General features: G+C 42.2%; 2 protein-coding genes across 3 annotated transcripts; one reads left to right on the top strand and one right to left on the bottom strand.

The window, feature by feature from the left end:
* Window positions 1-14,859: 14,859 nt before the first annotated feature.
* DCAF5 (DDB1 and CUL4 associated factor 5) lies at window positions 14,860-84,736 on the bottom strand. 2 transcript variants are annotated; one of them, XM_054400075.1, is made up of 10 exons: window positions 84,523-84,736; window positions 73,494-73,637; window positions 69,398-69,434; window positions 66,782-66,921; window positions 64,049-64,178; window positions 48,446-48,659; window positions 34,578-34,644; window positions 21,542-21,669; window positions 15,574-16,873; window positions 14,860-15,519 (listed from the first exon to the last, which is right to left on the bottom strand). In XM_054400075.1, the coding sequence occupies exons 1-10, from the start codon at window positions 84,734-84,736 to the stop codon at window positions 15,065-15,067; spliced, it is 2,829 nt and encodes a 942-aa protein (XP_054256050.1). In that variant the 3' UTR covers window positions 14,860-15,064. The 2 variants fall into 2 exon arrangements, with proteins under 2 accessions (XP_054256050.1, XP_054256048.1); XM_054400073.1 differs by having other exon boundaries at window positions 14,860-16,873.
* Window positions 84,737-93,499: 8,763 nt separating this feature from the next.
* Window positions 93,500-106,579, top strand: EXD2 (exonuclease 3'-5' domain containing 2). The gene is made up of 9 exons (XM_054400138.1): window positions 93,500-93,527; window positions 94,873-95,266; window positions 96,200-96,456; window positions 97,483-97,609; window positions 98,371-98,687; window positions 100,866-100,972; window positions 101,187-101,322; window positions 102,799-103,155; window positions 106,044-106,579. Exons 2-9 carry the CDS (start codon window positions 94,928-94,930, stop codon window positions 106,258-106,260), a joined length of 1,857 nt encoding a protein of 618 aa, XP_054256113.1. The 5' UTR covers window positions 93,500-93,527; window positions 94,873-94,927; the 3' UTR covers window positions 106,261-106,579.
* Window positions 106,580-121,988: the final 15,409 nt, after the last annotated feature.

Here is a 121,988-nt window from a genome sequence, read left to right as displayed (position 1 = left end):
CAGCTTGCCCACAGCCAGGGCATGGGCAGTGCAAGGGGAGCAGATGCTACACAACCCACCCCATGAGGAACACGTTGCTGTCCTCTGGCCACAGGTCCCAGGACTCGCTCCTGCATCAGAGCATATGAACTGGGGCTGCAGTTCAGGCAGGGGTGTGTGCTTTTTGTTGTTATCTGGTGAACAAGAAGTTGCTGCTGACAAGAGATGTCAGAGCTGGCTGTGGAGAAAGACATTTTCCCTTTAGCTAGGGAACCACCCAAGTTCAGACTTCCTTCACGTCAGCTCACCAAGGAGCCACAATGGCAGAAGTGGGGGAGGACCACCAGCTGGGAATGGGTGCTCTGCCCTCATGGCCTATCCAGCCTGTCCTCTCTGATAAGGCTGACAGCCAGTGAGGTAGGAGGGTTGTGGGAAACAATTAGCAGATGGGACAAGGGAATTGCCATGCTGATTGAAGCCTGAGGTCTGCCTTATCTTGCATCAGGCCCAACAAGGGTAGCTCAGAGGGAAATGGAGAACCATGTGATCAGGCAGACATTGAACTGTCACATACCTTAAGTCAGTCTTGGCTTTTTGTGAGGTTTCCTGAATCTCACAAACATTGCAGTTCAAGCTACCATAACCTAGGTTGTGTTCAATCTTTTTGCCAAGGTTACCAGTCCCAGAGTTTTCATTCCTTCCCCTTATGTTGAAGGAATCTTAACCCAGCACTGTAGACATCTGTCCAGCAGAGCCTGAGGTGAGACACCATAGTGCCTGCTTATATAACCAGTCAGAAGATGAGAACAACTACAGGACCTGGCTCCAGAAAGCCCCAAGGTCCCATTCTCTCCCTTTTGTTGGCAGATCTATAGAGCTTCCTTTAAATGGTTTGCCTGCGTGCCCTTACTCATAAAGCCTCAATGCTTTGCCATTGTCACCACCATCCAGCCTTTCCAGAGCTGTCAAGGACAGGGATAGAGAGTTTAGTACCATGTGGAGAGGAGGGATGGGGAAACAGGCAGTGCCTTTCACACTTTCCTAGTCCACAAAATGTCCAGATCATGTTATTTTCTGGACACAATGCAAAAGACAGTTATTTGAAATAAGTTTTGAGATATCTGCTCCCACAACATTAAAGAACTTTTGAACTCAGACAGCAAGTTTGGTCCCCACATGAAATATTGCTTAGCACTAGTGGAATGTTACTACACAGCAGTAGGGTGTATGTAGGTCTAGATCACCAGACAGGAATCTTTTTAAAGCTATAAAACTTGAAATAAACAAAGAGTTGGGGTCAGACTGGGTCAGTTCCCCAGGGCTTGGGACTATGAAAGAAGAATCTGCTGCTCGAGAAAGAGGTGCTGAGCCTGTCTGCTAGCAATGTGCTCTGCCTGGCCCTGTGTGGTCCTCACAGCTGAGGGCACCAGCCCCACAGCTAGGTGGGGCAGCCCTACTCCTGCCACATACACTTTATGGATCTGCCAGCAGCTTTTCACAAGGAATAGAAGAGAAGAGATCTCTGTTAGATGGTTTTTGACTGTGTCCACTGCAGGTAGGTGAGGAGAGGGCCTAGGAACATGCCCATGTTTGTTGTCCAGAGTTCACCTTCATGAGAAAAGGACCACCCCTGCCTTGTTTCAACACATACCCACTATTAAAGTCCCCAGGCTCAACCCTTGGCCAGTGCTGTTTTATTTCCCAAGAGAGTCCACGTGCTCCAACCTGAGGACAGAACCTTCCACCTCTCAATTGGCAGTGAAGGGCAGCACTATGACATGCCAGCTGCAAGGGGCCTGGGTTCCTATGAACAGGTCAACACCTGCTCAAATGTCAACATAGATGTTTGGGACAGAAGCTTTCATCCTTCATGCCTGAGGGTGGGAGAGGACTGTCACTGCCATCAGCTTTGTGCACAGCTTGGTGCTGGTGCACCCACTCCAGTACTGATCCACCACACTGGTGGCCCACATCTCTCTGCACTTTATTTACCAGAGCTGTGTAAAGCACAGGCAGCTGCTTCTCAGCAGGCCCTAGGCAGGTAGTGAGAGGAGCCAGGAGTCATCCTCCCCAGCTACTTGTGTCCACAGTTTCCCAAGGCTCACCATGCCATAGGTCCCTGCTGCTCTGAGTGCTGCCTGACCCTCACTCTAATCACTGGGGCAAGTGAGCTGGGACCAGAGGGATGGGAGCCCTTTCTGTCCCATGGGATGCTTGTACATGGGATTTTCCTCCTTCAGCAAAACCAGCTCCTCTGCTAGGACAGAGACCACCCCGGTTTGGCAGCAGCTGGGATCTCCTGACACTGGAGGAAGGCACAGACCACAGATGGGCTGTGTGGAAGCAGACATTTCCCATCTGGTGGAGCCAGCAGCACCCAGGCGGATGGGTAACGCTGTGGTTACAGATACACTGTGTGCAATCAGCTCTTCATACATAATTCAAGATGTACGTGATGACATGCTTCAAGCCCCATAGAAGAATCCAAGATATGAATGAGATGACCAAGTACAGGTTATCCCAGCCCACTGCCTCAGTGGCATCCCTCTGCTCAGTACCAGTGATATCCTCCCGTCCAGCATCGCTCCTCCACCACTGTCAGTTTCCATGGCTAGGAACAACCTGCACAGAACAGGCAAGGAGCAGGTAATTATATCATCACCATCTAAAGCTTACTGCTTTGGGAAGATATCAATTTGATCAAACACTTCCATTTTCTACCAACTGCCCAGGACCAGGGCACACTGCTTTCTTCAGTGGCAGGATGTTATCTTGTTAACATTACATGAGTTATAAAAGGATGAATAAGTGATACTTATGATGGGATTCCATTTCCTGAGTGGGAAAAAAAAATTAGATTTATTGAAGAAAAGAAGAACAACTGAGATATTATTCATCCTAGAGTGCTCCACCATGAAATGTTATAGTGCAAAGCAGAAAAAGCCAAACCCCAGAGTCAGCTCTTTGAGTTAAAGTAATAACATTTCTCCAGGAACATTCATAGATCTCTCACTAACACTAATTCAGCCTCTTCCTCTGTTTATGCAATTATGAACTCTCTGATTAAATCAACTCTCCCATCATACTTTCCATGTCAGAAGGGAACTTAAATCAGTTGAGTTTGTTGAAGTCAAGTATCACAAAAAGCCAAGTTTTTGGAGAAAAATCCTCAAGCTGCTACTTTTCAGAGACGAGCTGATAACAAAGCGAACAATAAACAGGGAATATCACCACAACCGTTTACTATTTCTCAAACAGTTTGAATGCTACCATGGAAGCATAACACAGAACAGATTCTGCAGTCAAAATATCTGTATATCCCATCCTGCATCACAGGTCACCACACAGAACCAGACACCCCTGTGGGTTATTCTCCAGACAGCTCTCTATGGTCATAGATTTGAAAAAAAAAATCATTTAAAGATTGGGCTATCAAGAAACCACATGGTCTCAGTGCAGAGTTTTGAGTGGCCCTATGGAGTCAGGATTTGATGATGTTATGATCAAATTTGCACTGTTATCAGTATCTATGGTATCTCTTCATCTGGTCATCATTTAGCACCAGTGAAACTTCTGTTTCTGTCTTGTATAGCTTGCTCCAGCTCTCCACTTGGCAGAGGGGACAGGGGAACCATAGAAAGAAACTGCAAAAGAGAAGAGTCACTATCTGCCTTAGTAAGAAAACAGGCTGAAAGGGGCTACTGTCCTTGTACTCAAAGCAAAGAAGGTTTTCACACTAATCTAAAAGCAGGCAACTGGACCAGCCAGCTGTAATACCTCAGGAATGGCACATGTAGGCTACACTTAACTTCTGAAGGATGCATGCAGCCTTGTTACATGAAATGACATTTGAAATGCTTTTTCAGGAGTTCCTCTCTCCATTTGCCTCTCCAGTAAATCAAGCAGGTGCAAGCTCACTTTCACAGAGCATTATGCATTGCACCACTAACTTCCAGCAGGAAACTGGGCTGTTTAATACAAGATTTACATGGACAAACATCTGTAATGCTAACGTCTCTGTGGTACATCTGCAGAAGAGTCTGCATCACACAGCCACAGCACTGCAAGCAAATTTGCCTCTTGGTGAGAAACCCCCAGGTTTGACTTGTGCTGCACAGCCAAGGTCCACAGCAATTAAATGCCACCAGTTGTGGAAACTGCTTGCAGTCTGGTTTCATTCACTTATCCTGGCATTGAGTTGAGCATACAGAGAGCTATTTTACCTCTCCCCCAAAGGAGTAAAATAAAACCGCTCCACACACAGAAAGTTAAATGGAAATACACATTATATACGCAATATATACAAACATATACTACAATACAAAATACACAAATTCATATCCAGTCTCAGCCCAGTTCTCCAACCTGGGCTTACCAAAACCTCATCAGGCCAACACCTTCCAAAACCTTTCCCCCAAACCAGGCCAAAACACCAGGCCTCAATGCCCACCCCCATACCTGCCTGCTTCCAACCCCACTAGGCCAAAATTGTGCAGCAAAAAATAGCCAGGCTGCTCCAGGCTGCTCCAGGCTGACAGCCTGCCCCGAAATCCCGAACAAGAGATAAGGGCTCAGCACGTGCTGGGAGCAGAGAGGGAGGAAAAGGGGAGAACAAGCTGTGAACCCCCTTTGTACAGGGCAGATACAGCATGATGGGAATGAAATAACGAAGATTACATTCTACTGGTACCCACCCTCTGGACTTCCTAATCCTTCTAGAAGACCTTAAGAACCTCTGTGGATCTTAAACCAGTAACAATCCTAAAAAGCATTAGGAAAAGGTAACACTGAGTCACCCATTTTATACCTCTCAGCCATAAAAACATATGCATTTCAGGCTGGTTCCTTCCGTACCCAAGTTCTCCCGGTCTGTGTTTCCCTTTCCCATGCTTATTCCAGCCATAACATGAAATCATCTATGCTTTTATGTCTCCTTTTACTCCCTCAGGTTGTCCCCAGCCCCATGCAGCCTGCACCTCAGCACACCACTGAGGGGAAGAGATCTTCGTGGTCTGTGGGCACGGTGAACCAGGCACATCTTTCCCACACAAGCTGGCTGAGGGGGTGAAGTGAGTTGCAGCGTTCCCATAACCAGCTCCCACAGCCCAGTCCATCTCAGGACTCACACCTTTCCTCTGGCAGAAGCCTGTTAAGAAGCCAGCACAAGCAGTAGGTGAGCACAAGGAGATAAAGCCTTATGATTTATCCTTTATCTAACAGCTATTCTTCTTCTTAAGAAGGGGCCTGAGTTTGGCCTAAATAAGCACTTATTTCACCCCTTGTAACAAAGCAATATGCAGGTTTCTCAGCATCAGAGATGCTTTCTTTTGCTAGCAACAGCCCTGAATTCCTTCTATTGGTCCTGCCTAACCCCCTGAGAGGTTGCTTCCTTTTGTGCCGCTTCAAGAGTCATCACCACGTTGTATGAATCAGCTCTTTAATTTCTGACAGGCCAAGCCTTCCACACAGCAGATCTTTTTATCGTATCCAGGATGTAAAAATAGAGGTTCCAGCACCCCATGGGCAGCCTGGAAGCACAGCAACAAAGCTTTTCCATGCAGGTTGGTTTAGTGGGTGAGGATGGCTCTGCTCTCACGTCCCTAACCAGGCAGTGGCTTTGGGGCCTCACCGATGCTGCTGCAGCAAGCATGCTCAAAGAGTAGCATGGGTATGCATAAGCACAGAGCTGGACATGTTCACAGAACAGAAACATTTACAAGCAATGGAAACAGCCTGAGTTGGCTGACTACCAAAACCATCTTTTTCCACTTTTGCCTACTCTCTGGAGGGCTGGAGCCTGTGCTGCATTCAGTTCCTTCCAACTAGTCACAGCCTCTGGGGGCCTCAGCAAGGACATAACCCATGGTGCAGTAACTCAAGCGTGGTTAGCCCATCCACACTGCTCTCCATCTAGCCCTGTATCCCAAACATTACCCAAAACCAAGCCAGAATGGGAAGGCTGTGGCCAGAGGAAACACCTCAGCAGCCTTGTGAAATGTCATGGGATCTTACACACAGTGGCGGTTGTCACTTGAGGGCTATGATTAATAGAACTAAACCCTTGTAAAGCCAAGCCTGGCTGCTGATAGCACCTCTGGGAGTTCAGCACTGGTTCACCACCCCGGTACTGTTTTGTCAGGTGATGCTTTTGGGCTGTTAAACATCTATGTCTAAGTGGTACCTAGAAACGCCCAAATCTTTTGCTCAGTTCCTGTATGGCCCTACAGGTGCCAAGATGGTCTTGAGGTGCCCCAGGCAACAGAGCTGCTCAGCACAACAGACTGCAGAACTCCATCCTTCTCATTGCATACCTTTCCTGCTTGTAACAGAGGCTGCAAAGAACAAGGTTACACTTGTGTGTGTTGCCCAATGACTAACATAGATATTAACAGGTGTATCAGTCCCTATTCCAGGCTTTGATGTCCACTAAAATATCTCTAACGATTCCCTGCTTTGTGTTTAACATTTATTAACACCGAACACACTGAACATACATGGCTTGGGTTTAATAGACAGTGCTTGGACCTTTCAGCACCAAGAACGCTTCTTCAGGAGCCCAAGCATTACAGAAACTTCCACATTTATCTGCTGAACTTAAAAATCTCATAAAATATGCTTTGCTCAACACGATCCATTTCCTATGCCATTCTCCATCAGTTTACACAATTAGTTAACAATGATGATGCTTTCTTGGTTCTCTTCTAGCTCTCGTCCCATATCAAGCTTTCCATCATTCTGCAATGAAAGCATCTGAAAGCAGACCAATGGGACTGGAATTAGGTCATCCCGATTCCATGGCTGCTTCCCAGTCCCTCGGAACTCCCCTGAGCCCCAAAGCTTATTAATAAACCCCCCCCATTGTGTTAGCAGTTAAGAGATACCTTCATGTGGTTAGCTGAGAACTCCTGAGTGCAAACGATCTGCTCTTGGTGGATTGAAGATTCCCAGCAAAAACACAGCTGCTTGCAGGCTCTCTGGCAGTGGGAACATCCCATCTAGGGATCTTCCCTACTCACTGTGCACCACTGCCCCCTCTATTACTGCAATTTCAGCTAATCCTTGGCTAAAAACTGGTTAAACCCAGATCAGAAAGAACCTAACACTCCTTCTTGCCCTTTATTCCACTCTTTTTTCCTTAGCACCTCTGTTTCCCTCATTACTTGCTTGCATTTCCTCATGTTTAATTGAAATCTACTGCAGTGAATTTCCCCTTTCCAGTTTGCTAATTACATTTTATTACTGCATTTACTGCTTTTGAACCTAAGCTCATTTGCAAACCACCACTAACCAGCTCTCTTGGTGTGGCTTTGGACATTAAAGGAAAATGTCCTGAAACCATTTTAAGCCAGGGCTGGACAGAAAGAAGCCTCAGCTCCCCTGGCAGCTGCATTACGTGCTGCTAGTGGCAGCAGTAAAACAGGGTTTTCACAACCTGAAGCCAAAAGTAAAGGTGCTGTAGCAGATGGTGTCAGAGAGAGGGAAATGGAGTTCTAGTGACTGCCCTCCCTCCTCAGTGGATCACCACTCTCCCCCAGGGTAACTTTTTCAAGGAAAACGAGCCTTCCCATTCCCACTGGTGACAGGAGGCAGAACACCCCCCTTCCTAGTCTGCCTCCTTCCAAACATTCCTGCTGTTCCACCTGGGGTTTTCCTTGTGAATGAAAAATCACATCACTCCAGGAGTAACCCATCAGCTTTCCACCAGCTTTGGAAGTTGAGCCAGTTCCCACCAGAAGTCCAGCAGCAGGGCACTTAGCTGCTCATTAAACCATCAGCCTCCTTCTTACCCAGAGTTTGCAATTTAAAATGTTTAGGTTTTTTTTTTTTTTTTTTGTTTGCTTTCCCCAGCTGTCCACAGATTAAATCCTTCATTTTAGGCAGCATAATTGTTACATAGTTTCATCAGTTGAGGATTTCATTTGGTTTAAACTTAAGAAATGCAATCAGCTAAGCAATACCCTCCCTTTTAAGTGCTGTAATAATTTTCATCTGGCAAGAGTAAGACTAAAGTAGACTTGCCCTTGGGCTGGAAACAAATATTGACTTTAGAAACTGCAGCACAAAATTGCAGAAACATCAAAGGTATTTCAGGCCTGGCAGCAGGAGACCTCAAGATGTGTCACTCACACTGAAACCTTCCCATCTTTGTGCAGATTTTCAACTTAAGAGCATAGCAAAGTGATTAATGAGCCATTACTCCTGCTGTCTGCCACAATTTGTGTGTCTCTACCAAGGTGATCTACTGTCCCAACGTGTTCATTAGCTGCTGGAAAGTTGGGCCACAGAAGATCTCCATCTTTTGCACCTCTATCATTAATGGAGGCAGTGAGAAAATACACCCTTCCTGGCAAACTACACAGGAGATGAAAGGTGACGAGCTCTCCTGTTGGGTGATGAGCTGCAGAAGCTTTGACTTTAAAAGTACATGTGAGTAAATAAAAATCTCCATCTAAGGCTGTAAATTGCTTCCAGTCCTCCTCAGATAGATCACCCTGGCTGGTCAGCCATTCAGGAATTCAAAACATTGCTACAGACTTTCCCAGCCTTCCACATCATCAGGAACTTAAGCTAAAAAAAGCTTCTTTACTGAAAGACTAGAGATCTGTCCTGTCAGACACACTAAATCAACTCCCAGTTCTCACCCCGAATTCAAGGCAATACAGGACTGCTGCTGTCCCTGCACACAGCAGGTAACTGCATCAGACAGAGAGCTGGTGCGTGCAAAAGGCAAACAATGGGAATACTGAGAGTTTGAAGAGGGCTTATAAACACCTCAAAGTGTGTACTGACTTTCACTCCAAAATGGTTGAAGCCTAGATCATCTTTCCACTCCGTCTCTGAAGTTCAGATAGGTAGGAATTAGACTTTTCTCATGTTTTGGAGAGAATTGCATTTGAGGGTATCATCCAAGCCAGGAAATGCCAGACTGGACATTATATACTGGAAATATCATGGAAACAGAGTATTGCAGCATCCTGAACTGGGGACAGTTTCGTCTTTGCTTTCTAGCTACTCAACAGTACAAGCCTCTCTAGATTATAGAGGGGAAAAAACCAGTTCAGGGCTCCCTAAGATGTAGAAAACTCAGGAAGAACAAGTTAGAGGAGGCTCTTGTCTCAAAGTTCTCTGTTCCTCCTGCAAGGAAGCATTTGCTTTCTTTCCTCATTTTAACCCTGAACCAAAGCAGCAGATCTTCCCTCCAAGGGCTTTTCTTTAGGAATCTTTCTTCATTGCATCCCAGGGAATATGAAGCTTAACCAGACAGCAGCCAGTCAAAGTCAGGAGCACCTTCGCTGCTAACAGCCACGTATAAGTCATCCCTAGGGGGTAACACACCCATGGGCAGCCCAGTCCTAGTGTCCCACAAGGCATAACTGTGGCCTTTTGGCTGCAACAGATCACTGATCTTCAGCTGTCCAAGCTGGTGATAAGATATTCTCTTAACAACCTGCTTAGACTTCTAGGTCCCAGATTCAGAAGCAGGTGATGAACTTTTATTCAGAACTTCACTGGTATTTCAGGTATGGAGATTTCCTGTTCACTTGATTTTAAACACCTTTCAACTCCTTCCCCCTCCCCTGACAGAATTCAGTTCTGAAGCTCACACTGTTTCTTCTCTGCTGTACACTGACATTTTAATATGTTACAAGTTTTTCACTTCAGATGGTGAGCTAAAGCCCAAGTGCTTTAAAAAGATGCATCAGAATTCCCTTGAAGCAGGCTTTGTTTCAGAAAAGCAGAATTTGACCCTTTTAGTCTTTGTTGTGGAGGCAGGACACTTAAAACTTTCCCAAAGGGCATATGGTTTGAAGCGACCAGAATGCAAACCCTGTATATACATTAAGAGCTGTCAATGCTGCCATAAGCAACTGTGGTTTGTGAAGTAAAATGCTGCAGACTAGCTCATAGCAATGTGACCCCAGGGGTAGGTTCTACCTAGAAACGGGCAATTCCCACGGCATTCCATCACAGAAGTGCTAGACATATAGCCAGAGACAGCATCTGGCTGTGAAGGACCTGCTTCCCTATAAAAAGCTCAAATTCAGGCAGGTTTTGCCTAGTATTGGACTCATTCACACCACTTATTTCTGAACAGCCAGTGCACAAATGGCAGCTTCAGTACAGGGGTCACTGATTAGCTCTAAAAGCAACAGCAATGCCAACCTGCACCTGTGCAGCAGCTCCAGCACTGCATAGGTGTAACTGATACTTGAGACTAGAGCTAGAAACAAAAGTATTCCTGGGGCAGGGAAACTGGGCCTGCCAGCCATACCCCAAAACAAACTGCCCACTGCTTTGGGTGCTCATATAGGAGGTTGATATTACGGGTTTAAAGGAAAACAATAAAAATCCCAATTACAAACCCTCTGCTGAACTTCGAAAGCACAGTTCTCCTGTGTTCAAGACAAGAAGGTACATACAAGGCTAGATCAGCATCTCTCTTTTGCTCTACAGACCCAAGACCACACAAGGTGAACAAGGGAGAAAGAATCCTCTAGCATTCCCTCAGCAAACTAAACATCAACAGAGCTGGGATCGAGGCTCTGCTCCAGCATCTGTAGTGCTGTTTCCATTTCCACTTCACATTTCAGGAGTGAGCTCTGGTCTTCTTTTCTCTGAATAATGCAGCAGGCTGATGCTTCGGACACACAAGTGAAAGACAAGACCCAAGTTCAGGTCCTTGGCTGGAATCAGGCAGAGCAGACACATCAAATGTGGATTGTGTATTTCCTACCACAACACACCCACATCTAAGACCTCACTGCTTTTGATCTGCACAATCACTAAGGAAAACTTTGACAAACCCAGCATCTGCTGTAACCAGCATGTTTTGGTTCAGGTTTTGGTGGTGTTTTCTTTCTCTCTAAAGAATTGCCATTTTCCCAGTAGGTGTCTGAAACAGAGTTCTTGTTCCTACTTGCATAGCATTAGCTGGGTTAATTACTGCATCCTAACCCAGCTGCAGGAGGGTGTGGATGTGCTTTATAAATTATGTATGTGCTGGAATTACCTTATTAAAGAATTCCTGAAGAACTATATGCATATGCACAGCAGTTCAGCCACTGCAGCTATGTGTGTTACTCTTTGGTACTCTGAGGACCCTGCACTGAGCTTCCCAGGTCTGGAAAAGACATTTGGAGAATCTGAGTGGGGAAAAATGAGAGAAACCATCAAGTGTAAAGGCACCTGTCTCAGCAGTGCTGCCTGTAAAAAGAAACTCACTGACATGGAGCATTTTAACTAAATAAAGGTATAAAGAAAATCCTGTCTTGCTTTTGTTCTCAAACAGCAAAACAAATTACAACTGCAAATGAAAGCTTCCAAAGACCTTAACGCCTTCAAACCACGGCAGCTTCTGAAGGCCACAGGGAACAAGAGGTCTCCTTCTCATCTTATATATTATGCTTACAAATATCTAAGGGGTAGGTGTGAGGAAGATGGGGCCAGACTCCTCTCAGTGGTCCCCAGTGACAGAGTAAGAGGTAATGGTGATAAACTTGAACAAAGGAAGTTCCACCTAGACATGAAAAGGAACTTCTTTACTTTGAGGGTGGCAGAGCACTGGAACAGGCTGCCCACGGAGGGTGTAGAGTTTGCCTCTGCCAACTTTCAAGGCCCACTTGGACATGTTCCTCTGTGACCTGCTTTACCTGATCCTGCTCTAGCAGGGAGTTCGGACTTATCTTCAAAGGTCCATTCCAACCCTTACTATTCTGTGTTCACAACAATGTGGCAATTCTGGAAAGTACAAGAGCCCAGGAGCAGGGACTTGGAGGAAACTTAGGGGAAAAATAATCCACTGCAATTTCTGGAGAAGAAAAGGTTCTGAAATTAGCTGTCCTTCCCCATTACTACTTCTACTGAGACAGGCTGCATTTCAGAACATATTGCAGCCAACTGCTATGCCCAAGGTCAAACCCCTGTGTTCTTCCTTGTTCAAGGCAGCTCTATCTTTCTGCCTGTGCTCTGTCTGCAGGACAGAGCTGGTCCTCAACCACAAAGTGTGATCTCGGCTGAGCCACTCATCTTCGAGAAGACTCAGTAGCCTTGTTAAAAGGATCACTTGAGAGCTGGAAAACCCCCCAGAACTTTGGTTGAAACATTTCATATCCTCCTGTATTCTTTGAAAGCCGTTAATACCCTAGCCTGGAGAAGTCCCAGGGTCGCTTGCTGCAGAGTCAGCTTTGACTCTCACAAACAGGATCAAATCTTTCTCTGTCCAAAGTGCTATGAAGAGATTTAAGGGAGAATTTTCCGTTCCCCACTGAAAGTTTTCTGGAGATGAACCATACAAGCTGGCCTAGAACATTTCTTGCTGTAACAAGTTGGATGGTAAGTAAATAGCAGCTAGCAAGGTAGTTCAATATTTACACAGCCTTTTCATTTCTAAGTACATGGCACAGATTATTAGAAAAGGTGAAGTCTCTTCAGATAAACTTAAGATTTTCCACTGAACAGGGAGTGACAATCCCAAGTACACAGGAACACTCACGTCCAGCAGCCTGGGAAACTTCCGGCACACTGCACAGCTGGCACCCCAGTGCAGGGGTAAGGAGTGCACCCTCAGGATCAACGGCAAAGCAAAGAAACCTAGAAAAAGCAGCTCTTCTCATTGCTGGCTACCTGCAGCAGACATGCTGCTGCTTGCTTGCTTTTCTTTGGTCCTTCCCAGATAAATGTTATCAGCACCAGGCAGCTGCATTATTTATGTGAGCAGGTGAACCACTGATTTAGAAGGTACATTTCTTGAGTGCATTGAAATTTCCTGTGAACAAAAGGTTAAGATTCACAGCCTAGTGTCCTCCTCCTGCTTGACAAACTAGAAACAACAAGCTTGCAGACAGCTTGGAGCCTGTCTTCGGGGAAACCACAGCAAACCTTTATGCCTAGAGTCTGTAGAGGAGTGCTAACACCAAACCCAGAAGCTTTTATTCTGCTTTGGAAAACAAACAGAAGAACCAGAAATGAGAACACAAGGCATTTGAGAAAACAAGGGACTGACAACTGTGTAAAAGGAGAGTGGAGATGCTCATCTACCAGTGAGCTGGGCACTCTGAGGAAGAGGGCAAAAGCAACGGCTGAGAACATTTTCTAATTGTGTAAATAATAAAAAAGTTTTGAATTGGGAACCACAAGATTTTGGTTAAACCCCATCGTTTACAGTACTATGCTTATACAACTAAGGAGGATACTTCTATAGTGATCTTGATTGATCAAATCATCAGCACAGAAATTTCTTCCAGCAAGGTAACAAGGTATCATCCCATCGCCACTTCCACTTGTTTAAAAACATCCCTTTCAGACATCTTACATGCTTCTTAAATACAAGACCATATGCTTATTCCAAATTCTCACCTAGCAAAACTGATCAAGTGTGGTCAAAAAGCAACTGCAACATTTTTCAGCTCATGTTCTCTCCCCACCCCAGACTCTTCCCTCCCAGGACTCTTTATAAAGCACTCCTTGGTTTTCATCATGTTTTAACAGAGCATCTTCCTTCTTTCCCCAAGTACCAGGTAGCTGGTGCATATGAAATAATTCCTCTGAGATCAGTGCTCTAGTATAGCACTGCTAGAGTTGTATGAAGAGCAAAAATCTCTTCTTCCTTGAAATAACCTAGCCCTTCCCCAGTACTGGGATTGTATGCCTATGACAATTACTGGAGTCCAAAAAAGCCTCTGTTGTCAGCACTGCAAGGCACAAGCACATAGTTTTTATGTGCTTTGTAGGTGGTTTCTTTTCACTTCACACACTGACTCCCTTTACCTTGTTGCTAGGGAATCAAATGCAATTCCACCAGTTCTGGCATGCCAGAACTGAGAGGACTCACTGGAGGGGAGTGCCATTGAAAACAGAGGCCAGGCAAGGAAGGACTCTACACCTATAGGGTATGCCAGCTCATGGCAGCCAGCTATGCTCTTGCTTAAGTTCCCACTGCCAGACTCGGTGTCCCGATACACAGGGACATTTCTCTGAAGCCCTCTCTTACACAAGCAGTTCTACCGAATCCATCTACCCATCTGCAGTTTCAAGTCTTTGCAGCACAGTGGTGCAAAGCCAACCTTGATCTCCAGCCCAAACTTACTTGGGACTTTGGGCTGAGATGTCACTAAGTGTTGCTGTTAACAGGAATCAGTTACATTACCCATCCTTCTGTTGTCTTTGGCTTGCTGCTTCCCAAAAGGAGGCTATGGTCCAGCTACCTCCTAACACTCAGAGCCATTTTCTTAATAACGATAATGAATCTCTCATGTTCAGCTCACAAAAAGCATGTCTCAATGCCTGATTTTTTAACAGCCTTTGGTTAGAGTAAGGCTCACAGCATACCTTCCTCTTGCCAAACAATCACATCGTAGTACAGTGATGACACTGTGTTACTCATCTCTTTTCTTTAAAACCAAAACAAAACCCCAAACAAGAAACCACACAAAATTGAATGTCACTGTAGGAACAGTCTAAAGTTCATTTTGGAAAGAGGCTCATTCCCTGTAGCTTTTCTGTTGGCATAAAAATAATGTCACTGAACTCTACCAGAAGCAAGTGCTTTATGAAATACCATTTCTAAAGATGCCAGTTGGTTCTAGAAATATCCTAATGGTTGCATTTCTTTAGCTTCTGAAGCAGAGTTAAGAGCCCAGGATTTCTTCCCTGGTTTTCTCAAAAAAACCCACACTACATGCTACCACCAATGCAATACAATTGCATCATTCTTCAGTCTGCAATGTGTAGTAAGTGTCAGCACAGAAAAATGCCTTCCTAGAAGAACAATTAACACTTAAAGCAGTCATCTTTTTTGGCTGGCTGAACAAATGACACGTTCACACAAGAATAATTCAGTCAACCATCTTAATAAGGATTTACTTTAAACAGAACCTTGTATGGGTACACCAGACTCAGTCTCATTAAGGAGTAAGTCGGATTTTTATACAGCATGAACCACTGGCAATCTAGAAGAGACCCACAAAAGAATGGAACAGAGAATCAAACACAATGTTTCAGACCCAAGCTCTATGTGCCTTTAATGCTTTCTTTTTCCTTTTTTTTTTTTTGAGTGAGTGTACACTATGACAGACATTTGCATTTATCATGTTTTTAACTTCTTTTCTAAGGAGGAACTCTCTGACTCTGCATCTTCCAACTCTGCTCTGTGCCTTTTCAGTCCCCCAAGAGGCTGAGTGCTGTCACTGCCCACAGGATGGAAGTTGGCAGCATCCTCCCTTGTGCTGACGCTGTAGCTGTTGGAGTCCACTTCAGATAGGCAGCAGTCTTTGTGCAAGGTCACACCCATCTGTACAAGGTTGCCATTATCAGCATTTGAGTGCACCTGTAGTCCTTGTGTCACAACCTCCTGCTCTCCAAAACTCTGTCCGTTGTTGAAGCATGAAGTGCGGAGATGCAAGTGGCCATTATTGTGGTTAACACAGGAGGTGTCAAGACTCCTCTCCTCACTGTCATCAGTCTGGTTTCTGGAGCAGTGACCTGACACGCTACAGATGGCAGCTGTGGAGAATGAAGGGACCAGGGAGTGATGGCTTGATGCTGGTTGACAGTTCTGGCTATTTTTCTGTTCCACTAGTCCTGCAGTCTGAATGCAGGGTTCTTCGGTACAACTATTTAGTCCTTTGCAGTTAGCTTTTCCATTGAGTTTTTTAGTCTCAAAAGGATGCTCTATACCACCAGTGCTAGTGCCTTCAGATGCATTTTCTTGACCCTCCATCCGCTGCTGATTGTCATGTTCATGAGCTTGGCCATTACTAGGATTTTCTATCAAGCTACATTCTTTTAAAGTTTCTTTGTTGTGGCTTTCCGTAGAAAGAGTTGGGGAATCTTGAAGAACTACTGCACTCGAGTTCCTACCATCTTCCTTATTTAGTGAGTGTGCTGTACTGTGCCTTCCGCTAGTTCCTGGTTTCCCTTCATCATTCTCTCCATCTCCTCTGGAGGATTCGCCATCTTTACTGGCTGAATATGATATATAGGAATAATGAAGCCATTTGTAAGCTTTGTAAATCTTTCTCTCCACTGATTCACTGTCTGAACAAGGGGACGTCCTTTCTTTGAGAACTTCTTTGCTGGCTGAACTCCTTTCTGGTGAAGAAGCTGGAGAAGAAGAAAGATCATCTACTTTGATCTGGGGATAATCATAGATGTCCTCACCTATGTATGGTGTCACATTCTCTGCGTTGGTGCTAGTCCTTTCCTCCTTTTGCACCTTCTGTCGGTGCCTCAGCGCATTGCGCTGCCTCACAGATGCACGGCGTTCATTCAATTCCTCTTCGTCTTCTGTACTGCTGCTGCTGCTGGAACTGCTGGAGTCATTCTCCTCAGGACTTGGAGACTGTGGCCGAGGGAAAAGGTCTGTATCTAGTTCTGCTTCACAGGTATTGTCATCAGAGTCAGATTCATTGGAAAGGGCCAGCAAACGTTTATCCTGATACTTTCTCAGTGCAGAGAGCCTCTGCTGACGAGAAGCCACGTCTTCTCTGGCTGAGGGGGATTCAGCTGATCTTAAGGCCCTTAAGTTATAGGCAGTTTCATCAGTCTCTTCAGCCACATGTGGTGGGGAGTGTTGCAAAGAGGCAGAGGACTCAGACTCGCTGTAGGCTGAGCGTTCACTTACTCCTGCATGGAGCTGGAGGATTGTGCTCTCACTGAGGTCGCTGTCTGAGTCAGAGCTCCAGCCCTCAATCTCCCGGCGCACCAGGGAGTCAAAAAAGGCCATCATCCGTGGATCTTCCTGTACTGACTGGTTGGCATAATCATGGGACAAACCACTACCACTGTTCAACACAAGACTGATGTACTCTTCATGAGTGTAGAGGCAACGTGAATCATCCTCAATTCTGCCATCCAGATCCCCTGTGCAGTCAGGCTGCTTGTAAGGACTCCAGATCTGTAACAAAAAAAAACAGAAAATATGAATTAATACACTATTATAAGCATCTGAAGTAGAACAGTGGTGCAAATACCCAGAAGAATAGTAAGCTACAGATTGCTTTTATTAATTTTTACCCCTTGGATCCATACCTACAAGTATCCCAGAGGTATGGGTCTTTTTCTCCCCTTTCACAAATGTATTTTTCCTGCATCTGCTTCACCCATCCAGAACTTAAAAACTCTCACACTGCGTATTACCCATCATTTCAATATTTCATTGTGTAATAATTTCTCCCAAATTGCAGAGCTCTATTTTTATGTAATAGGGGATGCTTACTCACTAATGTTAAGAATAGTTTGTTGCCTGCAATACGGTCTTAGCACTAATGAAGGCACTTGTTTCCCAGGAAACTGAAGTTGCTTGTGCCAGTGATGTACAATAACGTTTCCTCCAGCTGCCTAGTCAGTCACACCTGATCAGCAGGCAGGGAGCCAGATGTATGAATTGAAAAGCAGAACTGCACTACTCCCTTTAGGGAACAGCCATGAAGGAAAGAAAGCATCCAACATCCTCTCAAGATGCAGCAGCAGTTTTAGTTAGTGAGGAAAAGTGAAGGAGAAGAATTTTACTGAAAGCTACTCTTGAAGTGGAGAGAGGTAGTGAGGTGTAATGATTTCACCCACAGCAACAGCCTTGACTGTGCTGTCCATCTAGCCTTAATCTGTTTTCCTGGTGTGAAGGAGAAAAGGAAAAAAATTAAGCTCCAAAGATACTCCACCAATATCCCTAAGAAACTGGTAATTCATAGCAAACATGACAGTTAGATCTCCTCACCCTTCTCAGTTCTACTCACAGAACAAAAGGCAACAGGATTAAGGCACTCACTGGACAACTACTACCACTTTACTCTAGATCAGTGGTCAATGGTTGTGTGATGCACAACACTTACTCCAAGCAGAGCTGGTATGTAGCATACCCACAACACTGCCCTAATGTTCTGCTTCTGAAATATCTAATTTCAGTCCTGCTTTGGTTTTACCATGCTAACAAGTTCAGAGAAAAAACATCCTGCACCATTTTGGTATAGGCTTTGGCAAAGATATCTAATTCTTTTCCCAACAGAAACGAGCCAAGTTTTGTTCCAAGCAGACAAAAGCTCTAACAGAAAGGCCTGTTTTGCCTGTGTAAACGAGGTAATCAGCACTCACCTCACAGATGCACAGTTAACACGTGCAACACAACCTGACAACACCTGACAGTAACAGAAAAAAGGAGTACAAAAAGGGCTGTCTATTTCAGCAGAGATGCTTCAAAAAGCATCTTTGAACTGGTGTTGACCCCCCCGCATTTTAAAACAAAAAACTAGTTATGCCCATACCATGAGCATAATTGTAAGTAACTGTATTAGGTTATCTGATTAGGCAAAGGCACCTACAGCCACAGTAACACCAATCTGTCACCATAGAAACATGGGCAAACAGACTTTGCTATCTTTCATGTACTGATGATTTTTAAACAAATGGCACCTACAACAGCTGTCGTCAGTTCCACAGTATTCCATTTCCAATACAAAACAGTATTACTTTCTGGAAATCCTTATGTATTTCATCTTTTTTATCTTTTCTGGAACTGTTTTCTAACTGCACGTTTCTCCATGGCCCTCCTCTAAGCCCCATACACCAGAAGGAATGCCTTGTTTATTTCTCCAGCAACACAATTTTCCTGGCAGCATATCCCAACATCTCATACACTTAAATTGAGGGGAGAAGTGGCATTTGTCTAATTCCTTGCTGAAAATTATAATTTTAGTTCCCAGCTGTTCTTTGTCACGCAATTTTACTGAGGCTCAGGTTTCTAAAATGGAAGGCAATGAGAAATTCATCTGGGCTGCTGTGTTCAAAACACTGTCTGGAGTCAAGGCTTTTTGTATCCATTATTACTGTGTTGAATTTTATTTTAGGTTTATGAAATCTCCTCACTTGACTGTTCACATTTCCCTATACCCATCTTATCCACTGTATTTTCAGTCCTAGCAGAAATCAAACCCTAAACCACTGAGTTACTGAATTATTTTGCAGGTGCTTTACAACAAAATAAGACTAAAGCAAAAAGCCCATAGCCACAAAGGCCAAAGGCATTCTTCTGAGTACTATTCACTTCAGCAGGGCTAGGCCTGAGATGACTTTGTATCTCATTTTCAATCAGCATTAAAATAGCAAGTGTGCTGGCAGAAGCCCATGGAATTATTGAATAGCTTGTCTGTGTCACGTCTTGATGCTGGTGCTATCAGTTCCTCACTTCTAAGGAGTACTAAATTTAGGCCAGCGAGTCTAAAAATTAAGGGCTCAGACAAATAACTACTTGCATCCACATTTTAAATTCACCACAGAGTTTCTACAATTGAGGGAATGGAATACCAGCCAACCACAGTAAAGCTATCTTTTGTGATTTAATTCCAGAAAGATTTTTAGAAGACACTTGAAAGAACAGTAAAAGGAAGGCTACTTTTTAATGAACTGACTTAAACAAAACTCAGAGCAAGAAAACTTAAATAAAAAAGACCCACAAACAAACCAACCAACCCACAAAACAAACAACTAACTACAGTTTTATTTCTGGCTCTTGTAATCTCAGCTTCTTTGAGGAAGCACATCAAGCATTTATATGGGGGAAAGACAGCCAGCCATACAAGGGAAGACCTTCTATTCCCAGATGGCTATAACAGAGTGAGAGCCCCTTAGAACTGTTGGTGGTGTTCTTCCTGTTTTGCCTTTCTGTGACTGGCAGTCACTAGCCACCCCTCTACCAGCAGATGCAGCTGGAATGAAGAAGAAACCACTGTGTTATGGTCACCTGCAAACTGTCATTCACTAAGACAGTACCTTTGAAGAACGAAGTCAGGCAGGTAAGACAAGATTTAAACTGATCCCCAAACAAGGCATGTTACGAGCTGAGACAAAATGACATACAACAAAAGGGTAAGAAGTTCTGGCTCACTAATAAACTTAATACATTATTAAACACCTTTCCCTTGATTTGTTTCTAGCTTGTAATGTTTGGAGGAATTCACTTCCACTGCACATATTGCAACACAACAGGTGTTCTCTTCTAAGGAAGCATTCAAGTAGAGGTGTCTTTGAAAGAGTTACACAACCTGCAACTAGAGCCTTAATCAAACGAACCTTTTAATCATGAGGCAAAAAACCCAACCCACCAAAACCCTAGCAAGAAGTACACAAAAGCATCACAGGGGATGTTTATAACAGTGCTAATCCAACAGTGTAAACACACTCATGCAAGAAGGATTCCTAGGGTCAGCAGATCTAAAATCCAAAAGGGAGAATTCAGGCTGCATGAATCAAGTTCTCAAAGCAAAAAAAAAAAAAAAAAAAAAGCCCCTGGCAAAACTTGTGAAATAGTGGCAGTTTGACTGCCTAGAACTGTAAAACCCAGTGAGCTGCTAAGACTATTCAGCGCACTTTTTTCCAAAGCCTGTTGTTGACAGGTTTGTGATCAAACCTATTAGAGGGACACAGATGAAGAAAAAAAAAAAAACAGAAAGGCAAACTAAAGTACAAGTGGAAGATAGAAGAGAAGGAAAGCTGAACTAGAATCACAACCACCCAAATGCTGAAGGTAGCTGACATGCACGTGATACCAGCTGGGCAGTCCCAGAGTTTTGGTCCATAAGTTGCAGACCACTGAAACGCACCTTTGAAAGACAAGTTAATTCAGTCAACTTATAGCTGATTAAGCAATGCTCAAACAACCTTATTTATATCCATACGCAGGTAAGACTTTTATGAAGTTATTCAACAAACAGAAGCAGCAGTTGTCATTATCCTACTTTAAAATGATATTGTTCTGATTTCTTTCATCTTGTTAATAGACCCAAATTACAGCAGAATTTCTGTAACAGCATGCTGCAAAGTGCATTAGAGTAGCATAATTCTCCACCTCCTCACCCTTAACCTCTGCTAATAGAAATTACAAAAAAAGTTTCTGCCTTGCTCCCACATTGGCTGTCTTTCCTCACGGAAAAAAATTGGTTAGGTTTTAAAACTTTCATCTCTTTACAATCCACATAAAAAGACACAAAATTTCTAAAACCACTGTACGTTGTTAGAGAATTCTGAAAAGATATACTGTGAAAGTATTAAGAGTCATGCTTCCTCTGGATGCCATAGAAAGGTCTGCTGAACTGAATCAATACAGAAGTCTGTATAAAAATTATAGAAGGGCTCCTGAGGCAGTGTTTGAGACAAATTCAGATCAGTCAGACTAGGCTAAGGCTTAACAATACTCTTAGAGAGATTTTTATTAAATTTTAGCCTAAGGTACCAGAAGTTTTAAGAGATCACATTACAGCTGTGACCAATCTCTCCCAAGAAAGACTGTTTGCAAGACACTTCAGTTACAAATGGCATTAAACTGGGGGGAAAAAAAAAATTCCTTTTTCAAGGTACAAATCCAGGGAATTCTGATCTTATCTCTCATTTCTAAAACCTTTAAAATTAAAATGCTCCATTAAAAATTTGCATCAGTTTGGTCACCAAGTGAGATACATTCCACTTTATAAACGATTAAGATGAGAAGACAGGATAGGTGTGGAAAAGAATGATGTTAAAAGAAAGCTGTATTATGAAATACCAAAAGAACACATTTTCTGACCATTAATCTTACCTTTATAATCTTTTCAACGCCAGAAGAACAGATCATGTAAGTGTGAGGATTAAACCGGACTTGGTTTACAATTGACCGATGACCTTTCAATACCATAAAAGCACCATTGACGACCCTGCCAATGCCACCTAGGGGAAAGACAAGCACACACTGACATGAATAATTAAATCTTCACTGCTTTCATTCATAATCATTTGAAGTTCTGTTATATTTGACAACGCCATTTTGCAACATTTTAAGACCTGTGTTGGCTGCAGAATTCCAATTTTCTGAGCAATGCCCCTGTGAACAGCTTCAAGTCTGATGGAAAGCATCCTTCCTACAAAACAGGACTTGGGAGGCCAGGTCCAGCTCAACTATCTCAATAAGCAGTGAAGGTTTTTGACCTAATACGACAAGCATGCAAGTAAGAACAACACACACAATGAAACCACCAGTAAAACCAAACCATAGTGCTTAAGGCACCACATTACTCACAGTTCATAAATTTGAAGCAGAGACAAATAAAGAGGTTGAATTTTTTAATAGTTATACTCTTAAAATTTACTTCTTAAAAATCAGCAATTCATTACTGTAATAGCTGACTCTAGTCTGATGTGTAGGAATCTAAAGGAGGTAATCTTCAATGCTACTAACCTGAGTTATAGCTTTTCCTAGACCAGGATCTAAACAACTCTTCAAATCAAGCTCAGAGAGGGACCTGAAAGAACATCTGACCAGGGGGTTATATCATTCTTTGTCATGAGGAAGGGCATTAACTGAATTGGAATGCTTTTGTTCTAATGGTAAATCTCAAAGCAGAACTAAACAATTCTTCTGCTTACTCATTGACTGTTACTAGGTCTATAGATCAAACCAAGAAACTGCCATATCGTGATTTTTTTTATATATTCATAAATTCACATAAAGTTGTTAGAAGGCACATCTATGTATTTGAATAAACAAATGACCATCAACCTGCTATGATTACCATCTTCAGTGAAAGAAACCAACTTGTACAAGAAGGGAAGTTAAAACTGAAAACCACTAAAGAGGAGGTCATAAGCACACCTTAAAGAAAGTTAAAAATTTAATTAGCTTTGTTGCTCTTAACACTAAACAAGTAAACTTTATGTTCTTCTTGCTGAAGAAGTTTGCTATTCTCCTTTAACCTCAGCAGGAGCTCTTTCAGCTGAAATAGCTTCTAGTTTAAGCCCTAAGCTGAATTTTGAATAAGTTGTCTTCTAAAACAAAAGTTTTCCTGCAATGCACATTTCCTAAAGAAAAACTTGCATTAACACTGCAGGGTAGCAAGACAGAAGAGTCAAGAAAAAGAAAACAAAACTAAGGCATTCCTAGATCACCTTCTATTTGTTAGATTAGACAAATGATAAAAAAAACCAACCTTGTGTTCAGCCCCTCTCCTAGAAAAAGTAGTCTATTCCTTCCACTCATTGTAACTGCATTCTGAAGACCAGATTGATGTGCACATGGTGGATGAACCACAATAACAATTTAGAAATGAGGGGTCATCCAAATCCTAAAAAATCACAGTCAGATCTTTTTTACTGCTCCTGAGAAGTGTTCTGTTTGCACAAATCATTATTTGCAAACCAGACTGCAGTCTCATGGCACTCTGGCACAGAAAGCATGTATGGCTGAAGAAGGGACAAGAGATGACAAGTAATTCCAAGGACCGAAACATGTGGCCACTTTAAACAATTTATATATTGAACAACGCTTCATTTGAAATAAAGACAACTTGAAAGGGAGATTATCACTCCAGTTGACTTCTAACTACGTTCATCAAAAGCTACCTGGAACAGTTCTCTTTTTTTTGGGTACATCTGTATCTTCTGTGAAGGCTCAGAGATAAGTTCTGCCTTCAGCCACCAGAGCAAGATTTCATCAGTGTTAAGCAAAGGCGACTGATTGAAGAGCAAGCTCATTAAACACCAAAGGGGGCTTTTTATGAGATTCCTCACATCCTTTCATACTGTTCACCCTACCAGACAATCATGACCACATTTATGGCTGATGGCAAGTTGCCCTACTCCCACAGCATTCCTTCCAGCCAAATCACAGTTGTCAATCCAATGGCATCTATCAAGCCAACAGTAGATTGTTACATCAAGTCCAGTTCTCACCACATTTATCTTAGCCTAGCAGACAAGTGTTCCAGGAAAGATGGCCTCAGGAACAAACATTTCTTTTGCTTAGGAAAGGTTTCCAAGTCTAAAAGAAATTTTAACGATTCATAGACTCTAGCTGCCCGAGTTCAGAACAAAACAAGAAATAAACCTCACAAAACGTTTACAAAAGAGTCAGAAGTTAGAGGCAATGAGAAAAGGAAGAACTACAATGGAGATGAACTACAAACATAGGGCACTGATATCTTGGGCTGCATTTCCAAGTCAGTCATTGACCTTTTGTGGCCATCTACAGTGTGAATTGGCCCATGGTTACTTTCCTAGTGAAACTGCAAAACCAATTATCTAACGCCAGAACTGTCTTCTGGCATTAAACCTGAAACGTTTATCAAGACACTAAGAGCACTGGATGAAAAGTGTACAACTATAACACAGCTCTCCCTAAACTGTAGTCAAATTCTGGCAGTGTCTGAAGCCCAGAAAGCCAATGGCATCCTGAGCAGCATCAAAAGAAGCACAGCCATTAGGGTCAAGGGAGGGGCTTCTGCCTTGCTACTCTGCTCTGGTGAGACCCCACCTGGAGTACTGTGTCCAGCTTTGGAGTCCTCAGCTCAAGAAAGACATGGCCTGTTAAAAGTGGGTCCAGAGAAGGCCCATGAAGATGACCAGAGGGCTGGAGCATCTCTCCTATGAGGACAGGCAGAGAGGATTTAGGTTCTTCACCCTGGAGAAGACAGACAAGGCTCAGGGAAGACCTTATGGCAGCCCTTAAAAAAAAAAAAAGGGGGGGGCTTATAAGAGACAAGAGAGAGACTTTACCTGTGCCTTGGTGAAGTGGCAACAGTTTTAATCTGAAATAGTGCAGATTTACACTGGATGTAAGAAATTTCTTACAATAAGGGTGGTGATACACTGGAAAAGGTTGCCCAGAGAAGTTGTAGATGTCCCCTCCTTGCAGGTGTTCAAGGGCAGGCTGGACAGGACTTTGAGCAACCTGATCTAGTGAAATATATCCCTGCCCTTGGGAGGAAGATTGGACTAGGGGATCTGCAAAATCCACTTCCAACCCAAACTATTCTGTGAAGGAACTTCAAAGCTTCCTGCTTTAATATTCAAGTTCCCAAGATTCTTTTTTATCTGTTAATAGGAAAATTGGAGGAAATGCTGTACTAGAACATACTTCATTTCTCTTAGAGTGAAGGTGAGCTTCCTTAAAAAGCCTCTTAAAACAACTAACAAGCAAAGTCCCCTTGGAGCAGATTACTGCAATCACAAATCTTAGCAGTCAGCCTTTTCCAGTAGTACAAGAAGTTTTAATCATAGAATCAGTCAGGGTTGGAAGGGACCACAAGGATCATCCAGTTCCAATCCCCCTGCCATGGGCAGGGACACCTCACACTACATCAGGCTGGCCAGAGCCTCATCCAGCCTGGCCTTAAACACCTCCAGGAATGGGGCCTCAACCACCTCCCTGGACAATCCATTCCAGGCTCTCACCACTCTCATGGGGAAGAACTTTTTCCTCACCTCCAGCCTGAATCTCCCCACTTCCAGCTTTATTCCATTCCCCCTAGTCCTGTCACTACCTGATAGCCTAAAAAGTCCCTCCCCAGCTTTCTTGTAGGCCCCCTTCAGGTACTGGAAGGCCACAAGAAGGTCACCTCAGAGCCTTCTCTTCTCCAGACTGAACAGCCCCAACTCTTTCAGTCTGTCCTCACAGGAGAGGTGCTCCAGCCCTCTGATCATCCAACCATTTAAATTAAATCCAACAATTCAAACAAACAAACAAAAAAAGTATTTACTCCAGCAACACTCTGATATATAAGTGTCCCAAAAGCTGGTTTTTGGATGACCCCTTGCCTGATGCAATTTTAGTCTACCAACTCCTATGTGCTTAAGTGACATCTCTAAGCATGTAATTAACACAATGCCTTCTACATCCTTATTCTGACAGCGGTCCCTTCATTTTATAGCAGCCCAGCAAAGCTGCTATCATGTTACAGGAGTATCTGCCTGGCAGATGTCTGTGTCCAGACCTGTCTGGAATCCCCCTGGTCTCTCAGCAGAGGCTTAGCTGAAACCATACAACTTCTAGCCATCTCACAGTGTGAGTTAAGTTTGCTCATGTCTGCTAGCCAAAAAAAAAAAAAAAAAAGGCATCTGTACATTAAGTGGAGATTGGCCATAAACTGCTCAAATTCCTGAGGCCATCTTCCTTTTTCCCATGCAATAATTTCTATTTCTTTTTGCTGTTTTCACTTGAACTGGTTATTTTCATTTGTATTGTTTAAGCTTTATTGATCTCTGCTATCTCAACAGCACTCAAATCTTGCTTTTGAGGTTTGGGGCTGCTGTAAAGGATGAAGGTGTTGCTTGCTTTTGAATTTAGTGGTATGTGCAGGTCCTGCAATTGCTTTGGCATGGTAGCTTTTCTATTCTTGATAGTTAGTATATGTATTATCAGTCTTTATAAAGAAGCCATCGGCTTATATGTATGTTACTAGTAAAATAAAAGTTGAAGTCTTCAGAAGCTGATTTTATAAGGTTTCCAACTTTCTTACCTCAAACTACTGCAGGGAAGGGATGGAGATATACAAAGTGGTTTTGCAATACTTTCCAAAAATCGTTATGTTTAAAGAGTAGCGGTTTTGTGTTCTAGTTTTACTGGTCAATGTTTTTTAGGACTGCTTTTATTTGATACACAAAGTGAAATGTCAAGAAAAATCTATCTTCCTCTAGACCCTGCAAGTAAGTGCTCCAAAGAGAAGCAACAATCAGTCTCAAAAAAATAAATAATATCTTATTACAGCATCTTACTAGAAGAAATAACTTATAAAAGGCTAAATCCAAAGTGTATGTTTTAAAAACATATTTCCCCTACACAGGTTTGAAAAAAATCATGATGACCACACAAAATCTATCTCCAGGCTCTGATACAAACAGGGGAAAGCAATAATACAATGCTTTGAAGCAGGAGATAGATGTCTACTAAGCTGCCAAAGTGATTACTTGATTTGCTTTATTATTTTACGGTTTAAATACCATGTTAATTAATTCCTTGTTAATTATGCAGCTTTGAAAATATTTATGCAAATGAGTTGACATTTCACATGTTGAGAACATGCTGGACGGTACATACTGACACATTTTAAAAGAACACTAGTAAATCATCATGAGAGAGGGTGAGATACTTGGACAGCAATCTGACTTCCCATGCACAATTTCCTTAACATAGCAGTTTAAAAAAAAAAAAACAAACCACCAAAACCAACCAAACAAAACCACCAGAAAACAACAGAAGAATGAATTATTTGAAGGATAAGGAAAAAAGGGAAGTGACAGATTATTAAGGAAAACGCCCTAGTGCAGAAATCCTGCAAGAATGCAGAACAGTCCCTAAACAAACAAAAAAACATGAAGAAAAACAAACACCAAACCGCCAAAGCACCAGAGGACTTGCTGGGATAAGGAACAATCCTCTACTGGCTCTGTAATAGAGGAATTAAATTACCTCATTAAGAAGAAGTCCTTTCTATCTAGGACGCTGTAAAAGAAGTCCCATTTGTTGTTCATATAAGGTAGAAAGACGTTCCACAGACTAAAGCATAACTTCATGCAAGCCTTGTGAATTACTCAAAGTGCTGAAAACTCCTGAGAAGAACCAGATATTTGTAACTGCTGCCAGTGTGCCACAGCATACCATTCCACTGTAGAACTTGGCACTACAGTAGAAAGCTCATTTAAAATTAATTTATTTTTCATTACTAATAATCCAGGACACATTTAGACCATAGGCCGCTGCCCTTCATTTGAATCCTATGAGGTCATGATGCATGAACAGAAGAGGGATACCATAGTTTGGAAAGCAAATGCACAGCACAATGCAAGCAAACATACGCAGCGTATAGGACCCCTCTGCCTTCAGGGCAGCCGATTGCGTTTAGACTCTGTAAAAAGTGTCTCTCAGGTCACTTGCACACCTGTATGTGCTTTGTACAATGCATGCCAGCAGATGGCTTTGCTCCTCAGAGACCTATCTACAGAGAAGCTACATTTAAACACAAGCACTCTTGTCTTGCAAGCACAGGGTCCTGCAGCATCGCTGTTAGTCAAGTCAGGAATTGGACTCCAGCTCTGGCAGCAGCAAGAACAACTTTGAGGTTTCTCAACAGCACAGGCAAAACTGACTTAGTTCACATCAAATACGGAGTGAGAACAGCAAGGGTTAGCCCAGATCCTTTCTCCTCCTGGTATGACAAGAGAAGACACTTTGGAGGAGGCACCAGGGAACTCTGGCTTAGTACTTCTGCTATTACAAGAGAAAGCAAAAGAGAGTGTAAGGAGCATCTCCCTGAAAGAAAGCAGCTGCAGCTCCATCTGTGGACTGCTTCCTTTGTCTCCTTCAAACCCAGCCTCCAACTCCCAGGCCAACTGAAAGGATCAGCATGGTCCTTTAGCCCAAGCACAGAGAGCAGCAGGCTGGTGTGAGCACCTGCCTCAGGCAACCAGGTCTTCCAAAGCAATCACCCACTTTGCCTAGCCTACACCTAAAACCAGCCCTGTGGTGGTCTTGTACCTCTGCAGAGGTTCCAAAGTCTAGAGGAAAATTTTCATATTTAAACAACTAGAGTATGCAAAAAGCTGTAGTGGCTATTTTTACATGCATATTATCTTCTTTCTTTTGTTGCTGCTAAATACCTGTCACATCTATCTATGTCTTATCTGTATGTGTCGGTGTGAGCTGAAATTCCCCCCCCCACCAACAATAACCAGGCTAGCTCAGTCTGGAAGCAAATGAAAAGCTGTATTTACAAGCAGAGTCTAAAATCTACAATGAAATGCAATGAATATGTACAAATATACAAAATTCACAACATTCACAAATATATACAATCAACAGAAAAGCACAATCGATCTCCCTTTGCTTCCCCCCAAGGGGACCCTCCCAAAGGGGCCTCTCTCTCCCAGGAGCTTCCCCCCCAGACCCCCCTGGACAGAGAAGCAGAGTTAGTTAAGCAGAAAGTTGTTAACTTAGCTGCCAAGGTCAGTACGTGTTATCTTCAGCCAGAAGAGAAGAAGAAACAGCAGCCAGACAGCCCAGCAACTGCCCCCACTGCCGAACGCAGAATGTGCAGAATGCCTACTTTGTTTTGGGTAATAGTTCTTAAACATTTCTATCTATCCAATGGAAGTGTTTAGAACAATCGTTATTTTGCTTTCTTACACCCAATAGTGACTTATTTACATTCTTTCACTTTCTCTGTTCTGAACTTTGCAAGGAAAAATTAAAAAGACAGTTTCAAACCATCACACTGTACCAACCTTCCCACCCCTGCTATCACCAGTAGAGCTGAACAGTAGTAAAGCTAAACCAAAACTACTACAGAAGCAAAGTTGGAGACACCATTTCCACTTTGTTCTCTCTCATGGTCTGAGATTCAGTGTGTTTAATAGTATAGGTTGCAATAGGTTTTATACAACATTATTGGAACCATGCAGATTACCACCAACAACCCTTTCTGAACACAAAAGGAAACAAATCATGTTAAATTATCCCACAACCAAAAGCTGGGTTGCCAGTTGGCGTTGCTTGTTTGTTTTTAACTAGAGGTATGAAAACTGCTTGCCAGTGAATTTATATTGTACTGGTAGCTGCAAACACGTTCAGTATAACAGAAGTAGGAGCTTTGGTATAACCAGTTGACTAGCTGCTGGTGACTAAGGCTTCTCCAACCCCTTCCAGTGCTCAGTGTTATCTTCAGCTTCCTAGCACTGAATTAGAAAGTAAACATGCTAAGACTGGTGAAAGAAACACTGAAGGATACTGAATCTTCTTTCACCTAGCTACAGCACTAAAGAGCACCAAACGCTGCCTTGTTTTTCTGATAGATGCCATCTAGCCAGGACATTTCCATAGGTTCCTGGTATTGTAACCCACATGATAGAGAAACCACTCTAAACTCCACTGACTACAAGAACTTCTTTTACGCTGCCCCACCACTTACTTCTTGTGATAGTCAAAATACTGTTCCATGGTCAGCACTGACCTGAAGGGATAAATTGCAGTCTCACAAGGAAAGCAGTTTAGATTAGAATCATAGAATCAGTCAGGGTTGGAAGGGACCACAAGGATCATCTAGTTCCAACCCCCCTGCCATGGGCAGGGACACCTCACACTACATCAGGCTGGCCAGAGCCTCATCCAGCCTGGCCTTAAACACCTCCAGGGATGGGGCCTCAACCACCTCCCTGGGAAAGCCATTCCAGGCTCTCACCACTCTCATGGGGAAGAACTTCTTCACATCCAGCCTGAATCTCCCCACTTCCAGCTATATTCCATTCCCCCTAGTCCTATCACTACCTGATAGCCTAAAAAGTCCCTCCCCAGCTTTCTTGTAGCCCCCTTCAGATACTGGAAGGCCACAAGAAGGTCACCTCAGAGCCTTCTCTTCTCCAGACTGAACAGCCCCAACTCCTTCAGTCTGTCCTCACAGGAGAGGTGCTCCAGCCCTCTGATCATCCTGGTGGCCCTTCTCTGGACACCTTCCAGCATGTCCACATCCCTCTTGTAATAGGGGCTCCAGAACTGGACACAGTACTCCAGGTGGGGTCTCAACGGAGCGGAGCAGAGGGGGAGAATCACCTCCCTGGCCCTGCTGGCTGTGCTTCTCCTGATGCAGCCCAGGCTCTGGTTGGCTTTCTGGGCTGCAAGTGCGCATTGACAGCTCAGGTTGAGCTTCTCATCCACCAGCACCCCCAAGTCCCTCTCCTCAGGGCTGCTTTCCAGCCAGTCCCTGCCCAGCCTGGATTTATGCTTGGGATTGCCTCCACCCAGATGCAGGACCTTGCACTTGGTCTTGTTGAACCTCATGAGGTTGGCTTGTGCTCACCTCTCCAGCCTGTCCAGGTCCCTCTGGATGGATCCCTTCCCTCCAGCCTGTCTGCTGCACCACACAGCTTGGTGTCATCAGCAAACTTGCTGAGGGTGCACTCAATGCCAATTCCAAGATCACACCTCAGAAAAATCAACTTTCAAACTAAAAACCATTGGACCAGATGGCTTCCCCCCACCCCACCCAGTATCTATATATGCATGTCTGCTCATACATAAAAATCTCAAAAACAAAGACATTAAGAAACACTTAATCATCTATTATTCATCTTCACTTATCAGCCTTGAATTTTGAGAACTCAAGCCATAGGCTGTCTCCAATGAGATAACCCTATTCAAATGTCGTAAAAAGATCTGTTGCTTAATTCTTCAAGTCTAAAGTGGTGCCTGCACTTGCAATGACCAAAGAGGGGTGAAAAAAGGGAAGAAAACTTGCATCAGTTCTCTAAAAACTGGTGCAACTACTTCAGTAACTGGACCACAATGACAGGTCCTTCCTTGCTAACAGTTACAAAGAATTAAAAATAGTTTTGAAATGTAGTTTGCTGTTCTGATTTAGCGAAGTTTTTCAGAAGTCTGGTGACAGTCTGCTCATGTAAACTGAAGGATCCCCAACTGCCTTCTCAATCACAAACAAATATATCCCTCACACAGTACCTTTGAGCAATACTTTAGCAGCAAGAGACAAGCTCCGAGCTGCAAGGATGATTCAGCGTAGTCAGTGAGGAATGCAAATTCCATTTTGCAAAACATTTGGTCTACAAAGCCCTCTATTACCCCACAAGACATGTCAGGTTCTGTCTTAACAGGGATCCTTGAACAGCTAAGAGACCATGTTTATAGGAAATAGGTTTAAATAATGCCTGAAGTGCTTATACATTAACAGTCTTGCTGGGCAGGTCATGTAGGGCTGATGTCTCCTCTCACATCTAGTTTGCCTTAGAGTCAAGTAAAATCTGTGGAACCTCATGACTGTTTTTCCTTCTGCAAGACTGACATATTAATTTTGCTAGAAACTCTGCCTCTGAAGAAAACTGGCATTTAGAGAGGAAACGGGCTAACAAATTCTGCAAACAATCAGCAATTACTCTAAAGCACAGTGGAAAGCTGAGTAGCAAGTACTTGGATGGAGAAGAGGGTGGAAAAATGAGCAAACTGTTCCATCTTCAATAAACAACAAAAGGTAGTAAAAAAGCAACCCACCTTCTGGCCTAGGAAATCCTGCCCAGTTCAGAACAATCTAAGATTTTGGAGAGAGACAGCCAATGAAACTCTTCCACAGAATAGCTTCCTAAGCATTTAGGAAGTACCTTTTTTTGACAGACCACCCCCCTCCTTGAAGCAAATCCTGCTGAGTAAATGGACTAAACAAAACCACTAGCAGAGTTTCCAGTTGAAGGGGAACGACACAATGCAACCTACTGGGAGGACACCTCTAAACTGTGATTATTTGCAAAAAGTACTGCAGAATTTGTTCCATTTTCCTGGCAAAATAACAACACAGGTAACTGCATTCCTCCAACTTGAAATATGTTTGGAATTGTCTCACTAGTGTGTTCCTTCCCACTTTTCTTCATCTTTCGTGTACTAATGCTGCGATCCCTGCACTTAGGCAAAGCAGTCTAATTCAGAGTTGTTAAGCATGTGGCTCTAAAAAACTGAAGCTTGCAAAAAAGCTGCTATTTACAAGTAGTCAATATAACATAAGGGAGTTGCATCATGAATATTTACAGCATCACAATTGCTGAATTCAACTGGAAAGCAGAAATCAGATAATTTTATTTAAAATACTGACTAACAGTACAGGACATTACATCATCCTTTCTAGTTTGCACAGTATTCTAAATGAAAGGCCAAATTCCCCCAGATCACAGACTCTTATTGTAAGACAGAACATGAGGACAGGAGTTTTCCATTCAAGCAGAAGCTTTCTAAAGTCTCCACACCTCTATACCAAGACTCCTTCTTCAAAAAAGAAGCACAGCAACCTCTCTAGCTGAATGATCAGTCTGAACCACGGGATCAGATTTAAGAAAGGATGTTTTGTCACATTCAGAACAGGCACTATCCTTCAAGAAGTGCTGAATGGGCCTATCACAGGTGATTTGGACAGCCAATGAGTTATTTTCCACAGGTGGTGAATATTTAGGTCTAACAAAACAAAGCTCATGAGTTTTGCTAAAACATTTCACTAAACTGCTCAAGTTAAAAGAGACTAAGAAATACAAGTTCCTGCTACAGGATCTTCTGAACTCATTAAGCAATGACTGAGGGCAACTGACATTAAGTAATTGATTTTGTAAGTGAAATATTGCAAGTCAACTAACACCCTTCCTCATGTTACAAGAGCCAAAAGTAAAGCTGACCAAAATACACATGACATTGTTTTGTGGCAATTTTTTTTTACCACTCTCTGTGCAAAGGTCCCATATATAAAGTGGTCATCTGCAGCTGCTTGGGGACAAAGATGTTTCAAGCGCATCACAGCCAGATAAGCCCAAAATTGCAGATCCAGAATTTACAAATGGAGTCAGGACAAGTACAGTCACATACATAAAATGTAATTCTACAGTCCACACATTAAAAAAAAAATAAAAAAAAAATAGTATAAATAACTAATTTAAAAGTATGTAACCTTTGTTTTATCTAAGAGGAAATTTCATATGTAGCAGTAACGTTCCATAGTAATACTAGCACAGTGTGTACTGTAACAGGGAATCATAAACTAAAAGGAAAGTAGGGAGAAGTCTCTATAAACCTTACACAATGATAGAAGGCCAAGATAGTGGCATATTTAACAGGAACAGCTTCAGGACTTCTGGACTGCAGCATCGAATGTTGGCTAAGTAGTAAATAATCCAGAATTAGAATGGAATATTCCTTAAAATCCTGCCATTAACCAAACCTTTTAGAGACCAGTCATCCTCTCAGTTGTGGATTATATACCTGTGATTAGCAGCCCTTGAAAATGAAACAAAGTATCTTCATTTTACCTCTAAAGCAGCTTGTAATTTGCTCTCACTATTGCTAAAGCACCTGAGACCACAGGACACTTGTACTTGTAACCACAGGACACTTGTACTTAATACCATTGAAACACACAGTTTATATTGTCAGAGGCATTAAAAATAGACATGGTAGTGCATTTCCTAAGGTTATGAGTCTCTCAACCAGGATTCAATACCCTTCTAAAAGAGCACAGTGATTTAACAGAAAAGCTGTCTCTTATGGTTAATGTTTGTTGCACTGCCAAATCCTACAAAGCACTAGATGATTTGGCACTGACCAAGAGCAGCATCTACAGCAATGCTGTTAGATCCTGCATACATCCCTGCTTTTCTTTACTCCAACACTCCTCTCATACTTTCACACAAAGTTAACCCAGTGCTATTTGCTTAGCATGTCTGCCCCAGCATGAGAAAGGGTCAAAAATGAGTCAAAAGCAGTCATTTCCACCAGCTGATAAGTGCTCTTCCACCAAAAAAGTAAGAGCATAGCTGCTCTGCATTAGAAACCAGGTTTTGGTTTAGGAGGGAAGGAAGAGAAGCCAACACATTGGAGCTGCAGGAGGCACCATCTTAGGCTGCAAGCTTCATTATGGGATGAAATTTCCCATAGAGCCTAAATTCCCACAGAGCCTAATTTCCCACAGAGCCTAAATTCTCCAGTGAATTCAGATCAGTTCAGAAGCACAAGAATTCATAGACAAGGGGATGGAAAGACACAGCCTGCTCCAGCCACAGCTCCTTCTCTTCATCAGTTCATCTAAAGACTGAAATGAGTGTTATATGAGAAGACAAATAAAAACAGTATGATAAAAGATTCAAATGGCACTGGCTCTTGTTACCCAGAGACTGGATCAGGCATTTGTAAACACTCCTCATCCAGATTTCATCCAAATTACTCTAGATTCAGAGGCTGAGAACAGAGATTTTTTAAAAAAAAGCCTGAAACACTAGAATTTGTCAGTCACATGTGCCCCCCTTCCTGCAAATTCCAAAACAACAAAACTTACCTGCTTCTGGATCTGGAGGAATCCTCCACATATACAAATTGAAGTCATCAGAGCCTGAAAGGATGTACTGTTGGGAACAAAAATAAAAGCAGTTTACCACAAAATTATTTTACTGCTGATACAGTTTCTCCAAACAAAAAATGATGAAAAAGGTAATTTTTATTATTCCTTGCACATTGCTGATCAACTTACCCTTAAATGGGGCTGAAGTACTAGCATAAAAATTATTGTATGCATATAAACAGATCAAAATTCAAAAGCAGGCCTCATATATCTGAAGTTTGCTGCCCAAAGTGTGTATTTTCTTTGCTCAACAGGACTGTGGAGTTTGGTTAGCTGTAATGCAAGAATATCTAAATGAAGCTCTCATATTTTGCAGCCTACAACTATGACTTTTTTTAATGTCAAAGTATTTTATCCTTTCTTCTCATCTCCTGAACCACCGAGGAAAATTCCATCAAACACACACCTAAGATGGGAGCTAACACGGCTGTTACACACAAGAGCAACACATCTGACTCATCCATCTACTAGAACCCACCAAAAGACAGTCACTGAGGATAATGTTGAACACTGAACAAAACCAAAGCTAAACATTCACTGTTAGCAAGTCTCAAGCAATTTAAACAACTACATTTACCATACTGTTATTTTTTTCTCCTGATCATAGCTACTCTGAAGCAACGGAACCTGTCCTTTTTCATCAGTGCATGAATGATAAGCAGTCTCTTTATTGTACAGAAGTTTAGGCAATATGCCCTCTGAAGTAGCTTAATAGACTACAAAGAAGCACTGGAATGACAGGTGACATTTGGCATGGTAAAAAGCTTGTGCTTCTCAGTTATGAGAGGCCACAAACCATGTCTTGTCTTCAAATCTCTCTTCTCCAATTGACTGTACTCCCTGACCTTTATTTCTTCCCAGATTAAAAATGAGATGACATGTAATGGAACCAAAAGCTGATTCCAATTTCAGTTACACTGGTACAGACAGTGTAATCTTTAGAACTTGACTGACTTCTGCTTAATCAAGTCAGAATTCTGCTTAATCAATACAGTCTAGAAATTGGGGGGGTTGTTTTATTATCATGACAGAGAGAAAAGAAAAAAAGAAGAAATGGAGGAACTTTGTCCACTTCCTAACCTTTGATAAGAGACAAATGTTATTTTGTTTGGCTCAAATATAACTGTTTTCTGTCTTGCATTCTCCAGGGATACATAAACTCATCAGGCAAAGCAACGTCAAGCAGCGAAGAGCCAAGTCCTGAAATAACACAGGACTGAGAAACAAGTAAACAACAACAAAAAATACCCTAACATGGAGACAACTGCTATAAATTCACATACATTCTGCTTGCAATGCTAATTACGTTTGTGCAGTGTTTGGATGTTTCCAGCCACAAATATGCAATAAACAACCACTAAAATCCCTTGTTTTGGTTTCCTACTGATGCAATCTATCATTCTTTTTTCTCTTCAGGATGTAAGCACTTATGAATGCAATTCTGCTCGTTTTCCGACAGATAAGAAGCATTCAAACAAAAGTTCCCTTAAAAATTCGTGGACAGTAGTTCTGCATCACTCAGACTCATACCTTCCAAGCCAGAAAGTTAATTCTACAAGCCAATACATTCAAGCCCTTAGGTAGCTCACCTCTGCCAAACTGACCTGATGGTGCCAGGAATATGTACTTCCCTTTCAGGTAACTACTCATAAATGTTAGCCCAGAGCAGGCTGAGCCACTGTCCCAAAACTACACAAACCAGGGCTCATACCTTCCAGGCAACCTCCCAATAATCAGAAAGAAAGCACTTCTAATATGTTCTGTTTCATAAGAAATGCTACATGGAAAAAAACAAACAACCAAAAAACCAACAAAAAACAACCAACCAACCAACCAACCAACCAACAAGTCTTCTTTAAAGTTGTAAAGATGTAGCCAATTGTGAGCATTTATTATCATCGATGCACTCCAGGAACCTCTTAGATTGCTGGTACCCTGCTGTGTTGTCATTTCAACAGCTACGCCCCTCCTCGTCCCCCCTGCTTTCCCTGGAAGCATTCAAAGCCAGGTTGCACAGTGCCTTGAGCAACCTATCTAGTTGAAAGTGTCCCTGCCCATGGCAGAGGGGTTAGAACTAGGTGGTCTTTAAGGTCCCTTCCAATCCAAACCACTCTATGATTATTATGGTTGAAGTGGCAACTGGTTTGCTAAAGAATGTGGAAGGAAACGGAGACGTCCAAAACAGCTAGAAAGTTCAGTTTCTTGAAATTATGCCCATAACACCCTTTTTTTAAACTAACAAACAAGTTGTAACAACTCCTCAACATGAGAGTCACTTAGCACTTTATGTCATAAATCAAACAAACCTACCAGTGATGACAGGCCTGAGAAGGACAGGTTTCAGATATCCTGCACCAGGCACACAGCACAGAAAAAACGCATTACCTATCTACAGGCAACGAAGCGTCTGTGAGACTCTTCAAGTCAGCTTCCAAGCTGATTTGCAAAGGAACACATTGTGTATCCTGTAAAGCTCAACGGCCAGTTGTCTAGGAAAAAAATTTAGAGTGCACTTGCAGTGATGTGGACTAATGAAAAGCTGACTGCACTATCAAGACCGTAACCAGGACACCAAGACAAGTTATCGTTCCCCTTACCTGGTACTTTCAAAGTCACACCTGGAGTATTGTGTCCAGTTTGAAACTCTGATACAAGAGTGACACTAACAAATTGGACAGAGTGGAGAAGGGCCACTGGGGCTGAAAGCCCATGACTTGCAAAGAAAAGCTAAGGGACCTGACCTGGCCCTATTTAGCCAGAAGTGAAGGGACAGAGTGGACTTCAACAGTTTCCCAGTGTCTGAAGGAACACAGCATCTGGGGACAGACACTTCTTAGAGGCATGCAGCGGACATTCAGGAAGCAACAGTCACAAGTCACAGCAAGGGAAATTCCAGCTGAGCACATAGGAACAGCAAGTTCAGGGAATTGTAACAAAGACTGCAAATTGGCACCAGAAAGGTGGTACAATCTCCACCCTTGCAAAGGCCAATTTATCTGGATAATTCCCTGAGCAGCCTAATATGACTTTGAATATGCTCTGCTCTGAAAAGCAGCTTAAGCCAGATGATCTCCAGAGAAATCTTTCCTATTATTTTTTTTTCAAAGATTACCAAAATAAAAAGGGAAGTAACTGTCTTGGTGGACTGGGGTTAGTTTTGGGGTTAAGGGGCAGGAAGGGAGAGGCGGGCAGTGCCAGGAAAACTCCCATCTGAAATGTCTCCACTCCATCATATATCACCAGCTTGGTAGAAACTGCAAATGGAAAGACAAACGTAAGCAACAGAGGCATAAGCTGCAGTTCAGCACATCACAGGATCTTAGGGGTTGGAAAAGACCTCCAGAGATCAAGTCCAACCCCTCTGCTAGAGCAGGACCATATAATCTAGTGCAGGTTACACAGGAATGCATCCAGATGGGACTTGAAAGTCTCCAGAGGAGGAGACTCCACAATCTCTCTGGGGAGCCTGTTCCAGTGCTCTGTGACCCTTACAGTTAAAGAAGTTCTTCCTCATGGTGAGGTGGAATTTCCTGTGCTGTAGTTAACATCCATAGCCCTTTGTCCTGTCACAGGGCACAAGTGAGAAGAGGCTGTCCCTTTCTTCTTGACACCCAGCCCTCATCTGTTTACATACATTTATCACATCCCGTCTCAGTTTTCTCCTCTCCAGACTAAACAGCCCCAGGTCTCTCAGCCTTTCTTCATAAGGCAAGTCCTCCAGTCCCTAAGTCATGCTCATAGCCCTCCACTGGACTCTATCGAGTACATCCCTCTTGAACTGGGGAGGCCCAGAACTGGATGTAATGTTCCAGGTGGGGCCTCACTAGGGCAGAGTAGAGGCAGATCTGTGGACACATTCTTCTTAATGCATCCCAGGATACCATTTGCCTTCTTCACCACAAGGGCACATGGATGTCCCACAGATAACTTCTTGTCCACCAGGACTCCTAGGTTCTTCTCTACAGGGCTGCTCTCTAGCAGATCATCTCCTAACCTGCACTGGTGCAGTTTATTATTCCTTCCCAGGTGCAGGACTCCGCACTTACCCTTGTTGAACCTCATTAGGTTCCTCTTTGTCCAGCTTACATACATTGAGGTGGTCACAATCCAGGGAATTTAAAGAAATATATTGGAAAGAAATAATTACAGGTTTAATTCTGCAACTCAGATCTATCAGTAAGTGCCAAAAGCATTACCTGATGAAGTCACCTGCACAAGATTGATATTGTAAGTAATGGTCTGCCAGTTGCAAACTTTATATTAATTTAAATTTTATTTTGATAGCTCTCCAACAGTTAGCATAAGTAGATCATATTCCCTAAAATAGCCAACTATTTGGTATCTCTGCCATTTTACTACTGTCACAGTGGCAGCCAGCATTGCTTTCCACTCTCCTTTCCTGTTAGGATACCTCTGGAGTGCATGCTTTCCTACTGTTCTCACAATACAGAATTGAATTCCCAAACACATTTCTTTTGTCATTTTCTGTAAGACCAGGTGATAGGAGGTTGAGAAATAGAATGTTGCTTTTCAGAGAGAGACCAAGAGCCTGCCAGAATCACAACTACATGACTGTAGCTACTGCAAGAAAGATGTGCCAGCTGAAGCTTCAAGAGGAGACACCCAAGCTACTAAAGCCAGAAACATGCCTCTTTCATGACATTTGAGTAAGAAACTCAGTTTCAATTAGTACTCTCTGCACAAGACAATGGGAGGCTAAGGCCTATGGAGAGCCCAGCCAGACTGACATTACTAGGACATTTACATGATCATCTGTGAAAACTTCACTTTGATTAATTTATTATTGGTAAGACAATCAGCAATTGTCTTTTCCACACTAGTTGAAATCCAAAGAATAGGATTGAGAAAATGCAAAAAGTCACTCCATACTGCTAGAAAATTCAAACATGTAATTGCTATGAAGTGCACCAACCCCTCCCTAATAATGCTGAAATCATGAGGGAACAGGGTAGGCTTTTTAAAAGGAAAGAACAGAAAGGAAAGAGAAAGGAGTTGGGGTGGGGTAGATAAAAGAATGTCAGACCTCATATGCTTAGACTCCACTTCAGTTGTGACCAAGGATTTTTGGTCCTGAGAAGATGTGCAAAACGTAATTGCAAGCAGAGTACCTTCTACACACTCACTCTAAGAACAAAAGCCCAGATAATCTAATCACAGAGGCAAACCAGAAAGAGGCAGAACCCATGAGCATTCACAGAGATTAGCAAATGGCTAGAACAGCATGACCTCTCCCTCTACCCTCCCCCACACAAGACAAACTCCAAGCAGAACATAAGCTCCTGAAGCAGTGCACTGCTGAATTCTGAATCAGACCTGAGCATATGAGCTCCTCTCCTCACACAGTGTCTGATGTCTGGGAGGAGAGACCAATATTAAAACCACCTGTTTCTGCATTTCTGCTGCTGTATCTCACCAGGACTTCCAAAATCAACATTTGCAATAGTCACATGAACATGACATTGGACAGAAAAAAACAGTTTCTAGTAATTAATATTGTAAGTTTTTCAGAAGGGAAGAATCAGCTTCTACATCTAGCTGCTAGCAACAATGACAGGAAAAGGCTTCCAGATGACTACAAGCTGCTGATTCAGAAGTTTGCCTTAGAAGGAAGAAAACTCTCAGGCATAGTTAGAGTCTGCTGCTGGAGAAAACACAAATTCAGTCTGAGCTTCAAGCATGCATAAAATGCTTCAAACGAACTATCATCAGGAATCTGACAATTACTTCAGACTAGAGCTCCCCACTCATTCCACTGTAACTCTTCTCATTTTCTTTCTCCCCATGGACATTACAGCAGTTGATATAAATAATTTGAGATCTAATCTGTTGCTGCTATAGTCTTGTAACAGTAGCATTAGCATTGCACTTTGCAGAGCACTACCACTCTGGGGAATTAATTTTTGTTCTTAACATTGCCAGTCTGAAAGCTTTGAAAATCCCACAAGCTCCATTTTCTCAGGTGCTACAGAATATTGAGTATTTTAACAAAATTTTATCTAAATCAAGCTTTATTTCAGTTTCCAGCATACGCATTTCCCGTTTCCACAAAATTTCCTCTTACTCATGACATATACCAGAGAAATTGTTGTACTTTTGGCCCCAGACAAGGAACCAGATGACACAGATAACTTTTCCAAAAGTCTTTTGTAATGCAGAGGAGAACAAGAAGAATGCAGGAGGCCTTGAACCCAACAAAATCCAATGATATCAGTACAATCTTATCACAGAACTGTTTCAAAGGGGATAAGAATGCAAGATACAAATAAAAGCAAAAAGTAAGAAACATCACTTCATATACACATACACAATTTCCTCTGTGCTTATGTATATATAAAACAGCAACTGCAAATGCAGGTCCTGCTATACACTACATATTTTGCACGAAAAATGTTTGACAGAACACAACAAAAATCTTTTGTGATGCAAAAACTGCTCTACACATCTTCCTTACAAATGAAACTTCCCCTGCTATTTTGATCCATTACACAAATTAAAAAAAAAAAATTACCATGTGATCAGAATTTACTGTCAAGTCTGCCTTTCCTGCAGGTAGAAATCCCACAGATTTACTTTCAAATCATCTTTCTATTGTTAAGAGTACCCACTATCCAGAGGGGAAATAAGGCAAAGATATCTATGAAGAACGAAAATACTTTTTCCTATTCAAAAACCATCAAGAAGCAAACAAACAAGGAATGAGCAAGACAACACAGCTTGTTTGTGATAGACAACACCAGAGGAATTAAAGGAAAAACTTGAGTATTTCCAATAAAGCAGAGCACTCCTTTCATTTCCTTAAACAACTGAGAAATAAACAGCAGTCCAATGATCAAGAATTTCCATCTCTTCGTGATTCCTGATCTTTCCTTAGAGCTGTTACCTTTGTGTTGAAGAATCCAGGCTTTTAGTACAGTTCCCACTGGGTACAGATTGAAAAGCTGCTCTAATGATCATTTGCTCACCTCCTCAGTAGGTATGTTCACCCCTACATCCCTTGTGCCAACATCGGCACTCGTGACACAGTGGTGTGGTCTGGTTCAGCAGCTGGAACAGTAAAACCTCATACAAATTGCAAAGAGTCATTCAATAATTTCTTCTAAGTTACTTCAACCAGCTTCTATAGGAGTCAGGTGGGTAGTACAGCCCAAGTACGGTACAGGGCCTCTCCTCTCAATGCCTCACTTGTACCTTCAGACTGCAACTCCAGTCAGAGTGACTGCCTCTTCTCCTTTTAAAAGCTCTCACTTGTTACCAACTATGAAGTTCCTCTCCCCAAGGCTGTTAATCAGGCTGTAGGGTTGGGAAGATAAAGAGTGGGCTTAGTGACCTGTTGTTGCTGCCTCTCAACAAAACCTAAAGCAAGAAGAGATATAACTAGGAGAGCTAATCCTGAGACAAGTTTTGGAAAACTTGTCGTTAAGAAATTCATTTACCTACAAGAAAGGATACTTTTACAATCTTCTATCTACTGCTTTGCAACACATCCTTATCTTTTACAGAGTATTTAACAAATTTAAAGAGTAAACTCAACTAAAACATCACAATGTTGTGAACTAAAGAAACATTCTGACTTTGAAACCAGCTCTCTTTTTTTGTACTAGCTAGAACAGCAGTTTACAATCTTCACCATTTGAAACACTACTTCAGGAAGGCTGAAACAGGCATAAAAAAGAGCTTAAAATTTTTCCATCTCAGCCTGAGAAGCAGGTAAGACCAAATGCCTTTACAACGGAAACTTTGTTTCTCAGTATGAAGCATGCCTATCTCATGTGAACTGGAAAAAGAAAAGCTATGACACAGCAGACTGGAGAAACACAAACTGTTTCTAGCACATAAAATTCAAAGCCAGTAATTTGTATTCTCACTCCCTAAATCCCTAATCTTCTAAGCAGCCAACTCTGTGTGCGGTAGTTTCAAATGCTTACAGAAGCATCATCAGGAATAATCCAACATTTTTACAGCTGCCTTTTTGCCACGCAGAAAGGCCATAACAGCAATTATATTCATGAACAAAAGCAACTTAGAAAGCTTTCTTGTGGATTTCTATGGCAGGGAAAATATTCCTATTACACTCCATAGAAAGCAACATGTTTATCTGAGTGAATGAAGGGGACTCTTCTATGCATGGCTGAAACCACACATATCCCAATTGCCCTCATCTTCTTCAGCCATCTGTTACTTTCCTTTTTCAAAGTGCCAAATCAAACATTCTATTAGTCAAAACCCTCCAAGATTAAGTCACTTCTTCAGTATCTAGACAAAGCTTAGTTTTAACAGCTCAATGAGGAACACTGGTTGGTTCAGCATCCATTGTGGATCCCTTTTAGCAGCACATTCCTGCTCACTGTTCCTTCCCTCTCCCCAGTCAAGGCATCTACTAATCTCTGAATTTCCTGTGACACATTATGAGGAAAGTCTCCCAAGTCAGAGTTCCACTCCACAAGAATCACCTTCAGCATGTGTCCATTTGGGCTAATTCATTATGGTCCACAGGTCTAAAAACTTTCCCCAAGAGCTTACAGGAATGTAAAAGAAGAGACAGGAGCTGGGGGCTACAGAACGCCCTGGGGAATGGGAGAAGAGGTGATCAAAGTAAGAAGGGTTAAAAGAAGACTTTCAGCCTCTTTTGCCAAAGCCCTGACTCTGAAAAGACATTTTCAGTGCACCTCTCTTCCATGTCAATTACCAAAAGCAATGGGAAATAAATAATTTCATAGGCAAATACATTATTAATTTATGTGTTGTCTATGGACGCAATGTTATGCATATAGCTGGGATTTAAACTGCCATTTAGATAAAGTAAAAAAACAACATACAACCTCATCAGTAGTTCCTCAAAGAAGCCAATTTAAAGAAGCCAATTTAATATAGAGTAAGACATTGATTTTCTTTTTATCCAAGCATAGCAGTGTATTTGCACTTGATATTTGTACTTGTCATGTATTATGAAATGCTGACTGCAATAAGCCATTATTCATTAAGAAGTCTTCTAGGCACAGGAATCTCATTATTTAAAAGAAAAAAAAAAAATCCCTTTCTTCTTTTTTAGTTCTTAAAGCTAGACATTGAGAAGTACTGCTTCCTGAAATAAATGGCCATTAAGTTAGATGACAGAAGAAAAGTTCTATTTCTTTAACAAAGGCAATACACATTCACAAAGTAAGACACCTATACAACTTGGAAGGATTATGTTCATGTCATAATTCTGTCCTGCTAAAAACTGGATGGTTTCCTAACCAGGGCTATTTAGAACACAGACTTCAACATAATGAAGGTTGTAACTTTATAGGGAGTTGGAGCAGTCTGCAGTAGTGCGAGTAGAACATTCCTGAAACTCTCCTATACCAGAGTAATGTCAACAGAAAAGGCTGAGTGCTGATGTAATGTCTGAGGGCATGCCAGAGTCAAGACATTTTCTGTTTGATTCACAGGGTACAAATTATTTCTTCCCATCCCCACCCTTTTTAAGGCAGGCAATAAGCAGTTGATTTTATAGCCACAAGTGTTGCAGAGCCTCACGTTATCCGCACAGTGAAAAAAAAGGAATGAGCTGACAGCATTCACCACTTTGACAGGCAACAACTCCTGATAATGGAAAGAAAGCTTCTGGCCTATTTTACTTAGGATGAGGAGGTTGTGCTTTGTGGCTCCTTTTTTGCTGTTGCCCATCACTTATAGCCTCTGAGGCTCCTACAAAGAACATGTTTGGGTACCCAAAGCTCCTCAATACTTCCTGTATCCTCAGATCCAAGAAGATACTTCCATAGCAGCCTAGCAACTAACACCACTTCTCAAATTCTAATGCTAACAAGAAGAATGGAAACTCTGCCAGTACCTTGATGCAGCTTGAGATTCTCGTACATTTTATGATGTGTCTGCAAACAAACACTTGTGGACACAGGGGCAAAGTCAGGTGCACAAACAAAGTGCCTTTAAAAGTCTGGGCCTGGATGCCTGTACCAGAAGAACAGATAAATTATGCTCTCACATCTCTATAACCAACAGAGGGAGTGGACATCTGAGAGTCATCTTAATCCATCTTACCCTCCTCCCTTCCACAGTTCTAGGAGTCAAGTGATCTGCCAGGTAACGCAAACAGCGTCCATTTTTGAATGCACTGATCTACCAACATCAGAACTCTCCTACAAAGAAAAGAAGTATCAGTGGCATGTGGAGGAGGTCATTACACTCATGACACGGACAAAAGACAATTCAGAGAGGAGCAAATGAAGGCAATTACAAATGGGTGCAAATGAAACACCAGCTAAATATTGCCTCTCAAGCTTTGTAGTTCTAAAACCCAAGAAAAGTCCAGCTATGGCATTCCTAGGAAAAATGCTTGCATATGTTGCTTGTTGACTTTCAAACCAGGTCAATAATGCCTTTGGAAGAAAACAACAGTTTGCAAGGGCACAAAAACAAAGCTTTGCATCCTCCACAATCCCTGTCACTTAGCTTGTGCTACAACCCCCATCCCCCACAAAATATCTGCAACAACTCAAAACCATCTAAGCACTTCAGAATGTTTTCTTCTACACTTAAAAAAAAAAAAAAACCAAAACAACATAAATCAGTAGGATTAACAGGTGAATCTGAGTGTTATTCCCTAAAGCATTCCATTCTTTGTTAAAAGAGTTCAATCTAGTTTCATCACAGATGCTTCAACAAAATGAGCTGGTCACACATCACTGCACACCTGCTTTTAGCAGGTTTCCGTTTAGAGTGACAAGTCAGGAGTTCTGGATCCAAGTCATAACCTGTAGACACTAAAATGACAGTGCTGAGAAAAGATCAGGGGCCTAACTGCCATCAACAGACAAACCAACCAAGCTGTTCTCCAACTAGAAGTTTGTGTGTGTTATTTGTGCAAAGAAATTGTGTTAATTTAACATACACACACTTTGTCAAAGTAGGAATAACACATCCAATCACTATGGGAACTGAACTATCTTAAAACATCAAGAGTGATCTCTAAGAGAGCTCTTCAGTTGTATTTGCAGATCAGACTCTTTCATTTTCACCATTCCAGAATCGCCAGCTTCATATGGAACATGGTGATATTTACCTTCTCTGAAGATTTTCACCACTGCATTACAGTAAACTTCAGAAGGGAAGTTCTAAGATACTAACAGTTGTGGGTTTTTAAACCCTGGTGGTCACAATTTAGAGGAAAGCTTCTTGTGAGTAAACCATTTCCTGAATAAAAAATTGATAGAAGTATCAGCAAAAGCTGTAGTTCTGTAAGGAGCTGAATCTCACAGCACTGAAAAGCCATCTCTCCATCTCTCACACACCCTATGATCACCTCCTTACATTGCATTTAAACACCTGCCAGAGCCCTCCAAGTGTCACTAACACAGAAAAGCAATAATGCGTCTGCCAGGTTAGGAAGTTAAATCAGTGAAAGGTCTCAAGAACGGCCTCCCCCGTTCTGCAACTGCATTCTAACCCCTGAGGAATTAAGGATATCCCCCTTCTTGTTAGGGTTAAAATATAGAATTGCAGCAACTTTATCAGATGAACTAACTGTGCAGACAACACAGAATAGTTTTCAACTATTTCAACACAGAAGACTCAAACTTTTAAATTACTATGCTCTGTATGAAGTATTAAAACCTAACTATTTAAGACAGTTTAAAAGAAAGGGGGGGGGGGAAGAGCCATCAGTTAATAAAGATGAAAAGAGAAAAATGAAGACAATGGAAATTAGAGTTGCAATGAGAGAAAATTTCTAAAGAAGCCTTCCTACCACAAGTGCCGCTCATAATTTCAACACAACTTGCTTATACTTAGATCCCTTCAAATGAGCATTAGCTCACATGAAGTTTTGATCCTACAAGGAAATACAAGCAAGGAATTCCGTGAAACTCACTTTGCATGGATCAGGAATGAAAGACATTCTTTATTAAGGCAAACACAGCAATATGAAATGGGTGAGGAGCCTGGAACCAGATTAAATCAGAAACAGATTTCTTTCTTTTTTTTGATGAATTCTGATTTACAAGGGGAGTCCTGCATGCATTATTTCATACTCACAGAACTCACCAAAAAGCAAAAGCATAGTAGCTGTATAGAAGGGCAGAACTCCAAGAAGACTGTAATTTTAATTCATCTTGTGTATCTTGCACTAGGTTCCAGCTCTAACCTTCCTCTCCAGATACACCCGCAGTTGGAATTGGGTTCTCCATTAAAAGCATCCCTAAGGATTACCCATAGTGTTGACAGTCTTGGTCAGATGGATTTGAGCATTACCAGACAGTCACAGATATATGCAGCTGGACCACATGTTGGCATTTTCTGCAACTTCATTTTTTTCCCTTCCAGTTAGAGGATGAGTACCAGCAGGTGTTTAAATGTCAAATTCCACATTTCTCTAACGTTCTGTATTAAACTTCATCCACCCAATTAGCTTCTTACAGCATTTATAAAGGAATATAAATATCTTTTGTTCTGATTTCTAGCTGTTTAGTAGCATTATGTACTGCTACTTATCTGAACAGGAAGCCCATCAAGCCAAAACAATATCGAGGTTTTTAAAAACGCAGGCTTCCAAAGTACCTCATCAGCCCAACACAGAACAGCCACATTCTTCCCATTAAAGTAACACCCTACTCATAAGAAAACAGCTCAGAAAGCAAAACAGACATCTTCTGTAACAGATGAGAAGCTAAACTGTATGTCAGAGTATACACAGGTCTACTCTGACTTCCAGAGGAGAGAGGAGTATCATCTTTAGGCTAAACAATGCATTACAAATCATCAGCAGTTTTCTTCTTAATCCATATATTTTATATTTGCCTATTATTTGTAGTAAACCACTCATTTTTTTAAGATGGTTTCATTATTGCATTTTCACACTCCTTCTGCCAAAAACTATGCAAAACTCAGAAAAACACTCCTCAAGTTCAGTGATCCAAATATATTTCCTACTTGCAATCTGAAAGAAGCTCAACTCTGCCTCCTGCAGTAGCAGCAATAGAATTCACGACCAAATTCAGATGGCAGGAATGTTGTTAATAGTGGTAAAATTCTCAGATCTTAATTCTATACTATCATGGATTGAAAATACATTTTTGTCCTTAGACACTTTAGTGGTTACTAAATGCAGCTGTCTAAATACTATATCCAGCTCTACATCTACATACTATATCCAGCTCATACAAACTGCTATTAGTCACTTTGTGTGATCTATGTCTTTGTGGTTAATAGTAGGGACAGAGTGCTGCCTCACTGGAGTAACAAACTATTCCTTCCCAGCCACCTGCTATCACCACTTACAGAACAATGAACTAAAAAAAAAAAAACAAAACAACAAAAACCCTCTAATCTGATCCAGTAATATAGTATTAAAGGAGAAACATTGTGATTTGAAATAAGAATCGATAATTCTATAAATCCACAGTATTTATGTTTTGTGGGATTGCCTCTACTGCACTCAGTAGCAAAACTGAAATGAAAGGAACATGTTTCCTTACATATAGATATCATCTACTCATAGTTCTAAAATCATATTAACTTGACCTGAAAGGCTTATGCCAATTTTTTTCTTGTGAATATCACCTTCCAAGTATTAGATCCTATCAAACAAGGAGGTAAAATTTATCATGTGCTTTGGTACATATTTTTCTTCTTTCAGAGCCTACACTGCAGAACTGTTGTGAGGCAAGCCTACATATGTCCTGCCTCCTGCTTTATCTCCTGCATCAGAAAAAGAGCCTTACAGAGGTGTTTTCAAACACTCATGGAAACCATGGAGATGTGGGAGAGTGCCGTTTGCTTATTACCTGATCACGATCACCTGCAAAACAGCAGCTCTTCATAGTACATGAGTTGAAGTACCCTTGGTTGTCAAACTGGAAGACAGGCAGCCGGCAGTGGATGTCATAGAGGACCGGGGGAAGGCGCCGACGCAGTGCCAGCAGCTGAGTTCCATTGCTGTTGAACCGGACACTCATGGCACTCTGAAGGGAGAGGTTTCCACCGTATCGGAGCAGTGAACTGGGGTAAGGCAGAGGAAACAAGTGAGATGGACTGTGCATATGAACTGAACTGCTTAAATACAGAACTCTGTCTCTAACCTCAGTTTTCATTTCAATCAAACAAGCCCAGTAAAATATAATCTTATTTAGTTTCTGCTTCAAAGCATCAATTCCTGAACAAATTTGGTTCAAAAACTGAATGACATACTATCAAAGTGCTAAGACTACAAGTCTCCAGAAGAGTAAATAAAGACTGCACATAATTTTGTTAATAACAAGTACATTTCCTGCACAGAAGCCAAATCTTAAAAAGGCTGTTCTTGCACTTTTGCGATGTCTGCATTTGAGAATGACCATACCAGCACTCAGCTCTTTTTGTTCAGCTGGTGCCTAAGTCCAGCCAGCCCAAACTTTTTTCTTTCTCTGCCTGGCACCAGATGGAATTTTCTGATTGTAGATACTCTGACCATTAACTCATTTCCATTTCTACTTACATTTCCACAGGGCAACATGTGGATGTTTGAACGCCACAATCAGCTTCAGCTGTCTTAAATAAAAGACCATCTTACTAACTAGTTATTGCAAGACAATAACTAAAATAAGTCACTTGGCAATACTTTTAGATGAAGCAAATTTGAGATGAGCTAAGTAGGCAAGACAATTATGCCACCACATGACACCATCACCTAAAATTCTCACATGGTGGAATTAGCCAGTCTCCTTGTACCATATAAAGCTGTTCGACCAAAGCTAGAGTATTTGTATCAGTTCTTATTGACAGACACAAGACAAAAAACAGAACATGGAAATTGGACCATCCAGGAAACTAAAGATAATAAAAGTACACCCTAAATTCATCTTGCTTTGCATGGGCTTTTTTTCTTTAACCAAGACTCAATTCAATCCCTGTACTTGACATGATTGTGGAAAGGGTGACAAAGGAAGACATTTTATCACTACTTTGTTCAGTGATGACAGTAGCAGAGCTTGACCTTTTGTTAACAGGTTTTGAGCAATGCCCATTAAATCTTCTTAAGAGCTATGACTTCTATGCACCTTCTAGATCAGACAAAGCATGCCAGGATAGAATTTACAGAGGGAAGTCCATTCATGGACTTTAATGCATTGTACTTTGATGTAACTCTCTGCCCCAACATTTGCGAAAAATGAGTCACTCCACACGGATGGGAAGCCACATTCCAGGCAGGCTGATGCATGCACCATTGTATGAGATACTGTGAAGTTAAAAAGCTATTTTCCTAACTAAGAGTTAAATAAAACCAAAAACAAACTAGAAGGCTCCACATGATGAATACATGAGAAAGACTGCTCTCACATACATGCACTGAACAGTCAGAGCCAGGGTGCCACAAAAGAACCAGAAGTCACATTTTCAAAGCCCCCTAAAAAGAGCTTCAAACTGGGCACTAAAACTTCAGAATGCCTGTATCAGCATGAAGAGTCCTGCTCTCTCATGTGGAAGCATTATCCTCCTCACAGGCAAAGCTGCTGAGCCTCTCTTAATAGTGTTTATGGATTTTAATAAAAAAGTTAATACTAGAACCTTTACCTAGGATCATCAGCACTAGTTTCTGTTCAGCAAGATCAATGAAATATTCAGCCAGCTCAAAATATTCAGTCATGTGTTAAAAAAACCCAAAACAACAAACCCCAAACACACATGACTTTTTTTTCTTCCCCCTCCTCCTCTCCTGATAGGTTTTTATAGGTCAAATATTCTTTGTATGAAAGTTTCCATTTTCTTTAAAAAAACCCAAAACCCCAAACCAAGCAAACCCTACAGACACCCCACCACACAACAATTAAACAAACAAAACAAAAAGAAAAAAATCCCCCCGCCCAAATCAAACAAAAAAAAAAAAAAGGAAAGAAAGAAAAAACCCAACAACCAACCAATACCTCAACCCCAAAGACACACAGAAGAAATACAGCTGGCTTTTGTTGTCTGAGAAAGGTAAATTTTTCTACAAAAATACAGAAGTTCTCCACTACAGATAAGAACACCACAATATATGCATCAGCTGCCTATTCTCTTCCTCAATCTAAACCACAGCCTGGAATTCTCTCCTGCCTACAAGCAAGTGAACCTACCAGATGCCCCATCCTTTCAAATCCTCAAGCAAAGCTCCCATGGTTACTGTTATTATGCCCTGCTTTAAGTATGCTGAGATTACGTTTTATAGTAGTAATAGTGCAAATATTGAACTAGCTTCCATTCTGCTTACAGATGTTTTTATTAAGCTCCTATAGCAGTTAATGATATCAAAAAGGCCTCTTGGAGTTGAATTCTGTATTGTTTCAGTAACTCCAGTGCAACAAAGCTCTAACAGAATATTTTAATTTAGGAATTAAATGAAGAAAGAAAAGCTAGGATTTCAAAAGTTATCATACACACACACAAGTCTAGAATCAAGAAGCCGCATAGTTAAGACCCCTCAAAAGATCCACAGTTTTGCCTGCCTCATACACTCCACACAATTCAGCCACATGCATAACAAGACATGCAGTTCATGCTGCAGTTCCTTAAATACTTGGCTCAAATGAAAACAACCAACCAAACAAAAAACCAACAAAAACCCAAAACACACCACAAAATCAAAAACAAAATGTCCACAAACCCCTCAAATTCCACACTAATAAAAGGAGACAGTGTGCTAAGTCTGGCTGATAGAAATACTCAAACAGCCATTTGTCATTCTTATACAAGAGTAACATGCTGATGACTTCCCCACTTGCCTCAATTCTGTCCCCAAAAATCAGACTTTCTAGTTCCACCATATTCCAATACAGTGGCTGGTTTCCCTGCTGTGCTGTGTCCTGCTCGCTTCCTCTCTGCCTCTTTGAAAGGATTTAAATTAATTAGAGCTTTTTCCTTTAACTAGCTATGAAAAGAAGCGGTAGGTAGTCAGACGGGCATGACAGACAAGTTAACCAAAACCCCCAAACATCCATTTTGCAACGCAAACAGGAGAAGTATTTACTCCCTATAAGACAATGTCTGAGATATATGGCCAGAAATTTGATGTGGGGAAGGAATGCAGCTCCATCTTAGTGAAAAAGCTAAGAACCTATAATACAAGGAGGATAAAAGGATTTGAGACATCTCTTGTCTATGATTGCTACTGAGAAACCCCAAGACTTCAGTATCATCCACAACAAAATTTAGTTGCCTACAGAGCACCATACTGACTTTAGGAAAAAAAAAATAAAGCCAAGATATCTTCTAGAGTATTTAATCTCCATCAAAAGAGCAGTCATCTGGCTCCAAAAAAGAAACTGGAGGCGATTTATGTGGTGCTTCCCCCCAGTACTAAAGAGGGTTTCTGAAACAAGAAGCTCTATAGACCTTCAAACTAAGCAGAGCTAGAGCTCTTTCTTTTGAGGTGGGAAGAGGAAGGGTAGTTCAGTGTTCAAATGACTCTCACTTTCCCAGTTGCGCCATGGTGCTGCTCTGTATCTTTGTCAGTGCTGCTTTTGGATTTTTTCACACAGGACTACACATAGGGTGGTGTAGACATGCTTGGATATATTACTCATGTTAGAACTGCCACTTCTGACTGCTTCTTATTGTGCACTCTAGCAAAGGAATTTCAGAGGCAACACCTTCTTGTTGTTACTATAAAGTTCACTGACACATTAGACTAAAAGCAATACTCTCTTCTAGAAGACACAGACTATGACAACAAGAAATCTGAAGACAAGCCTAAAGGGGCATGTCTAAACAAGATGGTGTCCTTTCTGCCAGGGGCATTATCTTTGTGAATCCAGACCCAGACTGCTCTGGGATTTAGTCTGCTTCCAAATTTGGCTCAGCCAGCCAGCTATGGAATGCTGATGTTGCCTACCAGCTCTGGAAACAATATAAAGACAGACATACACACTTCTGAGTTTATAAGAAGCTCATTTTGTACGATTAAGAGAAATATTTAGTTCACAGATAGAACATTACAATCCAAACACACATGCTGGAGCTGGAGGGAGGGTGAGGAGAGAGAGAATGGACGGTTATGTGCAATACAGTCATTTCCGTAGCTGGATACGCTTGCACACTGGCAGCACTCAGGTGTTAACCAAATACCGCCTCAGCCAAACAATGGAAGGCTTTCAGTCCAAGAGTAGCACTGCTAATGTAAATAAATCCCTTTCTACTGGCAGCTACTGGGGTAAGGGAAGAAATAGCAGAACTTGCACTCAAAACTTGAAGAAAAATTCTGTATCTGAAGCAAGCGTTTCCTCTCCTCCTCTCTTTTTCTAAACAAACGTTATTTCATCCTTTTTTGAAAAGTTGACTGCCTAAGTGGCAACATAAGCTTAAGCCAAACCATTCAAAAGTTAGCTTGGCAACAAAAAGAAGCTATTACAAGTGACAGAAGATCAGTGTATTGGTGGAAATAAAATAAAAGCAGCATGCATGACAGCATTAAATAGAACCATTAAATAAAACCATTGTGCAGCTTCTCTTGATAAGCTACACATATGACAACAAACTGCAGTACAAATGTTGTTCTTGAGAAATGAGTGCTATTTAAGAGGGAGAAGGAAGGAAGGAAGGGAGAAAGTGTTGGTATCATTAACAGCAGTGTGTGAAACTAACTTAATGGAAGAATGACCTTAAAAGGAAAAAATGAATTGAATGCTTGTAACTAATACACATTACTGCATGCAAATCTGTTTGTCAGCATTTCTGTGACCACAAAATTGAGGAACTTCTAACCGTGTAAAAAGAACTGGAATGAAACTTGGCAAAAAGAATCTTGGCCTGGAAAACTGCAGGAATGTTTGGGGTTTTATTTGGAAGAAAGTTATTCTGTGTGTGTAAAGAAATCCACACAGTTCTTATTTTGTCTGGAGACAAAATTATTTTGACTTAGAAAGAGACAAATTAACCAATAATAGAAAGCAAGCACAAGATCAATGAACACATCTTTGTTTGTTTGTTTTGTTTTTACAGGTTTCACACAACTATCAAGAGAACTTTTTTGAAAAAGCAGATAGGTCTTCTCAAAATTGATGTGAGTTTCTCTTTATTCAGAAGAGTTAAGAAATGTGAAGAGTTAAGAAATGTGAAGTTTCATAAGATTAAAAATGTCCATCAGCCATACCTCAGGATTTCCGCCCCACCCCCACCCCCCTTTACATGTACCCTTCTCCAAATGCTGTCATCACCATCTCTGATTATCTCACTACCTTTACAAGAACTACATCCCCTCATGATCCTTAACAAGAAGTAAAGGATATGTGCTTGGACTTTAAAGAATAACCAACTAAAACAAAGGCTACATATTGTTAGCAAAACTAAAAATCTTTTGCTTTTCTTCAAGAAGAAAAGCCTCCTGCATCCACCAAGTAAAAGGAAAGTCGGGAATTTAGAGTGAAGATACTGCAAGGTCAAGAGGATGTCATTACTTCTGCCTTTACATGTCAGGGTCAGGAACATGTAAATTAGCATAAAAAGGAATCCTCCATCACTAATAAACTCCTGGGCAGAGCAAACTAAAGTAAACAGAAGCATCATCTTTCCCCTCCAAATTAGAAGGGCAGTAATTTATTAACATTTTTAATATGAGAGATTCTTATCTGGTAACTGATTTCAGAATCTGGAGCCCTGAGAACATCATACATCACTAGATTTACATACCCAGTGCAGTCAGACCTTGTAACAGCAAAGGCTTGTGTGATTTGGCTCTTATAATCTAACTGAATCACTCAATGCTAATGCTGCTCCACCAGTGATCTCAGGGAGTTCTCCATAAAGTGTCGTTTTCCTTTATTCTGCCTCGACCCATAGAAGAAAAAAAACCCAAACCAAAAAAACACTACAGAATTTCAGTATTTTGAATAAGATGACAAGAGCAGAGGCATAAAGTATATACTAAACTTTCCCCCTACCTGTATTACTTTTAAGCCTTACCTCTGACATTACAGCCATGAAACAAACAAATGACAACAAACAAAAAAAATCTCCTTCTTGTTTGAATATTTCACATCTTACTCCAGCCTCTATCCAAGGTTTGTTTTGGTCTTATTACAAACTTGTTCCCAAACATTCTTACTGTCCTAGGCTTGCCCTAACTACAGATCTGGGTCAACAGGCAAACGAGTGGGCTGTACTGTTTTCTTTCTCTGCTTCAATCATTTAGGAGTTACTGTAATATAAGTAATAAATCAGATGAAGTAGGCAGTAAAATAGTTTTGCAGGAAAAAAAATATTTAAAAGATTAGCCAGATTAAAAAAAAAAGTAGAGCATACAAAGCAAAGAGTAAGTGTCTACAAGGAAGCTAGTTAAATCACCCAATCATTTTTCTTCTTTTCTAATCCCTAAATTCTACAGTGAGTCCATTGTTCAGCCTAGTCAGAAACAGTACCTTGGAGGATGGAGTACAGACTGTGAAAGAGAACACTGCCCAGCTGAATCCAGCAAAACAGAAAGAAGTAGGTTCCATCAGATAACTAGACAGAGAAGATGCAAACACAGCTAGACATGGCATGGGAAGATGACCTTCAGACCAATGGAACAAAGAGAAGTTGTTGCCAAAATGAAGCACACACCTAAGTCAGTGAAACACGAAGAACAGAGACACCAGAGAAAGTAATCTTGGAAAAATAATAAGTGGAAAGCTAGTAGCTCATCCTGAAGAGTAAATCCATTTTCACACCTTAGTGTCTATGCAAAAACAGTTATATATTAATACCACAATCCTACAAAGCAGCTTTTCCCACACACCTGTGCTGTGATTCTTGTATTGCATTAGGAAAGAAGAGCAACATCAGCCAGAGATTTTTCTCTCATTCAGTAATATACATGCACCCACCCTCCTTTTCCCCAGCAAAGCTGCATGAATTTTTAATTTACTAAAGCTAAAACCACCGAAATTAAAGAACATCAACAAACAATTAGGCCTTTCTTCTGATAGAAAAAATGGCAAGATCCAAGATGCTCCTATAAAAGCACAGTCCAGTCTTGAATCGATAAAGGTTTTTCACCAATAGCTATAGGCTGAACATCAATTATGTACAACTAATTGAATGCAACTGCACGCACAACTTGGTCTCTTCAGATTGGTTCCATCACAGTTTCCCATGTTTCAAAGACTAATTCCCTTGTCTTACATAAGGCTGAACTAGCATTTCAGATGTTCTCCCAGTAAATGCACTAACAGGATCTCTCCTTATATTCAGTCACCAATAATTATTAAAAAAAAAAATTAACAAAAGTATCTCTTGCACCACCTTTGATCCTCCTTTTAGTTCCCTTCTCTTTGAAATGAGGCCTAAAGGTGATTAAAGCAAGGCTTCTATGATCACAGAATTATTTCCTTAAGAAAGAAGGCCACAAAACCCCATTAAATTTGAACAGATTACAATTGTGTACTTTTAAAATGTGCATTACAAGGACAGTATTTTGCACTTTAAATTCTTGCTTTAGAAAGACCTGTGTGGTAGAGAATTTCAAAGCCAATAAAAACATTAAGCATCATGAGGCTTTTGAAGCAAGCAGTATTCCCATTCCTTGACACAGGAAAAACTGAGGGCAAGTGAGGTCAATCAACAGACCTACCCAGCACTTTGGAACAAAAAACAGTTTCCTGAACCCTTGTTTACTGCATCAAGCTACTTCTGTTATTGCAAACTATAAACCGGAATACCAGTGCTGCTTCTGGGAGCACGCTGGGTCCCACAGAGCAAGGGGACAGGTCAGCATCTGGCTTAAAGTGCTTGGCCAGAACCAAAGCAGGGCTAGTGTGAGAATAATGGTAGTGTGAAAAAGTTTAATGTTCAACTCAGAAAATCCCCCTGCATATGATGAAGGGCTAACTGTCTGCAATGGATAGTGTTATTTTAACTAATGAAAGCTTGAGAAAACTACTAAATCAATACAGGAAAAGTTGAACAGGAGTCACTATGGCCCTGAGAATAATGAAGAATTAAAAGCTAAGCTACTAAACAATACACATTTTTATTATACAATTTGACCCTCAGTACTCCAAAAGTCAATTGTATGTCAGATGAACAAATCAAGGGATGCTCAAAGAAAGTAAAAAAAGTATTTCATCCTATCACTGAAAAAAAACTTCAGTGATCTTCCATTTGCACCATGAGTGGACTAACCTGAATAATAGCCTACGGATTAAAAACTACAAGCTAAACCCTCCCATCTCAAGAAGGACAAAGTCAGGCAGAAAGCAGGACTGCAAATGGGGTAAGAAATGTGTACATCTAAAAGAGAAGCTAAGTGAGAGGGGACCTCCTACTGTACAGTCCTAGTTAATTCTGTAGAAAGGATAAGACATGAAAGGTGGGCAAAAACGACTACAGCACCTGCTTGAATACCAGACAATACTTGGCAGAGTACTTAAGTATTTTTAGACTATTAGCTGGTACTCAGACCAGTAAAGATCACTTGCTTCTGAGTAAAAAATATCTAGAAATACATTCACCAATTTATGTATTTTGTAACTTTAGTGCAACACTTCTGTTGTCCTTAAAAGAAAAAAGAAAAAAAAAAGGCATCAAATGGCTGAAAAAGAAAACCACAGAAAAGGAATCTCTAAGCAGGAAAGTGCTCTTTCCCAGAAATACCACTGAATCCATTAGCATAACTAAAGCTTTAATGATTGTCATCATCTCTCTTTGCCCAACGTCAAAAAGTCTTCTTTGCAAGTACTCCCTTTTTTCTTCAGTGACCCCTTACCAGAATGGCAGAGGAGACTATTTTGGGTGTTTCAAACACTAAACTAATTTTATTTTAGCTTAACCTGTGGCAAACAATCTGGAGATTTATTTAAGGTTACAATGAGAAAAACAAAACCAAGAAACATCCAAAAAACTACCACTCCCCAGATGCTATTACAATCCAAAACACATCCCAAAGATTTCCAGGAAATAATAATTCAATCCGTATGAACTTAGGCAGCACACTTGCTGTAAAGTTAAAAGAAGTTTTAAGAAATAATGGAAAACAAATGGGGGGGAAAAAAAAAAAAAAAAAATCAAACTTAGAGTCTGTGTTATTTGGGGCAAATACACCAAAGTTGGACCTGGTCAAGAGAGCTTCAAATTCTAGGTTAAGACACAGATCACTTGAGCTGCTTCAGTAGCAGAGATGCAAAACAGATGAAAATGGTACCTGTGTGGGATGAGTTGCATTTCCTGAACTGCAGGAGAAGACAAATGGTCATTAATAGGCAGGCCAATAATAATTTTCATTTCCAAAACTTCCATATTATTTGATGTAAGCTGGGAGGTAGGGAGAATACAGAAGAAAGAGTATTATTGTATTTCCTTGGGGGGTGGGAGGGAGGGAGGAAGCAGCCTTTTGATTACAGTGGAAAGGAGATGGGCATAGGGCTAGTGGAAAAGGGGAAGAAGGGACAGCATGAGTATCTAAAAATAGCTGCAGTTACATATCCTTGCTTGAAATATACATGTTGAGTTGCCCCCAGTAAGCCTGTAACAATACATAGTTGCAATATATCTGTAACTGTAAACTGTTTGCACAGACTTTGAGTTTTCGTCTATCTTAAGAAAGGCACAGCTTCCAGACCCCATCTAGTGGTGTGAGCATCTTACAACAGCCTCATTAATCAAACCCACATTTCAGCTTTTCAATCCACTGGTTTTAAAAACAACGCAGTTGGCTTTAGTTTAACGACGACCTCAAAGAAATGCAATACTGACACGTTCTAAAAATCAGAAAAGTAAGATTTCCAGAATCACAAGTCAACTTGTAATCATTCTGGACTTATATTAGTCCTATTTTAACAGTGCTTCACATGCTGTTTTTGAGGAGCCAGCCCACTGCATTTACATCTTATTAGTATATTGGGGGATAAAAGGGGAATCTCAATTGCTGGACTAAATCTGAGACAGAAGAAATATCAAGCTGTGAATGTACTTTGTGAAAAAACATAATTAATCCGCCTCTGTATCCTGACTCAGACAGCAAGACTAATCAAATTATGAGTATCTGAAGTGAGCTAAACTTTTCACAATTCAGAGCTGTGCAACTGGCTAATTCTCCTTATGCATGCCAAGAAATGATGGTGTTTAATTACTGTCTTCACTGCAGCAGCCAAGCATAAAGCACTCTCAGCTTCCCATCAGTAAGTTAACCATTTTCACAGTATATGAATAAAAACTAATAATCAGGACTTTTTTTTCCCTAACCTTAATATTTTTAATTTGTAGAGGTTTTTAGTGTTGCCTGGCTAAAGAAGCAGATAAAACCAACTCACATACCTGGAGGCATGTAATAGTAAGCTCAAACACAAGTTCTCCCATAACCCAATCGGAAGAGAGCTGTGTGTTTTGGGGAAAAATACTCTGCTGTAAAAATCATCAGATGTTCTGGATAAGTAAGAAGATGCAGCTCATTTGTTTCTGACAAGCAGTGAAATCTATAAACTGAATTCCCTAATCTACTAGGATATCACTACTCCGTTCAAGATGTTGAAAATGTAGAGCTATTGATTTAAACTGCACAATTAACCATGTTCCACTGACTACTATACAAGTTCAGAAATTAAGAGTAAACCCCTTTTCTGACAGTGCATCATCAAGGTGGACAAAATTGAAGAAAAACTACACCTCACCTGAAGAGCCTCTTCTGATCAAAACCAGAACTTCAGCCTTAAGCCTGATCCACTTCAAATGAGTGGAGGCCAGCTGAATACTGTGGGCTTATCAAACCTCACTTGTATCCGTAAAGACTATTAGCATAGCAGTGATGTTGGCTGTAATACATGTTATGTGAAGGTATTGCTAGCTACAGTGTTGCTGAAGGCCACAAACAGCTGGTCTTGGAATCCCAGGCTTTCAATTTGCTTTCTGGATGGATTTTACAGAGGAGCAGCAGCAGGATTCCCCAGAACGGTTTCCAGTTACGAAGCAAACCAGATATTGGCTGCATCACTTCAACTGTGTCTCCATCTGTGAGCTGACAGAACAGGACAGCAGTTGGGAGAAATGAGTTTTACATGAACTCTTATGGTAGCAGCAAATTATTAATGACATGGAATAACTCTGCTTTTCCTGTACTGACAGAGTGCTGCAGCCCTGCTTAACCCATGAGAATTTGCAATCCACAGCAAATACATAGAAGTCTCTACACTTCACCTTCTTTCTACCCATTCAACCTCTAACCAAAACTACCACACATTCCAGCAAACCAGATGAAATTTACCTGACCTAGTCATTCCTCCTAGTACCAGTGGTGGAATGACAGGACTTGAAAAACTCATATGATGGCCACAGTATTATGAAGGATTACCTCAATACTGAGGGAAAGGAGCAATTTCCCTTGATGGTTTACAGAACAAAGTCCCTCTCAAGTGAGCTTCATGTGAAGCAATGAAACAGGTAGGCTGGGGAAAGAATTTACAAATCTAGCAGTTTTATACTATAATTACTTACTATGTTATTCACCAATCCCAGCAAGTTAATACTTCATGTTGTCCAAAAGCCTCTAATCAGTTATCCTTCCTACACCTTAGGAGATGTTACATTTCCTTGGATGCTGATGACATTATAAAAGAGAGCTACAAACTTGTAGAGAAGCAAAGATTCCCACCAGATTTTTAATGACAACGAGAAAAGCATCTGATGCAGCAGCCCTTCTTGCCTGTGCTAGCGTTCTGTCATGCAAGTTACACAGGCAGCTTCCTGTTTATCCCTAGATTGACAACTTCAGGGCTGTTTAATCCACCCTGCCTATAAAAATTCATTAACCAAAACATTCTTGGCACACATCTTACCTGCAATTACACTTTGTGTCCTCCATTATTAAGAACGCAGAAAATACAAACACCCTCACATACCAGTTTTGGGTGTATGTAAAATTCATTGCCAGTACTTACAGCATTATACAGATTACTTTATACTTAACAAAAAACAAGCAAACAAAAAAACCTCAAGCAAACAAACCAAATCTTTTTTCCCTGATCATTAACTTCACAGCATATTTTCCCCAATGAATGTAAGTTCTGGCTTCCATTTTCTCACTCAAGTGAGGATTATAACTTAATTGATTCACAAATTAATAAAATTGTTTCCTCATAAAACAAAGTGAATCGGTCCCAAATACATTAAAAATCAAGACTTGTATTATTTTCTTACCAATAGATTAATAATTAATATTAATAATTAATCCAGATTATCAAACTAGATCTGCAGAGACCAGTGGGAGTTTTGGCAAATGCTGTTACTTTACTGAAGACTAAACATCCAGTCTAGTTTATTTAAATATGAGAGTCTCTGTCACCAGGCAGCACACAGCTCACTGCAAACTTCAGTGGCAGCTGTGTGCTCTAGGCCAGTTTCTCTCCCTCAGCCAAGAATACCCTTCTTACCATGGTTTGGGCACATCTCTGATCAAGCAAAGAAGGAAAGCTGATAGCAAACCCAGCTGAAAGAAGACTTATTACCTGCACTCATTGAAGTTACAGCTTGCTCAGCCCAAGTCTGAGGGTCTTCCTATCAGCCAACAACACTTACTCTGCCAGGAGTAGCCTGTCTTTTACATTCCTGCTTCTGAGTCTTCCATGAAGAGCTGGCTGCTGGCAGGATGCATGTGCCTATTTTACATCACACCTACTAGGTGAAAATGCTTTAAAAGCAGCGCTTAAGGGACAAGCTGTATGGTATATGAGACATATGACCAGCTGTACAGTAAGGGTGTTGCACACAATGCAGGAAAAAGCAGTATAACCTACCCACCTCAGAATTTCATTGTACTCAGCAACTACAGTGCTGTTTAACCATCACCATTTCGTTTTTTTAATTGGAAAAATTTACTTTGATCAGATTAAGACCAGAAAAAGGTAGTTCTTGTCCATTAAATGTAAGCATTCAAGCTTCCACCAATTTAGTTTACCCAAGTTCTTCAAGACAACCCAGAGGTTGTAACATAAGAAAGCCTTCCCCTCTCATCATTAAAAAAAGAATGCAGAATTCAGAGTTGCCAAATGTTATTATGTCTTTCATACTAATGCTAAACCTGGAGAAATACTAATTACTTGCCAAGAAACATTACCAATTCAATTCTGTTAGAGGTGTTTTCTATTTGGCCTTAGAAAAAATACTGCTACAACACAGCAAAAAATGTGTGTCCTTAAATGTGTGAGTGCAAGCTATCACCCCATACACACACAGCAGCCCCCTACAAGGTCACAGTAAGAATTCTCTATAATGGTTAAGACTAAAGAAGGTTGATAGCATCTAAACTGAAGATACAAGTTTCCAAGACCTGACAGCTGCTAGCACCACAAGCAACAGCTTGTCAACACTTTCAAATAAAAGCTGAGAAACTATTGGAGTTTAAATTCTTAATGAGAATTGCTAAATATATATTAAAAAAAAGCCAAACACTATTTCTGCAATTAGAAAGTAGCTGTTACAATTTGTAAGCAAATTCCTTACTCAATCGGCTTCTGCATTATCAGGGTCAATGCTTGTCTCTTTAGTAATACTTAGAATACAATAACAGAATTTTTTAGGTTGGAAAATACCTAAGATCATCTACTCCAATCATTAACCCAGCACAACCAAGTCCACCATTAAACCATGTCTCCAAGTGCCACATATACAAGTCTTTTAAATACCTCCAGGGATGGTGACTCCACTTCCCTGGTAGCTTGTTCCAATGCTTTACAAGCCTTCCGGTGAAGAAATTTTCCCCTAATACCCAACCTAAGCCTTCCATGGTGCAATTTGAGATCATTTCCTCTTGTCCTGTCAACTTTTTACTTGGGAGACCAACAACCACCTCAATGCAACCCCCTTTCAGGTACTTGCACAGAGCGATAAGGTTTCCCCTGAGCTTCCTTTTCTCCAGGCTCAACAGCTCCAATTCCCTCAGCCACTCCTCATAAAACTTGTTCTGGACCCTGCACCATCTTTGCTGCTCTTCTTTAGACACTTCCTCCCTCTGCTGCCATTAGCCTTGTACAACCTTTCCATCTACACAGGATGATTTCATTTCAATTTGCTACCCAAGTTAAAAACTTCATCTAAATTTTGCATCCATACAGAATTTCCATTGATATAAGCTATACCAGTTTACCAGTATCATTCCTTTTATATTCTCACTCTGAGAATAAATGTCCATAGAGAAACATTCTGGTAAAAAACCTTTCAAAACTAAACCAACTCAAACTGCAGAAGTTCTTAAATGAAAAAATTGAGGTAGAATCTAAAAACAAAGTATGAGGCTTGCTGGCTTGGCAAGAGTAATGCAATTTCATCTGTATTAGTTCACGAGCGAAAAAGATGCAAGCGAAAAAGACTATATAGCCTGAACTAAAATCAAACTGACAGAAATGTTTTGCAGGGTTGTTGGGGAAGACATTTTATAAGAGCAAACTAACCCCAATGTCTTTTCTGTCCCTCTATCCAGTAAACACAAGAGGTTAGTTTAATGTTAGAGTTTCTTACTAAGACCTAGACCAAGAGTTTGACAGGGATAGTAGAAGATAGCATTGGCAATTTCCAAACTCCCTTCCAGTTAAATTTTATCAATCTCATTTTAATAGCAGACTACACAACAGCTGCCAACAAGGGCTCTGGCAAACTTTACAATCACGAGCGAGCTCTACAACCACCAGTACCAGCAAGCAAATTCTCATTCAAGCTTAAAAATAAAACTTAAACCATTAATCTTTACAATTTAAGAATGATAAACCCTCTTGAAACCATAATTTGGTTGCTACTAAAAGTCTAAACGTTTTACTTGTTTTTTTAAGCCAGTTATAATGTCATATGAGATAGCTTTTTCTGTATGTACAGTACAAACCCAAGAATTTGTAGATATACACGTCACTTCTAGATACGCCAAGAAATTCACCAATAAGGAGAGTGTCAGTTGTATACTACAGAAGATTTTAAAGTGCTGAGGCTACAGCACTGTAAAACAATTACTAACTGTTTTGCCCTTTTCACTTTTTAAAAATTATCCTTTCCTATGCTTAAACCTGTAACTGGAAGCATGTAAACATAAAAGTTGTAAGGGTGGAAACACTTATCTGAGGTGCTAAATTTTTTCTGATTATTATGATTACATAAAATAAAATTAAAAAAAAAAAAATCAAGAGTTTGAAACACCAAAAAAGTCAGGCATCAAGTTTAGAACCCAGTCTAACCAACACTTCATGCTGTAAACTTATTTTCTTCTTTTTGTTTATTTAAAACCCTATGCAAATCTGGAAGCACACTACACAGCCAAACTGATTATCCAGGTCTCTAGTATTACCCAGGAAGTCACACAAAACTCTTAGGCACAAAGTAAAAAGCTACCTTGACTACAGTCTCTCTGACTTGAAAAAAGTGACATGCCATCACTTCTCAGGGGAAAGAAACAGCAGAGTGCTAAGACAAGCACAGCCAGATCATACCTCTGAGGTTTACGAATATCCCAGAGTCCCACACCTTCCTTAGAGTTGGCGGTAGCCAGTAATCTGGGTTCTACTGGATTAAACATCACACTGTGAAAGGCTGATGGGTAGTGTGCCAAGCAGAAGGGCTCTGTTGAAAAAGAAAGATTTCAGACATAAGAACAAACAATGCATACAACTGCTTGATGCAACAGATTTGGCAGCTTAATACGGAAAGGGCATAACAAGATCTGGAGATAGAGAGACATGTTCAAACCATTTCTCAAGTTGACACATCCAAAGCAATATAAAACCTCGGGTTTTAAAAGCCACCCACATATACATTAGCTTTGTCTAAATATGGAAAAGGACACATACTGCATTTCAAGACACCATTTTTCTTAAGGAAGGTTATCAGAGTGTAAAACTAGGCACTCAAAGATCAAGTATTTGAATCTTCTTAAGGTTTAAAATGGTCATCTAATAAGATCCACACCTGGGAGAGCTTCTAAAAGCTTCCTAGCAATATATGTCTGGAACCTTTCACAGCCACTGATGATGATCCAAACTGCACATGTAGCAGCAATTGCTTACATGAGTGAATAGTATTAGGAAAAAAAAGGAAATAAGTTTGTACAGAACACAGCTCAAAGCAAGCAGCCCACCCTGGGGAAGAGAAGCCTACCACCTATTACGGGCTGTACAAAGAGCTGTTCAAGTAGACAAGAAGGGTGTTCCTCTTAATATTTTTATACAGCAGTTGTCTTTTGCTGTTCACAATTAAAAACATGTTCATCCAGAGCCTCTCCCTCTCATACTGATTAGTGCAACAAGACTGTGCTTGGCCTGCTACCCTGCCCTACTCATTCTGTTAAAATGCTGTCTCCATAAAAGTGGGGGAAAGCCTTAACTGCCACCCTTCTCTGTATCTTTCTGCTAGCTGTATGGCTTTAGGCACAGTCTAATTCTTTGTGTCTATCTTTTGTGGCATGTTGCCACTCTTTCACTCAAATAAGAAACCAGAGTCAACGCCTAATTCAGGGACAGAGATTATGGCAGACTTCTGTTCACCGTTTGTTTTGATGCAACCACTGTGCTGCTCACATGCTTGGGAGTCTCTGCTACTGCCCTTTGTTTGAGGCACTGTGTGCAAGCATCTTTAGCTCCACAAGCACTATGTGTAATCTTTCCTCATATTCCTCATGACGACCTATCAACAGACAACCCTGCTAAACTCTCAGTATCTTCTGAAACTCAGTTGTCCATCAAGCAACTGAGTCAGAATTAATGTTTACTTTACTGCCCCATATGTGTCTTCCTCTTGTGCTCTATAATAATGTTTGGGACACAGGGACCTTCTGTTTTAGCATTCATTCAGCAGTGATCAAAACAAAGACCTCTGACCACAGCTGAAGCTCCTTGCTGCTACTAATTGTCGTAAGAGGCAGAAGTAAAGGGAAGAACAGTAGCAAACTTCTACAGTAGGCAAGTTCTACCAGCCTGACCAAAGGCTTCAGAGATTGCTGCTGGTAGCTGCAAATAAGGTTTAACATCAAAACTGACGTTCTACATTTGCATCATCAAATCAGATTTCTGCTGGGACACAAAAGGCTGTGCTAGTAAAACAGCAGCCCCTACTGAGAAGCAATGGCCTGCATTACCTGACTGGAGACACAAACAACATCAGATTACCAGATTAAAAAAAAAAGGTTGGGTTTTAAAATAAACTTTTAATTTGTGTACGTTTGTTTAGTCAAATCATTGTCACTAATTACTGGTGTTTTCTTTCACACCTTTATTATAAATAGTCTGGCACCACAGTTTTCTTCTCAGATATACTCAAGGTTGCCTTTCAGTCTGTCAAAGAGAGATTACAGGAGCTAAACTAATCAGGCACCACGTCACTTCAATGAAAGTAGGGGGATTACTTTATTGTTCTGTATGCTCACAGCTCTTACACACTGCTGTATGAAAATGCTCTTCAAGGGAGAAGCTCAACACCATCTCTAACAAATATTAAAAGCGAATTTATAGAAACTCCTGCACAAATCAATCAGCAGTAGAAGACAACAAGAAAGAGGAGGTGAGTGAAACTCTTTCCAGCTTCTTTTAATGCACTATTTTGAAGTCTTGCAGATAATCTCCTTTTTTAAATAACTGTCCACTTAGGGTAACTAACTACACTCACACCAGCAGGCATGGTGGCTATTCCCATGCAAACACCAATGCAGACAAGGGGCTTATCCCAATGACAACCACTACGTTGTAGTAAACATTGGCAGGGCTCTTACACAAATGCTGACTCAGGACTCTTAGATAAGCATGCAAACCCCCTTTATTTAAAATTCAGAGAAACAAAGACACTACTCCAAAACAGCACCACAGACAATACCTCTTCATTCCATTTTCAGTGGTGCAACCTCCCCATTCCAAGTCTCAGCCACAGTAAAAGCAGTAGCAAGGTTTAATTACAACAAAGGACATTACACTATGCATTTAAGCATCCAGACCCACTGACTGTTGACATTCACTATCAACAACAGGTAGCTCTCCTAATAGTGACAAACCTTCATGATGTAGAGTTCAGGAGAAGGCACTAATGGAGCTTGTCTATCACCAGCCACAAGAACTATGCATCACTTTCACTCATCATCAACAATCCCTGTCTAAATTGTGCCAGATAAACATAACTTTCCCTTCTCTGCCTTGCAGATTCTTCCTAAATCAATGACCTTTTCCTTCTAGAGATCTCACCTCCATGGGAAGACTCTCGGATGTCCCAAATAAGAACTCGGCCATCATCTGATGAACTGGCAAAGATGTTGTCATTTACTGGGCTCACTGAAAGGCCGTACACTGCATCTTCATGAGCAAACACATCCAAGGTCTCAGTGCTGGAAAAGAGACACACAATATTACAACTCTTCCTTCTTCTGCTGTAGTTCTAAAAAGCAATGTATTTGTAGCTTTATCTACCTAGTAATACTTAGTGACAAGATCTATGTAACTTCGTAAGAAGGCCCTTATGTTTAATTAGAGTAAAAAATAAACAAAAGGCCCATGTAGGGGGACTCCAGATGTCATGCTATGAGCTAAACAAACCCCTCAGACCAAAATCCACACATTAGAACTTCAGATACTGTAAGATATTATAGAAATCAGCGGTATTAGATTAAGCTCAGGAGAAGGGGAAGAGATCTTTGGATCTGCGGACTAAGTTTTTACTACTTAATGCAGTAAGAAGTACAAGACAGAGATTTGTTCTTTAAGACAAATGTATGTATTGTTCAAAAGTTCAGATAAAGCTCATAGAAGAGCAACCTTCCAGGTGGCTTTTCTATTAAGTTTTTTGATTCTCCAAGATAGGCCAGACAAATATTTTTCCCATGTAGGAAAAGCAGGAGAAGAGAAAAAAGTCCCCACAAAGTACTTAAATTTCAGCCATTCCACAGCTATAACAACAACAAAAAAGCACACAGCTCTGCTCTTTATCCCAAATTTTATATAATTTAAAAAGGAGGAGAGGCTTTCAAAGAGGCCCAAAGCTAAAACGCTAATCCAGAAGACTCTAGGGTTGTTTTATTTCTTTGGCAAAAGCCCTTCATTTCTTTAGAGAATACACTTTGTATACAATCCCTATACCTCATGGAAACTCCACTCTACCAAAAAGATTCCCTGTAAAATTAGTGTTTTCCTCTTGCTCAACATGGAAGTTGATGTTCTTACTGACATCTACTGATTCTGTCTCATGGACCATTAACAGAAAGGGCAAAGAGCAGGAAACAAAAAAGCCATTTAGAAGTAGGAAAGAGCAGTTGATAGACCAAGTGTTATGATTCAAGAAGACAAAGCAACTTTCTATAGAAATCAATCAGAATTCAGTGTGTCAAGACTAGTGGGGTTTCTTTTAGAAGATGACACAAATAGCCTCAGAGTAATGAATTCTGCATGTATTACAACCGGACTTGCCATACCTAAAAGAAACCCTGAGAGCAAAAACAAATTAAAAATACATACCAAAAAGACTTGTTAAAACATCTAAGCAAGACATAGCAGGAAAAAAAATCTGTTACATAGAAAACTGGCAAGGACAAAGATCTTGTAGAAGCTTAAAAATGAACACACAATGAACACCAGAATCTAAAATCTTGACATTTCCACATTTCATTAAAAACAACCAAAAACATACAAACAAGAATGCAACAAAACTACAACACACCAACCCCAAACCAACCAACCAAAAACCCAAACATCTAACCAAAGTAAGAATCTTTCCAATACCAAACACCCCTCAAACCAACCAAAAAAAAAAATTCACACAAAACCCACACACTCAACACTGCTCCCCACCCAGGTCCCTGAACCCAAACCAAATGAAGAAACAAACACCAAACATGATATTCCTGAGAACACATTAAAAAAACCAGTAAGTTACTTCTGCCCAGCTCTCATGTAAGATTTATACAAGTAGTAAATAGAAGGTGTGATGGAAGGCAAATGTACACCGATCAATTCAATACAAAAGGCTTTGGACAAACCTAGCAAGAAATATGCCCTAATTACATTAACCAGGATTCAAGGAACTCAAAATCTGAAGTGTCATATTTTTCTGTTTTCACATATCTCTCTTTCTGATTTTTCCATATACTTGTATTTTCTCAAGTTCATGTTATTTAAACTGTCACTGCTTAAATATGCAGAAGTTATTAAAGCAGACCAAAATTTTAACTTCATAGTTTTTCTACTTCAAAAGCAGTAAGCTCCAAAGACATAATATCTAGAGAACTCCAACCCAATACGTTCATTACCACTACTGTATTAATTATATTTTGACTAACAGCCTAATCTTGATGTAGCACAACAAAGCCTAATTCCCAACCGCTTTTGGTAAAAAGTAAGTATCAAAATAATGCTTCACATTAGCACAGAGAATCAAGCAGCTGCTTCTAAAGTTTTAAAAGGTAATTAGGTGGGCCAGGCACCAGCTAACTTAAATACATGTCAGGTGAGTGCTTTGAAAAGCAAACAAAGAAGCCCCTATGTGGCATAATACTTGTTTATGGGCCAGAATAACCTGTCTCTGAATCTACTCAGAATCTACTATGCTGCCTGTGGGACAGCATACATATTTAATAACTATTCTCTTTCCCAAGATCAAGAACCCAAGTGCTTAAAAAAAAAAAAAGGGGGGGGGGGAATGATGGGAAATACTTCATTCCAGATATGCATTTAAATAAATAAAATACATGTTCTAGGATTAAAAAAACTGTGCTCTTTATCCAAACCATTAATTTAAAAAAACAAAAATTGTCTCCAGTGAGTTGACATTAAAGGAGATCTTGAAGCAATGTAACCAAACTTTGTATTTACCTTTCAACATCATGGAGTATGACTTGCTCATCATTACCTGTAAGGAGAGATATAAACACTTAACATCATGTTCCAGTAGTTAAAAAATTAAAAAAAAAGTAAACATGATGTTAAAAAAACATTCTATTTCAAAACCAGAACTGAAGCAGACAGAAGACCAGTTCAGTTGCCAAGTGCTCAGCTCCCTGCTCAGTTATGTGAAAGACTCCACATGACATTTCCAAGTCATGATCAAATGCACCAATCCACTCCACCTGCTACTGCTGAATAAATAACCATACTTAACTGCCTTACTGATCATTCTTTGTTCAGTTTGAGCTTGAGGTTTGGGACATTTGCAGTAAAACCAAGAATATCATGTGAAGCAGCAGAATACCTTTAACTCTCACATGAATTGACCTTGCTTCCTGCTCAGAGTATGCTCCAGAAAAAGATAACAGAAGGTGAAAAGAGACGTTATCAGCAAAAAACACTGGGCACCCAGCTCAAATGCCACCAGTTCACACTGTCAGCGTTCAGGGTTTTGCAACCATTGAGAAGCAGGAACGTGACCGCTAGTGTAATTTCTTTTGTATTAATAAAAAACAAAACAAGGAACCAGACAATCATGTAACTTCTCTTTGATCACAACCACTGAATACAATAGAAACTAACCACATGCATGCAGACTGAGAGGGTCACAGCTGCAAAGCAATTCCACTGGCCCATGATGTCTTTTTCATGCTATATCAACAGAGTATGTTTTTAATCTTTGCACTGAATATTTCTTTATCTAATTTGGCACCTCCTCTTCAGAAATATTTAAAGAAGACACATTTACATTTAATTCAGAAGAAAAAAAGGCAAGCAACCAGAAATCCCACAAATTTGTGTTTTCATGCTCAGTTATGTCTCTGTAGTTGTAGTACCAAGTTGTGGTGCTTTTCTAACATACACCAAAGCCAGAGATTCAGAAGAAGCAAGATTTCATGTTATGATTCTTGAGTGTTCAGATGACTTTTTCATTTATCTCATACATGTTTCAATTTGTGTTCTGCCCCAACACAAGAAATACAACAAAGTTTATCTTTGACTAATAGGATGTAAGATTTCTCTACACCCACTTGCTTTTTGCACAGGCTCCTGGTTAAACCATGCTGGCCTTAGATTACTGCAGCAGTTCATCTTTTCCATGACACAATAAATAAGTCACTTAGTCTAACTGCCTTTTGATCATTAATTGCAATGGAAACTGCCCATCATATATAACAGGCAACATTTGTATCTATCAAAACTACTCTGGTGTCTAGTGAAAAACAGTCTAATTTCTTCCAGCAGACCCTCCTGCTTGTCATTCTCCATTCAGAATTAACACAGTAAACCTTCTAGATGTCTGGCTTCAGGCCTCTCATCATAGGATCAACCTCCCCTTCCATCACAAACTCCAAAATATGAAAGAAAGGAGTAGGTGTGTGGAATAACCACTGCTTCTGTTTTCTGTGTAGGAAGAGAAGGTGGTTACAAAAATCTAACCACAGACTGCTTGGTTGCTTCTGGTAAGAATTCATCCCTAAGGAAATGTCACTGCTGCTCACTCCAGTAGGGTTCCCACTTACAATGTGTTACCTTAATAGAGAGTTCATTCTTCATCAAGAGTAACTGGGTGTAAAACTACGACACTGGGCTGTAGTTGCATATGCAACTCTCCCATTTATAATCTCTCTTGTATTGATATCTGCAATGATCAGAAAGACAAGTATCTGCCATTTCCTTCATTTTCACCTGTGAAGATGAAATACTGCAGAGCACTTACAGAGGAGCACAGTTAAAGTGGCCTGAACCCTGTATCTGTCACATCACTCCATTACGGACACAAACTCAGTTCCAACACGACAGGGAAAAAAAAAAACAAACCCAAAACCAAACAACCTGCAAATACTCCATACAGTTTACTAAGAGGGGATCTCTCATTTTAAATGCTGCTCTACTCTCAGTGTATGTGGACAGAGAAAGGTAACAGTACTCTTCAGGAATAGGAATTTCACTGGTATCTTGAGACAGCTTTCTTCTCCAGAGATTACATGCAAAACACTGTCACACAATCCCTGCCTTCCATTTTTGTAATGGCTACATGTGATGCATGCTACACATGCACTCCTTCAAAGCAAAGAGCTTTGAAATTACTTGGATGCAATCCAATTTGTATGGAAGTGGAAAATCCTTTCTTCTCTGCTATCAAGAGCTGCTTTAGGGAAAGGTCATCAAATCCTAAATCATTAGTCACTGGCAGCTTTATTTACAGAATGAGCCGAGTTCTGTGCACTGGTTTCCATACTCTAATTTTTAGAGATTTTTAACTATTTCTACTTCCATGATTTGAATACAGTTTCAACCTCATTACTGAGGATGAGGGAAGACATAGCAATAGATTTTATGACACACAATTCTTTTAGGCCTTTTAAGAATCTTCCAGAACATCGTTGAGTGAATAAATATAGTTAGCCCCATTTTACCAACAGAGATAAAACAGATGGTACATGTAGGCCATGCAGCAAAATGACTCTTTTCAAGGGATCCAAGAGTCAGACTCACAGCCCTTGCAGATAAGCTCTGAGAATCTTGGTGGAGCAGCTGAAAGAGTTCCTGACTCCTCCAATGGAAATAATTTCTGGCAGAGGCACCACTGTTTATGCAGACTGGAACAGGAAAATGAGATGAGAACGGCCAGTTTGTCTGTACATCAGCTGTCACAGCTTATCTAACCTGGCATCTTAGCAAAAATCCATCACAATCAGTGATGTAAATCTTTATCTGCAGGTGTTAAATGCAACAGTCTCTGAAAATGGCAGAACTCAATGGGCAGAGGATTGAGCTGGAAATGAAAAAAATACCATTACAGCTGCTCCATCAAGATTTGGCATAGTTCATTTCTTGAATATTCATGTAAGATTCCATTTGTCTGAATTCAAACCAAAGTAAAACAGATTCCAGCCCAAAATTTCATTGGAATCACTCATGCAGATACATTCATTGGAATATAGAATCAAAAGATTGGCATCACTATTTGACGTTTTTGGGGGTTTCTCCACCTAAAGAAGTAGATCTGAACCATTTCATCCTTAAAATGTTACACCATCTTAAGCTTTGTCATGCCTTTTATTTCTAAGAGACATTCTAGTTTTAACACAGCATTGAAGGATGGGAAGCCTCCACCACTCACATCCACTAAGCATCAATTTATAGCATTGATTTGCAGTTCACGAATGTTGGTCCAAAAAAGTAGTGAAGGACTGAGACCAAGTAGTCTAATAATATCCTAAAATAAGTCTAGCTGTTACATTAATGGACATACTATACTGATGAAAGATACAAATTCATGTTCAGTCTATTATCATGTCAGATAAAGGAAATTAAGTACAGCAGAAAATTACACTGGTTGCATTTTTACAGTCTTGTGCCTCTTTCTTCTCAATTCAATCTTCCTCTCTACTTCCACACTTTAAAAATCAAGTGGTGAAATGAACCTAAATTCTAGGAATTACTACCTCAGAATAAGTATGTGCCCACTTATATTAGTTTTAAGACTGAATTAAGCTCTCTGTTAAAAAGGGGACTTATATTAAAAAAAGATGAAGAATGTCAAGGCAAATTAGAACCCGATATGCCAGTGGTTCCAAAGGTACTAATCTAGTGAGCACTGAAATGAGGCCTGAGAAAAAGTGATCCACCAATAGATGGCATTAGCCCTTCAGTAGCCATCTAAGGGTGTACTAAAAACAGCTAGTAAGAAGAGATTCACAAACATCAGGCTTGAGTGCCAGACAGTGCTCTCCGTACAGCTAAGAGGGAATAACACAGACTACATTCCACAGTCTGTAGCAGAGGCAGACTGGACCCAGTACTCTCATGATAGTTTGTGACAATGCATTTACACAAGGGTTTGGAAAAAGGAGAATTCCCTGCTCCTGAAGAACCTTCAGGTGCTGATTAAGGACACCTTCCATATTCTGAGAGGACTGTGGAAAAGACCTCTCCTGTGGGGCAGGATCTTGCTCATGGCTTCTACTCCAAGGTATTCACAAGCTCTTGTGAAATCACAGTGCTCTTGCTTCCTTACCTCCAGAGAACACTTTGGTATTGCCACTGTTGAAAGCCAGGCAGAAGATGTTAGAGTGATGCTCCCCCTTCAGCTGAACTGGTTTGACTCTTGAGTGGATGGCTTCTTCCATATGCCAAAGTAAGACCCGGCGGTCATCCCCTCCTAGAACAAAGAAAAGAAAAATAAATGCACATTGCTGCCTGAGCCATGTGTAAATTGAAGACAGACAAGTTATTTAACTCCCCATTTATTCATAAAAAGCTTTTCTGAAACCCTAATTAGCAGGAAAAAATTTATATCTCACAAGAGCTTAGATATATAGACAGGCATCTATATTAAAATGCCATGCAGTCAGGTATTCAGTTAATATTAATGAAAATAGAGGAATCGTCAGGAAAAGTTTGGATTAAACAGCTGCTATTCTGCCAACACATACTGACAACCTATAACAACCCAGAGACTCAGAATTTTACTGGTATGTAAAAATCTGTGGCAAGCTGTAGATGAATTACATGCCAAACTAACATATGCATGTTGGCAAAATGCTTCTACACCAACTCCTTGCTGCCACCATCACTTATGTTATTCATAAAACAGGAACTTTCCCCACCCCCTTCACCAACAACTGTGTCTCCTCTCTCAGTCTTTGCAAAGCCTCCACAGCATAAATTGGCTACAGAACTGACATGTGGACATAAAAATTATACTGTAGCATTTGTAAGTCTTCAGCATGCACAGTTATGTTATGCTTCTAGATCTATAAAGGTTAAGACAGACATTTCTGAGGTGAACTCCTGACAAAGAAAATAACCATGATGACGAAGTTCTACTTTCTTTTGCTTTATGGCTTGCTGTACTACTTCCAATTGCTTGCCTAGGTGCATTCCTCTGTTCAGAGCTCTGTGCACAAATATACAAGTACCTCCGTCGCCATCTTGCAAACAGATATAAACCAAACATTTTACTCTGTTCACATTTCAATTGCATTATACTTGTTTACTACGAAAAGAAAAAAAAAAATCAAGATACCATCATCAATTTTGGATGCCTGTAAAAATCTAAATAAAAATCTAAATTAAGCTTCTTCAAGTCAGACTCAAAATATTTTTGGTATCTCTCTTCAGTAACAAATTAAAGAGAATGACATCCCAAGTCAAAAGTGCCACTAGAAACATTCCCATTTCAGTTAAAACATATTACAGCTTCTTCACAAAATAAAAAGCATAAACTTAGCACCTTCCAAGCTGCTATCCAGAAGGAAAAAGGCATAAAATGGAGACAAAACGAAACTGAAATGAAGTGGTCTGTAGTCTATTTCAGTGTGATGGTTTTAAGACTGTAACACTGTAACATTCAGGAAGAGGTAAACGCATAAACAGAATTCATGACTACTGCTAATCAGATTTCTTAAAACTTCTCACATCATATGATGATATTAAGTAGTCTTCCCATAGGAGTTAGGTCAAACATTCTTTAAGTTAGTAGTGTCTCAGCCTTGAAGTCTCCTAACAGATTCTATGACAATCACTTTCATAGACAGTACCGCTGCATGTTATGCTTACCCAACACTCCATGAAACTGTATATTCCTCCTCCTGATTTTGTACTTTACAGAACAAACAAGAATAAACCATAAAAATGTTTGAGGTGCATTTGATAACTGTTGGAAATAAGAGTCAAATGTGATGGGTCCAGAAAAAAAACCTCAGAGTAATGGTTAACTAAACCAATGAGAGCCTATATTCCATTCTGTCTAGAAACCAGAGAGAGCGAGCTGTGTTTGTTCCATAGTGATTTCAGATGAACTAATAATAAGTAGACACATAAATACATGACTGCTGAAAAATTTATTAAGTCACACTAAAATCAAGAAGTGATTATCACACTTAAAAGTGGTTACTTTCCAAAGCTGCCAACAGTCAGGTATTAATGTTATCACTACCTGGCAAACAATTTAAGCAACATTTAAGGCTGCTGAATGCCAACATTAATTCTAACAGACTATATTTATTGTCTTTCAAGACTTCTGTAAAAAACATTTCAGGGCAAAACTACCAACACAGTGTTGTTAATTGTTATCATAGTGAAGTGATTTGCAAAACCACTGCAGCAAGTCTACATATCCTCCTGATAACACAGCCACCATCTGTCTCACTTGAACAGCAAACTCATGCATATCCACTACCCACCTAGACCTGATACTAACAAAAATACTGAAAATATCTAAAGACAAGCACATTACTGTGGTTTCCAGCACACAAAGTACGGCAGGAGTGGGATAAATTGCAACCTGTGCAGAAAACTCTTTGACAGTCTTAGAAGTTGCCACGACCTTCTTTTCTATAAGCTCCTATACCTTTGTGCCCATTTCCTCTACCTCCAGTTTAGAAACTACTTTTCCTAGTGAATCCCAATGTTTCCCTCTTCCCAGACACCTCGATCTGCAAGAGACTTTGGTACAAAGACCCTTACTATTGAGCATCCAACACCACAAGCAGTCTGAGAACTATGTTTGCCTTTGTAGTGGATGTTCCACAGTTTAGGAGATTGAAGTGCTCCTCACACTCACGCAATTCTGTCTCTTCTCCATCCATGTATTGTCTTGCACGTACTTGTCTTTGAGAACTTCTACAACCCTGTTTCATGCCTCAGTTTTATTCCTCTCATATCACACTGAAACAGAAAATTTAACAAAATTAATGTTAAATGGGTTGGAAGTTCCCTTCTCACTCAAATTCATAGAATCATAAAATGGTTTGGGTTTGAAGACTTCAAATAGCTTAGTTCCAACCCCCCTGCCATGGGCAGGGACATCGTCCTCTAGGTCAGGTTGCTTGAAGACCCGATCTGGCCTTGAACATATCCAAAGACTGAGCATCCAGAACTTCCCGAAGCAACTCATTGCTGGGTCATCACCCTCACAAAAAAACAATCTCTTCAGTATATCTGATCTATGTCTACCCTCTTTCAGTTTAAAAATATTACCTCTAATGTTACTGATAGAGTCTCTCCATCTTTCCTGTAGGCTCCCTTTAAATACTAAAAGGATTCTGTAAGGTCTCCCTGGAGCTTTCTTTCCTCTAGGCTGAGCAATCCCAACTCTCCTAGCCTTTCCTTATAGGAACATGTGCAGGACCTTGCAGAACTTTGAGGTTTGCATGGGCCCACTGCTCAAGCATGTCAAGGTCCCTGTGGATGACAACTCTTCCCTTCAGCATGTAGACAGCATCACACAGCTTTGCGTCATCAACAAACTTGCTGAGAGTGTACTTAATACCACTGCCCAAATCACTGACAAAGATGTTACACATTACCAGTCCCAGTACCAAGCCCCACAGAACACCACTCATGACTGGTCTCCATTTGGACATCGAGCTGTTCACTGCAACTATTTGAACACCACCCCCCAGCCAATTCCTTGCCACTAAGTCCAGCCATCAAATCCATGTCCCTTCAGTTTAGAGACAACGATGTCATACAGGACAACCCAGCTTTCTACAACTCAAAGTAAATGACATCAGTTATTCAGCTATTCCAGAAATACTGCTGCCTTCGGGCCAGTTTTACCAGAAAGAAAAAGCCTTACACATATGTCCAGTCATGGAGGAAGATTTGTGGCAGAAAGACATTTTACCAGGCTGTACATCTTCATACAAGACAATTAGAAATACTAAGTCACAGGCAAATACACCCCTGAAAAAGGTAAGCCTTATGTGACTGAACCCAGGAGAGGGGCTAACCAGCAAATGCAACCTCCACTACCCAAACATCACTCAGAATAAGAGGGAAGAAAGGAGAAAAGGCATACATGTATGGGCAGGTATACAAAGAGATAGCAAAGACAATGGGAATATAGAGAGCTTTTAAGCTCTGTAGAAAAGAATCATGATTCATCAGACAAAATGCATGTACCTCACGTTACAAGTCTGTAATAAGTTATGTAACTTGAGTTACAAGTCTGAGAATTACATGAAACTCCAGAACTACAGCATTCATTCTGTGCAGCTGATCAGTGAAAGCAGATTAATTCAGATGCTTTCAATTCATGGTGGATTTATTGCACACACACACCAATTCTACATGTGAAGCAAAAGCCACTCAACACTTTTCAAAAAGCACTGGACCCACTGCACAAACTTGTGATCACGCCACAATGCTCCCCCAAAACAAACAGCTATGTATGGCAAGGGTATGCTCTTGACATGATACGGAACATATACTGAAAGCAACGGATTTGCTACACATCAGGGAAGCTTGGACATATGGCCTCATCAAAATAGCTTAGCCACCAAAGCCCCACATGTATTTTCTAGAAACTGAAGCCCCATATGAAGTACTGAATTTGTAATTCTTGAGTTCATGGTGTCAGAAGTAATAAATTCAACACCTACAAAGTGGAAATAACTTGATTTACATATTATTTGGCTGGCTCTGTTTAGGACTGCATGACTAACAACTTGAAAAGTGAAAGTTTATGTGACCCAGCTAAGAATCATACAAAGCCATCCTATAGTTACTTTTTTTGAAAGGAATCACATTCAAAAATATGAATTAGTTGAGTCCTTCATGGTTCGTTGTAGGTCAAACCTGCTACTACATTCAGATCATATGGAAACGAGAAGTCAGACCAAAGATGTATCTGAGAAGAGTATTCTTGTTGTGTTTTTATAGCACAGACAAACACTACAGCTAGAATATGCCTATTCTAGATAACTTGAAAGGTCCCAATGACTCAGCATGGCTTCATGGCATGTATTTCAGCACAAATAGTTCCCTGCCCCCACAGTTCCAAAGCATTCAGTTTTGCCCTGCTTTTGGACTAGTTCTTCTCTGAAAGTTTCCTGATCCGATTACCTTCTAAAATAGGCAATCAGTAAATTCACACACAATCAAATTTTGAAGAGTCTACCTCCCAGTAACAATAACTGTTCTTACTAGTCCTAAAATGATTTTAAGGGGGGGGCAGAGCATAGTCCTGACAAAAAGCAAATCTATTCTAAACAGTATTTGCATAGCTCATGAAACACACTTGAACCCTTGTGTGCTCACAGAAGCACTTCAAAATCATACCAATCAGGAATTAAAAATTGCAGTTTTAAAGTGCATTAACCTTGCTGATTGACAAAGCTCATGAATGCTACCCTTCTCTGACTCCCACATATGAGGTCCAGTCACTGAAGAACTCACACGGCATTGGGCAACACTTACAAATCATAATGTAGGATTATCTTATTGGTTGCATCTGCTCAAGAAATTGCATGAATCACAGGAAGAGGAACCAGCCAGTATTTCAGGAAGTTGATCACTTAGTTGACCCCAGCCATGGGCAGAAGGCCAGGCTGCGTCAGAATTACTCCCAGTAGATATTTGTCTAGTTTGTTCTCAAAAAAACACCACTGAGGTACACTTCACACCCTCCTTAGGCAGCCTATTTCAGTGCTTCATTATCCTTGCCATTAGAAGATTAGCCTAACATCTAGCCCAGGGTGCAGGTTGACGTTACATATAATCCCACTCCCCCTTGCCATGTACTCCTGCTATTTTGCCTCCCATTGAGTTCAGTGGTGATGCAGACAGAAGCTGAGTAGTTAAAAAAGCTGACCTGACAGAAAATCAACTGTCACACAAGCAATCTCTCCCACCCCATTTCTTCACCCTGTTTGGATGCTTCCAACTTATGCTACCATGTGTTTGGATGCTACCAGCTTATGATTTTAAGCTTTAAAAGCACCACATTATAAACAATGAAGAGGCAAAATAAGTGAATGAACTACAGGATGAAAGGAAAGCGTGAGATCAAACAGCATCCCAAAAATCTTTCTTCCTACAGTTTAAGACCATTTCTTGATCTATTCTCAGTGGACAAAGAAGAGTAATTAAAAACATTTTTAGACAGCTTAAAACTCACACCTCTACTCAATTTTTCTTTCTGTAGACTAAATGGAACTCTTTCCTTTTTCTAGGCCCGAAGTCATTCCTCACGCACTCTTTGAACTTGCTCTAGTTCAACAATGTCTTTCTCAAAGTACAGTGGCCAAAATTGAACACTGCGCTCCATTCAAGGTCCCAACAGCATCGAACAAAGCAGGAGCACCTCCCATGTTTTATCGTGTCTTACGGTATTGATGTTGTGATCTATTGCTATCACAATGTGATCCTCTCCTACACAACTATGGTCTGGTCTCCATAGCATATTTGTAGAATTGACCAGTTTTATCCACATGCTGTATTTTGCACTAGTTCCTATCAAACCACATAACATCTTTTTTTCCCCAGGTAATGTCTCTCAATTAACTTTAAATTCAACTCCTATGCCCTGAAATTATAGATGTTGTTCCTGGCATCACAATTCAATATCTCAGACATCATATAGTAACTAGGCCTAAAGATCCTACCTCACACAAAATTCTGCTTGAGTCAAAGAGACTAAGGTCAAGACTGGCCTTCTTTAAAGCATACTTGACATACAGATCCCCTTACTTCAGAAGTAATATTCCACTACCTTTGCTAAAGTCACCTCATTGCCCTGTTGTAGACTCATACTTCTTCAGATTTACATGGCAACCAGATGCCAGACAAACTTATGGCACTTTCTTGCATCCCTACAAATCTACAGTCATAGAAGAGCTATTATTTCTTGCAATATCTGATGGAGGAAAACGCAGCAGAGAAAAAGAGAATATGCAAGGATTAAGTAAGCCTCAGATTCCAGTACTTCCCAGAAGTTATCTTGAAAGCACATTTTAAAGTAGGGAAAAAAAAAAAAAAAGTGGGAGGTTCTGATAAAGACACTCATGTTTGTAAGAGATAGCAGGCGTGAGAAATGACAGTCAGATAAACAAATGGGAAAACATCCACTAATCTCGAGAATGGGAGAAAGAAAGCCTATTACACAATTAAGTAAAGTTGATTTTTAAGAATTCAAATTGCAGAAGGAGATGCTTGGCATATCCAAGGGAAGAATTCAATTGCACATCATTGCACAGTGAATTTCCATGCACCAACAGTCATGTGTTTCCCAAACTGCTAACAGAAAAATACCACCACCTAGTATATATAGTTTTACCAAGACACACTTAGCCAACAAAATCCTTCAACTCCATCCAGCAGATACTTTAACAAATTTCAGCCTCCTTAAACATTTCTGGTATGTTCAGCTTTCCTCTTTCCTTGTGCCTTTCTACAGATCAGTGTTTTGAGACCTGTCACATTTCACCTTCTCCTAAGAATCCACCTCCTTCTTTCATTTTTCTCCATTTTAACTCTTGTCCTTGTGCCTGTTTTTTTCCAGCACTCCTGCCTCAAAGCGATAGTGTCTTTCTCTCTTTCTCCCCATCCCTAAGTGACACTGTTGAGTTCCATACAGGTACAGCAAAACCTACAGACTGGCACCCACGCCAAACTAGTTGACCTCAACTTTTTTACTTGAAAACATGGTTAGGAAAAAAATTAATTAAACATCCCCACATCAAGATTTAAAGAAGATACCAAAAAATTCCAAACAGGTTTTCAAAAGGCCTGAAGAGGGTTGTCTATGATGAGGTCTCTCCAAAGTCCTAAGAGGAAACTGATCTGAAATTGCAATACAAACTTAAACAGCTTGAAATGTTTACTAAATAGTAATCACTAGCCTTACAGACTTGCTTCTGGAAGAGATATCCAAAAAAATAACAAAAATTTTTAGAAAGGTGGGATGAATACCCAAGAAAAGCATTCCAGCCAATGCTTACAGGAACAGCACTAATTTGGATGCAGGCTAGCATTTAAATGGTTTTAATATAGCTGCTACGAACGCACTGCATCAGCCCTGCTTAAAACAGCTCGAACAAGGCCCAAGTTGTTAAAAAGTCAATTAACTAAAGCAGACTTCTCCAAGTCAAGAATATACATGTTACTTAAGACTGAACAACTGAAAAGACTGCTTGCACTCTCCCTTTTCACACACTCCAATATCCCTGTTAACTCTCTTAGCTGCTCTAAGCGCAGATGGAAGCATCGAACATCTCATCTTTACCTCAGCACACTGACTATTTTGAGGGAGGAAAGACCCACATGCCATCTATTCTAAGGCTTTATCTGCATTTGGAAGTCTTCTGAAGCAACTCTTCTAGAAAACTTCAGATTAGAGGTATCTTATACCCTTCCTTTACCTTTCATCTGAGCTCTCCTTCTTTTTTTTCCTGCTTTTGCCATTTCTCAGTTCTGAGATTGTCTGACCTTAAAGAAAGTGGAGTGTTTCGAGTATAATTTTAATGAATCCCAGGCTTAAAATGGCATGAAACCTCACAGAGCATCTGTAAATCTTTCACCTTTTAATTTCTTATTCTTGACTGAAGAACAAAACACCTGCTTATTGCTGTGTCACATCAAGCATTCTAGATCACATAGTCACAGATAATGTAAAACTTTGTTAAAAACAGTTATCATAATTAGAGTTCTTAATTTTCTCAGGACATCATACTTCAGGTAGTCTGTTCTTAATTATTCCAAATCTGTGCACTGCTGATACATGTAGCTTAAGCACCCTCTTCCCACTCCCAACTTGAACTTTAGAGGAGTAGAACTCCACATAGAGAAGAAAAGCTTACCCCCTTTAAAAGTTCTGTGACTTTATGAGAAGTTAGGAAATTGAAAACTGACCATAGTTGGGAAGCATTCCTTTTACCTACGCTTTTTAAATGATCACTTGATGAGAATTCTGCCACCTTTCTCCCTGGTACAAGCTGTTTTAATTCTTAAAAACCCCTTCTAGTCCTTGATTTTTTATGCTTCTACCTACAGAATGCATGTCAATGTAGGTATGTATATGAGTACTATGACAAAAAACAGTGTCTCCTGAGGCTTTCTTAAGAACAGAAAATACTGATGGTGTTTCCAACACTTATTATAGAAAATAAAGTTAAAAAGCAACAACAACAGATGTATGTGAGCTCTCCATAGCAATTTTTATGTAGAAATACATAAATCAGCCTACTCATAGAGAAGGACCAGTACACCATCTCCAGAACATCTTCAGAATAGCTAAACCAGAGCTCACTTCTAACACAGACACACACATGTGTGTATATATATATAAAAAATCATGTACAAATATATATGTATATTTACAAGACAAATGGATGTATATGTGAAAAGCAGCATATACATATGTATAAAACAAGCCCTGACAGTAACACTAAGGTCCTCCATGGATGCTTATTCCAGAAATCATTGGACTTAGGCTTTTAAGTTTCTTCAGGTAATAAATTTAGGAAGCTCACAGTGTATCAGCTTCCACTTTATGTTTATAAGCTGTTTTTATCTTGCTCTTGCTTAAGAGTAACCAAACAGACATAGTAACTTTTTACTGAATCCCCGTGTTATTTCTGGAGCTATTAAAGACACCTTAGTGTGACAGAACCTGCCACTACCCAGACATTACACCAAGGCTGTAAGCAGACCACTCGACTATGCCCCCAACACCTTCCTCAGTAGCCCCTGTCGCTATTTACAACACTCCAGAACCAGCCAAAACGAAGACCTTCTTGCTCCTTCTCCACTCTGGTAAGCATTATACTACCCCTTACAAGCAGAGGCCACTCTCAACAAAGCTGCCACAGCGTTATGCCACGCAGCTCTGCGATTCCCCCGAGGGCCACTGCCCCACACGACAGGGAGTGAGCGCTCCTCGCTGCAGCCCGGCCCTGGGGAAGGAGCTACCGGCAGCCTCAGTCCGCGGGACGGCAGAGGAAGGAGGGCCGCTCCCTCTAGCCTGCTTCCTCCAAGGGCGTGGGGCATCTGGGACACGACGCCCCCCGCCCAAAGCCTGCAATGGACACTACGCTTAGCAGCCTGGCTGTCCCCAAGGCGGCACGGCAGGAGTAGCCCTTTCGGGCTAGCAACCCTCCCACACCCCCCGCCGCCCCGAGGGGCTCTACCCCCTCGCAGCGGGGCGCCCCATCTCAGTGAGAGATGCGCCGCGGCTCCTCCGAGCCCTCGGGGCGTCGCGCCGTGCCCCGCCGCGGGCGGGATAGGCCCTCGATTCCCTGGCCTGTCGCTAAGAGCCGCCCGAGGAGAGCGCGGCCTGCAGCGCCCGGCCAGGCCCCGGCCTGAAGTTGCCTTCTTCCCCCACCGCCCCTCCGAGCCTGGAGGCGGGGAAGGAGGAAGAGGCACCTGCGTCAAGCACTGCTGGGGTGGGGGAAGCCGGACAGCCGGCCGCCAAGCCCCACATCTCCTTCCCGGCTAGGGGGAAAGGGGGTGAAAAGCTTTCCCCCGTCCTTAGTGTCGCAGCTGATGTCAAGCCCTCACCTCCTTCCTACCTGACAGCATCCCGCCACCCCTATGGCTCCCTCACCCCCGGACAGGCAACAGGGGCGACCCAAACCCAAAACAACATCATCGCCAAAATAATTACCCCCTCCCCAACCGCGCCCTCCAAGGGGAGGAAGGAGGAGGAACAAAACAAAACCCTTACTCCTCTCCCTCAAAAGAAGATGGGGGAGGTGGTCCCAAAGTGACCAGCCCCTCAATTAAACCGCTCCGGTTCCCCGCCCGATACCGAGCGGGACTACAGTTCTCCTCGGCCAAACTCTGACCCGCCGCCCGCCCCCGGCAGCGACCACTGCTCCTGCTTGCCCGCTGCCGAGGCGGCCCGGGGCACGGCGCTGACAAATGTCACCCGGCGCCCACAATGCACACCGCGGAGGTGTTTCCCCTCCGTTGTCGCCCCCGTAGATAATAAAATCTTCTTTTAAGGCACAAACCACATGCCATCAAATAAAGGGGCACCCTCAGCGCCCTGGAAGCACTCCAGTAAAAACTTTGTCCAGGACTCCCCCCTTGCCACCCCCCAATAACAGTAGAATTTAAAACCTGTCAACCATTTTGGGTCTCTACTTGGGAAACATTCCCGGGCACCGGTGGTTTTGAGAAACGACTCTGAGCGCCGCCGCCGCGGCTCGGCTCCCCTCCCCCTGGGCCGCGGGGGAGGCGGCCGACGAAGAGGAGGAGGAAGAAAATGCTTTCTGGGGAGGGGGTAGCGGGAGAGGGACGGGGAGCGTTCGCTTTACCTGAGACCAGCCACTGGCCTCCATTGTTGGAGAATTCAATGGCATTGACACAGCCGAAGTGGCCCAGGAGATCCTTCTTGTAGAGGTTCCTGCAGCCCCGCAGGCGTCTCCGCTGGAAGTCGTGGGTGAGCAGGGGGTCCCCCTCCAAGCCCCGCTGGGACAGGAACCCCACCACGGACCGCATGCTGCCCCCCCGGCCGCCTCTCCTCTTCATGCTGTCGCCTGCGCCGCTCCCCGCCGCTCCTTCCCCCGCCGCCCCTTCCCCCGCCACCGCCTCCCCTCCCCCGCTTCCCCCCTTGTTATGGTTATGATGATTTTTCTTTAGCCAGCCATGGCAGAGAGGTGTTAGACACTCCGCCGCTTCCTGATCCCGCTGGCTCCTCCCCGCTCCCCTCAGCAGCTGATCCTCAGCTGCAGCCCGCGCCTCCCGGCCCGGCTTTAACGTCGCGCTGCTGCCACTGCCGCCGCTTTTTAACTCGCGCCCTGTAACGGTGCGCGGGGGAGGATGAATGTATTCGCCACTGCAAGGCCACTCCAAAGAGCTGCGGAGGACGTTTTCTGCCGCCACTCGGTTGTCCTGCCTGGGGCGTGGGGGCCGGCCCGGCCCGCCTGAGGGGCTTGCCTCGGCCCCGCGGGTGGCCAGCAGGTGTTGCCGCAGCGAGCGGGCGGCGTCGCTGATGAAGATGAACGGGGAAATTACCTCTCCAGAGCCATGCCTGCCCGCCGAGGGGTGAGGGGTGACTTCCAGGGTCACTGCAGGGAGGGTGAGGAAATAAGTACCCCAAATGTGCACCGTTTGCCCTCCGTAAGTCTTGATTGATTTCTGCTGAATCTCCAGAAGTTACATATTCAGAATCTTGTTGGAATTTTTTTCTTTAAGATGGTTTTTAAGGAGCTGTCTGAGGTTTGGGTTTTTGTTTGTTTTTTTGTTTGTTTTGGGGTTTTTTTGCTTGCTGTCTCCTGCTCCTGCCCGAGCAACACTGAAAATAGGATGCTCAACCCTTCTCAAGTGAGTCAGTAGACATTTCTGCAGCTGTTGGAAATACAGATGGATTTTCTTCTCACATGTTAGTATCGACAAAACTCCAAAAGGCAGCTGACTAAACAGGTGGAGCTGATCTGTGTTGTCTTTTACTGGTTTACAACACCCTAACCTGTGTGTTTGAGGGGAAAAATTACCTTTTGTCTTCCACAGGACCCTGTCCCTTCACATGTACTATCTGATACCAAGACAACAGGGGTGCCCATGGAAAAGTAACATTGGTGAAGCACATCACAGTCCACCTTGCAGCCTTTGACTGCACTCTGCCTGCACACAAGGTGAGCAGTCTCTGATCTGCAGCTTCAAACTTGCAGGCCTGTATTTCCCCACAGTTGAACTAGTGACAGTACCTAGGTAAGATAGAGTTTTCAGAAGGTGAGGAATTAGCCTGACAGTCCTGGTCTTCTTTGTGTGGAACCAACTGCTGGGAATTAGGAATCTCCAAACTTTAAAACAACCATACAGACAAACTCTTCCTGACATAAATTGTGAAATGGTAACATTACTGAGTGCTGTTAGACTGCTGCCATGTTCTAGTGGCAGCTTTTCAGTAGAAATGGAATCTGTTTTCATTATATAAAGTCAACTAAGTGCTTTAGGATTTTTCTCAGTTAAGAGTATAGAAAGAATATGAAATCATAAAACCCATGCTTTTTATTTGACAATACCAGAGCCTTAATTTTAACATATAACACACTTCTAACTGTAGAAAAAAATACTTCTTACACTTAGTTTTATTATATCACTTTTTTCTATATTTGATAGCAATATGTATAAAAATCAGAATTTAATTACATGTATAATAATTTAGAGGAATATCCAGACACACTCAGTTACCTGTTTTCTGTGAGAATGGTAATTAACAAAGAACAGTTAATCTCTTCTGCATCTGAGCAATGTGAAGATTCTTTTTGTAGTTACAGTTATTGCTGGCCAAGTATTGATACGTAACACGTCTGGCAAACCTCAATATACAGAGACCTTGCCCATTATGATTTGTGTTTATTATCTTTCCTTCAGACACAGGTAAATTGTACTGGTATAAACTTCATAGCTCCTTTGCTTGCATGCCATGAAATGCTGTGCCATTACAATTATATCAGAAACTGTTGCTCTCTTCTGAATTCCCAGCACAGGTAAGTGGCATGACAATTTTCTACCTGTAGACTCTAAAATTATTCCATCACTTTGTATGTGATCTGAGAGCATTCCAGAAATACGTTACAGAATCACAGAACTGTAGAATGGCTTGAGCTGGAAGGAACCTTATTCCAACTCCCATGCCATGGACAGGGACACCTATGAGATCAGGTTGCTCAAAGCCCCATCTAGCTTGGCATTGAAGGCTGTGACTGCCTCCTTGTCATATGCAGGTCATTTTTTTCTGATTTCCTACAACACTGTTCAGGTTGGGTATGTTTGGCTTCTGCATAAAAATAAATAGCTGTAGGAAGTTTCCATTTGAAATGTGACACAATAAAATCTCCAGTGCTTTTTCTCTGCGTTCTGGATCCGGTCTCTAGGAAAGAAATACAGAAATAAAATTATTTCCTAATCCCCACCTGCTAGGATTTCCAGGAAAGATTTAACTGAGGTTTTTTTAAATCATATTTGTAAGCAGTCAGAAGATACCATGTTGTCAGAATAATAGAAGGCTGCCAATCTGTTCTAAATGCACATATTCTCTCACATGACTATATAGGTTAAAAAAAAGAGAAGTGTGGGTAAGCATTCTTCTCACTCTCCAATTCCTTTGTTTGATTTAATTTGAATATAAGGAAATTACTATGGTCTATACTGTTAACATTTTCCTTTGCTAATAATGTGCTGGTGTGTTAACAATGCCAGAGCACTGTAATCTCTTCAAAACATATACACTGTTGGCCTGAGTTGTGCTGAAGTAGCATCGATGAAACATCTTTTTCTGGTTTAATAGGAACCATCCATACCTTGAAATGGAATTGAGGTACAGACAGTACTTAGTCAAACAGATTAAACTTCATCTGTTCTGTTGGACCTCTGGGCACACATGGTGCTGTACTGAGACTGTCTGAATGTCACACTGTACTGAACCTGGCCAGGTTTGATGGGCAGAATAAGTCAAGGTCTGGTTGTACAGACTGCTTGAGCAGTTTAATTCTTTAGGACATTTGTAGTCTCCTCCATGCCCCAAAAGCAGTATGTAATAAAGCCCAAAAAAAGTTTTGATTGGAATTTCAAAAAGTGAGCACTCGAGGGGCAGAGTCAACTGGAAAGGAAATGGCAGGTAATGAACAGGGTGGTGACTTTCTGTACATGCTCCTGGAAATGAAGATGATTAAATAATGTTTGATGCGGTACAGAAGAGGGAACTCTGAGAATGTTTCCAACAGAGAAGTGAGGTGTCAGAGTAATGACCTACACGAATAATCTTGGGTTGTGGTTTCAGAGTTGGTAAATTCAGGGTTGTGCAGTTTCCCAGCACTGCTAAATTGATTTGGATGTCAGGTATGGTGTGGTGTCACATTGCTCTTGCATTAACTTCTGCCCCTGCTAAAGTTTCTGCCTCTGGAAAGACTGACAATGCCTGATCTGGTTTTACTTTCTGCTGCTACAAAATTATCCCTTCAACATTTTTTTTCTGAACAAATTTGAATTGGCAGAGTGAGTTAAATTGCATTAGTGGTTTCCATTTGATGGTTGTGGCATATTTGATCATTAATAGGAGACTTACAGTCAACTTTATCAGATGTCAGATGCCTTGACAGCAGGTGATGACTGTTGTTATGAGCTGCATTGCAGCATTATTTGGAGAGAGGTATGGGGACAGTCTAGGTATGGAAGCAAGAGACCTAAAACAAGGGTCTTAGCTGCATGAGTGGATCAGAGTATGGTCTTATAGATACCATATAGAAGAAGTTTAAAATTTAGATGTACCCTGGGAGTTAGGATCTACAGAGGTTTCAGTCAGAGCTGACAGTTGACATGCAAGCCTGAATGGCAGGTAGACTGATAATGTTATCCACAGAAGATATGTACAAAGAAGATAATAAGAGGGCTTTCAGGGAGGAGAAAGAACCATGTTCTAGTACTGTTAACCTTTAACTTCTTGCTCATCCAAAGAAACAAAAAAGGTAATGATTTGAGTTTGTATAGAAGGAGATAGCCCTGGGGAAAGAAGCAGATCTGTAAATCACCTGTTAGTTGGTAGTTGTTTTTGTGTTTCACTTGACAAAATGTGGGAGGATAAAAGGAGAAGACCATGAATACAGCTCTCTGAGGGTCTGTCAAAGAACACTTGGAAGGAAGGCTTAAACAGGTTAAAAAAAATGATTTGAAGTGAAGCATGGTTGACTGTGTGGTCAGAGAAGATGAGCTTTTTTTTTTTTTTTTAATTTGTTGACCTTTGAATGGCTTTTGTTAATCTAGAGTGGAAATGGAGACATTTGGACACTGGTAGATGTCTGAGGAGTCCAGAAGTGAGAGAGAAGTTACAAGAAAAGTAACGCTGAGTCAAGGCATTTATTTGTTTGTTTGTTTGTTTATTCTTGAAGAGAAATAGAAACAAAAGGAGGGAAAACTAAGACAACTGCAGTATTTTAGCCAGATATTAACAACAACAACAAAAAAAAAATCTTGTTTGAGAAATTTATTCCCTTAGGTGAAAATTAGATGGCTTCTGGGCCTTTTTTTCTTTTGCTTACTAATTTCATGGACCAGAAAGATGGGAAGAACAAGCACTGTTCTCTCAAACGTCTCTCCTTGGGGCTGTTCAGCTAAAAGTGTAGCTTTAACATGCAGCTGAGCCAATCTAATAACTTGTGGCTTTTGAAAGGTGGCTTTATTTTTTCATGGCTATGTGTTCTACCTCTTCGTGCTGATGCTGCTACTTATTGGACTTGATTGTCTGCTGTCCTACTGAATTAATCTGACTCACAGAAGTGTCAAAATGAGCGCCAAAATCAGCACAGGCAAATCAGGAGTGCCCAGCTGGGAGTTTTGGGAGATGAAGGATGTCACCTTCTTAGCAGCCATGAACTTCGAGGTCTTCTGGCACTCAACCCACTGGGGTTAGTTAAGCAGAAAAGGAATTGTGAAATTCCTCTCTATTCCTAGATAAGCAATAAAAGAGTCAGCAATTAATGAAGAAATATGTTGATGATGATCAGTATTAATACAATTCATCCTCATGGGATCAATCTTTGCAAAACCTGCAAACTCTGGCAGATCCCTGCAGTTACTGCTGCTTCAACTTTTGGCTGTGGATGTAGTTTTACTGAGATCTGTCTCTATAATGAGCTAGTTCAAGGAGTTAAACAAAAGAAAAGTACATTTTTTTGCTGTGCTAGCTTTCTACTTGCTTAATTCCTTGAGTCAAACTGGTATGCCAGTGTTTGCAGAAGTGAGGCGGTGTTACAACGCCTACAGGTAGAAGGGGGAGGCAAAACTGCCTCTTTCAGCAGGAGCTAAACCCTCTGTCCACCTTGTTGCAGTTTGAAACTCCACCTTTAGGATGTGGCTTCACAGTTGATTGAAACTGATCTTATTCTGACTTGTTGATGGAAGAAATGGTCCTACTGCCTCCCTGTTAAAATAAACCCTGCTTAAAATTACTTGTTTGAGTATGTAGTTATGGGGCTACTAACATTGACACAAAGAAGATGAATTACATTAGAAACTGAAATGTGAGTTTGTCTTCTTTCTGTAGCTTGGGATGGGGGCCCAAATACAGTGTTATTAATGAGCTAGTGGGGACAAAATGCAGCTCTCTGCTCATTGTCTGCTAACAGCAGTTTAAGTCTTGGCTGGAGCCTCTTTTGTTTGATATTCTATGATCATTGATTTTCCTTTGAATGCTGCATCATTTATCCCAGTCTTCTGCCTGATAAAGGATGAGCTAATGTGATTATAAAAGTGGGTTTTTTTCTGTGATCAGCAGAACAACTGAAGCCTGGTTTCCTATAGACTTGTCTTGATGTGGTACTGCTGTGTGGATTCTCGTATGTATATTAAACATCTGCACATGTTGCTATTTTTTCAATGACAGCTTTATTAGAATCTGTTTCATCAGTTTGGCTTTGCACTTCACACAAGTTACCTTTGTAAAAATTGAGATGGAATTGGGCAAGGCTTAAACATGCTTTTTTGTCAAGAAAAGGGACCCACAGACATCAACACCAACAGGCAGTGTAATTGCATAAGCTTTCTTGCCTTAGGAAATTAGCCTAAAAATTATTCTTTTGAGAGAGACCTCTGCAGACATCTTGGATCAGGCTACAGAGGCAAACTAAAATAAATCTTGCTGTTTACCATGAAAAGGCTTCATATTACCTTCTGCAAGTAAGGAGGTAATAGATTTCTCATAAGTAAGGCTAGGCCAGCAGTTGGTATTTACTCACTTGGTTGCCTTTTCATCTTCAGCAATGTCCCCATTGGGCTTTGGACATTTTTTTTTCTTTTCTTTCCAGAGTGCACTCATGAATCAGTTGCTTTAATTTATTTTTAATTTAACATATATACTAGAATAAATGGCTAGGTAAGAGAAGCCATTAAAGAGAGTTATGGTTTACAGGACTGTTTATGTCAGTGATGCCATAAAAAAAGGGCTTTACATGCAGCGAAGGAACCAATCCTATTATTATAGAAAAGCTAGACTTGGGGGTTCCATTATATAGCATCCTCACTCTAAGACTTCCACTGTGTAATAAATGCAGGCTATTTTATTGTTTTCCTCTCTTTTGTATCTTTACACTTAAGTTCTTATTACCTTAGAAACTAAAATAAACAATTTGTGAAAGGTAAAACTGGCCTTTTCCAGATTTCTGGGTGGGTGCCAGAATGGGTCCCACTATGAACAAACTCTGTAGATTTTTGTTATGTTTGGTCACTATTTTGAGCTCATCTGGAGCTCTGTTAGAGTCCTCTTGAGCATGCCTTGCCTATCCTGTAACAGGGCAGCTGGATCCAGGAGCCCAGCTACACTGGCTTCTTGGGTCTCCTTCCAGCAGGTCTTTGGGCCTTGAAATAATTCTCTCAAGTGTCCAGACATTAACTTTTTTAACTAGTTTACAGCTGAATCAGTCCCGATTCTATGACTCTGTCATTACAGAAATGCTGGTGCTGAAGCAGGGAGCAAGCAGTCCATCAGGTTGAACAGGAAATGTGGGACTACCTTTCCAAGTGGCTGTCCAGTGTTATCCTAGATTACAATGACCATGTAGAACAAAGCAGCATACACTGGGGCCCTGAAGGGAAGAGGGAGGGAGAAAAGCAAGGACAACATGTCCACCTGACTGTGGGAAATCTTTAGCCAGAACTCTCTAGCTTTTTCTCCTAAGCATGCACGTTATGCAGTTTTCTCCTGAGCATGAGTCATGTGATGAGTGTCAGAGCAACACTGGCTCCTGCTTAATGACCTCCATTTCAACTGGTCAGCTGTGTCTGGTTTGTTAGAGCATGGGGAATGGATGGAGAAGCTGTGTCTGGGTTGTGACTGCAAGAGAGATGCAGCCCTTCCCTGTAGAGGAGAATGAACCAGAGACAAGATGTACAAGTTGGTGCAGTGTGTGAGATGCAATGCTTTGTAATCCTCTGTGGCTAAATACAAAAAATGGTTAGAACTTTCTTCACTTGTAGAGCAAGATCAAGGGTCTTTGCAGAAAGACTGTAGTTCTTGGGTACAAAGCATTTTTTTGTATGTTCAAAATACAGACACAAATCACTGGAAAATAAAATTTCCTGATGTGACCCTACCATCAGTGAGACCTGAAGTGGTGACACCACCCTGGCTTAAACCTAGATCGTTATAACAAACATCTATTTGGATATAATGGTCCGGTCACGTTATCCCTGATTGAAGAGGGGCTTATTTGCCCAGAGAAGTATTCTTCTGGAAACCAGCTGTGTACTTGTTTGCTAACAATTAGTCCTGACCTCATTCCCGAGTTAAAAACGAGGGAGGTGGGACAGAAAGCAAACATTCACCTACTGACAGGAAGAATGCTGCTTCTATAGAGATTTTCCCTGATGCCAGTCATTAGCTGCTTTTTGCAGACGATGTCTGCTGATGCCGAGACTCTGCTAAGGAGATCCTCCTACTCTGACGATTACAAGTGGCAGAATTAAAATGAAATTTGATGTCGACTCTGAAACTGTCAAAGCAATCTGCAGCAGTATTTTCTGTGATTTCAGTGTTTCCTCCAAACAAATGCAGCTATCTGGGATTCCAGTCGCACAAAAATGAGGAGAAACTGGAAAATACTGTGAATTGCAGAAGAATTGGAAGAAATTCCCTTTCCGGTCTGCCATTGTTCGCTCCCTTCCGTTCCCCGCAATGCCTCTGTCCCCTGGCTGCCGCTCCTGCCCCTGCCTGCCCCACAAAGCCTCTCTTCGCTTCACCGCGCTTCCTGGGTGCGGGGGTTCTACCACCAAGCCGCAGCTTCCTCATGCAGTCTTCCCCGTTGTGAACGAGTAGCCCCTACGTTCAACAACTGCTGGATTTTCAGTATTTTCATTAATACTCGCTACCACAACAGGATTTTTGAGGTGGTAACCCTTGGTGAAGCCATGGTAACACCTCTTCAGGGCGTCGGCCGCGGATCACCGCAACCCCGCCAATCTCTGCTGCTCCCGCGGGCCCCTCGTCGGGCCGCCGCTACGACCACAGTGCCCGAGCTCCCGGCCGGGTCCGGCCATCCCGGGAGCAGTAAGACAATCACAGAGACACTCGCGGGCACAACCGGGTGCCCGAGTTGCCAGTAGTGGAAGCACACACCTTCTTCCGTCGAGGAGCCGGCCACGGTGCCGCGGGCCGGTAGCGAGAACCGCCCAGCCAGCAGCTGCCGTACAATATGGCAGCGCCCACCGCCAGGAAGAGGAAGCGTCCGCCACTCATAAGCCTCCCGGTGTCCGCGGCGACTACTCTGTGGGGGGTTCTGCCGCCGGGCACAACCGTTCCGTGGAGAGGCAGGTAGCGAGCAGGCAGGTGAGCGCCCCGGCTGGGGTCGGGCGGCGACGTGGCAGGGGACAGGAGGGGGAGACTGCTGTGTACATGATGGGGGCGGGCTGCGCCGGTGGTTCCGCGGCTTCTTTGGTCGGGCCCACGCCACCTTTCGCCTGTCTCTTTCCATTGGGGGCGGCAACCAGGCCTCTTACCAGTGAAGCCCCGATCTTCGACCTGGTGCGATGGGGAGCTGAGGTTCGTCCCTATCTGCCCCCATCCCGCCACACCTGCGAGGCAGTCCAGAGGAGCGCTCTGTGTTTTCTCCAGGGGTACTACGGCGGCCAGGCCCCGACCTCGAGGCCTCGGCCTACTCTCGGTGCACTATTGTCCAGTGCGGCGTCCCCACGCCAGTGTGCTGCGGCAGAGCCAGGGGGTTGCTGGCTCGTTGGGGCTTCTAGCGGAGCGGGCTGGGGGATCCGCACACGTGGGGTGCCCGGGGTCACAGGACCGCTCTCTGTATCGGCATTCCCCCGTTCCCAAAGAGGTGGCAGCTGTTTTGACGGGCAGAGGCCGTAGCTGCGGGTGGCGCTCATTGGTGTCAGTCTTGTTGGTCAGATTACCAAGTCAGAGTAGAGGACCCGTCATCGCTGAGACAGGTGTCCGTGCCCGTGCTCTGCACGCTGTCAGCGGCTGTCTGGGGCTGCGGCAGCACCAGCACCACTGGGCACGTAAGGGCTGAGCTTTGAAAACAACGCGGTGGGTTGGAAAGGTGAAGATCGTACAATCATAGGATCGTTTCGGATGGAAAAGACCTTTTAAAGATCATCGAGTCCAACCACTATGAAGGGGCAGGCCTGATTTCAGTGCACTGAAGGGAGGCTAAGCTTTTGTATGATGGAGGGAAAGCTGTGTTCTAAAGAGCTGCTACTTCGGGGCTTTTCAATGCCTGAAGAGCCGTTTGACCTTAGTTTGAATGTGAATGTAATGGACAATGCCTGTTATTTACTAATGCATGAATGGACATGCTTATTCTGCAGTAATTTCATCTTGTCCTGATTCCAAATTCAGCTAAAAGGTGATAATAGCCCCGACTAGTTTACTTTTGAAATACCCGGAGTTTGTGGAAGCATCTATTTGCATGAGTATAAATCATTGGATTCCCTTTAAGGGTTTTGGTGATGTGATCAACAGCAGTATTCAGTCTCCTATTAGTGCTCACTACAGCAGTGTGTCCCTGACCCCCTGTCTGTCAGAGTGAGACCCAATCCTCTTGGGATCATGAGTTATGATTAGAATCTTCTTGTGATACCAGTGGGCGTATTTGGTACCTCTAAACACATTTCCTTAAGTTGTCTTTAATTTCCACTTCTCTCATTTTTCTTTGCAGGCCATGATAAGATCCTACAGTTCCGTTTTGAGGGGGGAAAAGGGAGATTAAAAAAATGCCCAAGCAAACAGCAGTGACAATTACTTTGGCGACCCTGCTGGGTGTTGCATTGGGGGGCCTGGTTTTGTGGAAAGCTACCCAGCGTCGTAAAGGAAAAGCGGGCTGTACTAGTCAGCGAGAGGAAGCAGTTGTAAACTTGGGAGATGAGAAACTGATAAACGCAGAGGATAAGGAGGTGCTTTCCTTCTTCAGATCTCCCACCTTTTCCTGTGTAGAGAGGACCCTTGGTGCAGACATAGTGGTAGTTTCAGAGCAGGAGGAGTGGGATCGTGTTGAACCTTTGCTGAAGAAGGAGCTGAAGAAGTGGCCAGTGCTGGGAATTGACTGCGAGTGGGTGAGTGATCCAGAAGCACCTCTGCTTTATATTGCACATTGCAACGGGAAATCATCGAGGGTGTACTGAAGTGGATATAACAATGGATACAATTACTTAAAAGGATATAACTAGACTGACTATTGAAACTGCCTGTGTGATTATCAATCCTGACAGCAGTGAAGTAGTTGCTAATTTTGGTCGTTCACCTGTTTAAGTGTGCTGACTGTAAGTTTTTAATTCACTGGTTGCATTCATTGACTGAACTCCTGTGATAAATTAACTATACTAAAAGTAGTGGTAATTGTATGGTTAAATATAACATTATGTTGTTTTGTATAATATCTCTTTAAAGATGATTTACTGGCAATAACTTAGATTTGCACTATTTTAAATCCAGCTACATATTTAAGAAACAATTTCTTAAGAATGATGAATCCAAAAAGGAGGATAGTACTGATATGTAGGTATATGTCACTGGGACTACCAGAAAGTAAAGTTCCTTGTCCATTTGTACATGTGCATGTGTGAACCCTCAAAACAGGCCTTGAATCATTTCTAAAGCCTGGCTTTGCCATTATTTTGACTGGAAATTTATTCACCCCATAGCTATTAGTATAAGCCACAGTTAAACGTGTTTGCCATGAACATTTATGTAATGGGTGGCTTTGTGCTGATGCGGATCTGATTTCTTCCTCAGCTCAGCTGTGAGGGGAAGGGGCAAAATGGGGAAAGTTTCTCTTGTAGGAGTGCAGCAAGAAGTATGTGAGGGACAGGAATACTGTGAAATAGATCGCGTAATTTGTGACAAAATTTTAGAGACAGGTAACAGTACTTAACTGGATAAACTGATGTTGTATTTCCTGTCTGTAGTGGCCTCTTTTGCAATTTGTTACAGCTCCAGTCTTGCTAATAATACTGTAACCTAGTCTCTGATTTTTGTCTTTATTTCAGGTTTCTGTGGAAGGAAAACCAAATCCTGTATCCCTCCTACAGATGGCTTCTTCCAGCGGTCTCTGCATTCTTGTTAGGTTGCCCAGGCTTGTTTCCAGTGGACAGACTATGCCAAGGACCCTGTTGGACATCATGGCAGATAGCACTGTGTTGAAAGTTGGGGTAGGATGCTGGGAAGATGCTTGCAAATTACTTCATGATTATGGTCTTCCAATCAAAGGGAGCATGGATCTCCGGTATTTAGCCATGAGACAGCGGTGAGTATCTGAAGATGGAAGCAGCTCAGTTTAAGGCATCATTTGAGTTGGAAATACTTTAAAAATAATTTTCATATGCTAAATAATAGCAAGCAAGTGGGTCCGGAGTTCTCAGGGTAGTTTTAGAAGATGGACATTGACAGCTGCAGCCTGAAAACATGTCATGCTTCTATTCTATGGTCTGAATGGAAATGAAATCTTTATGCTAATTTCACATGCCAATTGAGTCTGGTAGTCTTCTCATGCAATACCTTTATAGACTTTTCTGAGTATCGTGCTTCAGCTTTTAAGAAGTCCTGGCATGGTGATGTAATACATATCAGCAGGTGTATAATGCACTGCCTAGAAGTATGAGGTAAACATGCCAGGAGCTCTTACGTGGAACTGTTGAATTACAGGACTTCTTGAAAAATTACTGAATAAACCAGCTCTAGTTTTCCTCTTTTAATAACAGCTTCCAAGATTACAATTATGATGCCATTTTCTTACCCATCATTCTTCCTAAAATAAAGTATTTTACTTGGCGATATTCTTCACATACAGTACCTGTGTGCCTGGATATGCTGTTAGTGCTCAGGGATGTGGGTTTGCTGTCTTGGTGGTGGCTTTTTTTGCTCTGAGGATGGACTTACTGTCTCTAGTGGCTAGGATTGCTGGGAGTCATCCCTGACTCTCGTGTTCCTCATGAATCTCTGGGGTAGGTGGTCCATCACTCTGTGATAGATCTCTTTAGTTCAGAAGTGGGTAGTTAAGAGCCCAATGCTTCAGCCTTAAATGTTACCAACTACCAGTCCTGCCTGATTTGCATATTGCAGGCATTAGATAATTACTAAATCTAGAAGGGATGTTTTAGCGCAGGGGAGGGAGAGGGCCTGTCAGGCTGACAGGCATCTGTGTGCTGTTTGAGTGGGAGTCACACATGTGCTGTGTTCTCGCAGGTTCAGGGTGTATGAGGCCGTCTGAATTTGCATGGGTGTATGGCTTTGGGCTTAACATGTTTGTTTCACTTTCTTTTTTAAACTGAAGGAAGGATCTACTTGACAGCTGCCTTAGCCTTAAGTCTTTAGCTGAAAAAGTCCTGAACTGCTCACTTGACAAGTCTCCTCATGTGCGGTGCAGCAACTGGGAGGCAGAAGAACTGGCACAAGATCAGGTTTGTCTTCAAATTAGTGTTTTGGGAGTGAAAGCAACCTTCTTTGTAGGGAAGAGGCATTACAGCAGGGAGATCTGAGCTGCCTTGGAGTTCTGCCTCAAAACCTTATCTGTGACTGTGGTCTGACGCTAATTTTGAACACTGTGCCTGGATTTGCCTCCTTTTTAATGAAGATAATTTTCTGCTGATTTCTCTGCATTCTTGACCCTTGTTTTGATTTAGTCCTGAAAGTTCTGCAAGGTAAGATTCCATGAAGAAGTGCTTGTGCACCCAAACCCTCGCCTTTTTATCGTTTTATTTCCTCCAGTCTGTAGCAGTAGCTGGAAAGGTACCCTGAAGACCTTGTTCACCATCTGTAGACCATTATGGTTTCCTCGATCACACTTCTTTAGTCGTGTTGCAAACGTCTACAAAATCAGTGACCGGTAGAGGGAGTGGCAGGATAAATAACCACCCAGGGTGTTCTAAGTGTGTTAAAAGGGAGCCTTTTATGAGGGAGGGCTTGGTGGGGCAGGAGGGTGCTTAAGGGCTGATTTTTTTTATCAGTCCCTGGAGGCACCCTATGAGTACTTCAAATCTGACTGACCTTAAAATGGGGAGTGTGGTGATGTTATGAAAGTGTCATTCAACTGCCAGAACCTTGCATGAACTTCAAAAGGAAATGAATCCAGCTTCTGGCTTCCTGTACCAAACGTTAAAGACCAATAATGTTTGGGAGTGTTTGCTGTTCCTCAGTACCTCGATGTCTATGCTTTCTTCAGGTTCTCTATGCTGCTAGGGATGCCCAGGTCTCCGTGGCTCTGTTCCTCCATTTACTGGGATTTGCCAGCCTCCCTGATGGTGAAAACTCTGTTGCTGCTTGGGAAAAAGCACTGGGTAAATGCCGGGGCCTGGTGGATATCCCATTTAGAGGAAGGAGGAGTGGCAGCACAGGAGAGGAGAAGAGTGGAGAGGGACGGTCCCCTCAGAAAACAAAAAGTCGGAAATCTTGGATGAATGGCCAGCCCTCTGGCAGTCAGCAAGTGAGAGATCCACGGAGGCAGAAGAGGAAGCCTCTGGGCGTGGGATATTCTGCACGGTAAGTTTATGAGCACATTTTATGCTTTGCACCACAGATGGAAATCTTCGAATGCTCTGTTCATTAAATAAAGTGGATAACATGAGCTAGGAAAGGAAACACAGGACCTAACAGTCGTGGGAGCCAGGTTCTGTTTCTGTTTTCCTCATTTCCCTCTAAGTGGTGTTGAAAGCAAGGGCAGCACTTGGATCTGTGCTAGGTCACGAGCAAGTTGAGAAGTTGGCTTCAGCTTTTGGCTTGCTTTCTCCTGAGAAGACATTGGCTGGAGAACAGAGTCCCAGCAGGAAGCAGCTGACTGTCTGGGTGGCATTTATCACCCAAGCAGATGTGATTCTTCTCCAGGGAAAAGGTGGCAACTGCAGAGAGTTTGTGCTTTCAGCAGGATTTGTCTGTAGTTTGTATGGACTGCTGTTTGTACTACGCTGCCTCAAGTCATTATGGCCACAGACATGTCAGGGTACTGAAGAGAGCTGAAAACTAAGGTTAGCAGGGGTGAAACAGTGTGTGAGGTGCCAGAGGGCACAGGAAGGAACTGTCTGTGGCAGCATCAAAGCACTGCTCTTCAGTGTTGGCCAGGGAGAGAGAGGAGGAAATGAACTGCTTTGGCCTTGCAGAGGCAGCTGTTGCTGGATTCAGGACTCCCATCCTGCCCGTGATTTTGTGGAGCAAGTCCTAAATTCTTGGAGCCTTTTGCTAATGAGAGTTCAGTTGAAGAGATCTCTTTAAGCTCAGTCAAGGGAAGATGTGGAGAGCTAGTTGGGACGTTTGTTTTTTGTTTGGATACAATCTAATAAAAATTGTCTGTAATTGTGATTTGGAAAGAAACCCACTAATTTTAGTATTTCTTTCCTCTTTTTCAAGCTTATTGGATTGGCAATCAAGGCACTTCAATGTAATCAATAATAATGATTTCATTAGCAGTCATTAATAGTATTGTGTGTACGCAAGTCCCTCCAGATTTATTTATTTTCATTAGGAGCCTGTGTCATGCAAAACAGAAGGACTACACCTCATGGGAGAATTAAAATTTAAACAAAATTGCATTCCAAGCTAAATTGAGATCTCCCCATGTTTGTTGTTTTTAACCATGTTTGACTTCATGATGGATCTGTAGACTCACTGGATTTTAGAGTATTATCAGCAGCATGGCTCTGGTCTGTAATAAGGCTGGATGTAGTTTCCAAAGTCCTTTTTCACCCTTCCTTACTCTAGCCTGTTTAGTTTTATTATTTATTCATTTATAGTTGGGAAATACTCAAATCAGCTGAACCACTGATGCTTGGTGGAAGGAGCCCTGCCCTATGGTTTTTATTTTGGGTGGTTTTCTTTCACCATGGAACTCAATAAAAATCCTTTTGTCAGCCTTTTTTTAGCTGGTAGAACTCTGCTGAGTGCTTATATGATGCTAATGGATAGAAGAAGGGAAACTTTTCCACAGTGTATTGTGACATGTCTTTATCCTTGGCCAGTTCCTCCCAGGTTCAGCCAGTTCCCTCCTTCAGTTTGCTTTGAAGGAGGCTGGGAGATGAAGGCAGTACTCTGTGAAGCAGAGCCCTTCCACACCCTGCCATAACCAACCAGAGATTGCTCAAGCAGGGCTTTCCATCACTGACTAAGGTTAGGGGCTTATCTTTCAGCTTCATTTTTCCCATGAACTCAAGTATTTGGGTTCCCAGTGCTGCAAGAGCCTTATTTGGAGCATTTTGCTTGGATTAGTGAAGTAATTGCTGTTCACACTAAGTTTTACAAAAGTCATTAAAAATGTAGGCTTAGACAGCTGGTCCAAGGATTACCTTGCCTGTGAGCTGACACTCTCTTTTAGCTTACTCTCAGCTCATCATCCTTTTTGACTTCAATTCTCTTTTGTTTTCAAATGTAATTTTTTTTGGAAAATGATGTCATCAATGAAAACTGTTTTTTGGAGTTAGGATTCTCTAGGCAGCAGGAGAGCAATGATACCTTACAGTCAATTGGTGAACCCCAGGTGAGTTTTCAGATGTTCTTCTTCCTACAGCAGCGGCCTGTGCAGTGCTCAGGAGCTTCGGGTGTGTTTATTCAGGGACACTCCTGTGTTTTGGAGGAGGTAGTACGAATTGCAGTGCAGGACACATGACTGTGGAGAGCTCTGTTGTTTTGGCATGCTGTTGTAGTTGCTGTAACGCTGCCCTTGTTTCACAGAAAATCTCCACTGTATGACAACTGCTTCCTGCATGCCCCAGATGGACAGCCCCTGTGCACTTGTGATCACAAGAAGGCTCAGTGGTATCTGGACAAGGGGATTGGAGGTAACCAATTCTTTTCCTGCTGTTGGACATGCAGCTTTTTGAAAATTTCTTTTCCTTGTTTTTGATAACCAGGCACAAATTTTTGGTATCCTTTCCTATTAGCAATGCTGTTGGGGATTTGCTAGGATGACTTCTGTGTTTTAGCACTGTCATTTTTGCTTTCAGATACTAATTTTTCTTTCATATTCTTTAATATTTGCCTTTACCTTTTCAGAACTAGTTAGCACAGACCCGTTTGTTGTCAAGCTGCGGTTTGAGCCTTCAGGACGGCCTGAGTCTCAAGTTGATTATTATCTGACAGTCAAAGAGAACCTCTGTGTCGTATGTGGCAAACGAGAGTCCTATATCCGGTGAGTTGTTTGGTGGCACAGAAGAATAATGCAGCATTTAAAACATTACTGAGATCTGCATCTAGTTGGGCATCCAGAAGCTTTGTTAGTGGCTGGAAACATCATTCACATCCTAGATGGGCTGTCGCTATTTGAGTGCTTTGTAGTTGTACATGCTGGGATTGCACTTGGATCACAACAACTGCATGCAACACTACAGGCTTGGGGCAGAGTGGCTGGAAGGTTGCCTGGCAGAAAAGGACCTTGGGGTGCTGTTTGATAGACGGATGAACATGAGCCAGCGGTGTGCTCAGGTGGCCAAGAAGGCAAATGGAATCCTGGCCTGTATCATAAATGGCGTGACCAGCAGGAGGAGGGAAGTGATCAGCACTGGTGAGGCCATACCTTGAATACTGGGTTCAGTTTTGGGCCACCCAATACAAGAAGGCCTTTGAGGTCGTGGAGTTTATCCAGAAAAAGGCAACAAAGCTGGTGAAGTGCCTGGAGAACAAGTCTTATGAGGAGCAGCCAAGGGAACTGGGATTGTTTAGTTTGGAGAAGAGGAGGATGAGGGGAGACTTTATTCCTATCTAGACCTACCTGAAAGGAGGTTATAGTGATGGAACAATAGGAAATGGCCTAAAATTACAGCAGGGGAGGTTTAGGTTGGATATTGGGAAAAATTTCTTTTCTTGAAGAGTGGTCAGGCATTGGGACAGGCTGCCCATTGAGGTAGTGGAACCACTGTCCCTGGAGGTATTAAAAAACGTGTAGACACAGCACTCTGGGACATGGTTTAGTGTCCATGGTGGTGTTAGGTTGACAGGTGGACTCAATGTTCTTAAGAGATCTTTTAGAACCAAAATGATTCCATGATTCTGTGTCTGGGTAAGTTTGAGGAAAGGCCAGCCTTTCCCCTTTTTACAGGGGCAGGAGGTGTCTGTCCCTGGAGAGAACAAAAGCATATAGAACATCTAAGTGCTGCAGTTAGATTGGCAGGGGGCAGCAGTATGACAGCATACACTGTTCTGATGGCATCCCCTTCTGAAAATAGCTGTGCTATACCTTCTACTGCTTCATCCCTATATTTCTGAAAGGTTCAGGTGAGCATGAAGCCTATGGGGTTGCAGGTGGCAGGGGCAGGTGATAAGATTTCTATCTTTATAGCAGATTCTGTTTAGCTGAGAGCTATGCTGCTCAGAGTGCATTGCTTTTTTTTTTTTTTTTTTACAGTATGAATTGCTGTTTTTTTTTTTTTAATTCAAAGCAATGAATTTTGCAAGGAGAAATAAAAAGGAGAAATGCAGAAAACCTGTGGAGAGGATTGCAAATAAAAAGAAGTTGCAGAACTTACTGCTGCATTGAGGATACTCACTGATGATCCTTGTTTTCGTGGACTTTTAGTATTAGTTGACCCTTTGTGGGTTAGGAAAAGGGGGAACTGGGGAGGAGGAGCTCCAGGCAAACGTAATGAGCTGTCTGGTTTGTTTTCTCTAGGAAGAACATTGTTCCTCATGAATACCGAAAGCACTTCCCTGTCCAGATGAAGGACCACAACTCCCACGATGTGCTCCTGCTCTGCACGTCCTGCCATGCCATCTCCAATTACTATGACAACCTTCTGAAGCAGCAGCTGGCTGAGGAGTTCAGTGCCCCCATTGGCTCTGAGGAAGGGGTGCGTCTGCTGGAGGACCCTCTGCGCAGGCAAGTGCGCTCAGGTGCCCGAGCCCTGCTGAATGCAGACAGCCTGCCTGAGCCCCGGAGGGCAGAACTTCTGCAGTGCATCAAGGACTTCTTCAACACAGAAGCAGTCACCCCAGAGATGCTCCAAGAAGCAGCTGGCCTGGAAACCAGGTATAACCAGCCCATTAGTCGTCGTAACATTAGTCCTTTATGTTGGCACGTAAGTTGAACAAAAAGTTGTCTGCACACAGCCTTGGGTAGATGCTATTGTAGGAAAATAAAAGAAGGTCCAGCAGCATTTGCAGAGCTGAAGATCACACATGCTGACTTGCTCCTGAACACTTCCCCAAAGCTTTTTAATAAGATAAAACCCATTGCTGGTTTTCTTGGGATATTGATTTATCTACTCTAAAATAATGGTGTCAAGAAGTGTCTGAAGTTGAGACTGCCACGAGCTGATGTGCACAGCACAAAAATGAGCTTCTAAAAACGTAACTTCATTTTGTGTATGCCTGCAGAGTCTGTATTTATAGTACTTTAATACATTTCATACAATAGAATCATAGAATCAACAAGGTTGGAAAAGACCTGAGAAATCATCAAGTCCAACCTATCACCCAACACCTCATGACCAACTAAACCATGGCTTTGAGTGCCACATCCAATCGTTTTTTGAACACCTCCAGGGACGGTGACTCCACCACCTCCCTGGGCAGCACATTCCAATCACTCTTTCTGTGAAGAACTTTCTCCTCACCTCGAGCCTAAACTTCCCCTGGCACAGCTTGAGACTGTGTCCTCTTGTTCTGGTGCTGGTTGCCTGGGAGAAGAGACCAACCACCACCTGTCTACAATCTCCTTTCAGGTAGTTGTAGAGAGCAATAAGGTCACCCCTGAGTATCCTCCAGGCTAAACAACCCCAGCTCCCTCAGCCTCTTTTCATAGGGTTTGTGCTCAAGACCTGTCACCAGCCTTGTTGCCCTTCGCTGGACATGTTCAAGTGTCTCAATGTCCTTCTTAAATTGAGGAGCCCAGAACTGGACACAGTACTCAAGGTGTGGCCTAACCAGTGCTGTGTACAGGGGTACAATGACCTCCCTGCTCCTGCTGGCCACACTATTCTGATGCAGGCCAGGATGCCATTGGCTCTCTTGGCCACCTGGGCACACTGCTGGCTCATGTTCAGCTGCTGTCAACCAGTACCCCCAGGTCCCTTTCTGTCTGGCTGCTCTCCAGCCACTCTGACCCCAGCCTGTAGCTCTGCACGGAGTTGCTGTAGCCAAAGTGCAGCACCCAACACTTGGACTTGTTGAATGCCATCCTGTTGGACTCTGCCTATCTGTCCAGCCTGTCAAGGTCCCTCTGCAGAGCCCTTCTACCTTCTAACAGATCAACACCTGCTCCCAACTTGGTGTCATCTGCAAACTTACTAATGGTGGACTGAATCCCCTCATCCAGATCATCAATAAAGATATTGAACAGGATGGGGCCCAGCACTGATCCCTGGGGGACACCACTAGTGACAGGCTGCCAGCTGGGTGTGGCACCATTCACCACCACTCTCTGGGCTCGGCCCTCCAGCCAGTTCCTAACCCAGCACAGTGCTGCTGTCCAAGCCACAGGCTGACAGCTTGGCCAGGAGTTTGCTGTGGGGGACAGTCTCAAAGGCCTTGCTGAAGTCCAGGTAGAATACATCCACAGCCTTTCCTACGTCCACCAGGCTGGTCACCTGATCATAGAAGGAGATCAGGTTGGTGAGGCAGGACCTGCCCTTCCTAAATCCATGTTGGCTGGACCTGATCCCTTGGCCGTCCTGCAGGTGTGCTGTGATTGCCCCCAAGACAATCTGCTCCATGATTTTCCCTGGCACTGAGGTCAGGCTGACAGGCCTGTAGTTTCCAGGTTCCTCCATCCAGCCCTTCTTGTGGATAGACATCACACTGGCCAGCTTCCAGTCATCTGGGACCTCTCCAGTGAGCCAGGACTGGTGGTAAATGATGGACAGTGGCTTGGCAGCTCATCTGCCAGCTCTCTCAGTGCCCTTGGATGGATCCCATCTGGGATTTAACTAGAAAGCAAGGATAAGAAGATAATTGTGTTCTAGCCAAAGGATCTAAGCAGACAAGCACACTCTGCATTTCTTACTCATTTTTTGCTTACCCTCTTCTCCCCTCAACCCAGCTGTGGTCTATGAACTGCAGCTCTTGTTCCCTCCCCTCTTTCCCTTTCTCTTCATACAACCTCCTTTCCTTCTTGCTCTCCAGCTTCCCTATCATTATTTTATACTTTTGAAGGACAGATAAGGAAGGGAGGGGTTTTAAACTAGAAGGATAGATTTAAGCTGGACATTAGAAGTTGTTTACTGTGAGGGTGATGGAACCCTGGAACAGGTTACCCAGGGAGGTAGTGGGGGCCCTGTCCCTGGAGACATTCAAGATCAGGCTTCATGGGGCTCTGAGCAACCTCGTGTAGTCAGGAATGTCCCTGCTTACTGCAGGGGAGTTGGACTACATGATCTTCAAAAGTCCCTTGCGACCTAAATCATTCTGTGAGGGAGGCTTAAAGACAATCATATCAGAAGTTTCCTCTCCTCTTTCTCAAAGCCTCCCCAAATACCTTTTCTTAACAAGTATCTGGTGTCTGCATGAAGTCAGTGTTTTCTTCTTGCTGCACTCACTGTTTGTAATGCGCCAGGACTTACCCAGGCAGGGAATACAGCAGCAGGATCAGAGCTCTGGAGTGTCATATTGTGCTTGCATTTAGAATTTGCAGTCTTGTCTCCCGAGGAGCTTGTAATAGACCTTGAGAGCTTTGTTTAGTATTGCTATAAAGGCCTGTGCTGGTTTGAAGTTCAAAGAAACTGGATTCCCAGTGTTAGCTGTGTTCCAGAAAGCAGTCTGGCATTGGAGCAAAGCTTAAAGCTCTTGGTTAGCTTACCATGCATCTATAATTAAACTCCACAACTGAAAGTATCTTCAGTGTCTTGCTGTTCATTGGAGACAGGTCTAGAGGCTGACAGAGAGCTTGTGTAAAAATAAACTCTGCTTGTGTCTTGGCAGGATCTGCAACGAGAGCTACATGCCACATGGACTGAAGGTGGTGCAGTGTTTTGCTAGAGGAGGCCTGCGCTCCCTCATGCAGTTGGAGAGACGCTGGCGGCAGCATTTCTTGGACAGCATGCAGCCCAAGCACCTCCCAGAGCAGTGGTCTGTGGATCATAACCACATGAAGCTGATCCGGAAGTATGGGGAGGATCTCCAGGTCAAGCTGTCATGAAACTAACTTCTGGTCTCTGGACAGTATCTACTGGACATATGTAACTGAAGATGGAAGGACTGTTTTGATTCCTGTCTCCACTAACATCTGGGCCTGGCTTTGCAAACAGGCAGCAGTACAAGTGCCAGATGTGGCATTTTGTAGAATTCAGTCTGCTGACTTGAATTTTCAGGTGGTTTGGAACTTTTAGTTCTAGTCTGTCACTAACTAGCTCAGTGTGAGGGTGATGTGCTAGGGAAACTCATTTTCTTAAAGTGACTATGGAGAGGTATTTTCTAACCCCTAGGATGTCTGATGTCTCCCAACCATCTCTCTTAACACAGCACAATAAATGAACATTTCCAGGTGTTCTCACAGGTATGTCTGCACCCTTGGCTACACCTTGAGAGTCTTCTGATAAAAATCTTTCTTTGCTTTCAGTGCAGTTGTGCTCATATGAGTTCTTCTCAGGGAATACTCCCTACCAGAGAGTGATTCCTTGTTTGGAAGTGGCAAAGAAACTGTAATTCTCTTTTTTTTTTTTTTTTTTTTTTTAACTCCAGATGGATCTCAGTCAGAGTTGTCTCATAACAGATGCCTGATGAGAAGCCAAACTCTTTGACTCTGGCAGTATGGAATCACCCATGTCAAGTCTTTTCTTAAACAGCTTCCAGTAACACGTCTGTGAAAAAAATGTTCTTTTCTAATTTCACTTGTTTATGATGAATAGCTCTTGGCAGATACCTGTTCATATCAGACTGACTTCATAGGATCATAGAATTGTTTTGGTTGGAAAATGAGGTCAGGTGTCTTAAAAGGGATGAGAGGAAGTAAATTTCATTTGAAGACCAGCATCTTTTAAGAAGTCAGACCACATGTCGCAGAACACTAAAAGCAGCTTGGAAGGGACCCTCAAAGGTCATCTTATCCAACCCCCCTGCAAGCAGGGCCACCTCCAACTAGGTAAGGCTGCCCAGGGCCACACCAAGTCTGATCTTGAATGATTTTGGGGACGGGACCTCAACCACATCCCTGGGCAAGCTGTTCCAGTATTTTACCACTCCCACTGTAAAGAACTTGCTCCTTATGTCCAACCCAGATCTATCTTGCTTCAGTTTAAAACAATTGCTACAAGCCTTTCTAAACAGTCCTTCCCCAGACTTCCTGTAGGTCCCTTTCAGATATTGAAGTGTACTTACAAGGTCTCCCCAGAGCCTTCTCCTCTCCAGGCTGAACAGCCCCAATTCTTTCAGCCTGTCTTCACAGGAGAGGTGTTCCAGCCCTCTTATCATCTTCGTGGCTCTCCTCTGGACCTGCTCCAGCAGCTCAATGTCTCTCTTGTGTTGGGGGCCCCAGAGCTGTACACAGTTCTCCAGGTGGGCTCTCATCAGAGCAGAGTAGTGGGGCAGAGTCACCTCTCTTGACCTGATGGCCACTCTTCTTTTTACGCAGCCCAGGATGTGATTTGCCTTCTGGGCTGCAAGAGCACATTGTTGACTCATGTCCAGTGTCTTGTCCACCAGTAGCCCCAAGTCCTTTTCTGCAGGGCTGCTCTCAATTTCATCATCTCCCAGCCTGTATTGATACTCAGGATTGCCCTGACCTAGGTGCAGAACCTTGCACTTTGCCTTTATTGAACCTCATGAGATTCTCCTCAGCTCACCTCTCCAGCCTGTGCAGGCCCCTCTGGATGGCATCCTGTCCTTCAGTCTTGCCAACCACACCATTCAGCTTGGTGTCATCTGCAAATTTGCTGACGGTGCACTCAGTCCTGTTGTCTAGACCATTGATGACGATATTGAACAGCACTGGTCCCAGTACAGACCCTTGAGGGACCACTTGTCACACATCTCCATCTGGACCTCGAGCCGTTGACCATTACCCTTTGTGTGTGATCATCCAACAGATTCCTTATCCTCAGTCCACCCACCAAATCCATCTCTCTCCAGCTTAGAGAGAAGGATGTTGTGGGGGACTGTGTCAAAAGCTTTACAAAAGTCCAGAGAGACATCTGTTGGTCTTCCCTTGTCACTGATGTAGTTACACCATTGTAGAAAGCCACTTGTTTGGTCAGGCAGGACTTGCCCTTGGTAAAGCCATGCTGGCTGTCTCAGATCACCTCCCTGTCCTCCATGGGTTCCAGTATAGTGTCCAGGAGGGCTTGTTCCATGATCTTCCCAGGCACAGAGGTGAGGCTGACAGGTTGGTAATTTCCAGGGTCCTCTTTTTCCCCCCTTTTTAAAAATGAGTGTAATGTTTCCCTTCTTCCAGTGGAACTCCAGGGACTTCACCTGGCACCCAGGACTTTTCAAATATTATGTAGAGTGGCTTGGCAACTACATCAGTCAATTTCTTCAGGACTCTGGCATGCATCTCATCAGGTCCCATAGATTTATGTGTGTTCAGGTTCCTCAGATGGTCCTGAACTTGATCTTCTCTTACGGTGGGAGGGACTTTTTTTTTTGGCAGGGGGGAAGGAAACAGAGCAAATCTGGTGCTCTGTTCCTAGATTTGCCATGTGTGGTGGGAAGCAGGTCATACTCCCTGCATGCCCATTTTCCTGTCTCTAAAATGGGACTAATACTTAACTATCTCACAAAGGTGTTGTGAGGCTTAATTAAATCATGTGTTTTTGTGAAGTGCTTTGAAAACACAAGCTAGTTTGTGCTAATTGTTACTGATGTTTGTGGTTGGTTGGTTTTTTTTTTTAATGTGCTGCTGTTTTGACTTTCTTAATCATTCATGTCTTTTGCCTGGTGCTAGACCTTAGTTAAATATAACTTTATAGAAATACATGCTTCTTTCTGTGAAATCACTTTTGGTTATCTTAATTGCATGAGATGAGTGTGCTTCTCCTGAATGGTGAAGCCATGCTCAACTTTTACAGCTCTCTGTAAAGAAGTTTAAGTAAAGCCCTTGCCATACTGCGCACTACTGTGTATAGCACATTTGACCCATATTTTATTATAACACTAGGCAGAATCCTGGATCTGCTGTGATTGTGGCAGATAATTCAAGAAATTTCACCAGACAGGGGTGAAAAGCCTGTTTGTAGCAGAGACGAGATTAAGCAGGAGCCATGGAGAAATAGTGCATTAATGCCATCCCAGAGGAGCTGCAGTAGCAGCCTGAGCACAAGGAATCAAAGATGTGTGATAAATATCACAGAGCTACAAATGAGACCATTTTCATTATGGGGGCTATTTTATTCCTTTCCTGTAGCACTGATGGGTCTTAACAAAAACTGATCTAGCCAAATGTGTTCTGTCTCTGTGTTCATTCACACAGCTGATTATAATCTCAGCAAGAACTTCCTGTCTGCAGCAGCAGCTTGGATATAACTATTCCTCTCCAAAGCATTTTGAGCATGTGTTCAGATACTGCTATCTCCTGCCTTTAGTGCCATCTGATCATGGTGCTGACGGCTCTTTGCATGGCTCAAGCTCCTTTTCAACCATCAAGAGTAAAGTGCCCATCTCACTTCTTCCTTCTGTTTTGTTTTTTCTCCCTTTATTCTGATGCAGGAATTCCTGATAAAGCTGGTTTTGTTCAATGGAACAAATGGTCTGACCACAGGGCTGCTGTCTTTTCTGGCTGTTGAGACAAGAAAATGACGTTGACAAGAACAAGACTACAAGCCTCTAAAACTAAGCAATCAGTGGTATCACTGAAGAGTTTTTTTGGGGTTTTCTTTTCCCAATCTCTTGTTCAGAAACAGAAATTGGCAAGGAAAACTTCCTTCATAAATATTTTCCTACCTGAGATTCTTTGTTGTTTGTAAGGTATTCTTAACTTGCATCATTTTGAGTTAACCTGAAAGAGGAGGGAAAGTGATACCTTTATTGTGCAGAAAGAGATTATTTTTATATGATTATGATTTGAAATTTTCTGCCAGTCTATAGATAAAACTTTCTTGTATGTCTTCATTGCTAATTGTTACATTCAGTAAAAATTTGCTTTTTTACCAGATTTACCACTGTTGAAGCTCTTTTTTCCTTTCTTGCATGCTTGCCCTTTCACTTCTCTCTCTGTTTTACCCTGTCCTTATGAGTTCATCATTCCTTACAGTAACACCTGGACTTCACTGTCTGAGTTGCCCTTCTAGTGCTTCCCTGATCTGTCTGTCAGACCTGTGGAAGAGCCCTTGCTGGCAGCAATACTGTGCTTCTATGCACTGAGAAAGTGAGTGTGCTCAGGTATACCTCAGTTGTTATTCTGAGGCTCTCAGTCAATTGAGGTGCTGTCCCTGGCCTGGGCATGTTGGTCAGTTGTGATGACTGCAAATTTACTTTTTTTTAAAATAAAAACTTAGATTTTGATCCACCTAAGCATTCATCTAGGTTGCCCCAAGTATCTTGCCTATATTAGGACCCTTCTGCACTAAATCACACACATTTGTTTTGTCTGTGGAGGGAGAGAATTGTCATGCCTCTCTGTGTGGGCTGGCTTTCACAACATGTTTTTTTTTTTTCTGTCACTTGTCACTCAATGTTTGTAAGTTTGCCCAAGCTACACTGACAGAGACGGGGAGAGAAATTTTCCCTTTTACCTGACACTTGATGCCACCTACCGTGCAGGTTAGTGGAGAGCACACTGGCTGCAGAGGTCTGCAAATCTGTCTTGGTTTATGAATTCCCTGCCTCTTTTTGTTCCAGGTGTTTTGCCCATGTGAAGCAGATGTGCTTTCCTTAAGAATATAACTGGATATTTGTTTCTGGAGCAGGAGCACCAGCAGCCCCTGTTGTAGGTTATCTTGCCCTTTGTCACGAGCTGCACACTGACTTCTATCTTTCCAAACACTACAGTGTGCTTTCTTTGGCTTTGCAGTAACTTGGATGTTATTGCAAGGTGCAGGAATTATGAGCTGAGCAGCATTTTTGACAGTGGAGCAGTTGGAGGTGCAGTTAAGTGCTGCATTTCTGAGCAGCCCATACATGACATGTTAATTACACTCATTTGGCGTGCCTTGCTTTCCCTCCTGTGACAGTCTTTAAAGGTCCCAGCTGCCACGTCCATGACTGACAGCTCTGAAGACAACATTTTCCCCTGGGATTCTTGCATTTTTCTTGATTTGTTGTTCACTAATGGTGAGGATGGGAAGCTATCTCCCAGTTGCATTTCTATTGCTCTGGTTCCCTAGGGAGCATCTATAAACTCTTCACTCTCTGTGATGTGGTTTTGGTGGTGGTTTGTTTCAGTGAAGACAGCATGTTTGGCCTTGAGAAGTAACTCATTGCCCTGGCCCTGTGCCTAAACGCCTTTGAAGAACTGGGCCTCTTGCACATGCAGAGAGAGCTTCTGTAATAAGGACTCACCCAGGAGCCATTGCCAAAGTGCAGTGTTCTGTACTCAATTAGAGACACTTCCAGTCTGGACCGGTAGTAGGTCAGTTCCCATCACTGCTCCTTGATCTCCTCCTTCCTTTGGGTCTCCGCAGTAGTCCAGACCTATGCTGCCCTCTTCATTCCCACAGTTTGACATAAACTGCCAGCCCCTTGATGTTCTTTGGGAATAAGGAGCCATTTTAAAGCTCTTTCATTTCTGTGTAGTGCTGTGTTATTGGCATAAGGGCTTTTCCCCACCCTCAGGGGTACATTGTTCTGCAGAAGAGGAGAGGCAGTCTGACGTAAGTGCAAAGATATATCCTGCTCTTTCTGTGAGTTAAGGGAGCCACAATGTGCCCTCTTATTAGCCCCACATCAAAGGAGTTCTGTTAAAAGCTTTTACATGTAGAGAGCCAACATGGTTAAGCTTTGGTGGGGGGCGAGGGGGAACCCAAACCAAACTATCCAAACAAAAAACAACAACCAAAAAGCCAAACAAAAATGCATAGAACATAATTTCCCATATTCAAAACAGATTCCTCTATCACTGAATTCCACCACGAAGAGCAGGCAGCTGTGGCAAGGATTTTCTGCACCAAGGTTAGCGCCGCATCCTCTGTTCCCACTTAACTATCAGGGTGCTTCTTTCTGTGTTGAATTAGACAGTATGATACTACCTGGGGTCTCATTGGTGTCAGTTGCCAGGAAACAGTACAAAACCGTCTTTTTTTTATTGTTTTCATTTGCAAGCTATTGGATAAGTTTGGTTTCTGAGATGGGGGGAGTAATTAGAATTGAAAGTGGAAAAAAAAGAGAGAGAATGAAGGCTTTTACTGTAAAATAGAGATGTCATCTTCAGATAACAAGAAAACCATTTCCTTGTACAGGAAAAACTCCAGCTTCAGTTATAGATGATATATGGCTTCTATCTTTCTCTGCTTAAAAAATTGAAAGATTGTGCAGTTGTTAAGGAGCAAAAAAGAGAAGACATTTATATCTCTCAGCAGAAATGTCACAAGTCTGGAAAAAAGGTACTAGGCAGCTGTCAGAAATACAGGCTTAAGAGAAAAACTGCCTGTCTAAACTCCCTCTGCAAAAAACCCTGCAGCTCTAAGAAGGTCTTTGGCATTGTAATGTGCTCTGTGGGGATCTGTCTGTTTCGTATTGATTAACAGCAAGTCCTTTCCAATTGATCATCCTTTGAAAAAAGCCAAACAGTACTTTGCATCAGTTGAAATCCACCAGTTGCTCTTCCCTGTTTCCTCTCTGCCCTGACTCTGTCAGGGACATTTGGCTGTAAATAAAAGCAGAGAGATGGACAGATGAAAATGGCACATGAAAATGAGAGTTGGACCTCCTTCCACTATGAACAAAAAAAAAAATTAGTATCCCTAATTGTCTTTCAAGGGCCATGGAGAGCCTAAATCTGAGCTAAAAGTATGTGCATATAGTTTTATGTCAGATTTTTGCTATTCAGATAATGCTTTCCATATGTTTTAAAAGCGTTACACCCTCTTCTCCCCACTTTGGTTCTCCTGTGATTCATGAGCAGCAGTACTAGATGGTGTTCAGCTGCACCTCTCAAAGCACTGTGCTGATGTCTTAAAGGCTGGCTCCGTTTGGCAGATATTTCCCCCACGCTAGAAGAGGAGTCAGCTCAAGCAGTAAAATTGGAACTTAAGAAATCCTCACAAGGCCCTGGAAGATTCCAGACTAGACAGCCTGTCTGTTGACAGATTGGTTACAGGGGAGACAACTGCCCTCAAGTGTGTGTTCTGTGCACGATAGCCATAGGTGATGCTGAGCAATAGGCATTTGAGAATAACTAAGTATTTTTTCCCCCCCTCTACCTTGGGAAATGGGCATTGGAACTCCCAATGCTGCTGTCCACTGGCCCCATTAGCTACATGCCCCCAGTTTTGCTCCACATCTTTCAAGGTTTCCAGTGTGTAGTGAAATACTGCAGGGTGTTCTTGCTAGCAGCAGTGTGGAAGCTCTGCTGCAACTTGGGACAAAGAAACCAGGTGATGGAGTAAATACAGATAGATATGAGACCTAAAAAAAAAAAAGGGTTTTCTTTATTTCACACAATCATCAGTTAAAACCAGCAAGACTTCCTGCTAGCCATCATCCTTCAGTTGGATGTGTTACACTACCAGCTGTGGCTGGTCAGTGGGTCTCTACAAAAGCCCAGTTCTCGGGACAGGCTGCAAGTAGGGGACAAGGAAGAGAGGTTATAGGTTTGCACTTGGGTAAGCAACCTCAGCTGTCTCTCAGCCTAGCTTGCCCTGCTCTGCCCTGCCCTGTGCTGCCCTTGGAAGGAAAGGAGCTGAGGGAAGCCTGGATGGGTCCTTGTCCTCCTTGCTGCCTCTTGTTCAAGACCTGCTGCTCTAGAGGGTGAGTCCTGTGCTCTGCAGGGGACACTGGGAAAATGGCTTAAGGGGAAAGCCCAGAAGATCTGGGTTTGTCTGGGTTAGGGGAAACAAAGAACATAAGCAAGAAAATAGTGTGGTGAGGAGGATTTTTGTGGTCTGCTTTCTAGTCTAGCTAGGACAGGAGGTTATGGACTTAAATGTCAACAAAGGAGATTTGGGTTAGTTGTGAAGAAAATCTTCCTAATGGTATGCATTGCTTCATGACACAGGTCACATTGCTTCCTTACAAGCACACTGAAGGGCTCCCCAGCTGCAAACCATCTGTGCTGCCCACTGACAAACCTGGAGGTGATAAAAGCTAACATATTTTAGCTAGCCTTGTCATGGGCATTCTGCTCCCATGTGTGCTACATGCCTTTCAGTCACCCGCTGCCAAGGCTGACATGCAGCACTTCTCCCTGAACTGCTTTAATTAATGTCTGCCTGCTCTGGATTTTTATAGGTCTTTAAAAGTAGCTGTAAGAGGTGCCTTGTATCAGAGGGAGATTTTATGTCACTGCTGTGAAGCTTGCCGCTGCTACTGCTGAGAAGGTGACCTTGGCACATGTTCCCTCCCCTTTGCTCCTAGCACTATGTATTAGCACCATGCTTTTCTCTCCTAGTCAAATGCTTCAAAAAAGATGCATGAGCCAAAGGAGGATTTTTTTTTCTAAATGCAGCTTAGCAGCTTTCCAAAAATGCTCGCTCCCTTGAGAAGAAATGGACCTCCAAGCCTAAACAAACTTTCTCTTGCTAAATAAGCACTTGTTTGTTTTAAAATCTCAGAACTTTGCTTATGCGAGATGATGGAGTCAGTAACCTCACCAGCCTTATTTTTCTACAAATCCTTGTGAGTTCGTTGGGGGGGTTAAATTTTTTATTTTATTTAATTTTTATTTTTATTTTCCTGAGAAGTTAAATGGAACAAGTTGTGCTGGAATCAAGATGGGAAATCCATGCCAGTAAAAACAGCATGAGTTTCTGAGAGGACCAGTCCTTACAGGAGTAGTATCCTGAACAAAGATGAAGGGTGTAGCCTGGAAAGCACAATCAACTTGAAGGGGAATCCAAAAGCCATGGAATGATCTGTGTTAGGCCCACTGTAACAAAATATCCCAAATAGTCCATGAAGGCAAGGATGGGGATGTAGAAGTTGCTGTGCTGGACTGAAACCAAAGTTAGTCAAGACAATTTCTCTGACTTTAGCAGCAGTAGTGAGAGCTTGGTTCTCCCTACATAGTTTGTTTTTCACACTTCATATTTTATAGGTGAAAACTGATTGATATTTTTTTGTGATAGTTTGAGCAGAGCTAGGCAGAATTTTTCTAGCACGTCTTCCATCACCAGGACATGTGGCAGTGCCTGCCTTTGCTCGGGCTGAGCTGTATGGTCAGCAGGATTTAACTTCACCATCTCTAAATATCTGGCAGTGAGCAGACTGTCAATGAGTTGGCTGTCTGAAAAATGTCAGCTAAAGTGACCTTATTTATTCCTACCATCACAAATTCCCAATCTGCATTTAGGGTTTGAAGAGCAGGGCGAAAGACCCTCATACAACACTGCTCCAAAATTGCTTGAGAAAGACTCCTGGGCCATTCAACTGTCAGTTGGTTAACAGAGCATTTTACAAGAAAGAATTTGAAAGTCTTCACACAGATTGATCTTTGAAGTAGTCTGTCCTCTAGCTGGATCTTTGTTTCACTTAAGGATGGGAGATACAGAGAGTGATGGTGAACATAGTAAGGTTGCCTGTGGAACAAAGAACAGTGTTCAGGCAGATTTAGCGGTAAACTATGCAAGCTATTTTGCATGTTTTAGCCCTAAAGACTTCAGTGCTCTAGATGTGCTGGTGTGATAAGGCAAAAAGGCCTTTCTCCACCCTTCTTCCTATATTTGTCAGTGAATTGTGGCAATGGTGGCATAAAAAGATGCTGGAGAACAGTATCAGAGACATGTAACCCGACTTCTTAAGTTACAGTCTGTTGCAGAGGATTAGGAGCTCCCTCTACACATGTGCCAGCTTTGCTGCACTGCAGATTTGACATGGAGGAAACAAGGAAATCAAGCTGCTTTTGTAGTCCTTGCTGCCTCTGCTTAAACTACACATGCCTGTCAATAGCTGCACTGTGCAAACAGAACTCTTGTAAGGTACCTTGATGAACCAACTGTGGAGTTGGACAATAGTGGCAAGGAGACTGATGAGCAGATAACATCTGTTCAGGCTTGAGGAACACCATGGCTGTCTCTTCAGCAGTGAAGCACTTACACGTCAGTGATCAATACTAGCTATGCCTATTAATGCCCACTGAGATGCCTGAAGTGACCTATTTCCAAAGCTCCTACAGACTTTCTGAGGAGAACCCTCTGGATGCGTCTGCCTCTGTCATGATAGCCAGAAATATAGACCTCACTTACATGGTGTTATTTATTCTTGTGACTGGGGGTGGATTTTTAGATGATCTTTTTGTTTATCTAACTGAAACTTGATCCAGTGCTGTCAGGAGGGGTGAGTGGGTCTGTTTTGTGGTTATAGCTCATTCCCCTGGTGATGCAGTGCTATAAACACCTCAAATCCAGCAGCTGCGACCATGCTGAGGGAGCTGCACTGGTTTAATGCTGTCAGTGCATTAAAGCAGTATTACTTGTGTGTCAACAAGCTCCTCTTTCTTTCAACAGTGAAAACATGTAGCAAGTAAATTATTTTTTCCTTAACAACAGAGAATAAAAGGCATTAAATATCTGTGTCTCCACTTCAGACTCCTAGGTAGGTGCACTTTTGTGCTGCTGGCAGCCTGGACCCCTGCTGCAACCCAGCAGAGTTGTACAAAGGAGCCTGCTGAGGAACTGGGCACTGGAGTGTCACTGAAATGAGGTGGGAGGTTATCACAGCACTGGGAGCCATCTTACCCCGGGAGCAAAGCAGGAGGAGAAAGTCTTGGGCAACAGAGCTCCTCTGCTTCACTTCAGTCGCTATGGACCTCAACATTTCAGCTTTTGCTCCTGCTGCCTGTTATTTTCACATCAAGGGCACACAAAACATGGGGAACTCTGTTCTTGTAACTTCTAAAGTTTTGAGTCCCCTAGAAAGGGCTTCAAGTAGGTGAGTTCATGCTTCAGCAGGTGAAGGGGCAGTAGGACATTGCCCCTCAAGCACAGTGTATCTGGAAATGGTGTAAGTGCTGGAAAAATGGTTTACAAATTCTGAAAAATTTGAGGGGCAACAGAAATAGAATGAGATTGGAGCATTTTAAGAAGACCAAGCCACTGAACAGGGTTTTCAGGGCTGCAGCTGATCAGTCTTCAGAGAGGGAAGGAAAATGCTTTCCTTAAGATATGTGTCTGTCCCATTTCTTCATTTCTGACCTCCCTGGCATCCATAAACTATATTGTGAATCTATATATTGTAACGTATATATTATGAATCTTTCTCAAAGCTGTGAACTCCTGACATGGATAAATCCACAGCAAACCTGACACATGGGCTGAGGCCAAGAAATGACAAGGTCCCCAAGAGGTGCAAAATCCAAAGTACCCACAAATCCTTCTCGATCTTGATGTGCTGCTCTCTGTAGCTCCTTTATTAATTTCTTCTCAGTCTAGGGGCAAAACCTAGTGGGTACCTGGATGAATGTGCTCAGTCTGCCTCAGCTCAGCCCATGGAAGGCAGTGACAAGGTCACTGGTTCTGAAATTATATTAGTGGAAGAAATGTATCTGAGTCAAAAGTGAATGGCAAATTCTGTTATTTATACTGTGGTGACTGGTGGGCCAACTATGCATGGAAATTTGGGTGAGCCCCAGTTCATGATGAATGGGCAATGACCTAACAGTCTGATGCCATCACAAATAATTTCTGTTGCAAACGATTTAAAACAACTTTGGATTTAGATGGATGTGGTGCTAGCTGCACCCCAGATAATAGCCAGACCTTCTGCCATCTGTATTCCTCTCCCACATTACTCCACCCTCAGTTTTGTCCTGCCTTACCTGCAGTAAAAGCAATCCACATTCTGTTCTCCTTCTTCTTCCTCACCATATGCATAAGGTTTGCTTGCTCTAGTAATGGAACTGTTTCCTCTTTCCAGGAGGCTTGGCATGAACTGGACAGGGAAGTGCTAAGTGTGTCCATGAGAGGAACAGCTTCCTTACATTGTGATGCATGGGACACTGTGCAGGGAAGGAGATAAGCCTGTGTCAGGCAGGACTGTGTTATTCCTTGTGAAAGTGCAAACTGTGTGATAGTTGTGTTCATCATTCATTCAACAACTGAGTTTTGTATGCTTTAGTTATTGGCTGTGCAAATGTAAATTGTTTTAATTGCTGGTCTCGGAGGACCCTGCTCCTTGTCCCTGTTGCAAACCTTGCCCAGCAAGTGATTAAGGTTTTTGTGTCACTTGTAAAGTTGTCATTTCCTTGTGCCACCTCTAGGTCTCAATAGAGATTAGAATGCCAGAAGGGTCTAGTGGGGTGGTTCCCTACTGAATTCAGTGCCTCTGGCTAAACAATTGGCACAATGCCCTTCATTTCATGGGAGGATGCAAGTGGATTGAACTCAACTTTTAAAATCTGGAATCCTGTCTTGAAATGACATTGCATTTGAAAGGTGGGAGCAAAGTCCCCTTTTGAAAAGGGCATGCCCCCCAACTGATAGGGTTTACGTTGCAGAAGAATTTGTTGCTGTTTCCAAGCATGTTACTGATATCTATATCTATATCTATATCTATATCTATATCTATATCTATATCTATATCTATATCTATCTATCTATCTATCTATCTATCTATCTATCACCCCACCACCTCAACTGATGAGGCCAAGCTGAGTTGAAAGAAATCTCCAACCAGACCACCAAATTGTTCCTGAATCACCAAAGGCAAAAAGACTGGTTCCATGGACTGGCTCCAGCATCATGCATTGCATTGCATTGGAAGATCTTTGAGACTCAGGGGGTGGGGAAGATGTTTTATGTGAATGGCATTGCTTTTGTTCACTGAATTCCAGTTGCTTTCTTCTCCATCTTATTTTCTCTCTTCCTCTCTCTCTTCCTATACACTCTGTTCATATCACCACCCTGAAGACAAGAAGATAGAAGCGACAGCACACCCAATGTCGATCTCTTTCTCTCTCTCTGCTTTTCCCTCTCCTTTTCCTTCCCATTTTCCCTCTGCTCCAGTCCAATCTAATAAACCTGATTCATCAGCCATTTGGTTTCGACTTGCCTTTATTTACTTCAAGGGAATTATTGGAATCTTAGCACGACCCCTGCTGCTCACCAGGGTTGGTACAGGATAACTGGGTCATGACAGACCAAGCAACTCCTGGCTTTCCTCACAATCACTCTGGTGAGCAGTCCCTCCTTGCAGCTCCCTCTGAGACTCCAGGAGGTTGGGTGTTAATTTTCAGATCCATCAGATACTTTCCTTTGTGATTCTCATTTGTCATTCTCGGCTTTACTGGCTCAGGCCATTAATTTCCCACTTCCTTACACCACAGAAGGCTGACAACTTCTGTTATTTAATGACAGGGCCAGTTTTCTGCCAGTGAGCAGAAAACACTTCTTCCTTTGCTGTTGATTACACACACACACTGCTTATTCATAGCACTCTCTTTTTTTCCTTTCCTTTTGTTGTTTTTTTCTTTTTAATCCAGGTGCTATGAACAACCTGAAGGAGGAAGGAGATGGAAAGAAACAGAGCATTTGCTTCTCCTTGCCCATTAAGGATTGAGAGTTTTCTTTTCCTCAGTGCAGTGATTTCTCTCTGTCTTGTTCTACAAATCTCCATCTTTCTTTCTCTATTTATTTTGAACTTAGTCCGTCTACCCATGCTGTCTTACACTCCCTCCTTGCTGGTCTTCTGCTTCTGGTGCACGTACAACCTGCAGAAGAAAATTCATGTGTTTCTGACAGCATTTCACCTCTGCTCTGCAGGAGGATGCACAGATGGATTTGTCCTATAGCCATCATATCATTTCGCACTTCATCACTGTGTGAGCTGGTCACAGATCAGTGGAGTCCACCACCAGGTTCAAATGAATGCTGAGGCTGCAAGGGCAGTGGTGAGATCATGGCTGCACAACTCTGTGCCTGTTTCAATCACAGGGCAGCCTTTGAGCTGGCTTCATTTGATGCTTTCAAATGAATTTAAGACATAGCTCAAAGCAAGAGGCTTGAACTCACTTAAATTATCCTTTAAGCTGCTGTTGGAAAAAAATGGCATTCAGCCCAGGTCTGGAGGAACAAAGCCAGATGCAGAGAAGCTGACATGGCTGCACCGGAGCAGGTCACTGGCCACGCCTGAGGGGTGTCCAGCAGCTGTCACCAGCCTGCCTGTGCTGTCATTCCTTCCAGCTCTGGTTTTCCACTTGGAGAATCACTTGCAGTTATGTGTCCTCACAGACAAGTAGATAAAGCCAGTACAATTCTTGGTGCACCATTCAGGATCCACCTTCTGAAGCACCACCAGAATAGACAAAAAGCATTTTGGGAGTGCTTCTGGCAGAGGATCTGACTGAGAACTGCTGAGAAGTGACCCTGGCCCAGGCCAAGCAGAAAACTGCAGCCCCTGTGCTCCGAAGCAATCTTCTGCTCCATGCCACGGGTTCACCCTGCTCCAGCCTGGGAATGTGGGCTTCCCCTGCCAGAGAGAAGAGCATCCAGTGATCATGACCAGCTTGCTTGGGCTGCTGTCAGGAGTGTGCTGCTGTTAGTATAATAGCTCTCCCCTGTGTGTGGCTGGCAGTATCCTCTCAAATAAATAATTTTTTTATTATGTATATGTCATTAAAAGGAACGTTGGTCTATTCAAGGGCTGATCTCTTAGTGGAAAGAGAGACTGAGGAGACTGAGGTTGGCCAGGGACAAAGTCTATATTTTCAAGCTGGCTCTTGTGTGATGTACTGCAGCAATGCACAGTCCTGCTCCAATTTGTCACTGTGCAAGCAAGTGAGAGGGTTCACAACAAACTTGTGTGTGGGATGTGATGAGTGGACTAAAATACAGGGATGGTTCTGCCTATGGGTGAAAGACTTGACTCTTCCTGTGGATAGCTGACTGAGCTTCACAGGTGCCAACACTTCAGGTTTGACCATCTCTCTGCATCCCTCACATAAAGGAAAGCTTCATCTCTGAAATTCCAGTTCTGCCTTCATATCTGAGCCCTACTTCTGTGCTGAATGAAGCCATACTCTCCTCACTCTTGAATCCAAACCTCTGCAATGTGCTGGTAAGTTCATAACTGGCAGGGCCAGCTTTAGTGTTTATTAGCTGGAAAAGGAGAAGAGAGCAGCTGGCTTTTACATTTATAGATGCTTTTGCTGTAAAGCACCTCAAAAATGACAATTTACAAGGGTAATTTCTGAGGAACAGAATGGGCCTCCTTGCCCATCTACTGGATATTTCCATGTTTCTTTTTCCCCTCATCTTCTCCTGTTCTAGCATTTTGATGAACATTGTTTATATACTGTAAACTAAGCAGGTTTTGCCTTTCAAAAAACCAGAAGGACTTTTCCTTGAAAATAGTGAGCTGCAGCACATGCTGCCCACCTGAGGGGTATGAAATGTGGCTCTTCTCCTTGGCACCCCTGATCAGATTAGAGTCTAATGAAATTGTGTCTTTGCTCTTGAACCACAAGGCAACTGCTTGTCTTACTGCAAATGCTGGAAGGTAAAGAAATGCTCTGGGAGACGCTGTAAAGCCTAGACATGGGAACTGAATTTCGAAGTTAGGCTTCAAAGTTTCCTTCCATGAGGTTAGTAAGAGCAGCCTCATACAAGGCAGAGCTTGGAAGGTGAAGCTGCTATCACTGAGATCTGAGCAGCCACTCCTCTTTGAACAGAGCAAATCCCAAGCACAGTGGGGCTGCTTGTAGAACAGCCTTCAGAGGCAAGCAAGGATGTGATGTTTGGAGAGCAGAGGAATAAAAAATAAAATAAAAATTTGAACCAATAAAATCTATTTTAAATCTATTTTATCCTGGATAAATTGCAGAAGTCCCTGAGGACTGGGAACCTG

The sequence above is a fragment of the Indicator indicator genome, chromosome 4, assembly GCF_027791375.1.
Source record: "Indicator indicator isolate 239-I01 chromosome 4, UM_Iind_1.1, whole genome shotgun sequence".
NCBI lineage: Eukaryota > Metazoa > Chordata > Aves > Piciformes > Indicatoridae > Indicator > Indicator indicator.
Note: the sequence above shows the minus strand (reverse complement) of the source record. Positions and strands in the feature narration are given on the sequence as shown.

What these genes read in the sequence shown, in the direction of transcription:
- DCAF5 (XM_054400073.1), bottom strand. Translation starts at nt 84,736, where the DNA reads ATGAAGAGGAGAGGCGGCCGGGGGGGCAGCATGCGGTCCGTGGTGGGG. An exon ending in CCGAGAGTCTTCCCATGGAG is followed by an intron (nt 64,179 to 66,781) that starts GTGAGATCTCTA and finishes CTTTTTCAACAG; the next exon opens with AGCCCTTCTGCTTGGCACAC. An exon ending in TCCTCCAGATCCAGAAGCAG is followed by an intron (nt 21,670 to 34,577) that starts GTAAGTTTTGTT and finishes TCTTTCCCCTAG; the next exon opens with GTGGCATTGGCAGGGTCGTC.
- EXD2 (XM_054400138.1), top strand. Translation starts at nt 94,928, where the DNA reads ATGCCCAAGCAAACAGCAGTGACAATTACTTTGGCGACCCTGCTGGGT. An exon ending in TGGGAATTGACTGCGAGTGG is followed by an intron (nt 95,267 to 96,199) that starts GTGAGTGATCCA and finishes TCTTTATTTCAG; the next exon opens with GTTTCTGTGGAAGGAAAACC. An exon ending in GCAGCTGGCCTGGAAACCAG is followed by an intron (nt 103,156 to 106,043) that starts GTATAACCAGCC and finishes GTGTCTTGGCAG; the next exon opens with GATCTGCAACGAGAGCTACA.